A 125,928-nucleotide genomic window follows, 5' to 3' on the forward strand; every position below is an offset into this window, starting at 1 on the left:
AGTGTGTGCGTGCGTGCGTGCGTGGTGGAGTTGGGGAACGGCCCGGCGGGGCATGGATGTGATCACTGCAGGCACTGGGAGGGCACCATCAGTCACGTAAGATGACAACATGCTTCCACTGCACTTTAAAGAAAGAACTGGGCCTCAGTGGGCAGGACAGCTTGAGGCGCAGGGAGGCCTGTGGGGAATTTGGTACCTCTGTCCAGTAGGAGATGGCCGTGAGGATGGCCGGCTGAGAATGGGGGACGGGAACAAGATGGCCGTATTTGCATGGCCGCTTAAGTGGGGCTGTCTTGTGACCCTAACGCCCCCTTACAGGACAGGAAATCCACCTAAACACGTACACTCAGGGAAAACAGAGGAAGCAATTACACACGTGCTCCCTCACTTTACAATTTGGTTGTGTTATAAGTTTAGTGCCTTTGTTTGAGGTTATTAAAGATGCCATTTCCCTGCCTTCTTAACAAATGGACGTTAGGTAAATAGCTGTTTCCTGGCTTTGGTAAATAATGGCCAGACAGAGCTTTCTGTCGTGTAATGGCCTCAGAGCGTGTGCTGCGGAGGCTTTGCATACAGATGGCACCTAATCTACAACTGCGCCTGGATTTGCTAGAGCCTCGCGGAGACTGAACTCATTTTATTCAGAACGCTACAGGAAAAATAACCAAAAAAGGACACCATGAAGGCAACATCTATCATATGCTTCTTAAAAAACCCCATTGTCAGCACCAGTGACAATGGCATTACCGCTCAGTCACTGAGATTAAAAATTAGTCATACGTGGAAAATAGAAACGGGTTTTCAGGGAGAAGGAAGCTTTGGTTCCACTGAATAATGCCCCCTTTTTTGCTTGGTAAATAAATGATGCATATTTTCTGATGATATATATTTTCGAGGGTAGCTATGTGTAGGTGGCCCCAGAGTTGGAGTAAGAGCCTTGTCAGTTGACGGCTGGGCAAGTGTCCAAACTACTTTATAAATTACATCCCAAACTGTCTGACAACAAGGTATTCAGTAGTGACAGCAGAGGGGCCTCCATCCAGAATTGGGATCTTTCTGGATTAGGTCACAAATGAAGAAGGGTCCCTGGAATTAAGTTTTTTCTTCGCACATGTCACAAGCTCTCAGGGAGGCACAGTCCTTACCCGAGGAGCCCTCTCACCCTCCACGCGGTGAGCAGCCTCACACCAGCCGGGACCCGCGCACCAGAAGGCCCCACCCCAGCCCTTAGCCCATTTTCCTCCACCCCTCCTGCAGCCTCCAGCACCCCCTCCAAGGCCCACGCTCAGTGGGGGCCTTGCTTCCTACGTCACCGACACAGAAACAGTCCACAGGGAGTGTCTGCACCCTCCCAATTCCACACGTGCCTGCCAGTGTCCCCATCCCTCTGCCTCTGTGACTGTTCCTACCTCTGTTGAAGGCCAGCCAGCGCCCCCCACCGGGCCTCCCCTGACCCCACAACCAGGCGTCCTGCCAGTTCTTGGCTCCCCCTAGAATAGAACTCCCCAGACATGGGTCCACTTCCTTTCCTCCGGTTCACTTTTGATCCCCGTCAAAGCAGCCTTTTGTCCGTACACCCCCTGAGACAGCCCCAGCTGCGGCAAGCACAGAGCTCACACATGGGTGAGACTTGCCTGGGTTCCCGCTCGGCAGGCTGCCCCTCCACAGCGCCCTGGACTGCCCCCCAGCCCAGGGTGGTCCCTTCAGCAGTAGGATCCTTGCAGAGGGTTGTGGGGAGGCCCGTGTCTGCCCGTGACCAGACCGGCCCATGGAGCCGCTGACACCAAGGCTGGCATCCTTGCCTCACACTCTAAGAACAAATGAAACCAGGTCCCCAAAGTGGCCAGGAAAATGCCCATGCAGCCAGGTCACTTTGTCAGTTTACAAGGGCAATAATTGGTCGTCCCCACCCCCCATCCTTGGACTTCATCCCCAAAAATGCCATTTCCCCAGAAGCCAGCAGGCAGGCACCTTCCTTGCTCGGAGAGGGGCTTTTCCCTCCCCAAGTGCACACTCAGTGCCTTCCTGTTTGCGAGACGAGAGCACAGCATGGGAAGCTGTCAGAGTGTGATGGGCACACAAGGTCCTCCCAGGCCCTCCCACCAGGGCCCCTGGGCAAGGTGCCCAGACAGAGGGGGCTTTGAGGAGTTCTCTGCATTCTCAAGGGGCTTTTTCTATTGTGCCCACTGCCAGCCCATGCTTTCAGTGTCTCTCCCCCGCCCCGACTGTCAACTTGCCTTCAAATAAGAATAAATGTGTGTGTCTGTTCTCTGGGGTCTTCGACAGCCCCGAGCCACCCGGTGACTTAGGGGGGATTGATGGCCCCGTCTCACCAGGAAGCCAGGTGCGTCTTTTACCAAAGGTGGTTTCCAAATGATGAATGGCTTTCTCACGAACACAGAATTGTTGATCGTATTTACAAACAATTCATTTCTCACGTTGTTCTGTTGATTCCTCTCCAGCATCCCTCGGTGACAGTCCCAGGGCTGATGCATCACCAGCTATTACCACCATTGATTAAGGCTTCCTGTAGTCCTGGGCTGCCTGTTACTCCATCCGTCACAGACACGCGACTTCCACGCAGTGGTATATCATGTTCTCTTCGTGCCTTACAGTTATTTATTTTTCAATTTACATCGTGTACCCTCTAAGTACAGGTGCCTGCCAGAACTCCAGACTCTTAGCATGCCACAGCAGTGAGGAAACCCATGCATAATGACATTCTCTGGCTTACCCATCCCGGGCCTAGGAAGCCTGCCTCCTTGGCCCTTGTTCTGTAGAAATGCGAATGTAAATAATCAGCACTGCGCCTAATTGAGACTTGGAGCCAGAAGGAAAGTGCCACCACTTTTCATCCACTCATCCGACATTTCGGATTGAGCCCAAAGACCCCAAACCCAAATTCTTCAGCACCTCCTTCATCAAAGTGGCAGAATGCAGACCTGGTGGGAAATTTCTAGAATCAGCTGCTGTCTCCATATTTCTCTATCTAGACCCCCTCGTCCTGGTGGCATTTTGGGTTCACCGCTGGCTCTCCCCATGGTGGTCCCTGCCAGGAGAGAGCTAGTGTGTGTACAGGCGCTCCTACTGGACAGCCACTGGGTCGTGGGCAAGTCACTGAGTCTGGGGACAGCCAGTCTTCCTCTGAGACTCAGAAAGCAGCCTGAGTTTCCTCCCAACTTGAGAATCTGGACGTGCACGCTCCCATTGAGGGAATATCTGGCCATCGCAAAACACCAATCAGTGAGGTGTCAGGCGGAGCCGCAACACTTCCACCTCCTGTCTGTGGAAAGTCCCTCTGCTGACCTCCGTCCTCCTCCAGCTACTGTCCCTTTTGTCCGCCTTTTCCCACCAAAATTTGCCTCCGTTGACTCACTTCCCATCCTCTCGCTTTCCCTCTGTGTTTTTTTTAACTTCAAAGCGCAGGAGTGCCCTTTTGCTGTGACAAGTCCAGTAGTACAGCAGTGTGTAAAGAAAAAGGCAGCCACCCCCCAACCCCACCCCCTGGGCCAGAGGAAGCCAGTTGTGACAGCCGGTGTAGCTGGCCAGCCAGCTTGCACTTCTGGCAATCACACAAACAGGTGCATTTGGGGTTTTCTTCCTTGACTTTCTTTTTTAAAAACCAACATGGGACTTTTTTTCATGTACATGTTATTCTGCAGTTTGTTTTATTCACTTCACAATATCACATGGACTTCATTTGAGACCATTGCATGAAGCTCTAAAATAACCTCATTATAACCCAAAGCATGGAAAGGCCATTATAGAATTGTCCAGACCTCTGTAGGGGATATTGAGGTTGTATCCAGGTTTTTATTTTGTTTTGTTTTGTTTTGTGTTAATTCTGAATGTTTACTTCAGAAGGCTTGATTTCTAAAAACAGGTTCCCTGAAGCTGAGGGCATGTGTATTTTAGATTTTAATGGTTTCTTCCAGATGAGTTTTCCAAAAGGCTTATGTCTTCACACCTTGGACGGCCTGCTTTCCTGTGTCCTCGTCCGCACTGCACACCATCACCCGTTCAAAGGTCTGACACTTACAAGGTGTCCCGCTGTGGTCAGGTCGGCCTTCCCCTGATCCTGGCGAGGAGAGCACCTCTTCACGTGGGACACGTGGGCTTCAAATATCACAAAGCCCAACTCCAAGTGGCTGAGACAGAAAGATTTGTTATTTCACCAAACAGAAGTCAGGGAGCAGAGCCAGCATTCCCTGCCACCTTCAGTTTGTCTCTTGCTTCCCCCACAGTCACAGGCGAAATAGCTGTGCAGTCCGTGGGGCCTCGCCCAGTCATGACAACGTCCGGGCAGGGGGGACGTGGTCTCCTCCTGCACTACTTGCCCTCTTGCCCAGTTGGCTGAAGCTGCATCCTAACCCCATGGGTGTAGATTGGTTGTTGGCATAGGGAGCGGGACCAACGAGACTCTATGGGTGGCTCTGACCTTCTGGCATTCGGGGTGGGTCCGTGACAGTGCACGTGGCCCTGGCACCGCAGGCCATTTCACGTCCCAGCCTCTGACACACAGCACCCCCTACATGGTTCCAGCGCCCTCTGGTTATTCACCATTGGTCTACACTTTCTGGGGCTGAAACCGGCTGTCCCTCCCTGGAGTGGTGACTTCACAGGGGCGAGGCTAGTGGACAGGCCCTGAGACCAACAGGGTCTGCCACCTGTGCATGGGTGAAATCCACCCACAGTGAAGGGAGTGTGGCCTCTCCTCATTACATTGGCATTTTAGGTCAGGAACACTGCTGTCCCTTTCTCCCCCGTTCTCTGCAGGAAGGATTTGCTGCATGCCTGCGAGTCCATTGCCCTTTCGGCCGTTTATTCTGTGGTTATTGGTCTGGTCTTGTTTTCTCTCCCTTTCCTTGGGCCAACTTTGATCGTTTATGTTTCAGTACAGAATCCTCCGTTTTCTCTAGGCTACCAGTTAACTTTCATAATGTTCTCTCACAGTTCACAAGACTCCCGGGGGCTTAGTTCTTGCTTTTTCCTGTTGCAATGTGCTGTACTGTGTTTTCGCTCTGAGGCAGCCACTGCTCGTGGCCGACCCAAACCCATTCTGCTTCCAACAACCCAGACTGTTGGAGAAAGCAATGTGCCAGCTGGAGCAGCATTCCTGCCTCCCCTGCAGCGACGCGTGGCCCCAGTACAAAGTTCTGAGGGCATCTGGGAGCGTTTTCTGCTTTCCACCTCAATGCATCTGTCCTCTTTTCCGCCCTGGAACACAACACGCCCAGAGGAGGAATGACCCCAGCTCCGTTGTGAGGCTGAAGTCACATGGCCCCTGGGTGTGGATATCCCTGTGGCCACACCACAGCCTCCACCGTCCACCTCTGAAGGGAGGTCTGGGGGAAACAAACATGTCACTAACCTGGCTAATCTGCTGCACCCCAGTCTCATGCAGGCAGAGGAAGATCCTAGCTGATACAATCTCTTTTCTCCCTATGGGGCCTCTCAACGGATTTATCAACCTTTTTTCCCCCCAAACACTCAGCTTTGTTTGCTATGTGACTGATGTTAGCTTTTAATCTTTAGTAATTTCCTCCTACTACTTTCTTTTGATTTAGTTAATTATTTTATATCTATTTAGCAACAAACTCACCTGAGTTTACAGAATTTCCTTTGGTTTATTCCATCTATTTTATATAATGTTATCTACTTTCTAGTTTTTTTAGGTAATGTGCTGTTTGTGTTTTTAACTTTCTTGTAATTTGAACCTTATTGAGAAACCTTTTCACTTGCAAAGGGGTATGTTTTCTTTTTGGATGTTTTGTTATCAATTTCTATACATCCCCTCTTTAAAAAACAAGCTTTGGGGGAAAAATAATTTTAAAAAGCAAGCTTTGGGATCACATTGCTGTTAAAGGTGCATAGTCTCACCAGACCTGTTTAGCAGAACAACTGCCTCCCCCCAGGGCCCCTGCTGTCCTCCTCCAGGGGCCCCCTGTCCTCCCAGGCCGCCCCCTTCCTCCCAGGGTCCTCCTGTCCCCCTGGGGCAGCCCCTTTAATCACTCTGAGTTGATGACTTGGTATTGAATTCCACAATTCTGAGCAACACGCTTCTGCTGATGGAATGTTATTTTCTAGTTTAGGCCTCATCTGTTGACTTAGCCTTAGGAGGATGAAGGTTCAGCATCTTTCACCCTGTCTTCCTCCCCCTCACCTCTCCCGTCCTCCTAAGAGAATCATCTTCTGATTGTCCTGGAGTCAAGATGCCAGAACATCTTGATCGCATTATTATGGCAATACAAAAGAAATACACAGTTAAGTCAGGACCTATTCTGTGATTACTTTTTATTTCCTGTACAGCTTTTTATTTTTCCTGAGCAAACAACCGTACTACTTTGTTGTTGTTGCAGATGGTCAGGGCAGGCCAAGGAGCTTAGCTCACAGGATTTAGCTCTGGAGAAAGGCAGATCAGCTGTGCGGGTGGGGGGAGAACCAGACCCGGCTCAGCACCAAAACACGGCAGTGACCCGGGATGGACAGTGGAGGGGATGGTTAGGACGGGCGAGGCTGGAACTTTAGGGGAATTTGATCAAAGGTGAGCTTCCATTACTGCTTATGTTCTGGTGTGCCTGCCCCTACAAAAGGTATGTTCTAGGTGAGGTGAGCCCCACAGGAAATCTGAGTGGCTTCCAGAGTCACCAGAAACAGAAGTTAGGAAAGGTCCAGGATGGAGGCAACCGTGCAGGGAGCAAAGGTCCTGGAAACAGGCCAGTTTTGCAGGCAGACTGGTCGTGGAGGCAAGTCGGTTCTAGAAGTAGGTTGTGGAAGTAAGATGATTCTGGAAACAGGTTGTGGAGACGGGTTCTGGGGGCAGGACGCCGAACCGTGCAGACAGCACCGGGAGTGGGGCCAGGCAGGAGCCTGGGTCTCCGAGCCGAGAGAAAAAAGCGGGCATTGTTCAACAACTCGCACCAATGATCGCTCTAACAAAACCGTTAAAAACCCTATTGTGAACATTTTTGAACGAGCCCCTTGGAGGGTCCCTGTGCGGGGGGATGGAACAGAACTTCACGGCAGCAAACGTGGAGTCTGCACTGCGCGAGGAGGCGCGCCAAGGCGGTGTGCACTTGGCACTGTTTGGGAGTTTCGCGTTTCGCGTTGTTTTTTCCCTTTTCCCTCCCTGGCTTGAGCGAACACAGAGCGGCCTCCGGCGCATGCGCAATGCGCGCCCCGCGCCTGCCGCTCCGCGTCGGGCCAGGCGGTTGCCAGGGGTGACCGCATTCCCCCAGGACTCCGCGGGCGGCTGGGCGCGGCCCGGACGCTCGGAGCCACCGCCCTCGCTCTCTGGTTAGCTGGGGCTGCTGTCCGTCGGCGTCGCCGCTGCCGCCGACTGGGCAGCGGCGAGTTTCGCACGCTCAGCGCCGGGCGCAACGCCCCTCCGGCCAACCTGGCGCGCCACCCGGGAGCAGAGGACAGTGCGGGACCCTGCGCGGCGCCTGGGAGGGACCTGCGCGGGCATCGGCTTCCAGGCGGGCGCGGCCCGAGAGGCGGGCGGCGATGATCCCCGAGGACAGGCGGGACGGGCCGGGCGCCGACGAGGAGAGCACACAGCTGCAGGCGGCCGGCAGCGTCCGCAAGGTGGGCGCGCCTGCGGGGCCCGGGCTCCCGGAGCCTGCGGGCGCGGGGCTGCGGAGCCAGCGTTGCTTCTCCCGTCCGAACGCAATGCCAGACTCCCGGGGGTCCCCTCCCACACCTCGCTGGTTTCAAGAGGCAACTGGGCGTACCACTGGGGAAACTGAGGCCCAGTGGAGGGCCAGAGACCGCGTTGCCTGCGTGCGCTAGCTCCTCTCTTGACGGTTCAGGGTCACTTGCCTTGAAGAGAGGCTGCAGGCCCCTCCTGTGCGGCCCAGGAATGGGGGGAGCGCAAGTCCAGCTCACAGTTTTCTCAACGCTCTGGGGTCCCTTCTAAGCACGTGTTGGGCTCTGGTCTATGACAGCCGGGGCCCTCGAGTATGTTCCTGCGCCTGTCATTCCTCCTTTTCTAGCTTTTCCCTCCCTCTCCCCAGGGCTCTGCAGCTTTGCCCTGGGCACTCAGCTCTGTGCTTGGTGAAACTTTGAGCTGCAGGCGATTGAAGTCTCCTTGGTACAGGAAATGGCTGGAGGATTTCACCACAGGAGAGTTTGTCCTTTCTCACTTACCCACACCTTTACCCCCTTGTGAAGTCCCTAACCCCGGGCGCTGACTATGGACCAAGGACCATTTCCAGGAGTACTGGGGAAGCTCTGGAAGGGTGTTGGGGGTCGAGACCTTAGGAGTCTGCTGTCTGGGAAAGGGGGTGCTCTGCCTGCCTCCCTCTGCAGCCCAGAGGCCCTGTGTCCCCTGGGGGATCACCTTGAGGTGCCTCAGTGTTCATGCCAGGCTTTGGGCATCCATGTCCCCAAAGGCTACCAAGCAGAGGTAGCACCTTCACTGCAATGGTGCTTTGTCCCCCTTCTCTATCCTGTGTCAGACTGCACAGTGGACCCCGCTGCTCTGTTCAACTTCTGTGTCTGGGGCCCAGGCCTCCAGGGAGGAGTAGGGGGTGTCAGCTGGGACATGGGCTCCAGGTTACTGGCCACGTGCTCCGGACCAGACCCCTGGAAGGAAGGGCTCCTCCCTGCTCACCCCCAGGAGATGCCAGGTGCTGCAGCCAGTATGTGGGGGACACTGTGGCCAGTGGTCGCATTGGAGAGAGAGGAGGCCTGTTGCCCGCCCTCTGTGAACTCACTTCCTTGCAGGGCGGCCAGGCCTGCAGGCAGCCTTTGGAGAGAGCACGTGTTGGTTTGGGCAGAATGTTTGGGAGACTGCTCACACAAGATGTTGCAGTGGGCACTTTCAGGCTCTCTGCCCAGCTACCACCCTGGGAAGGGGGCAGACACTGTTTCCAGCTGTCGTCCTGATTTGTGTCCTGACAAAGAGACCCTGGGCTGGGAGCTGGTGGGTGGGGCATGGACCCCAGCCTTGCCGGTCCCTGAGTGACACTCTGCACACCCTCGCACGTTCCTCTGTTCTGTTGCCCAGGTGGTTTCTGCCACCTGGAAAGTCTAATCTGACCCCTGCCACTGGGTTGGAGTGAGGCTGGACCCTATACTGGCTATAATGCTCAGAGTCAGGGCAGGACCAGTTGGTTAGCCATTCCCGTGAAAGCCATGCCTGGGTCCAAGGGTGATGTGTCTCTGCCCCAACAGTGATGAGAGTGGGTGTCCAGTGGGGGCTTACTAGCACCAGGTGAGTGCCCACTGAAGAGCAGCCCGGCCCACTTGGAAGGGGCTCTGGGAGTGGGGCCTGCCTGAAAGTGGCCAGGAACCAGCAGTGCCCAAGTGACTATCAGAGAGGGCAGGGTGGTATCACTTGGATGAGTGGCCCGATCTGTGGTCCATCAAGCACGGGTGTGGTTGTAGCCCTTGTATCCTGGCAGCAGTGTTTGGCAGAGTGGTAAAGGGTGGGGGGTGCACCTTCTAGGGGCATCTAGTTCTTCTGTATTCCGGTGAGATTGTGGGAGGGAAGAGGAGGGGTCCCTCAGGCTGGTGGGCATTGGCAGGCAGAGCCGAGGGCCCTGAGAGGAGGAAGCCTGCCAGCCAAGCATGGGGGCCTCTCCCTGGGAACCAACAAAAGCCAGGGGAGCCTGGGGAGGGTGTGGGGCCCTTGTTGTTTGTTCCTGGCCCGTGCTAGCATAACCATCTCCCCACTTTCCCAGTCCGGCCGCCGCCCATGCTGTTTCCTCCTGGGCTGCTGGGGGCCGTTGGGCTCGGGCTTCCGGGCATCCAGAGCCGCAGCAGTGAGGGTGTGGGGGGTCGCCTTTCTGTTCTCCACCCCTTCCCACCCAGGCTGGGTTTCCGGATGGGGGAAGTTGTGCCACCAGCAAACGTGATTACCCAGCATCTGTGCCCCTCCCTGCTGGGAGATGCCCTCACCACGGGCCCAGCCTCCCCCAGTGGGGACAGCAGGTGTGAGCAGGGCTTTCACCCAGCCCTGAAGATCAGGCTCGCGTTGCTCGCTCCCACACCTCCCCATCCAGGTCACTCCAGCTGGCCTGGCCTCCTAAATGGAGCGTTGGGGTCAAGAGGCCATGAGGAGTGCTGCCGAGCACAGAATGGACCCAGCGGGGAGGCGGCGGCTCTCCCCACTCCTGACACATCTCCAGGAGTACTCAGCACCGGAAACCAAATGAACCATGTGGCGAGGACAGTGCTGTGGAGCCGGTGGCCTCTGCCCAGCACAGGACCCTCCCACCCAGGCAGACAGCCATGGCTGCTCACCCAGAACCTGGGAACCTGCTGCAGGTTTGCAGTCAGACCTTTGGAAGGAGAGGGATGTGACTTTGGCCGTGGCCTGCCCCTCCCTCCTCAGATTCTCAGGCCTGGAGGGGAGACTGCCCATGTCTTTGGCTCATTCCCTCCTGCACAGAGTAACCATGGGGGGCACCTCGGAGAAGAGGCCCAGGCCAGCAGGAAGACAGACACTGAGCCAGCAGAGTGGAGGGAGGAGAGTTGTGTTTTGTCTCATTCCCTCCTGGTGCCACCCTGCGACCAGCCCCACTCCTACCTACAGGTGAGGGCCTGCCAGGGTCCCACAGCAGGGAGTCCTCCATTGTTCAGTGGGGACAAGTCCCCTCTCCCCAGTTACCTAAGGACCACTTGGCGGCCTCCTGTCCTCATGTCCCAGAAGAGGGCCTCCCTCCAGAAGAAGTCTTCCCTGCTGGACCTCTCCTGAAAACGCTGGAGTCTGGAGGAGAAGTGGGGCTGTAATCCAAGGTCACCGTGTGCCAGCAGCAAGGGCTGTGAAGCCTTTTAGGGAGTCCCCTGCAAGGGCTGGGACAAGCTAGAGCCCCCAGAGGGTCTGAAACTGCCCTGTGTGACCGGGGCGGGGGGTGACATACCAAAGCAAAGCAGCCGGCTCCTCAGATATGTGGAGGAGAGGAAGCACTGCAAGGAGCCCAAGGTCAGTTCTGCGTGAATAAAACCTTCCTCCCATCCGTGCCATTGGGGCAGCGTCCCGAGAGACACTGTGTCCCCATCCCCACTCTGTGCACGGGCCAAGTGACCGCACGTGGGGACATTGATGAGGAGAGGTGCATTCTGGGAAGTAATTCCTGACTTGTGGGCTGGTGACTGACTCAGACAGGAAGCCCCTAAATGGCTAAGAGGGGACGTACCAGCTGGTTCCACGGAGGCCCTGAAAGCCTTTCCCACTCCTACTCCCTCACCGGCTACTGCAGAAGCCTCTGACCCTCCCTCCGGTGAGTCACGGCATCTGCGGCGTCACCACAGCCGGGAGCACACGTATCACTGCTTTAACCTGGGGCTCCAAGCTGGGCAGGCTGCAGTGACTGCCCGTGTGCGGTGAGGAGCCACTGCTGACGTGCTCATTGGGCAGCCTGGCCTGCTGCCTGGGAGCTGAGGGACCGCAGGCCTGTGATTTGGGCGTTTGCCAAAGGGTCCCCACGAGTCAGCAGCCAGCTGGGACGGAGCCCAGTACAGGGTCAGTGTGGGCCAAGTGCTGCAGGGAGGGGTGGGCTGGAGAGCCAGCCTCCAGCACCTCGCAGGCCCCTGGTCGCACCCTCACCCCCACCCCCGCCCAGGGATAACTGTACTAGAAGAATTGTGTGGGTGAATAGGTCCTGGGGGCTCCAGAGCAAAATTCCAAAGTGCAGAAGGATGTGTGGCAAGCATTTGGCTGCCTCCTGCCCAGGCACCCATCACACTGCCTCTGGGCCCCACAGAACCCGTCCAGCTTCCTCCTGGGGCCCCAGTCCCAGCTTGTCCCTTACCTGCCACATCCCTCCTGGCCGGACGATGCGCCACTGCCCTCCTTCCTGGCATCACCCACTGTGCCCGGGCTCCGTGCTCATCCACCCCAGCCAGGTGGTCCCCATGGGCGAGAGTACCCTGGGCCAGCTTCAGAGCTGCTGCTGCCAGGGGTGGCCCGGCCCGTGACCTGCGGCCTCTCTACAGGGCTGTGACACCCTGGCGGTGCAAACACCGTGCGGCCGCCTTCAGAGCCGCAGGGCCCGGATCCATCAGCAGATCAACAAGGAGCTACGGATGCGGACGGGGGCTGAGAACCTCTACAGGTGAGCACCAGCTGCCTGGGACCCTCTGAGAGCCAGGCCCACCCTGGGTAATGGGGCAAGGCAGTGACCCACGTGGGGCCTGCTCTCGTGGTCCAGTCTGGAGAGGGACACGTGAGCAGGTGACCGTGGCCAGTGCAGCCTCCCACTGGGGCTGGGGGCTCTCAGCCAAGGCCCTCAGAGGCAACCCAGGCCCCCAGCTGGTGGACCTTACTGGCCGTGGTCCGCTCACGGCCAGCTGGGCTGGAGCAGTGCTAGAGGGGGTGTTCATGACAGCGTGCAATGTGGGGGCCTCTGCTCTGCCTGTGGTGACCAGCGGGGGCTGCTCAGAGGCAGTACTGCTTAGATTGAGCTGTGGCAGATGACCGGTATCCCTCCTCCAGACCGAGGGCGTGTGAGCTGCGCGTGTGCTCTGACCTTCACACGTGCCTCCCTGAGCCCGCTGTATGGGTGATGGCTGAGCCACAGCCAGTGAGCACAGCCAGCCGAGGCTCCAGGATGAGGCCCTGCTGGACCCAAGGGCCCCTCGTTTTCCTTAGCAGCCCAGCTTCCCTGGCCCCAGCCTGGCCTTCCTAGGGACCCATGGCCCCTCCGCCCTACGCTCAGATGCAGGCCAAGAGGGTCTGGCCCCACCCATCCAGGGAAGTTGGTGTGGAGTGTCTGCGGAGGCCACAGCCTGAGTCCTGTGGAGGGAGAGGTGGCAGAGGGCGCAGCCTGCGCCCTGGAAGTCCTGGGTCTGATGGATGTGCCCTGGGCGAGAACCGGGATGTGCACGCATGGCTGGGGATCTATGTGAACTTCAGGGGCTCCGGGGAGGGGCTGGGCCCTCTGGTGGGCGCTGGACCCAGGCATGGCTGTGGCGTGCCCAGGGGCATGTGGCCCACCTGCAGGGCTAGAGCTTCACCTCAGCCTGGCCTCCCCAGAGCCACCAGCAATGCCAGGGTCAGGGAGACGGTGGCCCTGGAGCTGAGCTACGTCAACTCCAGCCTGCAGCTGCTGAAGGAAGAATTGGAGGAGCTCAACTGCAGCGTGGACACGGACACGCCTGATAGGTGTGTGTGCAGGAGACGTACATGTGGGTGTGTGTGCAGGAGGTGTGTGTGTGGGTATGCGAGGGTGTCTCAGAGCTGTGTCTTGTGTAGCAGGCGCAGTAGGGGGTGGACTCCATGCCGTTGGGGACAGCAGGGGCCAGCCTTAGAGCCTGAACTCAAATGCTTCTGGTTCTAGGGAAGGTGCCACTGTCCCCATGATTCCCCTGGGGCTGAAGGAGACCAAGGAGCTGGATTGGTCCACAGCCCTGAAGGTGAGTGCTGGCCTGTGAGCCCCAGGGCCTCAAGGACCTAGCCTCGCCCTGGGGTGTGGGGGGATCTTGGAGGCTTCCTGGCCCAGCCATCTTATTGAACAGATGAGGAAACAGGCCCAGAGGGAGAAAGGGTCTGACGTGGGGAGCTCAGCCTCCCCAGCCTGTGGGGGATTCTGACTGGGTGGGCTTTAGAGAAGAGCCCACCCTGGGATGGGTGTGGCAGAGCTAGGCACCCTGCTAAAGCCCCGAGATGGCCACAGGGTCCCCTCACTCTCACTCTGAGGGTCCCCTTAGCTGGAGGCTGCCCCCTCAAGTCACAGCCTATGTTGTGAAAACCTGCTGGCTCCTAGGGTCCCTGTGGGGGCTCAGGAGCCAGGCTGTGGTGGGGGAGTGGTGGCTTGCCACTGCCCAGCAGGCCTGGTGGAGAAGTGCTCTGGTGTCCTCGCCTGGCAAGTGGCACACAGCACCTGCCACATGGGGCTAATACCTAAGGGAATTCACTTAGAAACAGCTCGGAGTCTGGGCCCACATCTGGGGTGGTGGGGAGGGGTCCCCAGGGCCAGAGGTGGGACCCGCGTCAGTCGTCTCCAGGGCCAGGGCCTGCCCCTTCCTGCCCCCCATCAGGAACTGATCTCTGGGCACTTTGGAGAGGATGGCGCCTCCTATGAGACGGAAATCAGGGAGCTGACAAACCTGCGGCAGGTGGGTGGGCCCCACCCTGCCCTGCCCTGCCCTGGAGGCCGCCGCGCCCCAACCAGGATTCCGGCCACATCCATTTCACAGATGAGGCTCAGTTAGTAGCAGAAAAATGGAACTCAATGTAGACGGTCACACTGTAGGAGTCCCCACCTTAAGGCAGCACAGCCAGGCACAGGTGGCTCTGTGCATGCGGGGTGCTGCTGGCCCTTTGGGAATGGCTGCTCCATGCCTGTCCCCTTCCCAGAGACCCTGCCTGGACCTCTCACCTCAGTGCTGTCCCTCCCTTGTACCCTTCACAGTGCCCTGGGGTGGCACGCATGGCCCATGACGGCCCAGAGAGGGCAGACGTGCCCCAGTGTGACCCTGTCCACTCTAGACCTTGGGGTGCTCCCATGGGGCTGTGATGTCGAGGGGTTCCCAGGGTGGTGTGTGTGCTGTGGGGTGGGCCCAGCTGCTGCTGTCCTACAGGCCGTGCGGACCCCCAGCCGGAGTGAGTCTGGCCTGGAGCTGCTCACGGCATACTACAACCAGCTCTGCCTCCTGGACGCTCGCTTCGTCACCCCTGCCCGGAGCCTGGGGCTGCTCTTCCAGTGGTAGGGGTCTGGGCGAACAGGGTGTCCTGGGCCCCACCATCCTCCTGGGGGCAGTGGCCTCCCCTGCCCACACCCCATGTCTGAGACTCTGGCTTGTTGCCATGGAACTCCACCCAGCCCGACCCAACCCTGCAGGTATGACTCGCTCACAGGGGTCCCGGCCCAGCAGCGGGCGCTAGCCTTCGAGAAGGGCAGTGTGCTCTTCAACATCGGAGCCCTCCACACCCAGATCGGGGCACGCCAGGACCGTGGCTGCCCCACGGGCACCAGCCGCGCCGCGGAGTCCTTCCAGAGGGCTGCTGGTGAGGGCAGCCCAGACCCCAGACCCATGGCCACAGGCAGGGTGCATGTCTGCTGTTCAGGTCCTAGCTGTTCTCTGGGGCCAGAGCTGGGCGGCGGGTAGGACGGCCTCCCCGCGTGATGGGTTAAGCCTGCAGGCCCTCGGGACACAGAGGTGCTGGGGGTATGGGGCCAGCCCTGCCGCGCCCGCCCTGAGCACACCTTTTGTAGGGGCCTTCAACCTCCTGAGGCAGAAGTTCTCCCGTGCACCCAGCCCGGACATGAGCCCCGCCTCACTGTCCATGCTGGAGCAGCTCATGGCCGCCCAGGCTCAGGAGTGTGTCTTTGAGGGCCTCTCGCTTCCAGCCCCTACGGCGCCCCGTGACTGCCTGGCCCAGCTGCACCTGGCTCAGGAGGCCGCCCAGGTAAGGACAGGGAGGCCCTGTCCCGGAAGGAGTGGGGCCCCTAATCTGGGCCTGGCCAAGCTGCAGTGGTTCAGTGGGCAGGAGGGCCTGGGCCAGGGGCCAGGCTGGAGCCGAGGGGCAGAGCTGGGGGCAGAGGCGGCTAGTGTCCGGGCTGTCTCCGTTGTCCCCTAACCAGCTGTTGTCCTCGTCCCTGTGGGCCCGCCTCAAGGACAGCAGTAATCGGAGCAGGAACTGCGGACACAGACCATGAGCTGGGCCCAGCTTGGGGTGTGGGGCAGGGCCCCTGCAGGGGAGGGTGGTGACAGAGGCTGCTGGGCAGTGCCTGGCTGGGCTTGTCTTGGAGTCCCTCAGGAGGCCCCACGGTCCTACCACTTGTGCCGGCAGGTGGCGGCCCAGTATGAGCTGGTACACCAGGCCATGATCCAGCCTCCCGTGTGCAACTATGTTCCCTTCCCCTGGACCACCCTGGTGCACGTCAAGGCCAAGCACTTCCACTCCCTGGCCCACTACCACGCGGCCGTGGCCCTGTGCGACAGCCCCTGTGAGTGCCCTGCCCCTCGCGCCTGTGTGCCTGCAGAGACCCTGGTATAGAGGGGCTCACAGCCCTCTCTGACCCCCAGCCGCTGAGGCAGAACTCCTGGCACCGGAGCAGGTCTTCCTCGGGCCCCTGCCCCCATCTGAGCCCCGGGGCCTCACGCTGCCGCAGGAGCGTGAGGAGCGCAGGAAGCTAGGTGAGCGGCTGGAGGAGGGTGCTGAATAGCCCACCCCACTGTCTTCTGGGCATACCTGGTGTCCCGAGGCTGACAGGTCGGGTAATCATCCCTCCTCCCGGATGCCCCCTACCTGGTGGGTGACGCTGAGCAGGGGCCCCAGCAGCTCGGGCAGCCTTCTGGGCAGGTGGGGGTACATGTGGGAGGCTTTTCCCTGGCCCAGCTGCCCACACCTGGCAGCCCTCCTGGACCAGCCGGTGGACCCTCAGGATGAGCCCAGAAGCCCTCACCTGCCCTCTTCTTGTTGCTGTGTCACTCCCCTCTTCTGGGGAGCTGGGGCCCAGCCCAGAAGTGCCAGGTGGACTGTGTGTGACACAGCATATGCCGGCTGTGCCCATGCAGGCAAGGCCCACCTAAAGCGTGCCATCCTGGGGCAAGAGGAGGCTCTGCGGCTGCATGCCCTGGGCCGTGCCCTGCGCAGGGTGGACCTCCTGCAGGCCGTGCTGGGCCAGGCGCTGCGGTGCTCGCTGACCAGGTACTCGGAGCTGGATCTCGAGGACGACTTCTTCGAGGCTACCGAGGCCCCCGACATCCAGCGTGAGCAGCCAGGCCCCTTGGGACAGGGGGGGCAGTGGGCGGAGGCCACTGCAGCTGCTGTTACAGACGAATCACCTTCCACAGCCCTGGAGACCTCAGAGGAGGAGCAGGGTGCCCGGGGAAGCCCACGCTGCACGCCCCTCACTCCTGTGTCCCGTCCACACACCTGACTCCAGCCCTGGGGTGTGGGTGGGGGTGGGGGCTGCAGCCTTGGGCGACAGACACCTGCAGGGCAGCCCCTCAGCACTGGTGCTCCTCCCTCTGGTGGGGGGTGCCGCCAGGCTCCGGATGTCCAAGAGGGTCAGGTATCACCAGTCTGCTGTGGCCGAGAGGCTTGGGGGCGCATAAGCTTGGGGCTTAGCCCTGCCCTCCCTTCACCTTTACCCTTTCAGCTAAGACACACCGGACTCTGGAGGTCAGGGCACCCAGCTTTTCCCGGGTGAAGGTGGCTGATATCTTCCACCGGCTGGTGAGCACCCCTTCCTGGGCGCTTAGAGCCAGAGTGGCTCTGCTCTTCATTTTCACTGCCCGGGCTGAGACCCCAGACAGGCCCAGCATGGTGGCCCTGCCCTGCCTGCCACCTCATTGGTTTCTGTCCCAGAATGCAGACATTGGGGTGGGGGTGTTACAGGCAGGGGCTCCTCCAAGAGAACTGCCCAGCCACGCCTCTGACCTCCGACGGCCCCCAGGGGCCCCTGTCTGTGTTCTCAGCCAAGAACCGCTGGCGGCTGGTAGGGCCCGTCCATGTGACCCGAGGGGAGAGTGGCTTTGGCTTCACACTGCGGGGAGACTCACCGGTCCTCATCGCTGCTGTCATTCCGGGGGGCCATGCTGCGGTAAGGGTCCCTGTCCTGTCCCCAGGGCCAAGTCTCTGGTTCAGTGCAGGCGGCTTAGCATGCAGGGGTTCGATGGGACTGTGGCAGAGGCGGGGTGGGGGTGTCTGCGAGGGCTGCAGACCATCCCCGTCTCCCTGCAGGCAGCTGGCCTGCAGGAGGGCGACTACATCGTGTCTGTGAATGGGCAGCCGTGTAAGTGGTGGAAGCACGCCGAGGTGGTGGCCCAGCTGAAGGGCGTGGGTGACGAGGGCGTGAGCCTGCAGGTGGTGACGCTGCTGCCCAGCACTGAGCCACCCAGCACAGTGAGCCCTGGGGGACCTGGGAGGGTGGCCCCCAGCTCCCTTGTCCCACCCTGGCCCTGGTCCTCCAGGCCCCAACCTCCCCAGATGCTGCAGGGCTTTGGAGAGGATGCTGTGGCCCTCCGTGGGGCCGCCTCACCTGGCGACTCCTCCCTGCCCTAGACAAGGCCCCAGGCCACCCCTCAGTGGGCCTCTGTGTGCCCACACCCCTGGAGGCCCCGGGCAGAGGTGCCACCTCAGGAGCTTTGTCCCACGGCCTTCACCCACCCCAGCGTGGCACCCCTGACATGCCTCCCGCACACTACCCATCTCCCGTCGCACTCACCAGGCTGGCCACAGTTGGGCCAGGCCAGGGGTGCTGACCCTATGTGTCTCTGTCCTGACTGCAGGGGGACCGCCGGCCAGCCCTGCGGGGGCTTCTGAGGAACCAGAAGGAGTGTGGCTGGGGCACCTCAGTGCCTGTGCGAACCAGCCCCAGGCCCCTCCTTGGCTGGGGCCGCAAGGCCAAGAGGGACAAGACTGCAGGGGGGCTGTCCCCAGCCTCCCAGCCCTGAGCTGCGCCACCTTCACCCTCTGGGCGCCCAGGGAGCCAGTGAGGGGCAGGCTCCCCACACACCTGGGCCCCAGTGCAGGCCCCAGCTGGCTGGGAGCCGGGGCACCCTGGTGCCCTCCCCCAGCCCGGAGGACTTGCAGGTCAGTTTGCTGCTCAGCCCAGTGACTGAGCTGCCCCATTAAAGACAGTGTCAGATGAGGTGTGTCTGAGGCCATCGGGGGGCGGCGCTATCCCCACACATGGGAAGTGTCACTGTCACCCTGGACACCGAATCCCAGGGACCAGGAGGCTGCCTCTGGGCTGCCCTGTGGAGGGTCAGGGGGTGTCCACCCGCTTGCCTTGGAGCCTGAAGGAGCCGTCTTGGAGAGCTTGGGCAGGGCGGAGTGATGTCTGTAGGGGGTCCCTGCAACCTGGATTCTCACTCCTCTTTCGGGAAGCTCCCGGCGTTCCCCCAGCTGGCCTGTCTGCCTCCTCCGGCCACCCAACATGCCATACCCCTTCATACCGTCCCTCAGAGATGGTCTGCCCCAAGCCAAGCTTCTGCTGGCACACAGTGGCACCTGCCAGGCACTTCTCCAACGGCCCACCGGGCACCCCTCCACTGGCCCGCCAGGCACCCCACAGTCTGGACAAGGCTCAGCTCCCCGCCTGGCCTCCAGGCCTCCTTGCCCTGTCCATCCCTTCACTCAGCAACCCTAGGTGCCCACCTGACCTTTCCTCTGGGTAGGGCCCCAGCCAAGGCCCACTCCCGCAACACCTGTGACTGGCCCCCTCGGTGCACAGAACAGGGACCCCACATCCTGACACGGCCCTCGTTGTGCATCGAGGGCTTAGCTCTCATACCAACCCTGCACCTGCTGCTCAGTCGCTGCTGCTCCCCCTAAACCAGCCGGCCAGACCCAGCGGCCCCGCCCCGTTAGCGTCCCGCCAAGCTCCGCCCCCTCATTTATCCTGGCTCCGCCCCACCCTGTCCGGTCCCTGCCTCTCCCTCACCCTGGCCGGGTCCTACTTCCTGGGCCCTGAGTTCGCCGCTCCAGCTCTAGGACAGATGGCCATGAGGCTATGTCATTCCCTTGCGACCGGGACTGGCACCGAGGGGCACCCCCAGCCCGCCTCGGGCCCTCCTAGGGCTTCACACTCACGATGTCCCTGCGGCACCTGCTGGGCTCCTGGGTCTGTGAGCCCTCAGTGTCCCCGAGCTGCATGCACGGCGGAACGGCCCCAGAGGTCATCGGCAGGCACACTGACCAGGTCGCGTAGAAGGTGGCTCAGGACCTGGGCCCAAAGGGAGGAGTGGGAAGGGCCGCGGGAGTCGCAGGCCCAGGAGAAGCCACGTGGAGGGGGCTCTAGTCGGCAGGCTTGGGCAAACTGGGTTGGGATCCCGTCTGGCCGGGGTCTGTGTGGCCACCGGGGGGCAGCCGCGGCCCACTCAAGCAGCCTCAGGAGGCGGGATTTGGGGCGGGGCAGACAGCAGATCCAGGCCAGCAAAGATGCACCCCCGCAGGCTGAGTCCCTCCTCCCTCTCCACTCTCCAGATGTCGTCGCTGCCTCCGCTGTGGGGTCCCTAGACAGGAACAGCCCATGGAACCTGGTCCCTGAGTTCACCACTTCTTTCCTTTAATGCTATTGTCAGGGTCTCGAATGGGGCTTGGGGTGAGCATTGGGTTAATGCTGGGGAGGAGTGAAGGATGAGTGGGTGTGATGAGTGTGTGTGTTGGGAAGAAAGTGCAAGAGAGGGCAGCCTTCCGAGGTGGAAAGGCAGGGTCCCCAGGCCTGCCTGAGCCGGGGGCCAGGGTATACAGCTGTATTCCTCAACGACCCTCGACCCTCGTGCCCCTCCTGGAAGAATACCCCTCTCAGCAGAACCCGCCAAGGTCACTTAAGCACTTATTAATTTGATTAATAAAACTGTGCATCAAGGAGGCCATTACCTGCTAATCGGGGACGACAGGGCTGGCAGGTCCTGTCCAGGAGGACACAGTGACTCCCCCACCTCCTGAGGCCCCTCTGGACCCTAGAGGAGCACTCGGGCTGGCAGGGGAGCTGGGGGCAGGGCAGAAGCTGCTGCCTGCCCCTTTCACCAGACTGGTGGGGGGGGCCCTTCCCAAAGTCCATACCCCTCCCCACTGCAAACAGCCTGTGGTGCACACCCTGGCAGGCCCCTCCCAGCCCCTCCGCTGCCCCTCTCACCCAGCTTCTCCGGGTTGAATCAGCAGCGGGCCCACTCTGATCCAGCGCACTGCTCTGGGCCTGGCGGAACCAGCAGCTTTGCCCACACCCCCTGGGGGCCAGGACTCAGAGGAGAGGGCAGTGGCCTTGCGGTGGCACCATGGGTGAGCCCCACCGCAAACCTGCTTCAGCAAGTGTGGTCAGGGTGGGGTCAGTGCCCGCCCCATGTGCTGGGAGGGCGTGTCCAGCCCGGCGAGGAGACTGTGCCCTGGGCAGAGGTCTTTCCCAAGTGGCAGTGGTTGCCCTGCACAGGGTGGGCTCATGGTGTGCACACAAGTGTGGGTGTGCGTGTGTGACGATGGGTGTGCCTGCCAGGCCTGTCCACTGTGCCCTGACCAGTCAGGACCAGTCATGCACTGGTCTGGACCAGTCATGCATCTGTCCCCACACCCGAAGCTCCAGTCTGACTCCTGCCCTCCACCTGTGCTGTCTCCCCCCTCGCCCACCCCACCCCTTTTCCTGAGGGCACCTCCTCAATCTTCCCCAGATGTGCTCCCCTTCCCCCATTTTCTGGCCCAGCCACATCCCCGTTTGATACTGTGTCACAGATGGGCCGTGGGCTGAGGACAGGGACTGCGTCACCTCATCCACAAACTCCATGAATGCCGGGCAGATTCCGTGAGCTGGTGCGAGTGTCCCACACGTGTGCTGTCCGGAGAGGGGTGGGCACCAGGAGCTGCTGAGGGGACAGCGGGACACTGCCGCGCCCCCTGGTGCCCAGCGCGGAGCAGGGCCTGTGGAGAACATGGGAGTGTGCAGGGCTGAGCTCACGGACGCGAGCTTGTGCACGGGCAGGCGCTGGGGCCCGCAGGCCAGCGTCCCCAGTGTGTGCTTGCGCGGCGCCCGTCGCCTGCGCACCGGTGAGCCTGCGCCCCGGCGGCGCAAAGCGCGCCGCGGCCCACGCAGGGCCGACTCATTTTCCAAAGTGGTCCCCCCTGGGCCGGGAGGTCGGGGGTGAGCACGCGCTGCGATCTTTTTTGCTTTGCCAACAGAAAACTGTGGAGAGGGGAAAAGGCAAACTCCGTTTCGCTTGGGTCAGCAGTGAGCCGGGCGCAGAGATTAATGCGAGGAGAGGCGCGAGGCGGAAGGGAGCCCTGAGGAGGCGGAGGGGCGGGCGGGGCGGGGCCAGGTGCGAGGGCCACCGGATGGGGGGTTCCCTTCCCAGCCTCTCTTTGCCTCCTGACCCTTCCAAATTCACTCTACTCTAGGCTTGCGTCCTACACAGCCCACACTCTCAACCCCCAACCCCCAACCCCATCCCCTTCCCGGCTGCCCAACCCAGGCCCTTGCACCTCAGCAGCCTCAGTCTACCCTCCATACCCCTAGATGCCAGCCCCTGGGCCGAACTCACAGGAGACAGCACTGGGGACCCACGGCCAGTCTGAGAGGGTGTGGGGTACCCCAAAACTGCACAGCCACCTGGGGGCCAGGCAGGGTTGTCCCCCAGGGCCCTGGGGATCCAGAAGTGGGGTGCGTGGGAGCTGGTAAGTGGGAGAAGCATCAGTCCCAACCCAGAGCACTTGGGAGGGTGAGTTCTGCCGGCCTTGGCGAAGGGGTCTGGGTGAGAGGTGGAGGTCAGGTGGTGGCTGGAGAGTTGGGGTGACCTTCTGCAGGGGCCTGAACTCGGGGTGCCCAAGGCAGGGACTTTGATGGAGCAGCTGCTGTCAGCTGAGCTATCGTGGGCCCAGTGGTGGTCCCTAAAGACTCCACTGCCTGGGACCTGTAAATGTACCCTTGTTTGGAAAAAGGGTCTTTGCGAAGGATCTCAGAGTGAGGTCATCCTGGATATGCCAGTGGACCCTAAATCCATTGACACGTGTCACTATAAGAGACAGGAGAGGAGAAGGCCATGTGAAGACGGAGGCAGAGGTTTGAGCCAAGGTGCCCTGAGCCCCTGCATTCTGGAAGGGACAGAAAGGGTTCCCACTCCCACCTCCCCACTGGCAGCCTTGGTTTCAGACTTCCCACCACCAGAACTGGCAGAGGATACGTTCCTGTTGTTTTATGGCTCCAAGTTTATGGCAATTTGTTAGAACAGCCACAAGAAACCAATACAGCAACCTCACACAAGTCCCTGTGTGTCTGGGCTCCATTTGTCCTTCTGCAGGATGGACATAATCAGATAGGGCCTCAGGTTGGATTGGAGCGGTGGGCTCAGCCCAAGCTGCCTGAGAGAAACCCCCATACTAGGAAGGCTGCCCCACCCATGGGTTCTGAGTCACAGTGGCCTGAACACCTGCACTTCAGGGCTGTCCAACTGGAAGCTGAGCCCCCACCCTGCCTTACGGCCCGGCCTCCCTTGGCCCCTGAGCCTCCCTGCCTGGCCCCCAGGAGGCTGCGTGGCTTTGGGGCATCTTACCCGCTCTCAGACTGGCCGTGGGTCCCCAGTGCCGCCTCCTGTGGGCTCAGCCCAAGGGTTGGCAGACACTATGGGGCATCACTCAGGGAGATGCTGGTGTGGTCTGGGGCTGCAGGGGGGTACAGTCTGGAGACCCCAAGGAAAGACTGGGAGGAGACTCTCCAACAGGAATACAGGGGGGGGGATAGGGGGAGCAGGACCATGTCCCACAGAGCAGAAGCCAGAAGTGCTGGAGGAGGAGAGGAAGAGGTGGGGGAAGGCAGAGGAGGAAGAGCAAATGGTCAGCTCTGTGCCCCCCACCAGGCCAGCCAGGCCAGTGCTGCTGAGGGTTGGGTGCTCGAGCTGTAGGCTGGGATGGGCCCTGAGGTCTCTGAAGGATGGAGGTGGGCGTGGGGCCCAGGAGGGGTGGGGCCCTGCTGGTCAGGCAGCTGGAGCCATGCTGGAGGTAGGACCTCCCTGGCCCAAGGGGCCCCTGAGCTGGTGGGAGAACGCTGGACCAGAGGTCTGGGCAGCTGGCACCCTCTGGGGTTGGGGGGCCTCACCCTGCCTTGACCAGGAGGAAGGCCTAGGCAGGCCACCTTTCTGGCAGTGGGGGTCCCTGCCTCAGTTTCCCCCTTGTCTCCAGCTGTCTCTGCCCTGGAGGCTATGCTATCTTCTCAGGAGCCTGTGGCTGGTAGGCGTCCTGGCGGTCAGGCCCACCCTGGGAAGGGCCCAGGCATAGTGCAGTGCTTACCTGGGGATGACTGGCAGCTACCCCCCGGGCTCCCGTCTCCCTCCCCTCCCCCGGCCCCCGGATGGGTGAGCCAGACATGCATTAAGGCAAGAGTGACTTATCGAGCTGTCAGGGGGAGCGTTTTAAGACAGAATTATAGGGGAGAGGAAAAAGATTTTTACCAAATTAATGAAAAATCAATCTGGCCTCAAAAATCCATTAGCCTTCATAATGCGCTGGTTACAGGCTGAGCCGCACAATCCAATAGCGGCTGTTAAATGCCCCGCCCCCTCCCCGCCAGTCATTCATTACCCCTCGGTGTTTACTTCTGAGAGTGACACCTGCCGCCCCCGCCCTGGGCATCCAGCCTCCTGACCCCAGGCCCCCTCAGAGGCCCCAGCCTGGACCCCTGTCCTGTGAGTCAGCCATTGGCTCCCCCAACACAGACCCAGGGGTCCCCATAGACTAGGTGAGGAAAGTTGTGGTGATGCTGGTGTAATCAGTGACAGCTGTGTTGACAGCAGGGGGGCATCTGCCCGGTGGTGTTCGGTGATGGTAGTGTCTACGGCTGCATGGACAGAGGGGCTGGGTGGTGTTGGCTAAAGTGGTCAGTGGTGGCAGAACATGGCTCAGGGGGTTTCTGGCCAAGGGTCAGTGCTGCTGGGACAGCTGTCTGTGGAGGCAGAGTAGGTGCTCTGTGGGTGACACGGGAGGCTGCCGTCGTGGAGAGAGCAGCTATAGTGACAGCCTGTCGCAGGCATGCCTGTCCCTCCGTCTCAGCAAACGGGGGGGGGGGGGGGGGGGGGCGGCAGGGCTGCAGGCCCCTGGGACGGTCTAGGAGAAGCCCCTTTGCTCTGCCACGTGACACAGTTTATGCCAGCGTGGCAGGAAGCTGGGGGTTGTCAGGTGCTGGCCCAGTGAGGCGGAGGCCAGGCCTGAGAGCAGCTATCTGGGACTCTGTGTGCCAACAAGGGGCCTCACCAGGTGGGGGTGCGGGGTCGCTTTGTTATCAAATCGGCAAATCCCTCTCCCTGGAATCCTGCCTGCAAACTCTGCTCTGACATCTGCGTCGTCAGCAGACCCTCTCCTTCTGGCCGCTCTTGGGGAAGCAAGGGTAGTACCTCTCCTGTCCCCTTGACGCCCACCTCCTGAGGGTCGTTCTCTGAACTGCACTTCGGCGGGGGAGGGGTCTGGTGGCTCCCCTGACCTGGGTCCCCCTCCCAGGGGCCCCTGGCCTAGCCCTGCTGTAGTCACGGCTGCGTGGCCTCTGGTCCACCCGCCCTGTACTCCCACCCCTACCCCTGCCTGTCCCCAGTCCCTCTCTCGACCCCCTGTGTCCTGTGCCCCTACCCCACCACACATTTGCAAGTGGGCTCTTTCCTGAAACTATCACTCCCAAAGGTGCCACTCCCTGAGTTCTCCTGGGTGTCTTCTCAATCATTCATTCACCCATTTATTCACCATACATCTCCCGAGCCTCTCCTGGAGTCCTGTACTGCCAGGTGCTGGCTGCCCAGACGGACAGGGGTGAAGCCCAAGGGTGGGTTTGGGGCAAGTGCTGCAGTGGCCTGGACATGGGTCCTGGGGACGTGGGTGGAGGGTGGTGCTCTGGGCCCCAGGTCCTGGGCAGGGCAGAGCCCAGGGGACTGGGGCAGTGATGGAGCCTGCAGGCCCTGAGGCTCCCCCGCTGACCTGGAGCTTGCCCCAAGAGGCAGCCTGCAGGGAGCTCTGGTGCTGGGAGGGGGCACGCTGTGTCGCAGTGGGGAGCCACAGCCCAGGGGTGTGACTCTGCCCCAAGCCATGAGCACGCGGGTCAGTGGGCAGCTCCAGCTCCCCAGCCCTGCAGCGCAGGCCAGCAGGGCAGTCCGCCCGGGGTCTCAGGGCATGGCTCCAGCAGCCCACCCTTCACCCAGCCTGCTGGAGCCAGACAGTCGAGGCCGTGGCCGGCTGTGGTCTTGTGGATCAAATCCCAATTCATTAGTGGTGCAGATTGGGGCAGGAGGGTGGGTATGGGCAGGGGGCCGAGGCCCGTCTGCAGTTCTCCAGGTGGCCTGGTCGCCTGGCTCCGGAGGCTCCCAGACCCCACCCAGGGAATCTGCTTCCGATAATCAATCTGGTGGATGACATGTGCCAACCGTGAATCACTCAGGCCGGCCAGGGCGGACAGGCGGTGAGGGGGTCAGCATGGGGGCCAGTCTAAGGTGACCTGAATCTGGCACCCAGGAGTGGCGAGGGCTGAAGTCACAGCCCTGTCTCTGTGCTGGTACTTCTGCTGTTTAGTGCTGTCTCTGGTCTGTCTCGGGGTCCCTGCTCCCTGCTTCTCTCCCTGGGCCTGTCTCACAGGCTGCCTCTCTGTTCTGGAAGGACCTCTCCTTCCTGCAGAGACCTGTCTCATGGGTGTACACGTCCCCCTCCCTGTCATTGAGTCCCCTCCTGTCTTGGTCTCCTTTGGGGTCACCTGTCTCTGTGTCTGGACCTTCAGAATGGCTCAGCAGCATGCCCACTAGGGTGCAGAGATCACAGCCCTGTCCCTACCTGCCCTGGGGCAGGGGTCCCCCTGCCCAGCAGAGACACTACACCAAGGATGTCCTGCGTCCCCTGCTGGGTGGGGGTGGGGGGCTGAGGGACTCCCTTGTGCCGGCCAGGCCTCAGCTCTGCCCACTGAGACTGTTTCAGGGCAGTGTCAGGGCCTCCAGCCCTCAGGGTGGGCTGAGCAGAGCATGCTGGGGGCGGCAGGGTATGCTTTTACACATCCATGCTCCTGGTCCCTGACCATGCTTGCCCGGCAGTCCCCCTCCCCCCCAGGGGCCGACCAGGTCAGCATCTGTCCGATAGACGGCCAGGCACACGCGGAGCCCCTGGCAGATCTGCTGACCCAGGCGGCCTGCCCCATCCCTTCCTTCCTGGTCAATAGCGGACATTCCGGCACTACGCTGTCCTCAGCCCCTCAGGGAGCTGGGCAGGACGATGGCCCTGCAGCCACACTGGGCTCACCACCCCCATCTCTCCAAGGCCCAGCAGGTGGGCCTCCACGGCTGCCTGGTGCAGGCCCCACTCCCAGGACTCCTGCACGACCTTTGGAACAGCAACCTCCCACTTCTAGGGCATTGCCTGTGGGGTGGAAAGGCCTCAGAATCCAACCAGGGCCACGGGAAGAATTCCTGGGCCAGACCCCTCTTTTTGGAGCACTTTCTAACAGGCAAGGCTGTCCCAGAGAGTGGGGGCCACGGAGGGTGAGCTTCCATCACAGGGGTGTCCGCTAAGAAGCCAGGGCCCTGCCTGGTCAGAGGGCCACTACCCACTGTCCTCAAGAAAGGGGATGGAGCTCTGACCCCCCAGTGTGCCCCCACCTCCCAAACTTCCATGAGCAGGACACCCCAAGGAAACTAGCCAGTCGGGGGTCAAGCTTGGCCCAACAAGGCTCAGGGGCTGCTCTGGTGACAGTGGGGCTTTGGCCAGAGCTCCCAGCCCAGAGGCCTCCTCCCCCACCTCCTGCAGGCCCACCACCAAGGCCAGGGAGGAGTGGGTCATGGCCCAGGCAGTGGGGCATTGGGTGGGGCTGTGGGGGTGGGCAGCCTGAGTTGGTACCAGCCTCAGGGCCCCGCCTCGTCCCCTCTGGCCCAGCACCACCCCTCCATGCTGGTTCTTGGTGTGCTGCGAGCGCCTAGAGCCCCCTCCCTGCCCCCTGCCTTGCCCCTCTTCCTGCCTGACCCCATTCCCCGGGGACGAAGGGCTGTCTCAGGCACCTCCCAGGAGTCTGGAGGAAGATGGTGCCGATGGAGAAGTCCCCACTTCAGCCCCAGAGTCTTTAAGTTCTGCCCAGTTCAAAGCAGATGCATGGGGAGGCGGGGTGAGAGTGGGGGTTCAGTGGGCTCCGACTTTGTAGTGTCTGGCTTGTGTTTCATAACCTAAGTGGTATCTAGTTCAGTCCAACAGGCAAATACTTCACAAATAAGCTAACAAGTCGACATTCTTGGAACGGGTTTTCTGAGCCCTCTGGAGACCCTGGGTCTTCATTCAGGGAGGAGCCTGGGCCCCCAGGTGTCCAGTGCGGGGGCAGGCAGTAAGGAGAGCCAGCTCATGGGGCCAGAAGAGGGTCCGGCAGGGCCAGGGCCAGAGCTGCAGTCAGGAAGCTGGTTGGCCATCACGGGGGTTGTGGGTCGCAGGGGCAGCTGCAAGCTGTCCTAGAACCCTGGCAGCGCCGCTGCTCAGGTTCATGGGACTGGGCTTGGGCTTCTGTTTAGTACCCAGAGAGGTTCAGAGACCTGTCCAGGGTCACACAGCATTTGGGCAAGGCTTAGTGGACTAGATATTCACTTCTGGGCCTGTTCAGGCCACTTTGTTGGGGTTTGACCAGGAGCCCCCCAAGGGCAGGTCCAGTCTCTGCTACCGTATCCCCTGCTGTGGGTGACACCCCCTCATGTGCATGGGGGGGTCCCCTGTGCTCTCTGCCCGGGAGAGAGGTTGTGTGGCAGCTGCGTCCGGCTGTCCCCCTAGGACTGAGGTGGCTCAGGGACTAAGATTTACCTGTTCTTGGAACCCGTGTTCATGAATATTCGGAAAGAGGAAAATCAATCAATTATCCCGAGCAGCCATTTTTCTAACTGGGAGAACAAGCAGTTTTATGCACCTCGGAAGAGCTGCCAGGAGGGATCGATGGCTGAGCGAGCTGCCCTCCAAATCCTCTGTGGACTGGCAGCCGCCGCCTGGCCTCTTTGAGGGCGCTACCCGCACTGCCAGGTCAGCAGCCCCTGCTGCCTGCGCCCTGTCTTGTTGGGGCCGTGATCCCTTGGGGTGGCCAGCCTGGGACAGAACAGCCCTGATGGTCAGTCTCAAATCCTTCTGCCAAGGTCCCCGCCCCAGGCCTGAGGACCCTCTTGAAGTTGACATGCTCTGGTGCAGGCAGCGTGGGGGTGGGGGGAGTGTTAACTGCAATTGAGAACTCTAATAAGCCAGCTCAGAGTCAGCCTGCTTTTTATCGTTGCTATGCCAGTTCTAAACACTTTCATCAAGAAAGCACCCCTCCCCGGCAGACCCACCCTCTGCCTCCAGCAGTGCTCCCCCCAGTTCCAGCTCTGGCCCCAGCCTCCTTCCACCTGGGGCCATCCTGAGTCCGGCTCCGGGAAAGGCCTGCCCCCCCGCACCCGCATCCTCCAGGGCCCCTCTGTCACTGTCAGCCCACCCGTGACTGTCCTCCAAGGAGGGCCTGGCTAGGACAGGAGTAGGAGGAATGTGTGATGTGCCTTCGGTCCAGTCTCTATGATGGAGGAAGAGCGGTCCTGGAGGGCGTGGGACACAGGACGGTTAGATCTTTAAAATGTTACTGCAGTGAAATTCAGACAACATAAAGTACCGTGTTCGCTGTGGGCGGTGGCACTAAGCACATTCACCCCATCGTGTCACCATTGCCACCATCCAGCTCCACCACTTTGCATGTTTCCAAACAGGACCCATGACACGTCTCCGCTCCATCCTGCAGCCGCAGGCACCCCATCCTGTCTCTCAGTGCTTCAGGCAACCCACTGCAGGACTTGTCCTCTTGCAGATGGTGGCTCATGTCCATGTGGTTTGAAAGGAGGGCAAGGCAGGTGGGAGTAGTGGGCCTGGCCAGGGAGGGCGGCGGAAGCCCCGGGAGACCCCAAGAGTGGAGGATTGATGGAGAGGTATGGGGGAAGGGAGGCAGCAGCAGTAACTACAGTCCGGCAGCGAATTGATGTCTCCAGGCGGCGGGCGGCCGAGAGGGTTTTTAACGCTCCCTGAAGCCCTTGGTCAGCGGGCTGAGGTCAGCATCACCCGTGAGGCTGGGAGGGGCCCGCCTCAGCCCTCATCTTCCTTCTCCCTGCCAAAGAATGGAGCGGGGGGTGCGGGGGGAGGTTGCTGAGCTCTGTCCTGTGTGTCCCCAGACCCCCATGCAGACCCCTTCCTGCCAGTCCCAAACTGCCCTGCCCTCGGGCTCTACTGGGGGGCAGGGACACATCGGAAGCTTCTCCAACACTCCCATCCTATTTGTCATGGGGCCCATTAGGTGGTGACAGCTGCTTCCCTGTCTGCCCAGCTTGGGGCAGGGCCACGGCCCCAGGTTCCCATCAATCACAGACCCTGGGGTCTGCAGCCCCCTCCACCTTGGTCTGGGTTGGGGGCCCCAGAGGACAGTCAGCGGCTGTGGAACCCCAAGAGGACTGTTTGTCCAGAGGATGTCACAGAAGTCTGGGGAGCATGTCGAAAGCAGGCAGCTCCCCAAACCGGGAGGGACAGCAGCACGACCACCCCGCACATTACATCCCAGCCCTGGCTGCCAGAGCAAGGCTCTGGGCCATGGGGGCCAGGGTCCGGCTGGTCAGCAAAGCCCCCCAGGGCCCACGCACCGGAGGGGTCCTGAAGGCCTGCCCTGCTGGGGCTCTGAGCCTCCGTTTGCTAGAGGGTGCGTGGGAGGCCGGCCAGACCCCAGGCAGCGGGACAGAGTCCAGCCACTGGTGTTATTAGGCAGAGCAGTGGGGTGCTGGCCAGGGAGAGGGGAACTGGTGGGAAGGTCTGGCGGCTCCTTCACTCTTCCCGGAGGCTGTGGGCAGGCCCTGGGTGCAGGAGATGGTCTGGTGGGCACGGCAGCTGCCCCGGGTCAGGACTGCCTGGCAGGCTGTGGTTTATTTATACGACAAGATTTATTTATTTATAGGGCTCTCACTGAGCGGTGCCAGTCCCTGACTGGGAACTCCCGGCTGCCAGAGGGAGGTGCTCAAGGCCCCACTGCAGGCGGGGGGGCCTTCCGCAAGGGTGGCCAACGTCCACCACTCCTGGGAAGCAGTCCCATGTCCCCCCAACCCCTGCAGGGAAGCAGGGGTCACACATGTGAGGGCCACCAAGGTATCAGGTCACAAGGGCTGAACTATGTTTGTGACAACAGGCCTCCAAGGCCATGTCCACTGTGCATCCGTATCCTGGACCCGCGCCCGGTGCGCTTGGTGGTCATCGCTTTGGGAGCGGGGCAGGCGGGAGTGGGGGCTGAGCTGTGTGGCCCCCACCAGGCTCTGTGGTCATAAGACTTCCCTCCGGTCCGGTCTCCTGGTCAGACACGGGACACCTAAGGGATGTGCATTTTACACAGCCAAGGGTCGTCTTTAGTGCAAGTATCCCAGGAATGGAGCACAGGACACACACACAAATCACGTTGCTGTTGATCTGAAATCTGAACGTGATGGAGCCTCTCGGGTTTTGTTTGCTGAAGCCCGTGCCTGGCCAGAGTCAGCACCCCCTCTGCCCAGCTGGCCGGAGGCTGGGCCGTGCACGCTGCTCGTCCCATACCTGTCCCTGCCTGCCTCCTCCTGTATATCAATGTCCCACTTGCCCTGTGCCCCCGCCCTGCTGCCCAGATTAATTTGGGAAGGACAATGTTTATATTAACCATTCATTTATCGACGTCTGCTTGCTGGGTCAATGGCCAAATTTATTGTCTCACAAGATGGGCCTTATCGAGCTTAGTACGCCCTCCCTCCCCGCCAGGCCTGGGGTGGACGGACGTTGTCAATACACAGACACTGACCTTGGCCTGCCAGCTTCTGCTGGGGGTGGGCATCCCCTGAGACAGGCTTCGGGAACAGGAGAGGAGAGTGGACAGCTGGTTCTTACCCCTGCCTGCACCCCACATTGCTGTGGTCCTCTAAACCACTGCACTGTCCCTTACAGCTGGGGGTGGCACTGCCCACAAGCCAGGGGTCCCACCCAGGCAGGGCAAGGTCAGCGGCTCAAGAAGATGCGGGTCCTGGGTACAAGCTCATTGGGTCCCTGCCTGCCCGGTGATGGGGAGAATGGCAGCCGTAGCCCAGGAATCACTGCGTAATTACAAAGGGCAGTCAGTGTACCAGGGGAAGGAACTTGTGGGGAGGGCCTCAGGCCCCTGCAAGAGAGAGCGCCCCACCTTCACCCCCGGGGACAAGGGGCACAGGAGCCAGGGGTGCAGGTCTCAGAACTGGCGCCCATTCCATCACCTGCCTGTGTGGATGGCCGGTGTAGACGCCAGTGTGGGCCTGAGCAAAGAGGGCTGAGGTCCTGCGGAGACCGATGAGGGGTGCAGGCCTTGGGGATCTCTGCGCCCCCATAGAGGGCTGAGCTTCCCTGCAGCTCAGGGGGCAGGTGGGCTGTCTCCTGCTCTGTGTGGGGAAATCTGTAGGGGACGTGCTAGTGCAGGCATCCTGAGGCAGGAGCAAGCCTGCGGCATCGTGAGCAGAGCGTGGGGCAGGCGCGTGGACGGCTCTGTGCCCAGCTGTGTCTCACCTGCTGTGTCTGGGGCTGGACAACAGGCTGGAGGACCAGACAAGCCGGAGGCTGGCTGTGCAGGACACTCGGACAGTGGGCAGGAGGGGCAGTGCAGGGGGAGAAGGGGAGTTCTGGTGTCTTTCGAAGGGAGACCACTTGTGTGTGAGAGAGGAGGGGCCTGGCGGCTGGGGGTGGGGCTGACCCGAGATGGGGCAGGAGGTTGATGGGGCTGCTTCTGCTGGAGGCATCCTCCCTCTTGGGCGGCACCTGGGCCCCTCACCGAGCCGCTCCCAGGTCCTTCCCCTGGCTCCCCCTCTGCCGGACTGCCCCTAGTGGCCACCAGACGGAGCCTGTGGGCGGACACCAGGGGGCTGGTCAATGGGCTCCTTTGTGGGCGGGGCAGGCCGTCAGGGGCCTGGGATAGGGAGCCGCTGATGAAGATGGCACACGAGTTAGACCCGCCCCTGAGCAGTGACGAGCAGCTGATCGGCCTGTCAGGGCAGCAGGGCCCAGAGGTGGGGAGAGAAGGAGATGGGGAGACAGAGGGAGAATGGAAAGAGAGAAGAAAAGAGAGACAGAGAGATAGAAAGACAGAGACGAGGAGAGAAGGAGAAAGAGGGAGGGGCGTGTCCAGCCCCAGCCTGCCACCGTTTCCCGTGACCAGGAGTGGGAGGAGGGCTGGGGCTCCTTGGGGTATCCCGGCCCCTCAGAGATCCTCCTCTCCCCCTCCATCCCTTCCAGTGGGGCAGGGCCATCCTTTTCGCTGTTTCCTTTGATAGATATAAATAAATATATACAATTAACAGACTTTTTAAGCAGTTTTATATTTATAGGAAAACGAGCAGACAGTAGTCTGCATATACCCTCTCAGTCCCTTCCCAATGTCTTGCATTAGTGCAATACAATACGTGAGCTACAATGGATGAGCTGCGCCGACACGTCGCAACCACCCCAAGTCCATGGTCCACATTAGGGTTCACTCTTGGTGTTGGACATTCTGTGGGTTTGGACACGTGTATGATGACGTGTACCCACCATTATAATTTCATGCCAGAGGATTTTCACTGCCCTGGAAACCCTCTGTGCTCCAGCTGTTTATCTCTCTCCCCCCGGACCCTCCTGGCAATGACCGATCTCGTTACTGTCCGTCGTGTTGCCTCTTCCGGAATGGGCACCGTTGGAACCGTATACTGTGTGGCCTTGTCACGTGGGCTTCTTGCACTCAGTCATGTGCTTTTCAGGTTCCTCCACGTCTGCCGTTTCACAGCCTGACAGCGCATTTCTTTTTAGTGCTGAATAGTATTCCAGTGTGTGGACGGATGGACCACAGTCCAGCCATTCACCTCCTGAAGGACATCTTTTTTTTTTTTTTAATTGGAGAATATTGGGGAACAGTGTGTTTCTCTAGGGCCCATCATGTCCAAGTCGTTGTCCTTCAATCTAGTTGTGCAGGGCACAGCTCAGCCCCAAGTCCACTCGCTGTTTTCAATCTTTAGTTGCAGGGGGCGCAGCCCACCATCCCACGCGGGAATTGAACCGGCAACCCTGTTGTTGAGAGCTCGCGCTCTAACCACCTGAGCCATCCGGCCATCCCTCCCGCAGCTCAGCAGCAGCTCATTGTCTTCAATCTAGTTGTGGAGGGCGCAGCTCCCTGGCCCAGGTGGGAATCAAAGCGGCAGCCCTGTTGTTAAGAACTTGCGCTCCAACCAACTGAGCCATCCGGCTGCCCCTGAAGGACATCTTGGTGGCTTCAAGTTTCCTCAGTTAGGAGTAAAGCTGCTTAAGCGTCCATGTGCAGGTTTTCTGTGACCACACGTTTTCACTCCTTTGGGTAAACACCAAGGAGCACGACTGCTGATCGTATGGTGAGACCATGTTTAGTTTTGCAAGGAACCGCCAAGCTGCCTTCCAAGGTGGCGGCCCCATGTGCATCCCCCACAGTGACTGAGAGTTCCTGTGGCTCCACATCCTCGCCAGCAGTTGGTGTTGTCAGTGTTTTCTCCACATTTCTAAATCATCTGTTAAGGTGGCTTTTTCTTGACTTTTCTGCTTTAGTCATTCTCAGTTTCCTCCTGCACACGAGTCTCTAGCCCCGTTATTTCCGATCCTCCTACTTCATTGCCATTGTCAGCTGTGGTCAGAGCATCAACTCGGGTTGGTCATTTGTGACAATGCAGGTCTGTCCACAGCTAAACACTATGGCGTCCTAGGGCTCACATGTTCCTGGAGTTAGTCCCTCTTCCTCGGTCTCTCTCCTTCTCCCTCTCTGGCTCTCCCTCTGCCTCTGCCTCTCTCTCCCTCTCCCTGACGCTCACTTACTTTTCTGTGTTCCTGTCCCTATGTGGCTCGTCCCACACTTGGTGTCAGTTGTGTGAAGGCCAGCAGGCTTTCTCAGGCCTTCCTTCTGGACCTTCTATCTGCAGTCTGTCCCTTGTCCTGGGATGACCTCCCACTGTCCTGAGGCTGCTTCCCTGGGCCTCTCTTCTGTGCTGAAGTACCTTTTCCTGGAACCCATGTCTTCCTGTTGCTGGCAGTCTCTCACGCTTACTGTCTGCTCACTTCCTCAGAAAGGACACACAGAAGGCAGATCGTTGGGGACTTTGCACGCCTTAAAATGTCCTTATTCCACCACCTCCCTGGAGCATTGGCAGGAGGGGCAGAATTCTGGTTGGAAAGTGGCTCGAAGGACAGCTCTGCTGTCTCCTTTCTGATTCCTCCTCTGTATGTGACCTGCCGCCAAGCTTTTAGTATCTTCTCTTTGTCCTCATCTTGGGAAGTTTCATGCTGGTGTGTGGCCTCTTTCAACCCATGGCCTGGGAGTGGGACAGGTCTGGGTTGTCAGCAGAGCCTGGTGGGCCCTGTCCCATCCTTGGGGACCCACTGGGGAAGCTCCCACCTCCCCACATAGAGGAAGGGTGTCCCGTCCCAGGCTGCCCAGCCCAGCAGAGGCCAGGGTATAGTTGGACAGCCAGCTAGATGCCCAAGCAGAGCCAGGGCTGGGAACCTGGTGTCCTGGTGGGCAGGCAGAGGAGGCTCTGGGGGTGCCCCCACCCCCGAGCTGAGGTCACCTTCCAATCTCAGCCAGCTGCATTATTCATGGCCCGCAGAGTGGCCTGAAACCCAACCCCTCAGCTCCAGTTCCCTCTGCAGGGCCCAGGCAGGGCAGCCCGGTAGGAATACCTTCCAAAAAAGCCAGGCTTGGGACAGGGGGGAAGGGGTGCACCATCTAGGGCCAGGGCAGGTGAGCAGGCAAAGGTGAGGTCAAACGCCAAGAGGGGCACTGCCCACAATCACCGGCCGGGGCCTTGCCATCTCCATCCACAGGCCAGCCCCTGGCTGCTCTGCCCTGGCTGTGGGTCACCTGAGAGGTCATCTCAGACCTCCAGGAAGCCCTCCCTCTTAGCCACTGTCCTTCCACTTTCCCAAGGCCATGTGGTCCAGCCACGTGGTCCTTGGCCCCTATGCGGGCCCTCCTTAAATCCCTGAGGGCACAGGCTAGGCAGGTCCCTGGCCTCTGGGCCATTCCAGCACCTGCCTGGCCCCCTGTTCGGAATCCCCCGTCTTCCACGGATGCCTCCCCCAGCAGGACCAATGCTCCTTTCTCCCATCCCAGGCTACCCCTCACATCCCACCTGAGGTCTGGCCTCCTGCACACCTGGCCTGATGATAGGTGTCCCCATCAGAGCAGGTGGCAGGATCTCTGGGGACTTGTAAACATGCACATTCTCAGGTCTGCCCCTGGGGGGTGTGGGGGCAGGAGTGTCACTTCTGATTCCTCCTGGTGCCATGGGCACTGGGCAGAGGCTTCTGAGGAAGCCTGTCAAGCACTCCCCACTAACCAGGCAGGGCTGGGACCCCTATAGAAACAGAGCCTCCAGGACAGGGGTCTGCATGAAGCTCTGGCTGCAGCCCTTGGCGCTCCTCCCTGACTCCGGCCGCACTTCTCAGCTCTTGAGTACCCCTACCCCAGCCAAAATGTATGATCTGTGATAAATGTATTCCATTAGGTCAAATGGATTTGATTGGGAAAACACTGAGCTGAATTTCACCGCTTTGAGAAAACATAGTAAATGAGGGCTGGGATTAAATTCTATTTGTCTTAATAAAAGTGTAGAAGAAGGCCACTCTCCAGAGGCCCTTCCCAGCCCCACCCTGCAGCCCTCTCAACCCCTCACACCAGCCACTTGCCCCCACAGCCTGTAACCAGGCGTCCCCACTCAGATAATCAGATAATTCCGGGCTGGGCCAGCTTTCCAGGAGCTGTGTCTGAGGTGTCTGCATCACAGCCAAAGGCCACAGGACGCCCCACTCAGGAGCAAACTCAGGATGTGGCCCATGGCCCTCTAGTCCCTTCTGCAGCCTGAACCCAGCCACCTCACCCCACTGCCCACAGTGGCCACCGGGCTGCAGTGCCCCGTGCCTGCTCCCCTCAGCTCCTGCCCTGCCCAGAGTGCTCTCCCTCAGTGACACTGCCACCATCTCCTCCAGGGCCTAGCGGGACGCCATCTCTCTGGGGATCCCCACCCCTTCCCCTTGCCCATGGCAGCCAGCACAGAGCCCAGCCCCTGCAACCAGGAGGACAACGGACCCCTTCAGCCCAGGGACCCAGGAAGGACTGGTCTGGCCTCTGACAGGACTGAGCAGGGAGGCGCCCAGGCCCCTCTGCAGCCCCTCACACACCTCCCGCCTCTACCCCAGACCTGCCTCGACTCCTCACAAGGGAGCTGTTCCCGGACCGCCTCCTTCTGGGCACCTCTTCAACCCCTGGCCTGGGAGGGGAGGAGGCAGGTGGCGAGGCTGCCAGGAGGTAGCCCAGGCTCTGGGACGCCCAGCCCTGGCCCTCCATCTTCCCCTGGTCTCCAGCCCTACCCTCCATACTGGGTCCTCACAGGTGCTCACAGACAAGTGCTCAGCTGGCTATAGGAGTTGGGGGCCCCTGCATCCCCTGGGGCCCTAGAGCCATCACACAGGGGCAAGGCCACTGTCCTGGGACACCCACCCTCATCTCCATGGAGGTCCCCTGCAGTCACACGCTGGCTGCCTGCGCCCACTGTGCCTCTCGTCTGCATGCCCCCACACCCCCCACGTTCTATCTTGGCATAGCTGACCTGGAAGAAACTAAGATGGATCCGAGGGCCTGGCATCCATGCCCTGAGGGGGAGGCAGTGGCAGCCCCCACCTCACTGGGGTGACTCTGGGTGCTGGGCCCCTCACTGGGTGAGCAGCTCTCTCCACAGGGCGTGGGCATGGGATCCCATGGAGCTGATGGGCCCAGTGTACAGGCAGGTGCCTCTCCTTCCTGCCCAGAGAATGGCCACCAGGCTGCCCCATGACCCTTCCCTGCGGTGCCTCCCTGCTGCCTGACCTTTGAGCAGCTTCCATGAGACAGTGTGGAGCCCACCCTGGACGCACTGACTGTGCCCTGGGCTCGGTCCTTGGTGTAGGGGTCTCTGTGGGGACAAGCCCCAGGACAGCAGGTGCGTTTTCCACTTTCTGACAAGGAGACAGGGTGCTGGGGGTGACAGTTCGTTTGTGCCACTGGGAAGCTCAGAGCTGGAGGGAGGGGTCCTCGAAGAGCAGGGAGACATATCTTTAAGAATGTCATTTTCTGCCTTACCCTTTACGTTTCCTGTATATTACCTCAAATCCTTACACCACCCCCAACCGTCCTTGCCCGGGTTTGGGTGGGGAGTGACCAGCCCCCGGCAGGTGGAGCAGCAGAAGTAGCGATGGCCAGGTGCGGAACGCCAGGGGCAGCGAGGACCTGTGGGGCGGGGAGACGCTAGGGTTAGCGAGGGCCGGTGGCGGGAACCAACGCTTGTCCCCCGCCCGGCCTCCCCCTCCCCGGCTCCCGCAACCCTAACCGTGCACGCACGCGCACTAGCAGCCCCGACGCAGCGCAGCAGAGGAGAAAACAGCTGCGCCCGCCAGCACGCGTCGGGACAGCCTTGGGCACCGGCGGTGGCAGCTCAGCGTGTCACCTCTCCTGCCACCCGCGCAGCGCAGCGGGCTCGCGACCCCTCCAGATGCGCAGAGCCCAGGGCCCCAACACGCATTCTCGGCTGTGGCGGGGGTCCGCCTGGGGCGGCGCCATCTGACGCCCCCTCCACGTACCCCACCACCCACGCCCGCCTCCATCTGTCGGCGGTGGAGCCGCACTAGGCCACGGCCGGGGCCTGTGCCCCATCTCTCCCCACGTCCTGCCGTCCCCACCCCCAGGCTAGATGCGGAGTCCCGGGTCATGCTGGGAGACGCCCTGGTTGGGGGCAGGAATGGGAGAGGGGTTGGGGGAGAAGTAGATGGGAGGACGCAGGGAACTTAGGTGCTCTGACCTCCACGTGGAGCCCAAAGATTTCTGGGCCTTCCCCACTCTGAGGCCTTCTCGGTCAGGTTCGAGCACAAGCCAGCCTGGGTCCCTACCTGTGCCTGTGCCCTCCTCATCTGTGCCCCCACCTCCATGCCTGCCCGTGTGGCCGCTGGGTCAGGCTGATCGGCAGAAAAACCAAAGGGCCCTCCGGTGCCACCTGCTACTCCCGGCCCTGAGTGGGTGGCCTGTCATCACTGCCCATTTTACAGATGAGGAAACTGAGGCTGAGAGGGGGCGTGTCTATCCCAGGCCGGGCGCCCCTCCTCTCCTGCCCATTGGCTCCTTCAGGGAAAGGAGGGGTGTGGTCCTCAGCGGCTCCCCAGGTACCCCAGACCTGGCTGGGATGCAGCCCAGGGATTGTGGGCTGGATGAGGATGGCAGGAGGTGTCTCAGGGCAGACCCTAAGCCCTTGTCCCACATCTACTCCCGACTTTTCCTCTCTCCCCTTTCTCATCAGGCTGCTACCCCCTCCAGCACCTACTTACCCCATGAGCCTGTGGGGGAGGGGCCACTCTGAGGGCATGGCTCCAAGAAAGTAGGAGTCTGGCCAGTCACCAGCCTGTCAGGTCAGTATGTCCAGGCCCCCTCGTTGGTCTGTGGCTGCTTGGAGTGGGGGAGGGAGAGCCAGAGGCCAGAGGAGCCCAGGTGGTCAGATGCGCCAGGAATCTGGAGGGGGTGAGGGCCCTGCCAGAGGGGTGAGCCCGTGGCCAGGAGGCTTGGTCAGTCTTCCTGGGGAAGGGACTGGGCTCCGTGTGGAGCAGCTCAAGTCGCACGGGCTCTCCTTTCGGGAGGGATGCTGACGGGGAGGTCAGAGCAGCCTGGGGCGCATCACGTCAAGTGGTCAGACAGCGACAAGCATGGCCACAGGGCCAGGGCCAGGATGCAGGGAGAGGAACCATAAGGACAGAGGGGCAAGGGCTGGGACTGGGGGATGCACACTTGCCAGGGGAGGCCTGCTCGCCGCCAAGGTTGCCCTTCACCCTCCTCCGGTCTCAATCAAGCAGCTAATCAGCATCCTGACCACTCAATTAATTAGGCTGCCCGTGCTAATTATGACAGAGTGCGTCTGTGGGGGGGGGGCAGAGCTATCAGCGCACACCCCCAGGCCCCCCAGGAGCCAGGTTTATTGACCAGAAAAGACACACTAGGAGACCCTGGCCGTGGCAGCCAGGTGGGGTGTGGGGTGAGTAGAGGGGTAGGGAAGGCAGGCAGGAGACCCTCAGCCCTGTGGGGGAGGCACTCCCACATCTTCTGCCGGTTCCCCCCAGGTTCCTGGAGGTGAGTCCTTCCCACTCTGCACCTCTGGCCTCCGAGCTTCTACCTGAACCCACCTTCCCGCAGACTGTCGTTACCTGAAGTTACTCCAGGCAGGGTGGGTGCATGGCCGGGGCCCCCCACAGACGGAAGACCGCACACCTACCCAGCCCTCTGCTCTTGGCCTGGAGCAGTTCTGCACCAGTTGGCTCCTCCCTGCGGCCTCTGTCCCGGGCCACAGCAACACCTGGGGTACTTTCCTCCTGCACTCCCCCTGACCTCTCTGGCCGTGCTCTTCAGTTCATTACATGTTCTCCCTGACCACCATCCACAGTGGCCAGGCCCAAGGCCCTCTCAGAAATCCCCAGCCCCGGACATACCTCCCTGTTTACAGCTTCATGGGCAAAATAGCCAATTTGGCACATAGTGTTTCCAAGAAATTCAAGAGGTCATGTCTTAGGATGGTGATGGTAGTGGTAGTGGCGACGGCGGTGGTAATGGTGCTGATGGTAGTGCTAATAGTGATGATGGTGGTGAAGGTGGTGATTGTGGTGGTGGTGGCAGAGGTGATGCTGGTGAGAGAGGAGAGGGGATGCTCCTTACAGGCTGCAGTGAGTGGCGTGTGTCCCGAATACAGCCCGGCGAGTCTGATGGAAGGCCCCCTGTCTGGGGACGGCAGGACAGGGTGTGGGCCTCAGGGGCCTGGGAGGATGTCTGGTGTGGGCTTGGAGTCCTCAACAGAGACTCGGTGGACTCTAGGTTCCTGTGTCCCCTGAGACCTGGGCCTGATGTTGTTACGGGACAGTGGGTCCTTCTCGGAGCGATGTCCAGGCTTGGCTCACACCGGGGGTCGAACCCAGGCGGTGCCTCAGCTAGATTCCCAGACAGGGACCAAACCCAGGCCTTCAAGCAAAACTGGGAATCTTCCCCGCTCCAGCTGCCAGAGGATGAGCCCTCCTCGGCGCAGTGCCCAGGTTTTCGGCATCTCGAGCAAAGAATTGAACAAGATACTGAGGTAACGTAGTGAGAGAGCAGTTTATTAAAAGAAAAAGTACACTCCAAAGGGTCTGGAGCGGGCCGGAGCAAAGGCAAGCCTCAAGAGGGGCAGTGGCTCACAGGAGCTTGGGGGTTTTATCTTTTTTTCTCTGGGATGGCCTGTTCCTCTCCAGGTGTGGGACCACTTGATTGACACCTGTGATTGACAAAAGGCTATTACCTCATCTTTTTAGATTGCGCATGTTCCTTCCCAGAATTCAGTCTGTTATAATGAACTTCCCAGCATATGCCTGATATTATAATGATGGTAGAATGAGGTCCAGGTGAAATGAAGGTCGTTGTGGCCTTTACTGCGCAGGTGTGAGTGACTGGTGTAATCTAGTTGGGTATTTTGTACCCGTAGGGGTAGATAATTACAATGAAAAAGGGGAAGTTTTGGGCAGAGAGGGAGGTTTTCTGGGCGGTGGCATCCAGTGGGTTGTGTTGGATGTGTAGGAATGCAGAGAGCCAAAGCCTGTCTCTAACTGCCTGCCTTGTTTTCCCTTAAGAGATGTGCTCCCCATAAAATCTCTGTGGGAAGTTGAGAGACAGGAGGTCTTTTCTTCTGTATCTGCTTCCTGCTGGACAGGGGCGTAGAGCTGTCCTATGTATTGGGGGATTCATGGAACTCCGCCCTATCCGACCTCAGATGAGAGGAAGGGTCTCGGGATCCACCTGGAAGACCGAGTTGGCTTCTTTGGTCGGGACTGGCAATCTTGCTGGGGTATCCTCTGTATCCCCAAGGCCCCTGAATGAGGAAAAATAGATCTTAATTAATAAATTTAAAACTGTTGGCTTAACGAGCAGAGCTCAAAGCTATTGATGAGGGATGGCCACATGATGGAAAATCCGTCCGCTCTTATGGAGCCTGTGGCCATTCACCCAGTCACTCAGGTGGCATCAATTGTCCAGGAGCTGGGCCCAGAACGGGTTGGAAAGAACATTAGGCTTCAATGTTTACAATCAACAAGTATAAATCACGAATTTCAAGATAATTATTTAAAGCAGGGGGTAGGAGATAAGACAGTGGGGAAAAAAAACTTAAGAAAAATGGAACTTAAAATTTCTATAGAAAAGAAAACTTAAGAGTTTTTTCAGTGTGTGTGGGGGGCTACTTGCTTGGCCCATGTCATTTCTCCCCTGTTGCATTTGTTATGTAGATTTAAGTTGGAGCCAGGAATGGATCCCACACAGATGCAAACAAAACCTCTCCCAAGGTACAAGGCCAGCCCTGGGGTGAAGTAAACAGAAGCATTGAAACTGGTCTGCATAGTAAATGTATAGCAAGCAGAATCATTATAAAAGGCAAAGAAAGAAAAGAAAGCTTTCAAACAGATCGGAGATTCAAATAAAAAGGGAACTTAAAATCTCTGTAGTGGGGGGGCTCTCCCATATCAAAGTCACCGTCTGCATGGGGACCCGTGGGCAGAGCTCAGCCTGACCTCTGACAGCTACCCAAGCTGGCACATGCCAGGCACACAGTAGGGGCCAATCACTGTCGGAGACTCCAGTGCCCTCTGACCAGCTGGGCCTGGGCCTGGTATGTGACAGGGACCTGGCGGGACAAGCATGGGGAGAGGGAAGAGTGGCAATGCTTGGGGGGCGGGGGCAAAGCAGGAACCCTGGGGGTCTCCGAGGTGCCTCTGAGGGGCTGGCAGCCGCTCAGATGTCTGCCCTGCAGGACCTGCAGTGACTGGGGCTCCCCACTGTGTGTGGGGCGCCCTGATGCAGCAGAGCAGGGCCCGGAAGTCCCTGCCTGTGGTGGGCATGTCCCAGCAGAGATGGCAGCTGGTCAAGGACAGACAGCCTGTGAAGCCAGCCCCCCCATCCCATGACAGGGCCCTTTGGGGAATCTCGGAGGCCAAACCAGGCCCAGATGGAAGCCTGCAGCCAGCCCAGGAAGGAGAGGGAGGGGTGCTCTGTCCTGGGGCATCCAGCCCCACCCTGGCTCTGATGGGGCTGCCTCCGGACTCCTGCCCTGGGAGGGAAGCGCCATCAGCTCTGGGAAGCTGAGGGCCTGGACTCTTGGGCTAGAAGCCTATGTTCCCCAGGTGGCAAGCCAAGGAGGACCCTGCGCCAGGAGGCACAGGCGGGGAGTCAGTCCCAGGCTGAGGGCAGAGCTGCCGGGGAGGGCGGGGAGCTGAGAGGGCCCCCCACCCCCTCCATGGTGGGCGCTGGAGTCAGATACAATTAGTCACTCAGTGCATCATAATCACCACAAATAGCCCATTAAAGAGAAATTATCATCAATATGATATTAGCAGACAGCAGGGAAATGAAGAAAGAAAAGTGCTTATTCTCCCATTGTCCCCTTAATGGGGACAAGGGATGGAGAGGCAGTGGCACCCCCTGTTCATTGACCTAACACCCTCCCCTCGGCCTGCAGCCATGAGGGAGCCCATTGCCAGGCAGGTCCAGTGCCACAAGCGGGTTGGGCCCAGCGGCAGCCCATCCTGGCAACTCAGGACACCCTCCTGGGAGCCACCCGTCCTGTGGCCCAGCCTCCCTCCCGGGACCCCCTGGGAAATGCTTGGAATAAGAAAGGTCTCAGCAGTGCCCATCCAGGTTTAGGGGAGAAATGCCCGCCCGCAGCCCTTTCAGACCTGGAGCCCAGGCTTCTGTTACCGTGTTTCCCCAAAAACAAAACCTAACCAGAAAATAAGTTGTAGCATGATTTTTCAGGATGCTTGTAATATAAAATAAGCCATAATGCGTCTTTTGGAGCAAAAATTAATATGACTCAGTCTTATTTTCGGGGAAATATGGTAGGGCTTATTTTATGTTATGAGCATCCTGAAAAATCATGCTAGGGCTTATTTTCCGGTTAGGTCTTATTTTAGGGGAAATACAGTCGTTCTGCAGTGGGGACATGGGCGTTCCTCCCCAAAAGCCACCAAAATGACAGAGAGAAATAGAGCGAGGTGTGGTTGTGGGACAGAGACAGGGAGAGCAAGAAGGACACACAGCAGTCAGTGAGCCTGTCTTGGTGAGCAGAGGAAATGTGATGGCTGGTGGCTGAGCCCTGGAGCCCTCAGGACCCAGAGGCTCAGCTGTGGCCTGTTGGACGCCATTTGTGGTCAGAACCACTGGCCCTTCCCAGCCACCGGGAACCAGAGCTCTGTTGTCAGGGGGACTGCTCCGAGGCCTGGCGCAGGGGAGGGCTGGGGGGCTATGGTAAGAGCCTGTGCCCACCCTCCTCTCCTGTCTCTCGGCACACAGAGATCAGTGAGCCTATCTTGACAAGTGGAAGAGACCACGATGGCCGATGGCCATGGGGCCAGCTGGACCCAAGTGGTACTTACCTGCAGCGGGCATGGAGCAGAGAATTGGCCAATGTGGGGGTTGGCTCTGGTGGCAGCAGGTGGAAAGCAGCCTTCAGCCTTAGGGAGAGGCAGCAGTGGGCACGGCCTCTCGCGGACAGTGGCTCAGGGAGTCTTCCAGTGGGGCAGGCAAGGGCAGGGACACAGAGGGAGGGTCTCAGGACTGCTTGCGCACCCAGGCCTACCTGGAGGGAAATGGGAACCACGGATGGGCTTAGGGGGGCAGTGGGACAGCAATGTGGGAAAGATGGCTGCAATAAGGGCAGGGACAGGGGAGCAGGAGGCAGGGCCTGGAGGGGAGCTGTTCCAGGGTCAGTCTGTCTGTCCGCCCTTCCTTCCTCTGTTTTCCCCTTCCGACAACATTTTACTGAGCAGCTCCTCCGCTCCGCGCACTGTCGTCGTCGTCGGCTCCAGGAAACCAGCAGTGAAGACAGGTATCCCCGCCCTTCTGCAGCTGACGTTCTGCGGTAAATAAACAAGTGCGTTGTGTTAGTAGGCGCCAAGAACCAGAAGAAGCAAGCCTGGGAGAGGAGAGGAGAGCCATGGGGGTCCAATATGGTGATACAGGTTTCTTGAAAATGGGAGTATAAGATTTCTGGAGGGCTCTGAAGAAAGGAGGGAAGGGGAAAGATGGGAGAAGGTTCTAGAGTGTGAACCCTACTTTTGGCGTTGCCCCACAGCTTTCTACAGCACCCACCTCCCCTCCATCCACTTGTCCATCCGTCCATTCTCCCACCCACGCATCTGCCCACTCGTTCACCAACCCATTCGTCGGTCCATCACCAACCACCTACATGTCCTACCCAGCCACCATCCTCCCATCTGCCCACCCATCCTTCCACCTTCCTAGTCACCCTTCCAGTTTTCTGTCTGTCCAGCCAGCCAGCTTGTATTTACTGCGTGTCTTCTGTGTACCTCCGGCTGGCCAGTCCTGACTCCAGGTTCCAGCTGTGTCTCCCCCACTCCAGTGGTGGTCTGGACTGTGGTAGGACCTTAGGATCTGGCCCTGGCCCCTAGGCACAGATTGTGAGCTGGTTGCCCAGGACTAAAAGTCGTGCTTTCCTGGATCATAATCTCGACATGGCCCTACATGCCATGTCCACACCCTGGAGTTTCTGAACTCAGCTTAATTGAGATCCTCAAACTTGGCAGGAAGTGCCTGTTCCCTGAGAATGATCCCTGGTGCAGAGGTCTGGGTCAGGGCCGTGCAGGGACAGACCCAGACTGGAAGGGGAGGAGCAGAGGCTGGGTAGCTAGCTCTGCACAGCCCCTCCAAGCCTCCTCCTTCCCTGCCCCACCCCACCACCATCAGGATCCTGAGGTGAAGCTCCTGCAAGTGGTGGCTTCCACGAACATGGCCAACATGTCTATGGCTGTGGATTGGGGGCAACCCCTCCCCTGCAAACCCTGCCCCAGTGTTTCTGGAGAGGTACGTCCAGTTCCATGCCCCACCCCCTACACAGAGCCTCCTCTTTCAGGAAGCCTTCCCAGACTGACAAAGGACTTGCCTTTTCTCATTTGTCCCTCATAAGAAGGGTGTGTGGATGTGGGGATGGGCAGGGGGAGAAGGGCGCTGCTCCTATCTCCACTGGGCCCCTGTGACCTGCGCCATTCCCTCTCTACCCTCCCTGCCACCCTCTTGCCATTCCCTCCCCTGTAGCCTCATGTGTCCCACATCCCCCTGCACCCCTCAGGGCAGGCCAAGCACCACTGCACCTGGGCACCTGCTGCTGCCTCTGCGGGGGTGGGGGGTCTCCCCCTCTGCTCTCCCCTGCCCCCACTCTTTTCCCCTGCTCTCTCCTTCCCTCTCCTCCCTCCTCCTGCTCTCCCCATCTCCTTCCAGGTTTACTTTTTCCAGTACAGCTGTCACTCTCAGACTTACTCTGTTATTTACTTATTCAATTTGCTGACCAGCTCTCCTCCCATGTGCCACCCATGCACCAGAGTGTCCCTGCAGCTCGCTCCCGCCCATCCTGGAGTAACAGGTGCCAGCACTGTGCTTCCTCGAGTCCTGGGGCAACCCAGCCGGAATGTCTCACACATCTGGAAGTGCCATCTCTTGACACCCTCTGCTACTCGCACCAAAGAGTCACGTGTCCCACTCTGGTAAGGCGCAGCCCCCACCCTCAACCGTAGGAAAGGAGGAAACCCTGAGGCCTGTGGGTGCAGGTCACAGCTCCCCACTGCAGCCCAGCCCATGTTAGACACACCCCTCTGTCTCCTCCCTCCTGCTGCACCCCCTCCCATCCACCAGCTTCCTCCTGACAACACCCCCAGTCACTTCCTAAACTGTGGGGTCCCCCTGAGGACAGGGAGGCTTCATCTGTATTGTGGCCCCAGGCAGTGGTGGTGGAGTTAGAGTTGAACTAAGGTGGAGGTGGGGGGCTCCTGTGATGCCCCCAAAAGAAAACCATCAGGTTGTGGCCTCTACCCCCGCCCTGTGGCTTCAGACCAGAGTGCCCTGGAAATGCAAGTTCTCTGCTGGGCTCAGGGAATCTGCATTATAACAGGACTCCAGCGCCATGCTCTCTGTGCTCCTCCCAGGAGGAGGGAACCAGGCCGGTGAGCCCGGAGGCTTCCTGGAGGAGGGGATGAAGGAGGGAAAGGAGGAGGAGGAGATGGAAAAGGAGGGAGAAGATGAGGAGGGGTGAGCGGCCCGGCGGGAGTGGGAACGGGCCAGGGTCCGGGGCACCGGGCCGGCCCCTACCCCTCACCTCGTCGCCCGTAGGGTCCGGATTCCGCCGGGCCTGCCGCCCCGCCCCCACACTCCTCTGCCCACCCCCCCAGCCCCCCACCCAGTTCCCCAGCCATGTCGCCTCCGGCCGCGGGCTAATCGGCTGTGACAGCCCGAGCCCTCAGCAGCTGAGCGGTGTCACTGGGAATTAGGCAGGCGCTGAGCCCGCCAACAGCCAATTACTCGTCGCTGCTGCGCGGGTGCGGAGCTGAGCGCGCGTGCACGTGGTCGTGGGCGCGCGAGCTGTGGACGTGTGAGCCTGTGACCATGTGTGAACAGGCTCATGTGTTGTGGGCGTGTGTGCGAGTGACAGTTTGAGGGTGTGGTCGGGGTGTGGGTGCGGGGCACGTTCCCCTCCCCTCCTTTCTCTGTCCTCCGCTTCTGGCGCTGGTCCCAGTTCTTGGAATTCCAGGGGCTCTGAGTACAGCTGTGGTGAGTCAGGCGATGGGAGTGACCTCTGTCTTGGGCAGGCCATTGTGGCCAGGCCGTTGTGGCGGGGCAGCGGTGCTTGGGAACCAGTCGGATGCACACACGTCCAGTGTGCGTGGAGTGTGCACATGACAAGTGTGTGACAGTGGCCCTGTCCCCGCCCAGGCCCACCCGTCACAGTGTCACAGGTCCACACATGTGGCCCCCTCAGCCTCTCCTGCCACTCTGGGAGGAGAGTGCTGCCGGGAGGATAGCTCCCAGGAACAGGAGGTCTTCCTGCTGCCCTCCAGGGCGCCCCAACCACCATGTACTATGCAAACCCCAATCCTCCCGGCCTCCTTCCCTCCCAGGCTCCAGCAGTCTGACCAGCTCTCTTCCTCCGCATTTTGTCTACTTCCTCTACTTCCTCGGGAGCCAGGGCTGTTATTTGGTCCCTGCTGTGCTCTCCCGCTGGGCCCCACGAAGAGAAGGGACTCAGACTGAATAAAGTGACAAAGAAATGAATGAATGATTTCCCGCAAGGCAACGGTGGGGTGAGGGTGGTGCGGGGAGGGGGAGGCCCAGGGTAATTGGGGACCCCACAGCCAATTCTGTTGGCAAGTCGGTTCCCGGGCCTCCTTAGGGAGGGCACAGGATGGACCAGGTGGGCTGACAGGGCCCGAGGTGCAGGGGCAGGGGGAGGGGGAGGGGAATAGCCCCTGCTGGCCCTGAAGGAGGCAAGGGTGTCACCACAGCCCCCTGAATATCCAGGCAGGGGGCATCAGCCACCCTTCCCAGGGTGGGCACAGGGCTCAGGGACTTGGGTGCTCAGGGGAGGCTCTTCTTCCAGCTTGGACACTGTGGTCATGCCCGCCGCAGGCCCCGGGCTCCCTTAGACCTGTGATGAGGCGGATCCTCGCTGGGTATCTCAGTGCTGCTTCTGCCAGAACACACCTGCACGGACCCGAGTGTGAGCGCGTGTGCGCACACACACACACACACACACACAGGCAGATGCAGACCACTGCACCCAGCACTCATCTGTCCACACTCCTGAGCCCTGCTTGGTCCCGTCCCCCAGGCCCTATGAGTGCTAAGGCCTCCAATTCTCACACAGCCCCTCCCCCCCAGAAGCCTCCCTCCCCACCCCAGCCCTGGTCCCCTGCCCCCAGCCTGGCTGCACCAGTGTCTCCCCTGGGAGGCCTGGCAGGGTGGGGCTGGCCACTGTGGAGGTGACTGCACCCCCCACTGCCGGCACCAGTGCGCACCGGGGCTGTCTGTGGTCTCGCTCTGCGCTCCTGGCCTGGCAGACACCGGAGGTGCTATCCACAATTGGCTGTTCTGTTGCGAGTTGGTGGATCCCCCGAATGCTTTTGGAAAAGATCTGTTTCGAAACACACAAAACCCGTTCCTCCTGCCTGCCGTGATACTTTCACGTTTTCCACGTCCGTTTATCTGCTCCGTGTTATCCTAGGGAAAAGCGGGTGAAGGAGGGAATGGGGTGGGAGGAAGGAGAGAAGAAAAGGAAAGAGCGAAGGAAGAGGGAAAAGAGAGACTAGAAGAGGAAAGTGGAATCAAGCCCAGCGGGTCCACGGTGCTCGGGCCACCCGCGGAGAACCGTGTGGCTCCCTCTCCACCCCTCCTGGCCTCCATCCTGTTTTCTCTGCCAGGAGGAAGGCTCTCAAATGGCCCCGCAGGTGGCAACAGAGAAAACTAAGGTGTCCTCGTCAAACATAAGCCAGTGGACCCGCCTCAAACATAAGCCAGTGGACCTGCCATGCACGTGCCCAGGCTCTGGGGCCCTCCGTGGCGAGAGATGGCTGCTGTGCAAGGACGCCCAGGCCGGTGGCATCCTTCGGTCTGAGCTGGCAGGAGAAGGGGGTGGGCTCCGTCCTGGGTTGGCTTGGACCTGCTGGGCCTGGCTCCTTCTGGTCACCAGGCAGCCTCCCTATTTAGTCCCTTTCACTCACTCCACCCCCACACACACACCTCTCAGCACCAGCCTGCTCCCCTCCTGGGGGCCGGAGGTCTCTGAGCCCTTGGGCTTGCTGATTTCGCTCAAAACTTCCTGCTCTAAGTTTAAAGCAAAGGCGGAGCAGCAGCCTCACCTTTTCTCTGGGTCTCTCAGGTTGAAACAATAAAACAAACTCGCCATGCACTCACAGACCGTGGCTGTCCCAGACAGAAAGCAGGCAGCCCTCGCCACCGGAAGCTCTTCTCCCCAAGAAGGCCCAACCACGGAGCTTCGCGGAATCTGTCCGGTAGTGAAGGGAGACAGTCCGCCAAGTACTGCCACTGCCAGGCCCGTGTAGGGTGGTGAATATTTAGAGGTACTGTCCCATCCCCGGTGCCCCAGCAGTCCAGGCCTTGGCTCTTCAGGGGACCTCCAGGAGACAGAGGCCAGGCCACCACTTCAGGTGGGAGACCGAGGGCTGAAAAGAGCTGGGGACAATGCTTGCCACCAGTATGCCATGGTGCTGCACATGGCATCACCACCAAGGACAGCCTCATCCCGCCTTAGAGGTGGCCTGCAGGGCCACCCCAGAGCAGTCTTCCTCCACCTGCTGGGTGGGGCCAGCTGACAGCAGTGTTCTTTACAACTCTGGTCAGTTTCTCCCGCTGCCCCGGGTTGGCCCAGAGCTAAGGCAGGACCCAGGTCAGGGTCCTATTTTTCTTCTAACTGGGGGAAAATATGGCAAAAACGAAAGCCACAGAAAAACCAGCCAGGCTCCAGTGACATTTGGATCCAAACGGATTTATTTGTGTTTTTTTGTTTTTTCTCCTTTTCTCAGTTTTGTAGCAAATGAAAACAGAACCCAACAAAACCCAACAACACAACAAAACTTTAAACGGGTCGCGCGAGCGTCCTACTCGAAGCGCTCAGCAGGAACAGGGGCTCCAGGGGCCAGGACAGCGCGAGTCCTGGGCCCGGCAGGCCTGCAGGGGCCAGAGCGCCGGCCTCTCCACTCTCTCTCCTGCTAGTCCAAAAGGCCTCTCCACTCTCTCTCCTGCTAGTCCAAAAAGCATCAGGCTTTAAAAAAAAGATTTCACAAACAAAACGAAACACAACTTAAGTTAAAATAAATACATTTTCTTCACCAGCTCCCATGCTAGGAGGTTCAAGCCAAAACCTCCTCTTAAATTTTTTTTTCTGCTACAAACACTGTGCATTACTTTTTGATTTCTTCCACTTCTCTTGAAGGTTAAAATAAGATATATTTCCCCGGGGGTCATAAATACGATCTGGTGCATAGAGAAATAGCAGCGCGGGAGTCCAGGCCAACCCCACCCCCCACCCCCCGTCGAGTACAGTTGGGCAGCAGGTCTGAACACAACCTCAAGTTCCTGGGAACGCGGGAACAGGGTGGGGACAGGCGGGCAGGCGGGCAGGCAGGGGCCGGGACCCTCCGAGCAAGTGACACATGCTGGGACACGCGGACGTCCGAGGGTGACCTCGGCGGGAAGGAAAGAGCGTCTTCCAGGGCTTTCTTTTCTAATCACCGAGCAAAATAAATATAAATACTTAAAAAATAAGGCGGCTTTTAAAAGGAGGAGTAAAAAAGGGGCAAGGAAGAGAGGCGAAAGAAAGACAAAAGAGGGAAGGGTCGGCGGGGCTGCCCCGGAGGGGACCGCGCCCCCTCGGCGGGCAGGACGGCATCTGGGCGCTGACAGCGCGCGGCATATGTACACGTGGACGCCTGGAAGTTCGACCTGGCGCGACTTTCCTGGAAATCACCGCGCCAGGTGCGCGGAGGAGTTGCGACCCGCAGGTGCTCGGGCGCCGGTCTGCGAGTAAGAGGGCCGCGCCGCAGGAAGGCGCCTCCGGTCCGGCGCCTGCGGAGCTGGAGCGGGACGTGCGGGGCCAAGCCCGGCCAGAGGAGGCGGAGTTGGATCCGGACGGCCTTGTGTCCTCGTCCTGGGCCGCGGAGTCCGAACCTCTTCCCAGCGGCGGCGCGGGCTCGGGTCTCGAGCTCACAGGTAGAAGTCGGGAGCGCCCTTGGCCCCGCCGGGGCCGGCCTGCGGCGGCGAGGACTCCCGCGGGAAGCCAGCCCCGCCCGCGCCCCCGGGGCCACCGCGGCCCGCCAGCTTCTCGTATTTCTCCTTATACAGGTCCCGCTCCTTGGCCAGGCGCCCCACCTCCAGCTTCAGCTGCTCCACCTGGCTCTGGAGCTGGCACTTCTCGCTCTCCAGAATGTGCCGCTGCTGCACCCGCTTGAAGCGGCACGACTGCGCGTAGCCGCGGTTCTTGAGAGTGCGCCGCTTCTGCTTCAGCCGGATGACCTCCTCCTTACTGAAGCCGCGAAGCTGCCGGTTCAGCTCTCGCACCGACATGGACACCAGCTGGTCGTCGGAGAAGCGCTCCTCCAGGCGCACGTGGTGGCCCGCGCCGCTGTGGCCCGCGCCGCCGTGGTGGTGGTGGTGGTGGTGGTGGTGATGGTGATGAGCGCCATGGTGTGCGCCGTGGTGGTGGCCGGGGCCCACGTCGTCCGCACCGCCGCCGCCCGCGAAGCCCTGGCCCCGGAAGGCCTCGTAGGCCGCGGCGGCCGCCGGGTGGTGCGCGCCGTGGTGCCCGGCGTGGTGGCCGCTGCCGATGAGCGCCTCCACCGCGTCCTCCGGCGTCAGGTTGAGCGCCTCCGGGTTGAGGGGGTGCTGGTAGCCGCTCATCCAGTACAGATCCTCCAGTGCCGGCTTCCCCGGGGCGCCCCCGACGGCGCCGGGGCCCCCGCTCGCCGGCCCCGGGGCGCCCCCGGCCTGCGCCGCGCCGCCGCCCCCGGCGCCAGCGCCGCCAGCCCCGGTGCCGGGGCTGGGCGCGCAGAAGCTGGGCGAGGAGGGCACGGAGGAGCAGGGTGTGCTGAGCGGCGTCGACGACAGCGAGCCGGGCGGCAGGCGGTGGCAGAAGCGCTCAGCCTCGGGTGGCTCCTTCTTCACCTCGAACTTCATCAGGTCGAAGTCGTTCACGTACTCGATGGCCAGCGGGCTACTGGGCAGCTCGGCGCCCATCGCCAGCTCCGTGGCCATCGCCCGGGGTCCCGGCCCCGCTGCCGCGCCTGGTTGCGCCCCGACGGAAGGCGTGGGGGGGGGGAGCCGCGGGCCTCTCCCCCCCCTTCGATTCCCACGGGCGTCGGGTCCCGGTGGGGTGGCCGCGGCTGGAGCGGGGACCGATCCGGTGCCGCCGCGTAGAAACGCGCAGGGAAAAGTTTCGCGCAGTCAACTCCGGGGCGACCGCTGGGGACGCCGCCGGCCCGGCCTCTCGGGCGGCCTCAGGCCGCTCCCTGGAGGGCGCAGGCCAGCCGCACTTCCCTGTCCCAACGCCAGCGCCCGGGCAGGTGGCCGGGCGGGTGGCGGTGCAGCCGCAGCCTCCGGCTGCTGGGGTTCCCCGCCCTCCGCCCGCGAGCCGCCGGCCCCGCCTCCACGGCAGAGCGCCGCGCCAGTCGCTCCCCTTTATAGAGCCGGGTACGGGGGCCCGCCTCCCAGGGAGGGACGTGCGTCCCTGGACCAATAGGAGCCCCAGACCCGCCGCCCTTATTTGCCTATCCCCATGGCAACCTGGAGCCCAGCTGTCAATCTCCAGCGGGGAACAGCTGTGGGAAGGGGTGGTGACCCGCCGCCGGGGATAGGAGGGGGCAGGGCCCTCTGGTGGCCGCCGCGGGGGACTGCACCCGCAGAGGACATGGGGGGCGCGAGGGCGCGAGACAGAGAAGGGTGCCGGGCGCCGGGACCGGCTTGCGGCCTCTGGGGCCTCGCGCCCGCTACGGGGCAGCCGGAGAGTCTCCGAGAACAGAGAGCTCCCCTCGGTGCCTCGGTCCCTCCGCCGCCTCGCTGGCCGTGAACCCGCAGCCCTTTCTCGACAGGCGGGGAGGCCGCGTCCAGCCCGCTAGCGTGGCGGCGCCGGGACCTTCCGGCCTCCTGACACGGTGACACTGCGGCCCGGCGGGCGCTGCGCGGGGCAAGCCGGTTATTTTTAGCGCTTGGTTCAGGAGGGTTCAGGAATTCAGTCAACAAAGTTGCTGGCACCTCTGTGCGGCGGGATGCACGCGGGACGGCGGGGCTCCAAGGGGCGCGGAGGGGATGGAGGATTGGGGGCGCAGGGGCCGGGGTGGGGGGGTGGCACGCGGCGCGCGGTCGGCTCCAGAATTAGGAATCCCAGGCCCCAGCTGCCCACCCGCCCTGGTCTGGCGGGGCTTTGGGGCACGGTGCCGGATCGGATGGGCATGGGTGACGGAGGTGGGAAAGCTCCAGCACGAGGAGAAAACGCGAGGGACAGGGCCTCACGGCCGAAGGTGAATCCGGTTGTCCAGGGTCGGTGACTGGGAAAAGGGCTGTGGAGCTGTGGGTGCCAGGAGCAAGGGAGAAGTCCCTGACATCTCCCCTCAGGGGTCAACGGGTATGGGAGGGGCCACCCAGGCTGCGGCCTGACCCAGAGCGCCCCCCCAATTCTCTATACTGCTGTTACATAACTTTTACAATCTAAAAATTCAATATTAAATGTAACCGTTTATGCACAGGAAAAAAAGTCTGGAAAGATGTGGGCAGTGTCACCAGGGGCAGCCTAGACACTTGCTGGGGGCATTTAGCTCCCAGGGCTTGTACCTTGTTCCAGCTCCAGTGTCTATAATAAAAAATGTCGTACAATTGGGAGTGAAATCCCACTTCCTAGGATGTCATGGGGTGGCCTGGCTGCCCTGTGCCAGGTGGGCACCCCATTCCCCTTCCCCCTCACCCCATCCTGCAGGCAAAGCGTGGGGAACCCCCAACAGGGATGGCCCAGCAAGTGGCAGAACCCAGGCCCCAGGCCAGGTGCTTGGACTCCAGGATGCATTGCAGGGTTTGGGGTTCCCTTTAAAGCTTCCCATGTCCAGAGGCGCCCCCCGCCCCAGGAGTGAAACTGCAGTGTGAGCTGGTGGTGCGGCTTCCTGTCTGACAGGGAGAGTGCCTGCACTGGACTGCTGTGCCTGACCTCTGTCCCTCACGCCACTGGACCAGGCAGGGGTTTGGTCCCAAGCCCAGGAGGACCCTGGCATGGAGGAGCCCAACACCAGGGGTCAATGTGGGCTTCCTCACAGCTCCTGGCCTCAGGCCGAGGGGCATGGACCCACGGCCATGCCCGGGCTCTGTGGCACCCTGGTGGGCCCAATCATCTCCGCTGTCCCGAGAGGTGCAAGGAGGCAGCTGAGGCCAGGGTGGCCTTGCACATCAGCCCTGACGCCCCCCCCCCCCGCCCCGCCCCGCCCCACCTACCCTGAGCCTCCTCCAGACTCACACTCAGCTACCACTGAGACAGTTTCCCCACATCTGGCCCCATGGGATGTGCAAGGACCCTGGGCCCTGCGCCAGCCCAGAGCCAGCCACCCCTTCATTCGCTCACACACACACATTCAATTCCCTTGCACATATCATTATTTCCTCACCCATTCATTCATTATCCACTAGGAGAGAGAGCTAGCCAGTGCAAGGTGGCTGTACTCAGAACTGGGATGTGGCACAGGGACATTTTGGGCCCAAGTCTCCCCCACCTGAGAGCGACCCGGAAGGAAAGGGCTGCCAGAGGCTGAGCCGGGCACCTACATCCACTACTGGCTTAGGCACCAGGCAAACTCCCCTGGCCCTGGACTTGGCGTCGGGTTGGACTGGCTTTCTAGAAGTTCTCTGGGCCAACAGGCCTGCCCTCAGCTTTTGGCCACCTCCAAGCCTGGGAGCCGGAGACCCTGCAGAGGCCCACGGCTCTCCCGGGCTCTTGCTGGCCTCTCCGTCCACCCCCTGGCCTCCGCGTACTTGGTCCCGCCTGTCAAGTTCCAGCCAGCCAGGATGGAAAAGAGGCCATCAGCCCCTGTACACAGGTTCCTGAGGGCGTGCCCATGCAGCTGCCCAGCGGGCTCCTGCGGGTGGGTGTGACAGACTGGCCCAGCCCTGGGAAGGCGCTGGCCTCGGTGGTGGGGGTGGGGCTATTAGGAGGCGCCCAGCTGGGTGTGGGGAACAGAGGCTGGGAGGGCCGAGGTCCCCCTCCTGTCTGCCAGGAGTGGCCAGTAGAAGTGCCACAGCAAAAGCAGACAGGTGTCACAGTGGCCCGCGGGGCAAGGCTGTCCTGTCCCTCCCTCAGTAGTCGGTTTTGTGGCCGGGAGAGGAACACCCCAGCTCCCAGAAAGGGCTCTTCCTTCCGATACAGCACCACCGCACTCCTAGGGCCTCTCACACCCACCAAGCAGCTCTGGGACCCGCAGAATTCCACAGGGACCGCTCATGTGGCTCATCATTAAACCTACCCTACAAATGTCGACTGAGCACCTACTATGCGCCAGGCTGCCTGCTCCAGGGGCACCTTCCACCAGTAAGGTTTTCCAGGGATCCCTGATGGAAAACAAGCCTGCGGAAGCTTGATGGTGTAATGCAGTATTTCAGGACAGTCGGGCTTTGTGGCGGGGGTTCGTCCTGGGTGTGCAGAATGACTAGTCTCTGGGAGGACAGCTGGGACGATTGGAAGGACACGCTGAGGGGGCCTGCTCTGATATGGGGAGGGATCAGGAGCTTGGGTGGCCCTGCTGAGGTGGGGCGCACTGTGCGGGCCCCACGGCCACCTCTGCTGGGAGCCCTCAGCTTAGTGCACGTGGCTCTCTGCAGTTGTGCGTCTGTCCTGTTGCAGGGCACACAGGTTTTCAGGTTCCCACTGTCCATGCTCCATCAGAAAGTACTTTGCCCAAGAACCATTGTAGGAGGTCTGGACAAGTCCTATTTGTCCCTCGGAGGCAGCTCCTGAGCTGGGCGAGGGGCCACCTGCCGGCCCCCCGCATGGAAGTTAGGAGGTGAAGCCGCAAACTTCTTTGGGCAGCAGGGCCATGCTCAAGGCCTCTCTGAGGCTGGCATTTCCTCCTGGGCTCAGTGGCCACAGGCCTGGTGCCCGCCCCACTGGGGAGGCTGCGTTGTCCTCAAAGTGAGGGGCCCGCTGTAATGCCAGCATCACTCTGGGGACGCACACTCAGCAGCTGCCTCCTCGGGGACGGGCTCACTGTCGCTGGCACCCCCAGCCCATGCCTCCTGCACACCCACACCGGGAAGTTATTTGCCCATTGCAAACCGTTGCCCACTGCTCCTCACCTCTGACACCAAAGGCTCCAAACGCGCCCCAAGATCTGCCAGCTGGGAGCTCGGATAGTGGACCATGCTCCGGGTCGCCCTCAAATGAAGCTCACCCCTCCCCTCCAACCTTGAGGGTCCGCAAAGGCCCCTCCTCCCCGCTGCAGGCTCTCAGCCCACATGGTCCACTCTGCTGGTCACATGACTTCGGGTCTCATTTAGCCAGCTGGCCTTCCCTGCCCAGGCCACCTGCAGTGTGGCAGGAGGGCCAGAGTGAGGACACCTCACTGCACCTGGCCACTGCCCTCACGTGAGGCTCGCTGTCCTTGAGAAGCGGTGTCACCTGCCGCAAGGGCAGTCCATGGGAGGGCACAAGCCCAGCTACCACCCTACCAGGGTGGTAGGATCCAGAGGAGGGGAGGTGACCCTTCCTGGGTGGGGAGTGTGGTTCTGGCACAGGCCTGAGGCACCCCACTTTGTCTGGATTGGGGGTGACCTGGACCTTCATCCTTGAGGATCTGTTGGCCTGTGCCTTGACACGAGAACCCAGTGACCAATGGGCACCCTCAGCTTAGAGGAGTGGCTCCCTCCTCGCACCTGGGAATAGGGGTGAGGCTGCGCCAGTCCCCAGATGGGTAACAGGGAATGGGGTAGGGCAAAACTGGGCCCAGAAGCACAGGGCAGCCATCAGCCCAGCATCTCTGGCTTCCAGAGCTCCCAGCCTTTTTGGAGCCTTCCATGCTGGCCTCTGGCTGTCAGACTGGCTGCTTCCAGGCGATGGGCTACAGCGTGGGGCACTGGGGCCTGGGTCCCATCCCTCTGCCACCAGGTGGTGTGGAGGCCTTCGTCTGCACCCTGGAAGTCGAGCCGCCACAGTTCAGATCAGGCCCAACCAACAACCACGTCTGTCTGTCCATCCCGGCACAGGAGGGAGAATTTATACTCAGCCCTTCCATCGCCAAGCTTCGCCCTTTGTGGAGAGCTCACAGAGGGTGTCAAGAGGGGTCCCTAGGGGAGGAGGCAAGAGGCTGGGGTGGCCCCGCAGCCCTCCCTTGTCAGTGCTTAGCCTGGGGTCTGTGGCTCACACTGTGCCCACCTGCCCCACCTCCAAGGGCCTGGGCCAAGGCTGGCACAGAGGGACCCAAGGGGTAGCCAGCTGAGGACACGTGGCCTGAATGTGTTGGGCCAGAGCAGCCCTGGGGCCAGGCAGGGGAAGGGAGCTGTCCACAGGGGCTCCTCAGTTTACTGACTGGTGGGGAGGGCCCCTTCTTCTGCCCGTCTTAACTCCAGAACCCACCATCCTACTGCACTGGCTGCAGGTGGCCCAGTGTGGGGTCCTGGGCAGTGGCCCCAGCGACAATCACCGAATGACCAGAAACTCGTGCTCTGCTTGATGGAGCGCGAGCTGTCACAGACACGTGAATCCGCCTTGGCTCTTGTCACCTTTGGGGCTGGTATGGAGAGGCCCCATCCCACAGATAGGGCCTGGTGGACGCAGGACCCCTGGACCCTCGTGTGGCTCCGTGGGGGTGCAGTGTCCCCCCCACCTGAACACAGGCTGGGCTGAGGCACCTGAGTCCTCTTGCTCCGGCCAGTGCTGCCCCTTCGGCCCAGGCCCAGAGGGTACGGCAAGAGTGTGAACCTGGATGAGCTGCCTCCCCCTCAGGTTGCCCCAGCCTGCCCGTTGTCCCCTGCTGTGGCCCAGCCACTCTCTTGAGATGCCCAGGGAGCTCTGGAGGGGACCTCAGCTTGGGGTACTCTGGCCCCAGCCTGCTGTGTCCGTGTCCTCAGGGCCTCCTCTGGGCCTCTCCACACCACAAATCACAGTGGTTTGGCCACGGGGGCCAGGCAGCCCCCGCCCCTCTGAGCCATCTCAGGGAGGCGGGAAGTGAGCCCACGTTCTGCCCAGAGGTGGTGCGAGGCTGTGCCTTTGCCCTGCTGGTCCTGTTTAGGTCCAGAGCCAGGTGGGTGGGTGGAAGGACAAAACGGGGGCCACCGGGTGGTAAGCTCTATAGCTCCCAGGTTCTGTGGCCAGTGGTGCCTCTCTCCAGGACGCCTCTCAATCTCTGGCCTCCTGGCGCCCCCGGGGGCACCCACAGGACCTGTGGGCAGCCTGTGGACAACGTGCTTCCGTCTAAGCTGGTGCGCAGCAGGCTGGGTGGTGGCGTGGCAGGGGTCAGGAAAGCCAAGCAGACACAGGACAGAACCTTTATTGCTGAACACGTGCTCGCCAGGGAGGCCAGGCCAGCAGCCTCTCCCTCAGGCAGGAGTCGGCCACTGCCACACCCATAGTGGGCACAGGCCTGCATCCGTCAGGCAGGAAGGTGGGAGCATGTCCTGGGTGGGAGGCTGGGGAGCCAGGTGGGGAGGTGTTGAGACGCAGAGGGGCCTGCAGGCTGGGCCCAGCCCAAGGGAGAGGGTGAGGCCCTGGGCACACACTGGTCAGGGAAGGCTGAGACCCACGTGGGCAGTGACGGCCCTGCGGCCCCTCCTCTGGGGTGGTGGCAGGTGGAGCCTTCCTCTCCAGGGACGAGGGGCTGAGGTAGGCACGGGCTGGCACCCTGGGCCCTCACAGACGGGGCTTGATGTGCAGAGGTCTCCCTGTTCCGAGAAGGGCAGAGGTCAGGCGCCAGGAGCCCCCAGCCAGGAACCCCCCTCCCCACCGAAAGCTTCCCGCTCAGCAATGGCGGGGAGCAGCTTTGGACAGGCCACCCTGGGGTCCAGCCATTGAGTGGGATGCAGGTCTGGCCTGGGTGCCGAAAAGATGGGCGGGGGAGCAGTGGCCTGTAGGCTGGGGGCTCCTGGGCAGTGGGGGGAGCCAGAGTCTGTGGGCGGAGCTGCGAACAGCAGGCGCACAGACGCACCCGCTCACACTGGAGCACACGTGGTGGCCAAGCCGTGCCTTAGAGGGAAAAACCGGGGTGTGTGTGAGCAATTGGCTGGGTGGGGTAGGAGATACCGCGGTCCTGTGCAGGGTGCCAGGGCTGCAGCCAGAGGTCAGGAAGGGGCTAGAGGACAGCTCCTGCCCTGTGTGCCCCACACTCGCTGAGTGCCAATGCCTCTCCCTTCATAGGTAACCACCTCACGGGCCGGTGTTCCCGCTAACCACAGATGTGTCTGTGAGGCTGCTGTCCACGTGCCCAGACAGCCCACCTCTCCTCCTGGGGACCCTGTGCAGGGCTCAGCCGAACTAGAGCCCAGAGTCAGGCCCAGCCAGCCAGGGCCCAGGCCTGCAGTCTTGACAGGCCCCGGCCCCCACCCCTCCTGCTCTGGGGCCCTCCCAAGTCCACCTACGCCTAACCCTCCAGCTCCCAGCCCTGGCCTGAGCTGGGAAAGAAGGCTGCCTGCTGGGGGCTCCCAGCCAGGAGAGGTCTCTGCAGCCTCCCTGGGCCTCGCCCACCCTGCTTGCCTCCTCTGATTCTGGGGTTGGCAGCCACGTTCCTGACCTTACAAAAAAAATTTAAAAAAGAGGTGGCTGCCTCAGGACTCCCACCCTAGTGAGCTGCACCCGGTGGCAAGCTGGGGCCCTGGTCCTGGTGGGCAGGTGGAGGGCCTGGCCGCAGCCTTGCGCCCCCGAAGGTGGCCTTAAACAGGTGGTGTGGGCCCGGCCCCTCTGTGGCCGCGTTCAAGCGTGCTCAGCGGAGCTGTTAGAGAAGGCTGCAGCAAGCATCTTCCATTAACGTTACGACCGTGAAATATGACAATAAAATGATAGCCGTATGGTGGCAAATTTGCAGCCCGCCGAGCTGCGTGGGGTTTATCGTCACTCAAACGCGCGGAGAGCTGTAAAATGTTTACAGAAAGGGTCGTTTGCAGCCATAAAATCCTCTTTTCTCTCCTAAACAAGGCTGAGTGGAACCATTTACCAAGCCCCAAATGTTCACCGGGGAGAGGATGCATCTGTTCTCTCCAGGAGTGTGCGCTGATCTTCCAGAACAAATTAACAGAAATGGGTGCTTTCTAATTAAATCAGCCCTCGGCTGGGGTGGTCCGTGAGGGCGGCCCTGCCCCTGTGGGTGGCAGGTACACACCTGCCAGCCGGGACAGGGCACAGCAGTTCTTTCCAGAACCATCCAGCCCACAACTGGAGATTCTAACTCGGTGGGTCTGAGGTGGGCATTGAAAAAGAAGCCCTGGCTGTGCTGAGCTGGGCTCCGGGGCAGCTGCCTACCTGCATCCTTGGTGGGGGTGCTCCTGGGGGTCCGGGCCCTGGGCGGGCCTCCTGGGCTCGGTGAGGAGTGCAGGGAGATGAAGGCAGGCAGCTTGGAGAGGCTGCCAGAGCCCATCAGCACCGAGGTGGCCTCCTCCTGGAGAGACAGTTCCTCCCGGTCCAAGGACAGGGAGGGGGGGGAGGGAGAGGAGGGGGCGGAGGGGGCGGGGGCCTTTGATGACAAGGGACAGGCTGAAGCTGCAGCTAATGCCCGTGGGGAGCAGGGCCGGGAGGCCGGGCCAACAGCCACAGAGCTGGGGGAGCTGGGCGTCTGTCCGGTGGGGCGCTGGGTGGCCGAAGACTTCCTGCAGGAAAGGGAGGGGAGCAGAACAGTGAGGGTGGGCGGCGGATGGGCAGGGGGGCGTCTGGAGGTGCCTGTCCCCGTGGCAAGGCTCTGGGCCCGTCCCCACCCCTTCCTGCCCCAGCAGCCATCAGCATCAGGTGCAAGGCTGGCTCTGGGCCCAAGGACCGCTGGTGCCATCAGGGGCTGGTGAGCCCTGGCACCACACCGAGCCTGTCCCCACCTTCCCAGCCTGCCCTTTTGGCCCACGCAGGCTCCCACACTCACGGGGAGGAGAGCACGACGTGGCCCCCAGTGCTGTGGGCACCCAGGGTCGGATCCTGCTCTCCCCTGGGGAGTGGGATCGAAGCCCCCCGCTGTCCTCCATGGGGTGCTCTTGGCTCTGTCCAGCCTGAGATCTGGGGTGCGGCACCTCTGGAGACCATGTGATCCTCAACTTTGGACTGAGGTTTCTTTTTGGGTCTGAAGCCCAAAGAACTGGAGGGGTGCAGGGGCTCCCCCAGAGCGGGAGGACTGCTTCCTGAGCACCCGAGTTTACACCCACAGCACCCACATCCCCATCACCTGCTCCTGGAGGGTATGTCGCTGGGCTCTGGGGCTGGGACTGCCCGCCGGCCGAGGCACTTCCGGGTGCGGTGCAGCAGCTGGCACTGGGCGGCCCGGGGGCAGATGCCCCTGCGGGAGAAGTCGGGACACAGCAGTGTGTGCTTCTTCTTGCACTGCAGAGGGAAGGTGCAGCTGGGCACGGCCCTGCACTGTTGTGTAGCAGCCGGGCCGAGCAGCCCCACCTGGCCTGCCCCCACAGTCCATATGCACCCTGAACAAGCCTAGGGCGAGGCTGGGCCAGGCTGGGTGGGGGTTCCTGGGGTGCTAACCCCTCCTCCTGACCACAGCTCACCCATTCCAGCGGGAGATGGGGTGGGGTGGTGGAGGGGATGGGTGGACTGGGGGGCTCAAGGCTTCGGGGTACCTCACTGGGAGGGGTTCAGGCTTCAAGCCTGGGGGTGTGGCAGGTCGGCTGAGGCCACTGCAGGCCTCATCCACCACACCTGTCATGGTGGCTAATTATACCCATGGGGGGCGTGCCATCCAGCAGGTGCTCGGACCAGAGGCCTCAGCTCCTACCTCCCCTCGGCCCGCCTGCCCCTGGGTGGGGGCTGCAGGGCCTTGTTGTGCATCTCCTTCCAGAGGAGGGCGTCCTATTCTCCTCTACCCCCTGCAGCTGGCTTAGCGGGCAGGACCAGGGAGGAGAGGGCCGGCATGTTGCGAGCCCTCTCATGTTGGACCAGGTGACAGGTGGGAAGAGACACAGACCTGGACGAGAACCACCACAGTTAAGTTTAAAACCCGCCACAGTGCTCGCCCAGCTTGGGGATGCGCAGTGGCCTGGGACGTACCTCCTCCCAGCCCAGGACCTCCTCCTGGGCTCGGTCCTCAGAGCTCCCAGCACTGGGACCCAGAGCCCGGCCGAGGACCTCATGGAGCGTGCACGCACCCTTGAGCAGGATCTGGGTACTGGCCCCATTCTTTTTTTTTTTTTTTTTTTTTAACTTATTGGGGTGACAATTGTTAGTAAAATTACATAGATTTCAGGTGTACAATTCTGTATTACATCTTCTATAAATCCCATCGTGTGTTCACCACCCAGAGTCAGTTCTCCTTCCATCACCATATATTTGATCCCCCTTACCCTCATCTCCCATCCCCCACCATTCTTGTCCCCACAGCTGGCCCCCCGCTGCCACCGAGGAACGAGAAGCCCCTCACACTGGTGCGTGGGAACAGGCTGGAGCTGCAGGGCCCCTGAATACCACTGCACCCCATGCCAGCTCATCCCTGTGGGGGTGCTGCTCCCCTCCTGCCCCAAGCAGAAGGCAGGCTCAGGCTTGCTCACTCACCCATTCACTCATTCATTCCTCCCACCAGAGCCGAAGCCCCTCTGCACTGGGCCTGGCCGGTGACAGTGTCCTGACACGCAGCAGCCCTGTCCTTGTAGGGCCCACGCTGAGAGCACAGACATGCAGAAACGCTGAGGTACCAGTGGGGTCTTCTGGGAAAGAGGCTGGTTTGGGTGGGCAGAGGGGACAGGAAAGACCCCTGGGTGGCGAGGGTCCAGCACCGGCCAAGAGCAGACCCACTGCCAGCAGACCCTCCAGCAGCCAGCCCCTGGGCGCTGCACTGTTTCATGCGGGGGCCGAACGCCACGGCTGCTCTGAGCCAAGATGGCAGTGTAGGCGCAATGGGCAGAAAAGGAAGAACGTAAAAGGGCATTTGTGTTTCCTCCTTGATTACATGTTGGAATTTGTGATACACTGGGTTAAATAAAATTCGTTATCACCATTTTTTGTTTGTTTTTGCTTTTTAAGGCAGCTACTAGAAAACTTAAAATCCCACGTGGGGTTCACATCTAGCTGACCTACCTACTGGGCAGTGCCCATCCCACTCAGGCCAGCAAAGACAAGTGGGGAGCCGTGGCCTCTGGTGTCCCCTTATTCTCCACACCCTGGGCCAGGGAGGCTACAGGAGAGGCTTGGTGGGGAGTAAGTACGGCACCCCATCCAGGAGTAACAGGGACACCCCTCGTCAGGTGTTAGTGAGGGTCTGAGTGGGGAACGTGGACTTCATCCCCCTTGGTGCCTCCTCCCCCTGCCCGCCTACGGAAGTGGTGTCAAAGGAGCAAGCTGAAACAGGTTTAAGTAAGATCCAGACTCTCCGAACAGCCAAAACGTCCAGGTTTCAATAGAAAGTGACTCATCATACCAAGAACAACAAAGAACTCAAACTAAATGGAAAAAAAGACAACCAATGTCAACGTGAAACACACGGTGTCGGAGTTACCTGAGAAAGATTTTAAAGTAGCATTATAACTGATTCAACAAGCAATTACAAATAGCCTTGACACAACGAAAACATAGCAAGGCTCATCAAAGAAAAAGAGGATATAATGGAAATTTCTGAACTGAAAAATACAATAACTGAAATAAAAAACTCAGCGTACGGGCACAACAGAATGGAGGGTACAGAGGAAAGGAGCGGTGAACTGAAGACAGAACAGAAATTAACCAATCTGAGCAACAGAGAGAAAACAGACTTCAAAAAATGAGAGGCACTGGAAGTTCTGACCAGAGCAATTAGGCAAAAATAAAGAAATTAAAACAAAATAAAAGGCCTCCAAACAAAAAGGAAGAAAATTATCTCTGTTAGCAGATGAAGAATCCACAAAAATATTTTTCAGAGCTAATAAATGAATTCAGCAACATTTCAGGATATAAAAGCAACACACAAAAACAATTCCGTGACTGTACACTTGCAATGAACAACCTAAAAAGGAAATTAAAAAGCAATTTCATTTATAATAGGAATAAACTTAACCAAGGAGGCAAAAAACGTGTGTGGACACTGGAAACTACTTAACATTGCTCAGAGGGATTAAAGAAGGTCTAGCAGAAACACATCCCATGCTCAGGGATCGGAACACTCAATGTTGTTAAGACGGCAGTTCTCCCCAAAGTGACCTACAGACTCCACGCAACCCCTACCAGAATCGCAAAGCACCCCCAAACAGAAATAGAAAAACCCATCCAAAAAATTCATAGGGACTTGCAAGGAACCCCAAATAGGCAAAACCATCTTGGAAAAGAAGAACAAAGTTTGAAGGAGTCACATTTCCTGATTTTTAAACTTATTATAAAGCTATAGTAGTAAACACTAGCATAAGGAAAGACACATAGACCAACGACTAGAACAGAGAACCCAAAAATAAACCAATAGATTCTTGACAAAAGTGCCAAGCTAATCAGTGGTGCTGGGGGAACCGGGTATCCACATGCAAAGCCTGTCAAAAGGCTGCCACCCACAGCAGCAGGACTTTTACGTAAAAGGAAACCGAGGCCCAGAGGGGTGGGGCACTGGTGTGGGATCACAGCTCGAGTGGCAGGGCTGGGGTTGGACTGGGGTCTGAGCCCCCACCCCAGGGACCCCTCTCAAGCCCACTTGCATGCAGCCTGGAAAGCCTCGCTGGAGGAGAGAAGGGGGGCGCCTGTGGCCTGGGTGGGTGGGGGCAGGTCCTGGCCAACACCTACAGGGTGAAAAACTGAAGGCCTTCAGCCCGAGGAAGGACAGACAGCATGGGCAAAGTTAACAGGTGGTGACAGACAGGGACATGCTGTCTGTGATTCCAAAACCCAAGAAAGACATCCAGAGGACACAAGAGCTTCTGCAAGGCAGGAAGAGGCAGGGGACAGGCACAGCCACGCAGGGGATGCAGGGGACAGAGAAATAAGGAAGTCCTGGGGGACAAAGGAGAGAGGGGCTGGGCTGCAGAGGGGCTGCTGTATGGACCCCTGGTGGCTGCAGAGCATGTGACACATGGGTAACTCCCAGCTCTGCACCAGGAGGGGCTGGAGCAGGGCCATCGGGCTGCGCACACAGGGAGACTGGGAAGAGAAAGCTCTTCCTTAGAGTGCCACTTGGAAACCCAGAAGGGACGATGGCATCAGTGTGTGCAGACGACAGGCACAGTGGCTACTCTCTCGCACATGCACTGAGCAGAAGGAACACCCACAGGGCAGCTGGGGGCGGAGGGCGGACATCACGTCCAATGACCCAGGGGAGCCCACCACTAGCTGGCTGTGGCATCGCACACCAGGCCATGTGTCGCGAGTCCCTGGAGTCCGAGAGCGCAGCCTGCGGGCCTTTCCGGAGGAGATTTAGCCCCAGCCTACACTGCTCCAAGAAGAGGGACTGCCTCTTTAGCAAGGTTAACAATTCCGCTTGGTTCGTGGAATATCGTGGACTCTCTGGGGCCCGTTGGAGGACTCGTGCTCCAGGCGCCAGGTGCCGACTCAGCACTTCCCCATTATTTAGAGAACACAGTTAACCCTCGGCAGCCCGGCTGCTGCTGCGCCCGCCGCCTGCCCACCCGATGGTCTGGCCGGCTCAGCGCTTTCCATCCGTAATCACCAGCCGCTATCCATCATGTGACAGCCACACCGAGAGGGGCGCAGTAAGCACTTCCTCTAAGAGAAGAGAACTTAAATATCGCTCTGCTATTTCCCTGAAAGTGGAATATTTTACAATCATTGCCCATGGCCTCTGTGGGGGTCCCGCCCCCCCCACAAGGGCCTGGGTGTCCTTCAAGGTGACATGCCAGCTCCGGTCAGGTCCCCAGGTCTCAGCCTGGCAGCCGGAGGGGCTTTACCAACTGCAGAGGGTTGTGGCGCACTCGTGCTTCTCCTGGGATCCCTGAATTGTGACCCCTGGAGGGCCTGGGGGGGGCTGGCCCTGCACTGACATTTGCTCCCCTTGCCCAAGGCCCAGTGCTGCCGCCCTGGGCGCCTGCAGTGGAAGGCCCATGTCCTCAAATCCACTGGGGGCCCCCAATCCAGACTGCAGGCCCTTGAGGCAGGGCGGTCATTCACAAGTGTTGGGGACAGGGTGGTAGCGGGCCACCCTGGGTGGTGAGTAGGCTCCTTCTTGGGGTGACAGGGACCAAAGAGGCCTGTCCATGGGTCCCAACCTGGGACCACCTTTGTCCATGCAGCCCCCGCTCTCCGCAGGCCCCACGGGGACAGGGAGGGGTGACAGGACATCATTGAGGAGGAAGGGGCCAGCTGGCTCCGCTGTCGGGAACTCCCACAGCTGACAGGTGAGGCGACAGGCGGCGTTTAGGGCCCCGCACCACCCAGTTCCCCAGTTGCCGGTGCCACCTGGGGGCTGCAGGTGCCAGGGCAGGCACTGAGGAGGCCAGCCCGCCACACCCCTCACCTTCGCGCCCAGCGGGCAGTAGCCTTTGAGGAAGTCAGTGCAGACCTCGGCCTTCCGGGACACGTAGACATGGCTGTAGGGACAGTTGCTGTTGCTGCAAACGCCCTTCAGGAAGTAGGAGCACACGGGCATCTGTGGGGAAGGAGAGGTGAGGGCTGGCAGACCCCCCGCAGCTCCCCCTCCCGTCAGGCACCCCCGCTTTATAGTGGAGACAACAGGACTCCAAGGCCAGGCAAGATCACGGTGGAAGACCCTCATCAGGGTGACGCCCCAAGGAAGAAAGGGACTTGGTGCTGACCAGTGGGAGGGCGGCAGCAGGAGCCAAGTGCACCTGCGGCCAGGCCAGGTGAGGGCTGCCCACTGCAGAGTCAGACCCTGGTTTCTGCAGACGGCGAGGTCACCGGGCAGGACACAGCTGCCCGAGCACAGACAGGACGAGGACACGGAAGTAGGGCTGGCTCCGGCCAACACGTGCTGCCACCAGAGTCTGACCCTGCTTTGAGCCTGCCCAGCTTCCAGGCTGTGGGGCCACGTGGGATGGGCCAGGTGGGCCTGCAAAATCCCACCGGTTTTCTATCTGCCTGATGGGAGAGCAGCTAGCAGGGCCTGTGGGCTGGAGACCTGACCCGGCTGGTGAAGCATGGGTCGTGGGCTCGGTGGGCAGGGAGCTGCCTGGCAGGAGCCCAAGCCTGTGCACTGACCTCAGGCTGGCACTCTGGAGGCCCGGCTGGCAGGGGCCGGCTCCAGCGCAGGCAGCGGGCTCAGGGGAGACCTCATCGGGGACAGGGAGCAGGAGCCTGGGCAGGGCTGTGTGGCCCCAGCAGTCCCTGGCCCCCAAGTTGGGAGACGGAGATGTGCAGCACATGTCCTCCCCATTGGGGGAAACTGAGGCCTGTGGGCCAGCAGGAGGGTCTCTGATCTCACCCCCTCTGAACACTGCCCCTCCCACAGGGAATGTACCTGCCACAAGGGTCACCCCTGCGGTCTCACCCTCCTGGGGTCTTCAGGGTGGGGGCTGGGGGCCGCTGGCCCTCCTCCTCCCTCCTCTGTTGGGCAGCCCCCTGTGGGTCCCCACTGGCTGGCCCTGGGCTCCTCACTGCACTTTTCCGGAGGGCGGGTGTGGGGAGGCTGAGGAGGAGGAGGGAGAAACTAGAGAAACAAAGGGCAATCTCTGTGCTGGAGTTTATCTTTAATTGTCTTTTAACTGCAGCACGGAGCGGAGAGGGGCCGGCGTCCGCACACAGCGCCTTTAATGCGCTTTTGATCTAGAGCCCAAATTAGCTCTAATCAAAAGGGTAATAAAGCCAACTGCACGCCACACGGAAGTCCTCGCCTGTCAGCACGGCCACCAGCAAGAGGAAACCGCATTCTCATTTCAATTAACCTTGTTTGCACCCGCCACGTCCGCACAAATAACAATAACGTGAATTCAGGGGCTGGGGGGCGTTCTCGTCAGACAGCCCAGCCGGCCGTGCGGCTTCGGAGCTCAGAGCTAATGAACCCGAGACAGACTCCACGTGACTTTCCAAACTGCTCACAGCAGAGTCTGGAGTTCTATGAGGGAGAGAAATGCTGACTCTTCCCAAGTCCCTCAAGGGGAAAGCTGTTGCAGCACTGCCTCTGCCCGTGGTGACGGGACGGAGATGGGTGCTCGGCTCCTGGGCACCAGCCAGTCCTGACCCCTGACCTCACAGTTCCCAGCCCTGCCCTCCCAGCAGGTGCTGGGACCACAGGCCCTGCCCTGGCTGCCCCCACGGTGGGTGTCTGCGTGATGGGGTCTGCTCACTTCCCTCAGCCCACACAGTTGGGTGCCTCCCTGTCCCCCTGTGCCCGGGGGCCTGCGGCCTTCCAGCCCACCAGCCCACAGCTGCCGCTCGCCAGTAGGCGGGAAGGCACGTGGCAGGGGCTGGGGTGGAGGCCTTCCATGTGCCATGTGGACACCCTCCAGGTCAGCTGGGGTAAGAAGCAGCTGAGCAGAACAGCCCCCATGTGGGGAGAGAGGGGCAGAGCCTTTGGGCCACACCCCTGCTCCTCAGGGAGAAGTTGGGGGGGACAGGTGCCTGGCAGGGACCTCGGGGGAACATGCCCAGGGAGCCCCAGGCTGGCACTCACCTTCTCCTTGGAGACCTGGTGGGAGAATGGGCAGGTCCCGTCTGTCTTCTTGCATGTGCCCCGGACAAACCTGTGTACGCGGAAGAGAGGGTTTGAGGGGAGGGCTGCCGAGATGGGCAGGGGCTCTGTGCACCCCCACCAGCCCCCGAGCCCCGCGGGCGGTCACCTGGTGCACACGGCCACCTTCTCGGGATCGTGGATGTAGGGGCAGTGCTCGCCGCGGTTGCACCTGCCGAAACGGTTGTAGTACATGCAGTATTCCGGCTCCTTCCTGCGCCGCCTCTGCCTGGCCTGTCGGACGATGGCCAGACTGCGCTGCAGGGCCCGGCTGTGGACACACGGACACATGAGGCGTGCAAGGCCCAGGCGCACAGGGCCCCACCCGCACAATCCCAGGGACATACTTGGCCAGGGAGCGGCTGCAGCTGCTAGCAGGGTCCAGTCGGCCTGTGGGGAGAAAGACCACAGGTCAGGTCAGCCAGGACACCCCCATGGGCTCTGCCTGCTCACCTGCTTGGTGCAGGACCCCCTAGAGTCCCCACCCTCAGCTCAGGCACTGCTGCCCCTCCGCTCAGACTGGGTCTCTGCCAGACCCCTTGGGGACAGCGTTGAGGACAGAGTAGAGCCCCCCACCCTCCGTGCAGGAAGCATCTGTGGGGTGGAGGGCCAGGTCCAACCGCACGGTTCCCCAAGGCCACACAGGTTGCTGGGCAGTGGGCTCACCACAAGGCAGAGGGTCCCAGGAACAGTGGGAAGGGGGGGCGTCTTCCTACGTCCCTCTGCCTGGAGCAGAGGCCAGGGATGTGGGACCTGAGTGGGTCCTGAGGATGCCACCTGACTTTGCAGTACCCAAGAATGGCTTTTCTGTATTTAAAGGGTTGTAAAATGGAAACAACAAAAAAAGAAGCATGTGGCCACAAAGCCTGACATCCTCCTCACGCCAGGCTCTGAGGGAGTAGTGCCCACCGAGGCCCGTGGAAGCCCTGCCAGGCACATCTGGCTTCCCGGGGGGCCCCAACAACGCCCACTCCTCATAACTGTGGAGGTGCCTTAGGGCACGCCTCAAAATCAAGCACAGAGGACCAAGCAAGGTGTCTCTGAGGTCACCAACTGTGGACAGAGGGAAGCTGTTCACCAAGTGGCCAGTGAGGACAGGAAGAGCGCAGGGGACACTCCCCGCCAGGGCAGCTGTGCTTGGGTGGTGCTGTCCCCGCCTACAACCCCCCAGGACCCAGGAGGGCAGGACACAGTGAGCGCCTGCTCAGGACAGCCACCCAGGCTCCCCAGCTCATCACACGCCCATGTCACCCCCCAGACCAGATCCAATTTCCCACAGGCAACTGCTGAAATGGATCTGGTGGTAGGAGGCAGAAGTGACATCACTCAGAAATTCTAGGGACCTGAGGCGATGACAAAGCACCCAGGCTTTAAAGGGACATCCCCAAGCTGCTGGCCCTGAGCTGCCCCATCAGGGCCACATGGGAAGCCTGGGCAGGTGCCCTCCTGCCACCTGCAGGTCCCCAGCCCCGCCCTCCCCAGAGAGACCTTTCCCAGGGCCCTCAGCTCCATCCCATCTCCTGAGCCCCAAACATGGCCTGTCCAAACCCAAACTCCCTTGCCCCCACAGGGTGGGCCTCAGACACCCCTCTTCTATACCCGACCGCTACTGAGCCCTGACTGTCCCTCTGGGCCGGGCCCCCACTGGCCGCTGGAGCTACCCACTGCTAGTGTCTGTCCCTCTCTGAGCTTCGGTCTCAAGTTTAAAAAGGGTGGTTCCAGGGCTAAGCAGGGGGACCCCCAATGGGAGGGAGTGCCTACGTGGGGGCCAGGCTGGGGGCCCAGGCTGGTTATGGTGCAGGGGGCTGAAGGATGGAGTGAGGGGGCTCAGGGTGTGAGCGGCTGGCAGGGAGGGGGTCTTAGGGCCCCAGACCACAGTGGAGTCCTGGTTCCCAGGCTGGGGACACCAGTCCTGAGCGGGCAGTGGGAGCCAGTCCAGGTGGCACGTGGTACCGTACACCTGCCAGCCAACGGGTGACAGAGTGCAATGTGATAGCTGGTGGTGACCACGGTTCCCGGGCTGTCACCCAGGCTGCTGGTGACGGTGACGCTCTGGCGCCATCTGCTCCTGCCAGGGCTGCTGTTATCACGCTGGCCTGTCAGATGCGGCCCCCAGGCCTGGCCTCTGAAGGGGAAGGTGGACTCCCCTTTCCACTTTTCAGTCTTAAAAAGATACTAGCTCGGCTCACGGTGGGAGGCTGAGGCACCTTTTCAAATGCTTTGCAGTGTTAAAAAATGCACGCCAAGTAGTTGGCTTGAAAGGAGGCAGGAGGGCTGAGAGGTGCTAAAAAGTTCAGCTGAAACTCGCAACCTGGGAGGGGAAGCAGAAGGGGAGGCGCTGAGTCTTCAGAGGACTTGCGCTTCCCAAGGATCTTCCCGAAATAGCGCAGCAGCAGCCCCCCCAGTCAGCTTCTTCTCTGCCGTCACCCTGGGGGAGAAGACTGACTGACACGGTCTGGGCTCTGGAGGTGGGAGCCCCGGAAGGGGCATGCGGGAGGGGGAGGCAGTGGGTGGGCCTCGGTGCTGCCTGCAGACAGCCGACAGGGCCCTCTGAGTGCGGGGCTGGCACATCACAGGTCACAGATGAGCCTATGCGGCACACACACCCATAACCTGCCACGTGGCGGCCGTTAGAAGCAGGAGGGCAGCCTTGCTCTGGGGCCTGGGGCCAGCCCAGTGAGGTGGCTCTGGCAGATGGACAGGGGCTTCTGCCCACCACAGGGATAGCAGGCGGTTGGGCCAGAGCGGGGCTGAGGTCTGCCCACAAGGAGGCACGGGCCCAACCAGGGGCGGACTGTCCTGAGAAGCCTGGGCAACCAGGAGGGGCGAGGAGAGGACAGGTCCAGGAGGGCTGCACTCTGTTGCAGTCAGAGCTGCGCTGACACCACAGGAGAAAATCTCCTTCTTTAATCCCTTCACTAAGTGGGCTGCAGGTCAGAGGGCACTGCCGGGGGGGGGGGGGGGACACGGGACAGCCCATCCTCCTCAGTCAGGTCCTGGCCACACCCAGGGGCAGGGCCTCGGGGGCTGGGATTCTGCCCTGCCCTCCCTGTGGTCTGTGTGCCAAGTCCCACCCCGCTGCCCTAGCTGGCCAGCCCGCAGCTGGCCAGCCCTGAGATGGGGAAGGCTAGCCCCAGGACTGCCCCTCAGTCGTCACCAAGGCTGGTCAGCAGGGTGGCAGCTGTAGCCTGCAGGTTGTCCTGGGACCCCGCCCCCTAGGCCCATCCCTCTCACTTCTTTCCTGAAGGCTGGAGCCAGGGGAGGAGGGCCCGGAAGGCCAGGAGGGCCTGTGCCCAGGAAGTGGGAAGGGGGATTCTGCAGAGCCCAGCACGTGGAGGGAAGCGGGCTCAGGTGGCATCGCCCCAGGGAGAGGCAGGTGGCAGGTAGGGCAGCAGGGCCTGCGCTGGGGAGGAAGGCAGAACCCCCCATAGCTGGCCCCTGCCACTGCCCCTCCTGCTCTGACTGCCGCCGCCCCCCCGGCAGCAGCCTGGCTCTCCCCAGGGCTGGACTTAGGGCCCAGTGCCAGGGGCGGGAGCAGCTCTAACATGGCTCCCAGGCTGATGTTTGTGAGGAGGTATGAGTGCAAACCTGCCTCTTCTTCTCAGCCTCCAGGCACCTCTCCTCCCACCATGGACGCCAGGGCACAAGAAGGGACAGAGAAGTGAGAAGAAGTGGTGGGTACAGCCCTTGCCCACAGTCCACACAGCCCACTTGGACAGCAGGTCCCCAGCCAGCACCGTGATGGCCCAAAACCACATCCAAATCTGGCCCTTGCACATGGATGGTGCGAGTGCCAGAACGGTCAGTGTCATGTCTGGCCGGGGGGAGTCCCCAGGACCCGGACCATGGGGTTGACGTGGGGGGACGTGGTGGCCCTTGGCATGCCTGGTGGAGGAAACACCAGCAAACAGGGCATCCCGTGTGCTGGCCAGTGAGCTCTGTCCAGCCCCGCGCGAGGACAACGGGGAGCAGAGCCTGAATCCCGCCAGGTCAGCTATGGGGGATGGGGGAGGGCAACCAGTGTGCCCTTCACCAAGGAGGCCCCAGGAGAGACTGGTGCCAGGGTCCCCCCACACGAGGCCAACCGGACACTGCAGGGTACCTCCCACAAACCTACCTGGCACACCAGCTTGGCTGGGGCCAGCCCTGTAAAGAGCCTACTCAGTGGGAACGGCAGGCGGGGAGGGGCTCTGCTTTACCCAGGCGGCAGTGGGTGGAGGAAGGGTCTGGAACCCTGCCCTCCACTGTGCCAACACCTGTGTGGGGCCCTGCAGACCACGAGTGCCAATGCCATGGGCCTTCAAGCTTTGGGGGTCAGAGTCAGGACTGCAGGGAGCGGAGGGGGGACGTCCTGACCCACAGTGGCATGTCCAAGGGGCTGACCCTTGAGAGAGCCAGTGAGGAGGCCTGGCCAGCGCTCTGCACCTGCTCCCCTGCACCACCCCCTGCGGGTGAGCATGGAGGCTAAGGCTCAAAGGTCCTGGGAGGTCCTATCGCCCAAACCCAGAGGAAGGAATGGGGTAACTGAGGCACACGGGCACAGAGGAGCCTTGGCCTCCAAGCCCCTAGTGCCTCTCCTGGGGAGCCTAATGCTCCCTGCCTGGAGTTGGGCAGCAGAGGCCCTGGGAGCCCAGCCAGGCAGGGGCTTTGCGGGCCGCTCGGGCATCTTCTTCCCGCCCCTCTGGGTGTGGGGCGTGGGGCTGGGGACGGCCAGGCCTCTGCAACCCCACAGTGCCCGCAACCTGGCCCTTTTTTATTTCACAGGAAAGGAAGGGGTGAAATTGGACTGAGACCAAGTATTTTTCTAGTTAATTTGTACAATAAGCGAGTCCAAAGCATTTCCTCCTTCCCGGCCTGTTTCCCCAGGCCGAGGGGGCAGGCAGGGCGGCAGCGCCACCTCCAGACACAGTCAGGAGGCGTTGCCAATGCGATTCCGGCATCGCAGCCCCAGGTGTTCGCTCGCTGGCCCGGCCGGTCGTGTTTACCATACCTGGCTCATCTCCTTTGTCCAGGAGCAAACACGGAAAATCAGGGGCCGCTCAGCCAAGCAAGAGCCTCGCCCGCGGGAGCCTTCTCCGGGGACACAGAGGTACCCCGGCTGCTGTGTCAGCGCTGCAGTGATGGGGAGCCTCACCTGTGCGTAGGATGGGCCTGGGGCCCCCATCGCCTCCTGGCCGGCCACAGGTCTTGGAGAGCTTATTGGCTGACACCCTGTAGAGGACCCCTCCGATGCAGCGGTAGCCTTTGTTCCGCCACCGGGGGGAGCCGGCCTGGGCTCTCCCACCCCCGCTGGCAGGGCGCAGGCGGTTCAGCCCCGAGGACCTGCAGACAGGGAAATGCCAGTGAGCCGAGCCCCGGGGCCCACGGTCAGGAGACCCCCACCCCCAGGCATAGGAGGTGGTGCCCCCAACCCTGCCAATCAGGCTGAGACCTCGTGAGCCTCTGAAGGGACAAGCTGCCCCCTCCAACAGGCATACCACTGGGACATGACCCCTGACACCCCCACACTCAGGGCTGCCTGGGTGGCACCAACCAGGGCCCTGTGGTGACCTGGCCATCCCACTCCCCCAGCTAGCATGTGGGCAGGCAGCCACCGAGACCAAGGGACCAGCCAGTCTCAGGACTCCAGAAGGGAGTGGGGCTTCCCCCTCAGAACACATTTCAGCAGCAATTTGCTTATGCAAATTGAGCTTAACTCTGGATTAGCTCAGACTCTGCTCAGAGCACTCTTGCCCCTGAGCCCCCTTGCACCCCCTGGCAAAGGCCTGCTAGTTGTCCCCTGTACACACTGCCTCTACCCAAGGATGTCCCCAACAGGAGCGGCAGGCATGAAGAGGGCGCCCGCTTGGCCCAACAGAGCACCTGAAGTGAGTGGCAGGGCAAGCTCCTGCTGGGGCCTGTCCTGGGTTGGGGAGGGGCAGTGCATGTGTGCAGGCCCCCCGCGGCTCTCCGGGCCCTCCCCTGGGAAGCACATGGGCCCCCAACTCCCCCTTGGGCAGCTGCCCAGGGCCAGGGAGGGGCGCCCAGGGTGGGGTCTGATGAGTGCTGAGGGCACAGGCGCCCATGGTGGGCTCACAGGCAGAGGTGCCAGGTCGGGCAGCCCCGCTTCAGGCTCGGCTGCCACCCCCACCACTCAGAGCCGGCTGCTGCCCCTCTAGGCCTCAGTGTCTCCGTGCTTCTCACCAGCCTGCAGCCTCCGAGGGCCCGTAAGAGAAAGACCGTGTGCAAGCGAGCTGTGCTCGCTGGGGGACCCAAAGCTGCGGTGTAAGTATAAACGCGGGCAGGAAGCGCCCAGGGGGCCGCCCGCCCGAAAGCACTTAACCCAGTTTCCCTTAATTAAAATTCAAGTTCACAAACACCAATCTTGGAGGGAACAAGTCGCACCCTGGGGCCCAGCCATCCGGCCCAGGCTGTCCGTGCCCCACAGGCTCCAGCCACCCCACACAGGGCATGTCTGGGCAGGAGGACGGAGTGGGTGGGCACCCTGTGGGGGACCCAGCAAGACCAGCAGAGTCTCCTCAGACCTTGGGGCATCTGAGGCCAGGCTAAGGTGTGAGGAGGGAGCAGCTGCGGGACCCCGTCAGCCCTGGGGGCGGTGGCCACTGTGCTCAGGGTACAGCTCGGCCTGAGTCCAAACCACACAGGCTGTGGCCACAGCAGCTGGCTCAGCCCAGAGCCCTCAATGGTCTGACCCCCACCTGCCCCTCATCATGGAGTGGCCACGACCCCCAGGCCTCCTGCCAGGCTTCCCTTGCTGATAACGGGGCCGCCGCCTGCCAGGAGCAAGAACATGGCTCTAGCTGCCTCTTCCTGTGGGAGGACCTGGCCTCCAGGACCACCACTCCTACCGCCCCAACTCCCCTCCCCTGTCTATACCACAAGCATGAGGGACAGGTGAGAACTAGACCCTAGGCCCAGCGTCTAGACGCCCCGAGAAGGTGGGAAGGAGGAAACGGATGCCCCGGGAGCCCAGCTTTGAGGACGCGTGCACATGCGCTCCTGGCTGAGTCCAGACAGGGACAGACCACCCCCAGGGGCAGTCACACACAGGTGGCCTCCTCAGAAGTCACTGGCGGCTTCAGGGCAGCGAGTCGGCCCCCAGCCTGCCAGGAGCCTCAGCCTGGGCCCAACCCCCCTGCTGGGGCAGGCCATGCCAGCCCCTCAAGCAGAAGCACTGGCTCACAACCTACTGCCTTTCACAATCTGTGTTTACAGCTAAGAGCCCATCTTAGGTGACACTTCTTTTCCAGGACGTTGTTGATTACTCCCACGATTATAGTTATGGGTGACAGTCTCCTTCTCTCACCCAAAAGACCGCGTCCCTGGGGTCTGCTGGCAATTACAGGGGACCGCAGGCCACCTGGGAGGGGTGGAGCCTGTGCACATGCACGTGCCAAGGGGTGCAGAGCTTTGGCCCCCGGAAACAGCCCGGGACCCCCAGTCTCCAGGGCACCAGAGTTCCCTGGGTACCTTGGTGGGAAAAACTACACCCCCACATGGTGCCATGGGGCTGCCTGGAGGAGGTGAGGCACTCACAGAACTGGGCAGGGCCAGCCAGGGCCCTGGGAGGAGCCCACCTGGCCACAGGAACGGGCCCAGCCTGCAGGTGCCCCCTCACCCCAGCTGGTCCCTGACTTTGGACCAGTGGCTGGGTGGGGGCTGGAATGGCAAGCTGGGGGTACCCACCCCAAACGCCTGGTAGCTTTCTGTTGCCGTGGGTGTCACCGCACTGCAGTAAATTGTTTCCCTAATGGAAAGACAGCCTTTGGAAACGACCGTACTGAGAAGAGGGAATAAAATTAATGAGATAATAGCAGGGCCAAAGACCCAGGGAACGCTCCTGCCCTCGCGGAGACGGCCCTGCAATCCCTTTCCTACAACAGGAGCCTCGGATCGAGAGGCTTCTCTGGCCAGCCGGCAGGCCCACACAGCCAGGAAATTTCATTAACGCTGGAAAATAGGAAAGGTATTAAGCGTGTGTAATGAAGGCGGGGCGGAGCGGGGCTTTCAGACGGGCCTTTCTCTCGCCTTTGTAATGGGAGGCGTGAACTCGCCCTTCAAATCCATTTCTAATCCATTTGAAATACTACAGCAAATTATCTTTCCTTCAGCCCGAAAGCGGCCAGCCAATTTACTCCGAATAGAAGTGACAATGCCCCGGGATTTATCGCCATAACCTTGACTACACCAGGGTGAGGGCTGGGCCTCCCCTCCCCCCCCCCGGGGGGCACAAAGGACAGGTGGGGGGGATAACGTTTTAAATGAAAAGCGGTGGTAACGGGGAGAAGACACCCAACGCCACAAAAGCAGGTGTCAGGAAAAGCTGCTCTCCCCAGTCCGCTGCATGGCCAGCAGCTGCGGAGTTCCCAGTGCGAGGCCACCCCGGGGTCCCTCTGACCTGCGGCCGACCGGTAGCCCGGTGTGGAGGGTGACAGTGGGGCCAGTGCAGGCTGGGCCAGTGGAAGATCCTAGGGAAAAGGGACCCAGAGGAGGGCAGGAGGGTCGGGGCAGGACAGAGGGAGGCTGTCCCTGAGAAGCGGGGGCCAGTTTGGGTGTGCCCGCTCTGGCAGGCCTCCTCACCCTCCCAGGGCTTTGCCGGCCTGCCCTGGTCACCCAAGCTCCCTGCTCCCCAAGCCCTGCGCCACTGCCCAGGCAGGTCCATGCAGTCGCAACCCTGCACAGGGCACCTCTGCCCACTTCGCAGGCTGCACGGCTAAGATGAACCCACCCGAGGCGTCCGCAGCTATGGAGCCTGGCAGACAGGGCAAAGATGTGCACACCTGAAGCGGACAGGCTACTGGCTCCTGAACCCGTGTACACACAGAGCACACACACTGTTCACCTGTGACAGGGCCTGACAAGCAGAGCCGCTCCCGAGGTCCGGTCGCCCACCCGCCCCATGCTGGGTTCTGCACCCAGTGGGCTGCCTCCCCTGTACCCCAGACCCTGGGGCACATCAGATGAGGGCCAGGGGAGGCAGACTCAGGGGCAGGATGGCCAGGAGGGGCGGGGGCAGCCTTGCCCCAGGGAGCCCGAAGCAGCTTCAAGATAGGCAGGTACCCTGTCTCCTGACCAGGGGCAACCACCTTTAAACACACCCCGCCTCGGCCTTTGGCTTGTCCTCTGCTGTCACAGCTGAGGGGACCTCAGCCCCCCACTCTGCTTATTCAACCCTGAGGCTTTCCAAGGCCTTTCACAGCACAGTGTGCCCAGCGCCGATGGGGGCTGGGCATACGTCATATGGATCGGAGGGGGACTGGGCACAGACCTTCGTCCTGGGCAAGAAGGTGCTGTTTCTTGCAGTGATGCTCCTTGGGCACAGGGCCATGGGTGGGGAGAAGCAGGGCAGGTGGGGTAGGGTCAGTGTGTGGCCGAGCTGCCCGGGTAGTGGTGCCCAGGCGGGAGGCGGGCAGGCTGGCTGGGAGCAGAGAAAACAACCGGAGAGGCAGTTCTCAGGAAATGGAGCACGACTGCAAAGCTGCGAGGCGGGTGGGTCTGCGCCGTCAGCAGAAGGGCGGCAGGCAGCTCCGCACAGCAAATTCCAAGTAGGTCAGGCCCAGCGCCACCGTGACAGGCTGCACACTGCTTAAGTGCGCTTTCCACAGAATCGCTGACGGGCACCACCACACACTGCCTGCAAGGGGCCAGCCCCAGCCCCAGCCCCTGCTCCGGCCCCAGGGCCCCAGCCCCAGCCCCAGCTCCGGCCCCAGGCCCCCAGCCCCAGCCCCTGCTCCCTGACCCTAGCCCCCCCACCCCCCCGCCTGGGCTGGTGCAGCCTGTGCCCACTCTGCCTGGCAGGCAAGAGGCTCCAGCCCCCAGGCTGGAGTACAGCTCCCCTCTCAGACACCCCCAGATGAGGGCCAGTGCAGGACAGGCCCCCTCACCTCTGGAGTGCCTCCCGTCCCCAGCACAGTGAGTGGTCTGTAGGGCAGTTCTGGGGGAGGGACACAGAGTTGCTCAGGTGAGCAGGACCAGCAGGGTGGGAGGTGAGGGACAGCCAGAGGGCAGGTGTGCCACACTCCACAGGGGTCTGAGAAGCGGGGCTCAGTGGCCAGGGACCCAGCAGACAGTGACAGCCTCACATGACTGTGGCCTCCTGACCTCACAGGACCCTCCTCAAACCAGACTGGCTCCTCCTGAATGGGACCCACAGCTCCTGGGCTGCGGCACCACGCCCGCTGGGGCTCCCTGCACTCACCTTCCTGAGGTGAGCAGGTGAGCCTAGCGGGGACGTGGGGGCTGTGTGACCCTGGGGGAGAGGTGGGGTGCTGGCAGGTCACCAGAAGCCTTCGTCAGCTGCTGCTCCTTTCCAAGGGGCCCTCACCATCTCTCCCTGGTAATGAACAGAAATTACTCGGCACCCTAGCCAACCGGCGTGCTGGTGGACGACACTACTTGTGCTGCGTCCGTTACAAATACTGCGACTCCATCATGAGGGGCTGGGCTATTTCATGTGCTCACATCTATTCAATTGGTATTTCGATCAATGGGTGCATTACAAGCCTTCCCTTTAAGAGCCTAATAAACAACAAGATGGAAAGTAAAATTCTCCATAAAATGACACTTTTAAAAATCCATTTCGGCTGAAGCCAGTGGTGTTTTGTATGTTAACTGCAAACACAGGTATTATTGGGCCTTAATGGCCCCACACAGGAGGGCCGAGTTCAGCTTGAGGGGCAGAGGGGCTGGGGACCCAGGGCTGGGGCAGGGCCCGGATGTCACCCTCCAGGCTGGGCTGTCGGCCCAGGCCCCCAGCCCGTGACAGCTGGTGCGGGACAGGGCTGCCTCTTCCCATGCTCCCTCTAGACCACTGGGGATGTGGGGTCCAGCCTGGAGAGCACCCTGCTGAAGCCTCCGCTGCAGGGCACAGGGGTCGCTGAGGCCCCATGGAAAAGCCTGGTTGCCCTGACCTCTGGCAGCAGGTGCCTCTTATTGGCTGGGTGACGCGTGTCAGGGCCTGAGCTCTCACACTGTACTGTCAGCCCAGGTACCCGCCCCTCCCTTGCTGGCCCCGGTGCCCACACACTGCTCGGGGTCGGAGGGCCTGGCCTGCACCCCGACTCATCAGCTCTGTCTGTGCCGTGCCCCTCACCCTCGGCCATGCTGGCCTGTTTCCAGCCTCATGGCCACGGCCACCATCTGCTCTGCTCAGGCCTGCCTCTACCTGGAGCAGCACCCCTATGGTGACCCAAAGGATATTCACATCTGTTCGTATGTCATGAAGGTGCCCCAGTCCCCAAGGTGGCCCAGCTGAGGGACACTGGAGGGCAGTCCAAGCCAGGGGTGTGTGACAAAATAGAAACATAACAAGACCCAGAATGCCACGAGCTGGTCCTCGGGGACCCCACGTACCACTACCTGAAGAGACTCATAAAGTGAGGCGCTGGTGAGATGACCCCTTCTGGGATCACAAAGCAAGAGCAGCTGGGCTCCCTGGAACGGGAGTGGTGTCCTCAGTGAGCCGGGGATGGTGGCATTCATGCTAACACAGGGTAGGGCCCATGAACTCAACAGCAAGAGGTCCTGAGAGTCTGAGGGGGGCAGGCAGTTTACTGCAACTGAGCACACAGGAGTGTCAATAGCCATCCTAGGCGCCAGCAGCCTGCCAAGGCGGGGACAAGGACCAGCCACACACACACACACACACGTAAACAGAGGGAAACGACACAGCAGGTGCCCCAGGCCTGCAGAATTCACAGAACATCTGCAGCTCCAAAGACAGGAGGGAGGGGCAGCATGGTCTGTCCTCTCTGGTTCCGTGTGGCAGGTGGACTGTGAGAAGAATAAAACGCAGCCTGGCTGGTTGGAGGCTGATTGGCCGGGGAAGGCTGAGAAACTGAGCCAGTATTTCTACAGGTCATCTGAAAGGACAGACGTGCAGGAGGAAGACAGACATAGGAACAGCAGTGTCTGGGGCACCGCACATGGGCGGGGCTAGGCGCTTGTGTCAATACAATGCCAATCAGTGAGGGGACAAAGGAACCTCGACCTCTTCTACCTCACACCACAGCAAGAGTTACCCCAAGAAGGATCACAGGCTTGAAAGTGAACGGCAAAATGGTCAGCTTTCTAGAAGAAAACATGACCTCGGGGTAGGCAAGAATTTCTTAAGCAGAAAACAAAGGGCACTACTCACAGAAGAAAAGACTGGTGAGTTACACAACATTCAAAAGCCAGCCCCAGACTGTGAGAAGCATCCTAGAGAAGCGTGAATCCATAATATGTAAAGAATGCCAGCAAATCAATAAAAAGACAAATTAACACAAAAGTGGGCAAAGGCTCCAACGGGTGCTTCACAGAAGAGCGCAGCAGTGGCCACGAAGATGGGAAAAGACGATCGGCCACCAGTGTCTCCAGGAAGGGCACACACAGTGTCTCCAGGAAGGGTGCAACGGGAAAGACGGGCCCAGCAGGGACCACAGAGCAGAGCGCTGTCAGGCTGCTGAATGCAGACAGGGACGGCCACCACGGCAACTGGCCTCATCTACAACGCAGCGTCCACCCACCCTCTAAGGTGGCCACTTCACAGAAACAAAGAGTTCCTGGCCACTCAGCGACACGCTCAGCAGAGACTAGAAAGAACCCTGACGCCGCCCCGGAGTGAAACAAACTGGTATATCCGCACAGTGCGAATGACAGAGCCAGTCAGGGTCTTTAAAAGGGCGAGCTCCCCACCTACACACGGCGGTGCAGACCCACCTGAGAACACATGCCTGTCAGCTCGGTGGCCATGAACCACCACAGAGGCGGCTTCAACAATGGAACTTGATTTCGTTACAGTTCTGGAGGCCAGGAGGCCAAGTCAAGGTGCCAGCAGGCTGGTTCCGGGGGGCCTCTCCCTGGCTTGCAGATTAGATGGTCCCTCTCACTGTGCTCACATGGCCTTTCCTTTGTGCATGTGCAGCGAGAGCTCTGGTGTCCCCTCTTCTTACAAGGACACCAATCCCCTCGGATTAGGATTCCACCCTAATGACCTCATTTAACTTTAGTGACCTCTGGAAAGGCGCCACTGCCAAATGCAGCCACACTGGAGGTCGGGGCTTCAGTCTACAACAAAAATTTTAAATGTAAAACTTGAAGTCATACCACTAGAAAAAAATATAATAGAACTCATATAATCCTGGGGGGGAGGCTGTTCTAAGCAAATCAACACACTGTCTTAAGAGAATGATAGATTTACACAGAAAAGTAAAAATTCTGTTAAAAATCCTCACAAACAAAATTCAAAGGCAAAGTTGAAATTGAAAAAAACATAGTTTGTGATAAAAGGTGACACACTGGGTATCTAAAGACTCTTGCAAACATGTAAGAAACAGGCCAGAGGCAAATGAACAGTAAGCATAAAAAATTATGAGCTTGACAAAGAACATACATAAAATTGAAATTAAACTGGATAGCATTCTCCTCTACTAAATTGTTGAAAAGTTCCTGGCAATGGTGGCTAACACTGAGAAGGGAACAAGAAGCTGCAAACCACCCTGCAGTAGGTGCCCCCCCCCATGTCCCCAAAGCCATGCCGCTCCCTGGCAGCCAGACCACAGCTAGACTGTCCTGGATGAGCCACTCCCACTGGGGTAAGCAAAAGAACCACCATTAAGAGGAGCGATTGCAACTGGAGGCCTGATGTGAGACCTGACTGGTGTCACCTGCTCCAAGAAGCCTTCCAGGCTGCAGATACCAAAGGGCAAAGGACAACTGTGGGAGGGAGGAGGTGAAGGCAGAGCGGGGTCAGAGCTGGGTGCTCTAACACTCCCGTGTACGACACACAGCAGGGATCTTGCTAGCACCTACTGGGCTGACGACAGAACAGGTGGAAACGCTCAGCTAGGGCCTGGCCCCAAGTAGGTGCTGAGGGTGGGGTGGGTGGGTGCTGGCAGTGCAAGCTGCTCAATTCTTCAGGGAGCCCGGAGGCACAGGGGAGCAGGCTTGCCTTCTGGAGCCAGAGCCCAGCAGCGCCGGTCCTACAGCAGGCGGCATGGGCCGCCCACCTGCCTGCCCCACCCAGCCCCGCCCACCCGCACCCCCCCCCAGCGAGGGGCAGGGGAGAGTTGGGCGTGGTCTCCGGGTGGGCGGGGTCGGGAACAGCGTGGAACCCCGCCCTACCCCCAGAGGAGCCTGGCTGGCAGAGGGGACAGAGACCGGGTCATAATTTATGCTCCCCCGCCGATGCTTTATGGCTTTCTTAATTCGGCTCCTGCTACTATTAATGTAGTTAATGCTGAGATTATATCTATTTTCTGGCGTCAGGCGGTGATTTATTCAAGCCATTTTTCCGGTGGAGGCTCCCACGCTGTTAAATCAAGCGCCTTGCCAATTAAGTGCTGACTTGGGAAGTGGACGCAATCTTAACAGACATCTAACCGCAAATTAAACCGGGGGTCCTTACTCGGGGGAGTGGGCGGGGCGGCCACAGAAACCGTGCTGACTTGAGGAAAAGAGCGAGGCTCTTCCTGGCCTGGGTGGCCGGCTCAGGCTCGTGCTCAGCGGGGGTTGGGGTCAGTCCCACCTGGCGGCTGGGACTGGCCTGCGAGCAGAGGGTGGAGCGAAGGAAAGGCAGGCAGTGGTCACTTGGCCTGTCCCCACACAGAGGTGTCTGCAACTGCAGCTGTCACCCACCTGGGGACAAACGTTTAAAATAAAACACCCCTCAGACAACCCGAATGATTCCCGAGCTGTCCCCCAATTTGTACATGAAGTGGCTGGAGAGACCCTCTGACAGCCTTTCAGCAACATGATCCCAGAATAGTGAGGGAGGGACCCCTCCCCCCAAGGAAGGGTGTGGAGGAGGGGTTCACCCAGCTCCACCTCTGAGGACACACATAGGGGAGGCAAGTACAAAAGAAAGGGGGGGAGTGGGGAGGGAGGGGTGAGGGTAAACCCAGAACCATGGCAGGAAAGGACATCCCCCCAGGGCCCAACACCTCCTTGGGTGCCCCACACCTCATGGGAGCCTCCTGGCCAGAGAACCTGTGAATGCCCGGGAGCTGGGCAGATGCCAGTACCCCACGGTGGGCCCTGGGACAAGATGGTGGCCAGGCCACCTGAGCTGGCCAGGGGCCTGAAAGAGCACTTGCTCGTGGGAGCCCTTTGGCCATGGTCCTCGGTGGCTGTGAGACCCCCAGACCCTGCAGCCCACACAGGGAGCCCCCTAGATGCCTGGGGCAAGGCCTCCGCCACCATCTGCAGGGGAATGAAGTTTGGGGGAAAGATCAGGCCGGAGGGCTGATACGTGCGAAGACTTAACTAGGCTACCGATGATCTAAACGCTGCTTCACTAGCACCTCTAAATGCAGGATAAAAGTGGAATTTAAAATTGTGTTTGAATGTGTAAGGCATCCAGGCACCACTGGTGACAAGGACGTTTTATTTCTCCGTCAGGGGCAGTGTTTTCAGCTTCCTTTGCTCGTCATTTCCAGGGACATCCAGGGGCACAAACACAGATACACACGGGCACACGAGGACCCACGGTGCTGGCAAGGTGTGGCCAGGAGGTGACCTCCCATAGGCTCCGGGCTCCACGGGGAGACCTAAGGACCTGTGAGGCTCCCTTCCTAACGTCCTGCTGTTTTCAGGACAAAGCTTCTCTCAGGCAGACCAAAGGGACATCCTCTCTAGTCTGTCAGGAAACACCCCAGCTGGCCCATCCTGCGGGCCCACAGGGAGACCACACCGTGACCTGCGGTTTTGCCATGGTGGTCGGTATGTCTTACGGGGCCCTGCATGGTCCTGTCCCCTCAGGTTTTGCCCAAAAGGAGCCAGGCCTGGTGAGGTGCAAGCCTGCCCGACCCCTTCCCACTGTTTGCCCCCAAGGGCCGGCCTGCAGGCCGCTGAGCCGGCCTCCACACACAAGCCAACTCACAAAGGGCAAAGAAGCCGCCTGCATGTCACATGGATGCAGATGTGCTGCGCTATAGCGAGAGGCCTGGCCCAGCAGGGCTCAGGGTCCCTACGCAGCAGGACCTGCGGTGCCTGGGAGGGCACTGACCGTTGGGGCTGGTGCAGTGGGGGAGGCAGGAGGGCCGCTCTGCACAGCAGCGGCAGGAGGACGCCTCCCAGGCGGCCATCGCCCAGCCCACTCACTCAAGCGGCCCCGTCCCATCACAGGCCCAGGAGCCTGGCAAGCCACTACTCCTGGCGGCACCCCCTCGCTGGGCAGCCCGAGGCCTCCCCGTTCCTGGCTCCCCACACCGAGAAAGGGCAAGAGGGCCAGGCGATAGGAGCAGGACAAGAGGGGACGGAGGGGAGAAAGACAGATACCCGGAAGCTGCAGTGAGAAAGCAGGGCTGAGACTGATGGGGGACAAAGGCTAGCGGCCTGACACACTCACAGATGTGAGAGCAGCAGGCCTGCGGGGCTGTCCCAGCAGACCTGTGGCAGAACCCAGCCAGGGAGGCAGAGCACACTGGGCCTCACTACCCCCGTCTTGGCCGCGGGCTTGCCAGGCACCTCTCACCTACCTGTGGCCCTAGGGGTCACAGAACCAGGGACATGCCCTGAGCCCGGGAGCTCGGGGCCAGCTCACCATGGGCCCAGAGCGGCAGGTGACGACCAGGCCTGAGATGGGGCACATGGGGCCTCCAGAGCCTGCCACCACCCTCCCCCCCGCCCCCCGCCATCTGCAGCTGGGGCCCACACACTGCCTCTCACAGGGTCTCGCCACAAATACTAGGTGACAAACCCTGTGACCCCAGACCCCACACCAGCTGTCCCCATGGCCAGGGAGGAAGCAATAGCACAGGACACCGTGTTGGAGGGATGGGGGGGCAACTGTCCCAAGGGGACGGGCCAGAGGCTCAGAGTGCCAGGGAGGTGGCGTGTCAGCCCCACACCACTGCCCCCAAGAGGACCAGGGAGGGGCAGCTGGGAGGATGACTCAGGTCTGCCCCCGCCTGGGAGCACAGGGGCCATGTGGCCCTGGGGTGGCTGAGCAGAGCATTCAGCCCTGACCCTCCACTGTGCTGACTGCTGTCCGTCGTCGTCGCAGCAGGGCCATCCTAGAGCTGCACACACAGGTGGGGACAGGGACAGGGTGCTTGGCTTCAACGTGCTGCCCCACCAGGTGGGCGTTTGACAGTGAGCACAGACCGCTCTCCGAAACCGTGAGAAGAGGGAGGCAGGCAGAGGACCCATGGCAGCCTGTGTGCCAGCCGGCCCGACACCCAGGGCGCTCTCTGCCAGCGAGCGGCTGGGCACTAACATTCAGGACAAGGCTCCAGAGGGAGTTTGGGGTCCCTCACAGTGTCCCAGCAAGGCAGGTTCTCCTCCCTTACCTCCCCAAACCATTGAGGGGGTGAGGGGTCCAGGCCCACGTCCCCGCCGAGTCCCAGCCCCTCCCCAAACCCAGCCTAGGAGTGCGGGCAGGTGTTCTGGCCTCAGAGGACGGTTCAACCCTGCTGCTACAGGGCTGCTGACAGCCGAAAGGCCTGCCTGCCTCAAACAGACAGAGGAATAAATAAATAAGCGAGGCGTGCTTTGAACCGACTTCCAAATTAAGAGTTGCATCCTTGCTGCCAGGCCCCCGCCAGCAGTTTCCGCGGCACCTCCCGCGCAGAATGGAACCTCAGCCCGTTTATTAGAATGATGAAGGCGGAGGACCCGCACGGCACTCCTTCCTTAATGAGCAGCCGAAGGGATCGGTAAGCATAATCTCACAGGCAGTAATATTTTATATAATCGCCGAGTGGTTTCAATTGAAAACCCCCAACTGAATCAATATTTACTGCATTGAAACGAAATGAATAGTAGTAAGTCACTAAGCTCCCTGTCCCGTTTCATAAAATAAAAAATTATAAAAATGAGCACAGGCACACGGAGGCCATCGCATTAACTTTCACGGCACTTGGGGAGCCGTAGCCGCCTGTTCACATAAAACAGGATTCTAAAAAACCTGCCGGAGGACACCTGCCTCAGCAGCACTCAGGGGTCACCCCCACGGGCCCCCCTGGGCCCCGCCTGGCGCCCACCGTGTCCTCCCAGGCCTCTGGCCAAAGCCTCAGCACTGAGTTCTGCCACACGCCCGTCACTCTCAGGTCAAACTGCCGCTGTCAGGTCTTTACCTATTTCCTCCAATTCCACCTCACGGAGTCCTGGAAAGGCCAAGCTTCCCCTCGGGGCTCCAGGTCTCCCAGGGAGACCGCGGCCTACAGAGTTCCCGGGGCACAGCAATGCTGAGAGACCAGAGCCAAGTGGGAGCCCCGGGGAGGGTCCTTGATCTTGTTTGTACTCTGACCTGGGGCCAGGCTGGCAGCCACAGGGCAGCCTCCCAGAGGGCCGAGCCCCCTGTACCCCCCAGCAGACTCCTGGGCAGGAAACATGGCCCCATTCAAGCAGGTAAGGCCAACTAGGCAAGGGAGGCGGAGGGCATCAGCCTCAATGAGATAAATGGCTCCTGCCAAGAACAAAAGACAAACCACCAATTTAAAAATGGGCAGAGGACCGGAGGCACGTCCACAAAAGCAAGGGATGGTCTTAAAGAAGCCGTGATAAGCGTTCAACACCATCGGTCCTCAGGGAGCTGCAAATTCAAACCACAACGAGCCACCACCACACATGGAAGAAAGTCAAAGGATGGTAGCACCAAACGCTGTCCTGGGAACAGAAAACCACTATGGCTGCGGGGCGGGGGGGAGGGCCGGGGGGGGGGTGCTGCACTGTCACATGAAGACAGCACGCCTTCCCGAGTCCCCATACTGGGAGTGCGTGCACCACACAGAAACGGGGACACAGGTCTACACAGCGTATGAGCAAGGCGGCAGCCTGCGTTTATCGTCAGCCAAAGTGGAAATGCCTCAAATGTCCGTGGAGAGGAGGACCGATAAACCACTGCGGGGTGGACACTAGAATGCAGCCCTGGCTGTGGGGGAGAGAGCGACCAGGCCAGGAGGGGCCTTGTACTGCCGAGTTGGCTGCTTCCGGGCTCAGGAAGGAAGCTGTGAGCCTGAAGCCCCTATTATGCAGGAGGAGGAGGCTGAGAATGGATGATGGTGCCCGTGGAAAGGACCCTGGGCCAGGGTGGGGACAAACCAAGGGTTCAAAATGAAGCACGGTGATAGCAGATTCTAGCCTGCAGAATAAACTGAAAACCTGAAGTCCACAGCATTATAAAGAAAGAAGGAAAACAAAGCAGACCATAAGGGACCGCGGTGCCTTACAGGATGCCGACCAGCACAGGACGGGCGGGCGAGGGGCTGAGGTCGCAGCGGGTCAGCGGGAGGCGTGAGCCGCTGACGTGCAGTAAGGAGCAGCAGTGCACACAGGGGGGCGCCGCCCACAGACACACCCCGCACAGAAGACGGCAGCCAGGCAGCCAGACGGTCAGGCTCACACAGCAGCACCAGGAGGGTGGTGACGCCCCTGGTCCTGCAGGCTGCACAGAGGGGCCACCCAGCGCTTCCAGATCCCTGGCCACAAATCGGAGTCTCCTCACACATGAACCCAGAGACACTGCACGAAGCAGCTGGCCTCTGCTCCCCAAACAGCAGGTCACAAAAGACAGAGCGAGGCTGAGGCTGGTTCCAGCCTCAATGAGGCTGAAGAGCCGCCGCCCCTAAGCCGTTGGGGACTGCAGCCAGCTCTGCGTCCGGGCAGCGCTCCCTGATCTGGGGACCACATTCAGCGCCTGGTGAAGAGGCGCCAAGTCTCCATCTCCTCAAAGAAGGTCATACATGAGCAGACAGGGGATGTGAGGAAGCAGCGGGGATCAGGTGCCACCCGTTGGTCACCTAGGTGAACAGTACAGAGCAGCTCAGTGTGCTGCTTTGGCAACTTTTCTGTAAGTACAAAAGTATATCAAAGCTACCCAAAAAAGTTAAATGCAAGAAACTACTTAGGAGAGGGACCGGGAGTGAGCCCGGGAGCTCCAGGGTGACTGTCCTTCTGACCCCCGGCCCCAGGCCTGCCCGACTCTCCTTCACACACCTGCCCTGTTCCATCCGGCCAGCTCTTCCCGGGGTTGTGAGGGGTGGTCAGCAACAACAGGCTGCTGCCCCGTCAACATGCTGAGACAGAATGGGCGGGGGCAGCTTCTTGTCTACTCAGGCCACAAGCCACAGAGCAGCACTGCCGTGGGTAGGCCGCAGCCCAGCTGTGCCCATCTGCAGGGCCCTGGGTGGCCGAGTGCCCGCAGAGCAGGAGCTGGACCAGGTCGTTCATTCGCTGACCGGCACTGCCAAGCCTAGGAGGCTCAGTGGCTTCCCTCAATGGGCCCCGGCTCACTACACGGGGCCCGAGGCCTGTGTAAGGCGCTGCACTTGAACCTACGCGCCTCCTGGCCAGGCTTCTTGGGGTCTCCTCTCAGCCTGCGTGCTGCTTCCTCTGCCAGGGGAGCCCTCTGTGCCTGGCTAGCTCCCACTGACCGCATGCTGGCCCAGGGACAGTGCTGCAGTTGCCTGTTCGGGATCTGTCCACCCCCCAGCCGTAGCTTCCAGGGAGGCAGGGGCTGGACAAAAGGAAGGCCCTTCATAGGCACCTGGGTAGAGTAGACCAGTGCCCTCCCATACCACCCCAGTGGCAGGTAGCAGTTGCTAAAGCCACTCATCTGGCTGGCAGGCCCCCACCTGCTCTGCCAGGGACTGCCTCCGCCAGGGCAGGGCCAGCTCCTGGAGCCCTTGGCATTGAGCGGTGCTCCCAGCCTAGGAGTCCACGGACTCCACTGCAAGGCCCACACCAGGTGGGCAGCTCACCTCCCCTTCCCTACTGACACCGAGGTAAGGAAACAAGGCTAGGAAGGGCTAGCACGGCCCAGATCACCTCAAGGGTGGATGGTAACACCCCACCTCATCCTCCCTGGCCACAGAGGGCCTCTGGTCTGGTTTCTCCAGTGGCTGTCAGGCAGAAGACTGAGCAGCAGCCCCTCCCCAGGGCCCCCCAGGCAGCCCGTTCCTGGGGTCACGGGCATGGAGCCCAGGCAATCATATGCAGGGACACCCACGGTCCTGGGGGCAGACAGCAGGCAGAGGGCAGCACACAGCACTTGAGGCTCCCCTCCCGGCCTACACACACCCGTGACAAGCTCACTCCCTTCCCCGGCACACCAGGTGGGCAGAACCCCACATGCACGCAGGCCAGGCCGCACCTGGCCACTGTGGACAGAGAAGCTGGGTCTGAAGTGGGTGACCGCATGAACGCCCCGGAACAGCTCTCCTGGCTTGAAATGGACACTCCTTCAAGCCTGCCACCCCGTCCGCCACAATCACTCCAGCGCTTCACAGGCAGCGGAGCTGTGCTGGCCTGGCGCCCTGCTCATAGGGGCAGCTGGGGACATGAACTAGGCCGCCCGCCCCTCAGGGGTGAACAGCGCCCAGTGCAGTGGGTCGCTTCCCAGGCCCGGGGGAAGGTGGGAGGCTGGGGTCCCCCCGGAACATGCCAGACAGGTCAAGGTCAAGGCTGGCCGCCGCATGTGCCCTGGAGCTGCACACAGGTCACAGCCTAGGAGGACGCTGTGCCTGCCACTGTCCCAGGGAGGGGAACCGCCATCCTGACGTCCTCCCACAACCCTGCTGGTCCAGCAGCAGGGCCTAGCGCCCACCATCAGTATCATCCTTCAGGTGGCCTCTGCCCTCTGAGTGGACATCCTGAGCTCCTTGCCCAGGCGCACGAGAAAAGTCCACGCTGACCTTGTGGGCTCCACGCCCACAGGGGCCTTCTCTGAGTTCCCCCTCGGCTCCATCCACCCTGGGTGGGTCTCAGCGCTTCCCAGCACTCTCCACGCCACGAAAGTATCTGCTTCCTGACCACTGCCCCACGAGGGGGCAGGCTGTGGGCAGAGCTCTGCCTGGCACAGACGGCTCTGCCCAGCTATCTGCAGGGGGCGCCCCGCCACGCAGCACTGGGCACCTTACTAGCCCATAACAGGCTAGGCTGGGAGGGCCTCTGTGCGCACCACCAGGCCAGGGCCTCAGCAGAGACTGCAGGGCCGGCGGGGTGTGGCCTCGATGGAGAGGGCAGGAAGGGAGCATAGCATGACTCCCTGAGCTCCTCTAACTGCCACAGCCTCCAGGGTAGATCTGGGGACAAGCAGGACACTCTGTCCTATGGACTGAATTGTGTCCCCCAAATTCCTGTGTTGCAGTCCTAACCCGATGTGATGGCATTTGGAGGGGGGCCTCTGGGAAGTGATCAGGGTTAGGTGAGGTTGTACAGTGGCATCCCATGAAGGATTAGTGTCCTTACAGGAAGGGACACAGCGAGAAGGCAGTGCTGTGCGCCCTGTGGCAGGCTTCCAGCCTGTGAGAAATAAAGGGGGCGCTGAAGGGCCGGACTCGGGGAACCAGCGGCGGGCAGGAGGCAGAGCAGGGCCTGAGCTGGCCCAGGAGGCTGCATGGTGCCTGCTCATTAGGGAGACTGGGGGAGGGAGGGGAGCACGGGGACGTGGCCACCCATCCTCGGGCTGAATTCCTCTTTAATGAGACGTCACTTTGCAGAAGGGTTTCAGAGCCTTGAGCATCGCAGCCCAAACGTCGTCAAGCCTCCCAGAGATGACTTAAGATCTACCGCGCAGACACACAAGTGAAATAAGATCAAGTAAGGCGGCCCGGCGAGCGGCAGCCCCGTGACAGCTCCATTCGTAGTGGGACCGAGCAGCCTCCAGACGCAGCTGCTTAAGCACAGCGGCTTCTGTTCATTTCGACTTTCATGTCAAGTGAATTTCGAAAGAGAAAAAAGTGACAGGCAGTTTAGGGATATAAGTCACACTTCAGCTTCAGTTCAGATTAATGAACTTGCTGGAAGCTGGTGAGGATGCAGGCAAACCCACAACCTTGTAACAAACAATTAAATCCTCACTCACATGAGCCTCAGCCCTGGGGTGCCCTCTGCTGCCCCAGGGAGCCCGGGCCGGCTCTGGGCAGCAGTGTCCTGGGGTCCTCAGGGCCCAGCCAGGCCTCCTAGGGCCATCAGCTGCCGCCCCCCACAGGCCAGAGTCCTTCCCGGGAAGGGCCCATTGTGCCCCTACCCTGGGTCCCTCCTGCCCAGGCCGCCAGACGCACTCACCTGGCCAGGGCAGCAGCCACCTCACCTGCCCGTCCCCAGAGACCGTGCCTCGCAGGCCCCGGAGCCCAGGAGCTGCTGCCCAGCGCCTCCCACCTCCGTCTGCCCCACCTCAAGCCCTGCCCAGCTGGCAGATCTGCTGGGCTGACCTACTTCCTGGGGACTGTCCTCCGGGATATTTCTGGAGTCAGGGCCTCACCACAGGAGCACGGCCCCTCCCTCCACGGCAAGCCCAGACAAGCTCATGTGGGAGGGGTGCCCGGGTCGCCTAGAAAGTAGGCTGTCACGTCCCCACGTTCCCACGTGTTGGACCCAAATGACCAGGACTGAGAGGAGGGTTCTAAGTCAGGAGACAAAGAGCGAAGCCACCTCATGAGGCAGCAGTGCCCCTGGCACCCCGGGGACGCCGACGGACAGTGGGCCACAGGGCCACAGGCCACAGGGCCACAGGGCCACAGGCCACAGGGCCACACGTCTCAGGCCGTAGCGCTGCACACGGGGTTCTAGAGACGGCAATAGGCCAAGGACACTGCACCCTCTGCCTTCTTCCCAGACGCCAGGGCTGGAGACAGGGAACGGGCAGAGGAGAACCCCAGCCCAGTGCTGAGCTGACTGGGGACCAGCTGGGGGGAGGGCGAACAGGCAGGTCAGAGTGTTCAGAGGTGACGGGGTGTGGGGGGTGAGGGACCCTGACATGGGGTGAGCAGGGGTGGGGCCCCAGTCCCTACCCTCTCGGGACAGGGCTGGCAACTCTGCCACCTCTCCAGTCTTTCAAATACCAGGCCCCCCCGTGGTGCAGAATCAGGTGTGGTGATGGCTCAGAATCACGGCTCGGGGGGGTGGGACCATTCCTCCGCAGGAGGGCAGTGGCTCGTGGAGGCCACCAGCTGTCAGGTGCATGTACCACCCTCCAGGGCTCCCTGAGTGCCCCAGGACGGCGCTGCCCCTCTGCAGTAACCACACTCACTCACAGCGAGTGTCTGCAGGAGAACGGGCTCCAGGGCTGGCCGTCTCAGCCACTGGCTGCCTGCCTCACCTCCTGCCTGTGTCTGCCAGCCCCCGGCTGCCCACTGAGATGACCAGGACGCTGGGGTCTCCTCCCTCCAAGGCAGACACAGACAGGAGGCCCAAGGAGAACCCTCAGTCCCCAGGCTCAGGCCTGCTGCCAGGTGGGACAACCCTGCGTTCTCCTCACAGCGGCAGCCATTTGGCACCCCCTGGCCTGGGTCCTGCCACCAGTCCAGCTCTTTTTTTTGCCGGGGGAGGGCTGAGGAACCTGCAGCTGCACAGGCAGAGGTCAAGGCCAGGGCCAAAGCCAGCGGCCTGGGGTTTGCTGACCACATGTAGGCAGCGCCAGCTCTGATGGAGCTGAAGGAGGCAGGTGGGCGGGCTCCAGACTGGCCGCCGGCCCGGAGACGGGCCCTTTGTGCTGCGTCAACAAGCGAAGCCAGGCATGTACTCCTGACAGCAGGGCCGGGCAACTGGCAGGCAGCCACTCTGCTGAGGAGGCAGCCCAGCCAGGGCACAGGTGACCTTGGGCAGAGGAAGCCCCGTTTCCCAGCGCCTCCTGAGCCATTCAGGCCTCAGCACCCCATAGGCCCAAGGTCAGAGGTCAGGCCCCCCAAGGATCCAGGGCTCTGTGCTGAGGATGTGTCCTGGGTGCCTGGCGACAGGTCAGATAGGCCTGGGGGGGCAGTCAGAGAGGGAGGTCCCACTAAGCACGGCCCCCACGTGCACCCCTAGTGACTGCAGGCCATCCTGGGGTCGGCTTGGTATGCCTCCTCACACAGGGACACCTGAGTGCACGAGCCAGGGGCTGCAGGACCTGGGCCTTGGGTACTCAGCACGGCCCAGAGCATCCAGACAGCGACAGAACCCCTGCAAGGTGGCTGTCCGGGAACCACCACCGCTGGGACAGGGAGCTTGGGGGCAGTGGTGGCTGTGCCGGGCTGGCAGCAGGGCCTCCCCCAACACCTGCCCCAACCCCCTGACCCGAGGCAGGACCTTGCAACGCCTGCCCACAGGGCACACGGGTGCTCTCTCAGCCCCCACCTGCTCCTGGCGACAAAGCTGTCTCCACCTAATGGGCCTGAAGCTCAGCGGCTGCCCCGGGGGCACCCCTGCCCACCTCCCTCCTGCAGGACCCTCGCCCCGCCAGGCCTGGCACCCCTTCCACTCAGTGACCCCATCAGGGCCCGGCACGCTCAGCACTGACTCAGCTGGACCCAGACCCGCTGCCACCCTGGTGCTCAGAGGCCAGGAGGAGACGCCTGCTGGCCCAGCCGCACTCCCAGGACAGGCGGGCACTGGCCAGGGCTGGGACATGGGTGTGGGGCCAGGATGCCGACTGCAGCAGGGGAGGCGGGAATCAATAAGTCAGCCTCATTCGCGACCATCGGGGGCTCTTATTAAGTAAATTAATTTAAGTTAATTTAGCTCAATCCTGACTCCCGATCACAATGATTTAGTGAGGGGGAAACTGCATTAGGAAAGGCCACGCTCACCAGATAGGAGAACAGAAGAGAATTAGGCCCACTTAGCAGCGTGGATTAATATGGAAATAGCAGGTGTAAATTTACCCTTATCAAGAGAGTGAAAATTATCTTCATAAATTTGTAGAAATAGCCCCCAAGATGCTTATAAATCTATTTAAAACAAAAATCTTACAAAAAGTGCAGTAAAATTAATTTAAAATATACTTCCAGCTACTGCCTCCAGAAAAGTAGGTGGCAGGGCCACATTTACTGTGGCCCAGCAGTAGGGGAGGAGGACAGCGGGAACCGCTGACTGCTTGGGCGGGCTGACCACCCAGCATGTCTGCCGTGGGCCAGCAGGCTGCCCCTCCTCTCCCACGGCCCCACGGCTGGGCAATCACTGTCCAAAGGCACGCAGAGCCTGCGGGCGTCTGGCAGGACAGCCCCTGCCGGGGACGATAGCTGCTCTGCCCTGTGGCCCAGCCCCTCAGGACCACGGCCACTGCCCCACCGCCTCTGGCCCGAGGCCATGTGCCCTGGCACGCCCATTGCACCCAGTGGAAGCCCGCACTGCACCACAGGGCTTCCACACTGTTTCCCCCGGAGGCAGGCTCCAAGGGTAACGGGAAGACAGAGGGAGGGGTCAACCACTGGCCGATTCCCACCCATCCACCAGTCTGTCACCCCTTCCAGCCTCTGCGAAGGAAGGGTCCAGGCACCCATGTAGGGCCTCCTGAGCGGCGTCCCGAGATGGGCCCCCAACACCCACCCCTGACACTGCCTCCCTGGCTTCTGGGCACCCAGAACAGAAGGGGGAGCCACCCCACTCTGCACGTGCTCAGCCAGAGCAGCCTGGAGGCCGCAGGACCTCCGTGCGGGGTCAGCGTGGGGCAGGCTGCAGCCTTGCTTCCCGCCCTCAGCAGTCAGACAGGTGGCAAGATGGGCCCACAGCTTCCCAAGGGGGGCTGCTCAGGGCCTAGCCTCTCTGACCACAAGTTCCCCCGAGCCCATGGTGTGTCTGCTCCTGCGGCCGCCCACCACCAGCTAACAGGGCTACGCGTGCGTCTGCGTGTGCAGCACACAGGCTGGCCGGGCATCTGGGGCCACCCCCAGCCAGCACTTGGCTGGTGAGCTCGGTGCCCGCAGCCCTCAGTCCCCGCCCAGGCCCAGGGCAGCTGGGACTCCTACCTGCACAGGGAGAGGCGCCGTGCCCGCCAGCAGGGCAGGGGCGCGGGGAAGGGCAGGGCGCTGGGAGGCGGCACGGCGGCAGCCTTCTTGACGATGCGGTAGCGGGTCTTGATCACTCTGCTGGCGGGAGGGGCCCGCAGGCTGTGCGTGTTGGACGCTGCAGAAAAGACACAAGCATTCAGTCTGTGCAGGTTGGCAGGGGGTCCCCATCACCCCTTGCCCAGCCCCACCCCACACGTATGTGCCAGAGGGCCTGACAGCCCCCGGCTGCAGGAATGCTGGGCGCAGGCCCGACCCCGGGGCTCCCGTGGGCGGGTCCAGGAGGCTGGGGTGCGAGCACTCACCCCCACTCTGGGCACCCTCTCGAGTGCCCTCGTGGATTTATGGACTCAGTCATTTCTGATTGTAGGGTGATGGACTTCAATGTATGGCTTCCCTTCTTGCTGAATGTGTCATGCAACTCACAGGGACCTGTTTTGCCTGCGCTCCCTTCCACTTGACAGCTGGCAATCTCTCCATAGCTTCGAGGAACGCATCGAATTGCCCGACTTTCCTAATCTCCAGCTCTAACCGCCCAGATAATTAAAGCTAATGCAGCAGGAGGCAGGCGCTTGGCCTCCCAAGGACCCAGCTGTCCTCTGGAGCCAGGCTGCCTCGAGCTCCTCCTTGCAGCCCTCAGACCTGCCTGCACAATGCCCAGAGCTTTGCTTGGAAGGGGGCTGCCGGCGGGACCCCAGCACCAGGCAGCTTCCGGGATTCCCACACCGGCCCACCCACACAGGGCGGTGCAGTCAGTGGGGACAGGATGGCAGAGACCGGGGGGCATGTGTGTCAGGCGATGCCTCCCGGAAAGCACACACGTCATCTCACCGCCAGAGCGTCAGCAAGGGATAGGTGGACCCCTGGGCCAGAGCTGGCTGACCAGCAGCTGAAGGCCATCTGGTGTCCGGATGGCCCAGGAGGGAAGCAGGACAGGCACACAGTGATACCAGACCCACAGGTCCCACACTCCTGCTGCCGGTGCCAGCCCTGGATGTGACCAGCCATCCCACTCCCGAGGCCCAGACCAGCGCTCTGAGACCTGTACCTGCTGCCCTAGGCCCCAAGGAGACACCCTCCCAGCAGCCATGGACGCCTGACCCAGACCGGGAGCTTCCCTGTTAGCAGCCCCCAGAGCGGTTACTGGTTCAGACAGTAACTATTACTACAGATCAGCTTTCAGAGCCCTAAGCCCACAGCTGGGACCCCACAGTGCCCTAGGGTACACCTGCCCCCCAGGATGTGCCCTCACAGGCTACGTGGCCCAGGAAGTGCTGGGAATGGGGGACACCTGTGGTCCAGGGACTGAAGGCAGAGACCCTTTGCTCCCCGCCCTGCCTCTCTCCCTCCCTCCCCCCTCCAAGGTCAGCAGCTCAGGGCAAGTGGGGAGGAGAAGGAAGTTCAGCGAAACCAAAGGCACATGGCGTCGCCTGGGTGCCCGCTCTTGCTGTGAGTGACCAAAGTGAGAGGTGGAGCTTCAGCTCTGGGCACCCCATAATACACACACACGGGATGTAGGGGAGAGCCAAGCACACAGTGGGGTCAATAAATAATGTTTGTTCAACTGAATTTTTGAGGTCTTACAAGCAAGGAGACACCAACAAAAATCACTAACAGCTTGTTCCAATAGGAGCTCACGAACACACGATCTCCTTTCAGCTACTGCCAGGGCCCCAGCTGACCACAGGGCTGTCAGGCTCCCTGCTCCCATGGGTCCTGCGTGGGGCCAGCCCACCTGTCTGTGGCCCTTGCTGCCCCATTCCGACCGGGGTGTGCCTCCTCACAGGCCTCCCACGGTGGCCACCGCCTGCCGCTCTGGGATAGGATGGGCTCCCAGGAGCCCACGGTGCAGGCTGTGCAGCCCGGTTCCTGCTCGGAGCCACACTGTGCAGGGTGGGAAGGAGGGCTGAGCCCAGAGGGGGCCGGTTTCCTCCTCACCAAACTCGTCACCTTCATCCTGAGCACAGGGAGCCCGCAACCAGGCCCGGCAGATGCCACCTCCTCCAGGAAGCCCCCAGCCCTCAGTGGCCACAGAACTGGACTCTGCATTCTAGAAAGCTCCTGCAGGCACACAGTGCCCAGGCTGGGCGAGCACCTCTGGGCCTGGCCCTCGTAAGTGGACATTAATGTTTACACGCATTCCTGTGCAATGCAGGCCTACTGTGAAGTCAATGTTTATTAACTTAATGCATTTCACCTGTTAGGGCCCAATTATCACTTCTAAAAGAACACAAAGTAATAAGACTGGGCTCTTGTCACTTGTCCCAATTGTCACCTGTTATAGACCGACCACCCTGGTGGCCTGAGAGGCAGAGGGAGGGCGCCCCAGCTCACGCCCTGCCCCACAGTGTGGCTGTGACCCCCTCAGGGCGGCCCTGCAGACCACCTCCGGTCCCCACTTTTCCCCAATGGGCAGCTCGGATATGGGCAAAAGTACTATGACAGTGACCCTGGAGAGAACCGTCAGGGTGCCAGTACGGAGGGCACAGAGAGCTCAGCAGGGTGGACGGACAGATAGCCCGAGCAGCAGTGACGGCTCCTAAGACCGTGCTGTGGGCATGGGGGCCAGAAAGTTGGGAAGGAGGAAGGTCCCCCCGGGCCTGCCCCGGAGGCTGTGTGCGCAGACCTGTGGGCAGCCAGGCCTGCAGCCCTCTCCCCAGCCCCCCTCCCGCTCCCCTCTCCCCTCCAGACCCTGCCCGCTGGGAGGGCGGCCCAGCAGCACTCCGCCAGGCAGGCTCTCTTCCATTCCTCCTGGCTGGCTGAGGGTTTGTGTAGATAATCATGTTATTTAGATAGGATGTTGGTTTAATTCCCTTCATTACAGACTCCCAGGGTTGTAATTTTTTTCTCCGCATGATGAATTCCCTGTGGCACATTTCACTCAAATCAAACCCTTGGCGCCTTTATGGCAGCGATGCCCGGCACGGTGTTATCAGGCCGGCACACACAGCCCTCTCCGCCCTGCCGTGCAGAGGTCACTCCTAATGACTAATCGATCTCATTAGCTTTCCTAATTAAAAACTTTACTACCGCAATGGAAGACAAACTACAAAAAAACTGCTGGCATCATATTTGAATGGGATATGAGCCCATCCATCAGCAGGGCCGCGGCCTCCGTGTCCTGCTCGCTCGCAGGCCGTGGGTGGGGTGGGGGAGCCCTACTGGAGACCAGCCATCAGGTGGCAGAGCCCGGGAGGTCTGGCTGGGCCGGAGCACGCACTGCCCTCTGTGCCCCCGCTGTGGCAGCAGGGGATGCACCTCTTGTGGCCCCCCACATTTGCCTGTGGCAAAGAAGCAGGGGGCTGCGCCCTTCCCAGCCCCCCTCCTCTGATGAGCCACCACAGATGGCATAGCCCATCAGACAGAGGTCACGACTCTCGCTCTGTTTTATTGTGCAGCGAGAGTTGAGAGGGAGTTCAGATTTTTATGGAACTTCAAAGGAAAATAACTAGGAGGAAAATGAGTTACTAATTTCACAATTGTTTAATGAGTGAGGAGAAGATGGAACCAGAACTGCTCATCTGTGCAAAGAACCGCCTGAGGCCGCCGACCAGGAGAGAGAAAGCTGCTCTCAAAACCAGCCCCACGAGCCGAGCCTGGGGCCAAGGGAGTGTCCCCGGTGGCTTTCCAGCTCTCTGTCCAACTCCCTGCATGTGGACAGAAGCACGATAGGCCTGGCAAGAAGGGAGGGGACAGACAGCAGAAGGCCCACCCCCCAGGGTGAGCCCTGACCGTACCCCACAGCTTCCCATCCACCAGCCTCTGGGCTTTACCCGGCAACGGGCCACACACGGGACACGGGGCCTCCAGAACCAAGCCAGCAGAGCAACAAGCTACGGAGGCCACAAGACAACACCTGCACTGCCCACAACTGGGCTCCCCACCTCTGTCCCGAAACCTTTTCCTACGCCTCTGAGGACCAGGCGGGAGGAGACACAACGGGGGCGCTGCAGGTAAAGCAACGCCCGAAGGCACAGCCACCTGACCCTTCCTCCCAGCGGGGCGTGGGGACAGCGGAGCACAGGCTGGTGACCAGGGCCACGGGCAAGCAGCGGGGACTCCTTGCAAGGCCTCTTCCTGGGCCCAGGGAGGCGGGCCCTGACCGGACTGGCTCTCCAGGAGAGCAGGCGTCCAAATCACTGCCTGATCAGCTGTGATTACATGCAGGTGCTCAGTGGTGTCGTGGGCGCACACAGTGGGCCGGGTTCAGGGGCAGTGTCCCCAGCCGTGACACCAAGGGCGAGAGGAAGCAGGAGGGACCTGGGTGGGGTCCAGACAGCAGGGCCCCAGGTCTTAGGACAATGAGCAGCAGAGGAGAGCACTGAGCAGCTGGCGGAAGGGGGAGGTGGGTTGGGGGCTACTGGGAGCCCAGGGAGAGCCTGCCCCACACTGCCTCTGGCCTTGAGGGGCACCACCTGAGGTCACACCTCATCCCAGTCCGACTCTACCGCGAGGACAAGGACAGGCTGGGTCAGGCAAGACCGTGGGTCTGGACAGAGGGTGGGGAGCAAGGGGCCCACAGAGCCTGAGCTGGGGAAGGGTCCCCAGAGCGCCAGTAGGAGGGGCTGAGCCCAGGACGCACCTCCAGGGCTTCACCTTCCCACCTGAGGCTGGGCTGTGGGTGCCCAGCGCAGGGCGGGTAAGGGGCTGCCGGGCAGCTCTCTCTCCCCCTGGCTGCAGGTGGGCTGCACTCTGGAGCCACGTGCGGGACCTCGGCTGAGCGGGGCTCCAGCAGGCAGCCTCTCCCCAATGGCGGCTGAGTTGCTCTTGGAAAAAGGGCCACAGAAATGGAAACAGAACAGCAGGCACACCTGAGGTCTTCAGGCTGCTGCTGCTCTTCCTTCTGCAAGAAACCCAGCCGCACATCCAAGATGTGTGCAGAGGCCGGCCTGGCGGGACTGCAGGGCCACTCCTGGATACAGAACAATGCCGCGTCAACAGGACAGTCTCCGAGGAGGCCAGCAGGCAAGGCGCTGCTCCTGGGGCAGGAGGCTCTGCCAGCAGGAGCCCGCACACCTGCTCCTCTCGGCACAACCAGCGGTGCCCCCACTCTCTGGACACTGCCCGTCCATCAGGGCATTTCTGAAAGTTGGCCCCATCTAAGCTGTCCCCTCGGTGACCAATACGGTCCTGGAGACGGTGAAGCCAGTGCCATATCTGGGGGTGAAAAGGACCCTTGGACTCTGAGGAAGGGTGGGCATACCCCAGGGGTCACTAGGACAGGCTCCATGGACAAGCGCCATTTGCAGGAAGCAGCCAGGAAGGAGGTGTTGGGGGGTTGTGGGTTCTGGTGCTCCAGATGGGGATCCCCAGGAGCCCTCTCCCTGTGTCCCCACCCACCTCCCCGCCCAGGCTCAGGCCTGTCCTTCCCCAATCTCTACGGCAGCAGCTGCCAAGCAGAGGCTGGCCTAGGGTCCCCGCGCTGACCCCGGGACACCCCAGCAACTCTGCACCTGAGCCTCCAACTGCAGCTGTACCGGGCACAGACACACGTGTGCGGGCACTTCCAGCTCCGATGGCCTTCCTGCCAGCCCCCCCAGGACCCACTGGGACTTTCATGCTGGCACCTCACCACCTCCATCCCCAGGTTCTTTGGTTCTGCGCTCAGCCAGGCTGGACATGACTGCAGATGCAGGGCTGGGGACCCCAGATGCCACCCCATCCGTGCTGCTGGGAGTTACTGCTGGAATGGGGCCCAGCCGTGGGACTGTGTGGAAGCTGCCAGCAGCCCGCTTCTGTAGGGCTGTGCGGCTACCCCACCTGCCCCCTTGGCTCGGGGTGGGCAGCAGGGTCCTACCTGGAGGCTGAGGGCCAACCTGGCCATCTCTCCACTTGGGCTGGACTATCCCTCTCCCTCCCTGGCCCCAGTCCCATCATGTGGGAAAGCTTTGGCAAAGGCCCCAGGCGGCGGGCAGGGCACTCACAGAAATGGCTGCTCAACCCCAGGAAGCCACCACGCTCCCCTTGCTCCCAGGGTACTCGGCCTGCTCCCCCATGCAGGTGTCAGGGGCACAGGCAGGGCCCCCCCAAGACAAGATGCCACTCTGTTGTGGGGCTGCCGGGCTCCAGTCCCAAGAAAAAGGGCAGGAGTCTGTGCTCAGCTCACGGGTGGCAGCCCCTCGGGAGTTGTGCCTCTCCAGCCCAGTGGGCAGCCAGCCTTCCAGAAGGAACAGATGGTCAGCCCGCACCCATCACACGGCTCTCTGCCTGGCCTGGGCTCACCCTGCCCAGCTCTATGGCCAATTCTTGGGCTAGACGCTTGCTAAGGAGGCCACCTAGACAGAACCACTCCCGGATGGGCACTTTCTTGAGGGCACTCAGAGGGGGGTCCTGGTCTTGGGGGGGTCTGAGCCCAAAGAAAGGCATCTGGTAATGGGGGTCCAAGCCTTGTCTAAGGGTCCCCAGGAGAGTGGTGGTGGATAGGTGACAGCCCCCATGCTGGCTCTACCCACACCTCACTTTGTCCTCCCTCCACCCAAGATGAGCTGTACGAGCGCCCCCAGTATACGGGGAAACGGTCACAAGTGAGATAACCCACCCAAGAGCACACCACACGGAAGGGACAGGGCAGCCTCAAAGCGGGGCAGAGCTCCTGGTCCCGGCCAGGCCACTACCAGAGCCCCACCATTCAGCCTGCCGCCTCGTCCTGCTGGCCTGAACCTCTCCCAGCTGTGAGGGTTTCCTCTCTGTCTCTTGAGTGGCCTCTGGCCTTAAAATCCGTTTTCTGTCCCTCGTGTAACAATGCCAGCTTCGCTGTGGACAGCCCATCACTTTCCACCTCTCTGGGTTCTGATGTTTAAAAGTGGCACAGATTGGGGTTACGTTCTCTGCAGTCTGATTGTAAAAGCCTCCGTCTTTTAACTACAGTGTGTGGTTCACATACATTTAGTGCGGTAAGCGGGACGTCTGATCCACATGACAAGTGCTCTCAAGTGGTGCCCAGGGCCTCCCAACCTGGAGACCGGGGGACCCGTCTGCAGCCCACCCTCCAGTGAGGGTTTCCCTCATGTGTCCTCCTGGCCCGCCTCCCAGACCTCCACAACCACCTGCCCGTCTGTCCAGACCTGTGAGCTGAGCCCCACACATTCCCCAGACACAGCCCTCGCTGGGACTCAGCTCCTCAGGGAACTGCCCAGCCTCTCTGCCAGCCCACACTTAGCGGCTTAGAAAGCGTCCCAGGTTCTCCCGGGAGACCAGGCTGCTCTTCACTGACCAACACCGAGAAGAGGGGGCTGCGGGGCGCCTGCCCACGCCCCTCGTCAGCAGGCAAGGGGCTGCGGGAGGTCTGTGCTGACCGGCACCCTGCCCCCATCCTGCGAGATGCTGATGGCCCCACGAGGGGCCCTGGCATGCAGTGGGGATCCTGCCGCTGCCAGTGAGGAAGCAGCTGCCGCCCCCAGACCTCTAGACAGAACCCACAGTGCCCACTGCACAGCACAGCTGACCGGGCACAGATAGGAAACTGAGGCCTAGAGAAGGAAAGTGACCTGTCCCCATGCCCAGGAGGATGGAGCCCAGGCTGGGCCAGGCAGGTGCTGGTCCAAGGGGGCCTCTGCTTAGGGGGTCTCTCAGGAAGGATGGAGAGGGTCTCGACTCCCACTGCCTGCAGCCTGGAGGAAGCCACAGAGGAGGTCACGCCACCACATCCTGTAAAGACTGCTGGACACATACCTGCAGACTTCACCTGCCCCCAGACCTCCACCTGCCCCCCGCCAGACCTCCACCTGCCCCTGAAGTGAGGGATTCTGGCTGGACTCTACCGGTACTCTCATACAGGTGCACTGCTCATTTGCTGCCACCCCTGCGCCCCACTGTGTGCAGTTCCCTGGCGCCCAGCTAGCCCTGGCCAGTCCCAGCCCAGGCCCCGCGGGTGCAGGAAGCACGCAGGTGACAGGGCTTGGCCCTCCTGCTCCCACCTACGAGAACACAGCCACAAAACTATAGCAAAGTCCCCACCCCAGGAACAGTTATTCATGTGCTGGCAGGGGCCCGTCTAGTCCTCCAAATGAGCAGCGATGGCAGCCGACGCAGGAGGCAGCGAATGCCCCACCCCACCACTCGCACAGCGGGAGCTGCCAGGGACCCTGCTCTAACAAGCTTCAGACGTGGGATGACTGGAATCACAAAGTATGAATTTTTATGAGTCTAATAAATCACTTCACTTTTCCTGGGCTTGATGGTTCCCAGCACTTCAAACGCTGGAAAAGCCCTGCTGCAATCAGACGCCTCAGCCCTTGTCTGCAGTGGTGGCCCAGGCAAGGCGCAAGGGCAGCGGAGGCCCCGCCCAGGCCCGCGGAGGCCCCGCCCAGCTCAGTGCCCACAGGACCATGGGACTGGCTAGGGCCCTGCCAGAATTCCTCACGTAGGTGGCCGCAGGAAGTTACTGACCATCATCAGCACGAAGCTGGCGTGGAGTAGATGGTGGACACGTGTTCCTTCTCTCTCTCTATCTCTCTCTTACACACACACACACCCCGACAGAGGTGCGGGAGGACCCCAGGTCCTAGAGGAGGCGGGGTCTGATCGGTGTCACTGCCCAGGCCCATCCTGAGGGCCCTGCGGGGGCCACTCAGCGCCTCCTGGGGAGGACGAGGGCTCCGCTTGCCTGGCTCCTAGCCTCAGGCCTACACGACAGGACAGGCTCCAACTATGGATTTTCCCACCAGAGTCCCCACGGCCCGAAGGCACTCGTCATCAGCCTTGCAGCGCCCGGTCGTCGGATCCAGGGGTCGCCTGATCCGGGGTGGGCCTCTGACAAACACTTACTGATTATCAAATCACAGTGCAGCCCGACAGGGCCACGCGTCACCGGATCAGCTGACAGCACTGCAGCCTGAGGAGCGTGGGCAGCACGGGGATGACAAACAACCGCTGTCAGCCGCCTGTCCCACGGCAGGCGTGTTCTCTGCTGTCCCACGCTACCTGGTGTTAAATGACAACACTGCCGCCTGGACGCAGTGCCAGCACCGCAGACTGTCAGGGCCCTATTAGAGGAAAGATTGAGACCCTGCTCTGCTTAAACTCACTCAAGCAACACGAGCCGCTAGTTCCTATAATTACTGTGCGCGAGCCATCGATCGCGTGCTGACACCTGACCCGCCTGTATGAAATGGGAGTAGTTTGCTCCCTGACAGTCGCTATAGATTATGGGGGGTGGGTCTTCCCTTCCCTTTCCACCATCGCTCTATGGAGTGGAAGAGGGGAAAGTGAGTGTCTCCCCCTACCTGTCCCACCCTAGCTGTGGGGCCCAGAGCACAGAGAGCCCCAGCACATCCCCAGGGCTCAAGGTGTACCCTGAAGGTGGAAGTGACAGCATGGCAGGCAACTGGAGGGGTCCCAGCACAGCATGCGGCAGTAAGAGACAGCCGCACCTCCAGGCCATGTGCTCCAAAGGGCAGGGGCTCAGTGCCAGGCAGACAGCTCACACTACCAGGACCCTCTTTCTAGCAAAGGGCCAATGCCGGCCGGAGTGTGCTGGCCAGCAGCGTCCGCCTTGACGCAGGTTCGTCCAGACGCACAGCTGGTGCTCAGCCTCCCCCGGCAGACCCGAGCCATTTGGGGGCCGCACCCTGAGGCCCGCTGCCCCTCCCAGTGCCCCATCTGACGTCAGCCAGAGCACTAGGGCAGGATGTCCTGGGGTTGGATGTCCCTTAACCTGATTCACTCAGGTCCCAGTCACTTCAAGTCCGCCTCTGACACACGACAAAAGCCAAACCCTCTTCTGGCTCAGCAGCCCCAGCAGCCACAAGGGGCCTGTATCCAGACAGCATAGGGGTGTCCGTGGATGTGTCAACACGAGCACCCCCGGCACACGTGAGGGCACACACACGTGTGTGGGGCGTGGCCAGTGTCTGTCAGAGCTGGGGAATCAGCCCCTGGCCCAGGGCGGGTGCTGGGGTTCAGCTCCAGCTTTCCAAAGACAGAACTCTGGCCAGGTCCCCATCTGGTCCCACCCTCCCCTCAGCCCTGGGTTGTAGGGCAGGCCCGTGCCCTCCTGCCTTCGGAGATCGGCCCTGACCTCAGCAACCCTCAGGACCCCGCAGCCCTTGTGTGGCCACCCGGCTGCTGCTGCTGCTTGCCTGGGCCCCCGTGTGCAGCACCAGGGAGCCCCAGGCCACAGGCTGGAGTCATGCTGCCAGCTCAGAGTGCTCAGTGGTCACTTGTCTGCAGCAATGCACTCCCTGAGACAGAGCAATGGGGAGGCAGAGCGTCCAGAGCAAACACCACTGCCAGGCCCCTGCCCAGGTAAAGTGGGTGGGTCTTTGGCCCATGGGGGCAGGGGCCCACGGAGGGCCAGTTCAGACTTGGGGGCTAGGTGGGGAGCCGCTCCCTCTGCCCTCATCCTCCTGGCTCACAAGCCCCTCCTGTAACACGAGGGCTGGGCACCAACAGCCCGGCGGGCAGAGGACCCTGCTGCCCCGCACCACAGGTACCCTCACACGTCTCCACACGTGCACAAAGCCACCTCCACAGGGTCGCAGGTGAGCAGACCGGCCGGCCCCAGGAGGCAGGGCAGGCTCTCAGCCTCGGCTGCAAACAGCTGGCCTGGAAGGAGGGCAACAGGCCAGCTCTTGGCAGCATCTGACTGGTGTCCATGGGCAGGCCCGGGGGAGGCAGGGGAGCAGGGGAGCAGCAGAGCACAGCTGCACCACACTCACCAGTGGCGGTCACAAGCACTGCAGCTCGGAGCTGTGCCTACAGATCTGGGTGGGGGGTCTTCTATGGAAGTGAGTCAGACTAGAGGGGACGTGCCCTCCTAGGCATGTATCTGAGATCCAGTGCTGACCGCATGGCCTGGGCCCCCCAGACTTCTCTCGGGGCACAGTTTACCCTGAAATGAACTTCACGGCCCTTGGTTGCAGCAGAGCCTGAATCTGCAATTGTCCTTAGTGCTCATAACACGCTCATCGCGTCCCCTTTAAACACGGTCGCACACAGCACCTGGGGGACCCATAGGGGACCCCTCTGACTGAAGTTCTGTTACCTTTGGCTCATTAGAAACTGCCTTTTGATTTCCACAGGAGCTGGTCCCACATCATGTGGCAGCCACCCAGGCCAGCCCTGTGTGTCCCCTCTAGGGATGATGGCTGCAAAACTGCAAGCAGATAGCATGCAAGGCCCAGACCCTGGCCCTCGGGGTACTGTCCGGGTACTCGGGGAACTCGGGGCACCAGCCTGGCAGTGGGGAGAGGGACGTCCTTCCTTCGGTTGGACCAGAGGAGACCCCGGCCTGGGCCTCAGCTCGCCAGCACAGGGTGCGGTAGGGCACCGCAGGAGGCCCTGGGGGACTGCTGGCGGGGACCAGAAATCAGTTGCATGTGGTCACCTGGTCACTCGGCACTTCCCACATCCGCTCACTGGGCCTCGTGCTCCAGTCGGCAGAGCTAACAGTGCACCTGGCCTGGGCCCAGCCCGGTCACACACCCACACGATGGTTCAGGGCCAGGCAGCTTCCCTGTGCGTGTGCGGTGGACAGTGCACTCCTCTGGAGGCACCCCTAAAATGGGCCATCCCCACTCTCCGAGATGTCCCCGGTTCTCCCAGCACCCTGTCTGGAAGGGGTTATGTCCAGCATGGGCACGGCCACTGCAGACACGCGCTGTGCTTGCAGTGGCTGTGCGCTCACAAGCCCCCGAAGTCCCCTCTAGCAGGCTGGGCTCTGCGCAGTGGCTACTGGCACACCTGGCACCACAGGGAGTGCAGTCGCCACAGGCAGCACGTAATTGCTTGGCTGCTGATGTGGAAAGGGCAATTAGGAGAAACGCTGCCAGAGCAGAGCCGGCAGCTCGGCAATCACAGAGAGCACAGCGCTGCAGAATGGCTGGTGGGCACTGGGGGGTGGCCAAGCCCAGGAGGGGCCCAGGCGGGGCCCAGGCGATCTGCCTGGACACGGGCTCTCAGGCTCCAGTCCCCTCCAGGCTGGCACTGCGAGGGCAGTGGGGGGCCTGGAGTCTCCCTGTCCAGATGGGCAAGAGAGGCACAAGGGGCAGCATGTGTCGCAGGGCCGCTCTAACAAGCTGGGAGGGAGCGAGCGACAGGCACAGACCCCTTGGCATTGCAGCCTCCTGGCTCCCTCAGGCCATCGCGAACGGGCCCCAGGGCTGCTGCTCGGCCCCTCCGCTAGCACAGCTGCAACAGGTGCGGCCAGGCCAAGGGACAAAGGCAGACAGTGGCCCTGGGGCTGATCTCTGAGGCCAGTGCTCCTTCCTGCCAGGCCTGGAGACAGACACTTAGGCAAACCAACAGCAACTGGACATTTAGTGATTAGAAGCTGTTGGATTTATGGTCGTTGTGCACGGCTATAGATTTCCTTTGCAAATTCCATAAATACTATGCATTTAGACCCAATCTTCCAATTGGAAGGCAACCTGTGTGAGCGCTGGGAACTCCCAGCCACGCAGGGTGCCACCCAGGTGGCTCCAGCAGGGCCCAGCTGAGCTGAGGCACCTTTAAAGGCTCCCCCAAGCCAGGCTCCCTCCCAGCCTGGGCTCCACCTGGAAAAGGTGCCGGCCTCCTACTGGGAGCACCCTCCTACTGGGAGCACCCTCCTACTGGGAGCACCGGCACTAAACAATCTTGGGGAAGCCACTCCCTCCTCCCATGGTCCCAGAGGGACAAGAAAGCAGGAGGCCATGAAAAGCAGAAGACCCCAGGAAAACGGGTGCTGTTTCCAGGTCACACTCTGTCCCTAGAAGCCCAAGCTGGAGGAGCAGTGCCTCTGCAGAGAGACACACGGCCCCACCCCTTTCCAGGACAGCCCAGCCCACAGCCCTCATGGCCGACCCTTGGCAGAGCTCCCCCCCATCCCCCGCAGCACCCCAGCAGGACAGGAAGCAGAGGGTCTCAGCCTGGACCCTGGAGGGAGCCCTGTCCTTGGTGCCTGTCCTGGGACGGCTTCATCCAGGTGACCACCACCAGCCTGCAGGCTCCCTGGCAGCAAGTCTTCCCTGCCTGGGTATGCCAGAGCCCACGACCACACTTCTTGCCACCCTGCAAGGCGAGGTGGGGGCCTCAGCTGCACAGAGATGAAGGCTGGGGGTGGGGGGGAGGCCCAGTGTCACCAGGCCCTGCTCCTTCCTCAGCTGCCTACAGCATTAGACCCCATGGGAACACAAGTCGAGCCACTCTGGTCCCAAACACGAGGTCACCGGGACACTCACGCTCGGAGCCACCTTTCCTCCCCACGAATCACACACTGGGGGCAGGAAGGTCACTCCTACAGCATGGCCCCCCTACAGATGAGAAAGTGGGCTGCTAGCTGCGGGGCTGGCCTGAGTGGGCACCCACCAGCCCAACCCCCCTTCCTCCCACACAGACCCTGCTCTACAGGACCAGCCTGCTGGCACAGTGAGCCCCTGGCGGCACCGTGGAGGGAGAGCCAGAGCCCTGCTGAGTGCCCCACAAGCCACCCCAGCGCAGGGCCCCTCCCTGGGCAGGGCAGGGCAGGGCACAGGCCCCCCGCCCTCGAGGCTGTGCTCAGGCCAGCCCCCCAGGCAGCCTGCCTGGGCATTCTCACTCCCGGGCACACACTGCCCTTGACTCTGCAGGCCTGTCTGCCGGAGGGCTGTACACCCTGTCGGGGGAAGATTACATCATCCAGCCAGAACTCCCTCCACAATGACCACCAGTCAATACAGAGCAACCAGACACATGAGCAAATCAGACTCGACTCAGAACTAAGAAGGAAAAACCAGGCCATGGAAAGAAGAGGGATCCGGAAAACCCAGTGGTCGGACGTGGACTTTACAAAGATTGCTATGATCGGGAGCTTAAACACAAGACTGCAAATCTCGGCAGAGACCTAGAAACTATTTAAGAAGACATGGAAATTTTAGAATTTAAAAATAACTAAAACCAAGGCCTCACTGGGTTTCGTAGCAGATTATACAAAGCTGAACAGATGATAAGTAAATTACAAGAAAATAGGTTAGAATAAACTGTCCAAATTTAAGCACGGAGAGAAAAAACTTATGGAAGACAGAGAGAAGGGCACAGGAAACGTCTAAGAAGTGGTGAAAAGTTTTACGGAAAATGTAGCTAAGCTCCCGGGGAGAGGTGGGAGTGGGGCCGAAACAGAACTGGCAGACAGTGGCTGAGAACGTTCCGAGTGATGAAAACCATCCAGCCACAGCTTCAAGAAGGAGCACAGAGGGAAGCGGGGTAGCCGCAAACAGCGCAGCACACCGAGCACAGCTGCTGAGAGCCGAGCAGAGACCAGGGCCGGCAGCAGAAGGCGGCCGGCCATCCCAGGACGGCGCGTCCGCACCACAGCTGAGGACCGGCCTGCAGCCCACGGGTTTCAGCTCAGAGCCGGAGGCAAAAGCAAAGACTGTAAGGACAAACTCGATGGGGAGAAATGGTCCCCAGCAGACTTGCAATGTTAAAGGGAATATGAAGAGGTGTTGTTCAGGCAGGAGAGGAAGGAGTGAAGAGAAATGGAAGAGGAAACATACAGGTAAATCAAAATAAATGCTGACTGTATAAAATGTTTTGTGAAGTCTAAAATACATGGAGAATTAAAATCGTGATAGCTCTAGCAGGTAAGATAGAAGAGGGGGAATAGATTTCTGTTCTTCAAGCCCCTGACGCCATCTAGGAAGTGATCAGACGGTAATGTCTAAGCATCAGTAAGTGACGAACGCACTCTAACTGCTAAGAAACCAGTACAAGAAGAATAAAAGAACGTCCAGTAAGCTAACTGAGCAGAAATCGAATAAAAAATATATATCGAAAAGAAGAAAAGGAGAGAAAAAAACACAGAAGAGGTGGAACAAAGGAAAAGCATGTAGTAAGACAGGAGATTTACACCCAAACACATCAGTAATTACACTGTGTGAACAGATTAAATCTTTTCTTAGACAATTCCAGGCTGCACTTAAAAAACAACCATTTGCTATATACAAAAAAAAATTCTACACGTAACACAGATAAGCTGAGAGTAACCGTGTGTTCTACTGACACGTATTTGCATGTCGACACGTTTTGCAACACGCCTCAGAGACGATAAAAATAAAGCTTACTCGTAGCCCACCAGAGAAAGGAGACCTTACAGCGAGGAGCAGCGTTACTGGATATAAAAGAGGACACTTCGGAACAGTAAAAGATTCAATCCACCAGGAGATACAATTATAAACTGGTTTGCACCCAGTAAAGTGACCTCCAAATATTTAGTACAAAAATAACAACTAGAGAAATGAATGAATTCACAAGACAGTGGAAGACTTGAGCACATCTCTCCTGGCGACTGTGGAAAAAGCAGAGTCCCTCCCTGGCCCGTCAGCAAGGACAGAGATTGGGATCCTCGGAGTGACACACTTTACCCTCCAGAGCCCTACCCTCGCCAGTGCACACAGGAGCTGTACCAAGCTGACCGTGACCTGGGCCCTGCAGACCACCAGCCTCGGCACACCTCACAGGACTGAAATCACACCGCTGCACACGTGCAGTTAAACTGGAAAGCAGGAAATGCGAATACAGTGGCTTCAAATCCCACAGCTTGGGAAACGAAGCCCTTCTTAATCACCACAGGTCAAAGAAACAACCAGACGAAACAAAAAAATTCGAGGAAAACAAACTTAACTTGCAGAATACAGCTCTGCTTACGGGGAAGTTTATAACCTTACAATTGTGTATTTTAGAAACAAGACAGACCGGAGGCCAGTCGTCCACCCCCTTGGTCCTGGCAATCCGTCCGGGCTCAGGCCCACTGAGTGTGGGCAGCTCAGAGCTTGAAAGCAGCCCCCTTGGCCTCTGCTCCCTGGCTGCCCATCTCCCCACTTGTCGCCCTCGGGGGCACTGCCTCAGGGCCCAGAGTCAAGGACACACAGGCACCAGCCAGCCCAGTGCCCAGGGCAGCAAGAGGGGCCATGGGGCTCTGCAGCCCGCCACCCCCTCCTGTCCTTCACAAGCCCAGAGGGTAGCAGTGTGGAGCTGGCAGCCTGAGCCAGGCCCAGACAATGATGCCCCTACCCCACACGTCCCCCTTTACAGGCAAGCAGTGAGGAGAGCCAGGCTAAAGGGAACTGGGAACAAGAAACACTTCCGGAGTTTCTCTGCGAGGTGCCCACCTCGGCCCCCCGAGCCTCCCACTGGGCAGAGGGACAGGGAAGGCTGGCTCAGGTCCAGCTCAGGGCGCACCGTGGCCTCAGAGTCTTGGGGCCTGAAGTGCAAAGCCCTCAGCCCTGCAAGGGCAAGGTGTGGCCCCCAGTCCTCATCGGCCGACGTGCTGAGGAGGAAACGGATCCTGGGGCACCAATGACCTGCTGAGGCCCTCTCAGCACAGCTCAGGGGTGCCCACCAGTTGGGCGCATGCATACTGCAGCTGGCACTCCGGCCTCCATGCCCTGGCCCCATCTGCATGCACAAGGAGCACACCCACTCAGCTCCTGGACACCCCACTGGGACTCGTCACCCAGGATGCAGACAGAGCAGCCAGGCTGGCCATCAGCCTGCACCAGATTCTTGCCGAGGGACAGAGGGCGCGGCTCACGGACTGGGAGTGAGCAGGGCCGTGGGGGCAGGCTGGGCCTCCGCACCCCCTCCCTGTGTCTGCTGTCCCGCCTGGGACTGCTGAGCTCCCTCCCGCCCTGCCCCACTTTAGTGCTACTGCCCAGTGGCGTTCGCCCTGCGGCTGGCACACGGGGCGCACAGGGGAAGGCCCGGGGCCACCAGCCTCACGCTCCGTCTCCGGGAAGCAGACAGCGCCCGGCGGCCCCGAGAGTAGGGTCTGGAACAGCAGTGGCTGCTCCGCAGCCGCCCCGCAAACCTGACCTGGCTCCTTGCCCTCCCTCGGCTGCCTCCCTGCCAGCCCAGCGCCCAGCGTAGAGGCTCTCTGCTCAACACGCTTCCTCCCACTCTGAAGCGGACTCCTGCCCGGTGCGCTCTTGCTCGGCCTGCCCGTGTCCCTTCATTCCAGGACACTCCAGGAGAAGGACAGCCACACCTGCTCAGCCACCCGCCCTGCCCTCTCGGGCCCGTGCACTCTGCTCAGAATGCCCTCAGCGCCGTCCCCGTCCCCAGGCTCCTGCATCCGGCCCTTAGGAGGCCCCGCCTGGCCCTGGCCTGGCACCACCTCCGCGCGCGCAGCCAGCTGGCCGGTCTGTGTCTTGTCTCTGCCACCAAGCCCCATCTGTGCTGGCATCATGCTTTTCTGTCCCCAGGCCGTCGGGGGCCTCACCAGGCGGACCCATTGGCCACATGCCCAGCACAGCACCTGGAGCTTGGTGACAGTCAGTGACTATTAGCGTACCAGGGCCAGGGATGGCACAGAGGGAGGGATGAGTAGCACGAAGGCAAGGCGCCCTGCGGGTAGGAGGCACCAGCTGGGCTGCGCCCTCCCCCACAGGCCTCCCTCTCCCAGCCCACCGTGCCAGCCCTGCGCTGGGCAGGAGGCGCCCACATGAGGCACTCGCATCCCACCAGGAACTCGCCTCAGCACGGAGACCACGGAGAGCCTGGCTGGTGTGCCCAGGCAGGGTCTCCTGGAGGGCCGGGGGAGGGGGCAGCCCCCAGCAGGAAGGAGGGGTGGGACCCCACGGTGGGATGGGGGGCCCAGGAACATTCTCACAGCCTTGGAGCAGTCCTAAGTTTTAGGGATCTCGAAAGCCATGCCCCACCTCCAGCTGGTGGGAGCGGCCACTGAGGCGGGCCCCTGTCCCCGGCTGGCCCAGGAGAGCTGGCAGGACAGACGACCCGAAGGGCAGGAAGAACACTGGAGGCCGAAGGGGAGGGCAGGGCCACTCGGTCAGCAGCTGGTGGGCTCGCGACAGTGGCAGGTTGAGGGCTCCTCTGGCCTGGCAGGGCTGGGTAACACAGGAGGCGGGGCCTGACTCAGTCACCACAGCACCAACGGGCTGCGACACCCTGGGCACAGCATCGCATGTCATCAGACATAGGAGCAGCCCAAGTCATCCCCAACGGGGCCCCAGGCCCCAGGCAGGATGCTGCCCAGACCCCCTGCGTGCGAGCCGCAGCCATCCCAACTACATCTCCCTCCTGTCCCCGGCTCCAGCTTTAGTGTCGCCTGGGCGCCCCCAGCTCTGCGGAGGTCACGATTCCCCTAGAGGCTCCAAGCCCGCCCAGGTGCCTCCCGCCCAGGTGCCTCCCACGTGCCTCCCAGCGCCGGGAGCACACACCACTCCCACGCCAGCTCTTGTGGAATAATTAATTAGTGCAGCCACCACACGCCTGGTAATTTATGCAAGGCTCGGACGGAGCGCCCGATTCAGCACTTCCTTTTCCCCTAGGAAAGCAGGGCTCCAGATTTAACTGCTCTCCGCCCTTTACAGTGTTCTCCGCAATAAAACCAAACCCACCACACATGGCAAGTGGGGGGCCGCAGAGCCCTCATGGGGGTGCCGGAAGCCACACAGCAGCCCCCAGCACCTGCCCGCCGGCTCCTTCAATCTGCACAGCAGCCCTTGGGGACGACCCGTGGCCAGATCACAGACCTGGAAGCATGGGACGCAAGGCCAGCACCTCGGGCAAATCCCAGGGTGAGCGCAGGCTCAGGACTGCTTCTGAGCACCCACAGAACAGAACAAGGACACCAAGGGAAAGCCTGCCAGCCCTGGCCCTGCACCCTGTGCTGCCGTGATGCAGCACACCCTTCTCTTCCTCAGCTGCGGGGTGGGTACCTGGGCACTCCGGGGTCTGTGGCAGAACTGCTCTGTGTCCCTGCCCACCACACCGGCCGGAGAGGGGTCCCGGGCTCACTGCAGGTCTCCCACTGCCACAAGGCTGGGACTGGTGGCCTTGGGCTAACTTAGAAGAGGAGAGCTGCTGGCGCTCCGGAGGCTGGCCCCGGGCAGGCAATGACTCCCCATCTCCAGGCTGCTCTGCTCCGGAGGGGCGTGCCCATGACAGCCGGCCGCCCAGCTTGCGCTCCACCCAGCAGCCTGGCTGGACCCTGCTGCTTCCGACCACCCCAAGGGCCCTGGGCAAGTAGTGGGTGAGAAACGCCTCCTTCCTGTGGAGGCCCAGGACAAGGCACCCTGGCCCACTGACCCTCCTGAGGCCAGCAGCGGATCGGGGCTGCCTCCCCAGAGTAACGCTGCAGTGCTGCAGCCTGGCTCACTGCTTGCCCCTGCCCACTGGGCACACCTGACCAGAGGGTGGGACCTGGTGACAGGGGTGAAAACTAGGCCCTTCCTGTCAACCACAGACCTGCCCACCCAACCCTGGGCGTCCCGCCAGGCCCGCACTCTCTCCCACCAAGCTGGCCACCCTTCTGCGCCGTCTGGGGCTTCCCAGGCAGGGCCCCTGGCTCAGCACAGGCAGAGGGAGGAGAGGGGGCGGGCTCTGCCCACAGTCCTGGGCAGGTGAGGCAGGGGGCCCCCATCCCAGTGATCTCTGGGAGGTGACACCACGGCCCACCAGTGGCTTTTCCCTCACACGGGACAGCAAACACTTCCCAGTGGCTGTAGGAATCCCGTGACCTGTTGCCACCATGAAGCCCCCTAGTCTGGGACCCAGGGGTCAGGTGGGCCACCAGCCCCCACGCCGCAGACAAGAGCCTGGGCCTCCCTCCCAGTCAGGCCTGGGTGCGTGTGGGCTTGGCAATACCCTCTCTGCATACAGGAAACAGGCGCAGTGGCACACACGAAGCTTGTCACTTCAGGGTAGCCTGCGTCCCAGTGCTGGGGCCCAGTGTGGCCAGAGGAGAACAAGCCCCAGGGCTGGCCCTGCACGCTGGGCCTGCACTGCAGTCAGAGGCTGTGTACTACCGTGTGTCCCCAAAAATAAGACCTACCCAGAGTATCCGCTCTAATGCATCTTTTGGAGCAAAAATTAATAAAACCTGGTTTTGTTTCACTATAAGACCTGGTATAATATAATATAATATAGTACAATGTAATACCCGGTCTTACATTAATTTTTGCTCCAAAAGACGCGTTAGAGCTGACTGTCCGGCCAGGGCTTATTTTCCGGGAAACAGAGTTTGAGCTCTAATTGCCACAATTACACGGTGGTAAACCGGAAAGCATGTTCTAAAAGGTTTTCTTCTGCCTCCTCCAGCGCTGTCCGCCCTGAGACAGATTACATGGGGTCTCTGTGCAGCTGCAATGCAGGAGCCCCGCCAGCCAGCAAACACACTCCCCTGGACCCTTTCTCAGGTGTCCTCTCAATCCTCCAGCTGCCAATGGACCCATCCCCAGAAGAAAAAGACAAGACGCCCACCGCCGCCCCCCAGCCAAAGTCTGACTCTAAGCCCAGAGAAGCAGGCGGGAGGGAGGGCTGGAGGGCCGGGGAGTGGGGAGGGGAGGAGAGAGGAGAGGGGACGGGATGGGCAGAGGAGGGAAAGCAAGAGGAGTCAGGCTGGAATCTTCACAACTCAGTCCCCAAGAGGCTGGCCCCACGCTTGCTGAACAATGCAGTTTTGAATTCAATTAAAGCGATTATCTGTTGTGCCAAATAAATTGTGTACAGCATATATCCTGCAGCACGTTACACCTCCGGGCTCATTATTCCCTAACTGTTTCCTCCTGTTTATGCGCTCTCAAATTAAATTGCTGATAATATGCGCCAAAATAAAAAATGAGCGCACCTTGTCCCAGGAAAATTGATTCTCCCTTTTCCTGGACCGACGACTGCCAGAGTTTATACTCTCTGTTCCTGGTGATCATTAGTAATTCAATTTTCTTTTTATTAGCCCCCTTATCTGCTGAGCAATATAGTGGCAGAGCTGACCTCTTTCGCACGGGTAAATGTTTAAAATCTTTTCCCTGATTAATTTTGCCAGTTAAGAAAAAGAGGAGAAATGGCCCGGCTCTTAGCCATCACAACGAATAAAGCTTAATGTTGATTGTGATGGAATTTCTAATGCCAGGGAAATTGATTGAACGCGGCAATTACACTGCAACAGTAACTCAAGGGAGATGGGCTCGCTTCTCCTGGCCGTAGCCTTGTGGTTATTTAAAACAATCCAATTTGCAAGGATAATTATGTATTAGTGTTTTATCTGCCACTTGAAATGAACAGGGGAGTTTCGATACTGGCCCAGCATTAGCAGGTTATTGCTGCAAATTACTTGATATCTGCTTTCTTTCACATAAAGAGGAAATTAGGCAATCAATTACCAGAAAAAGGTGCCCTGCCGAATAAGAGGGGCAAATGCGCCCTCTGCTGGCCACCAGGCTGCACGGCAGGGCTAAAGGGGCCCTTGGGGCTGGGTTTCCACGCCAGCGGACACCATCCGGCTCCCTTTGCTCGGTCACCCTGCAGGAGTCCACACTCGCCTTGGCACACAGGGTGCGGCAGCCAAAGAAGGGCAGATGGGCAGCCAGCGCCCTGCTGCCTCACTTCCTCGCGTCCCCGTGGGCCCACGCCCTGCCCTCTAGCGGCCCGCTCCCACACAGGCCCTCAGCTCCAGGGGCCCACCAAGGACCAAGGACGGGCCCGCAGCTGGGTCCCAGAACGCCAAGCACAGCACAGTGCAGTCATGAGAGCACAAGTCCCCAGCTGGACTGCCAGGGGCCAAGACACCTCTACATTTCACCTCTACAAGCATCACCTGAGAAGCCACCAGCACAGACACCCACCTGCTCAAAGGAGTGGGGAGAGGGGACTTCACAGGACCAGGAGCGCCCAGATGAAGGCTGGTTATCCCGGACAGCATCACGGTGTCACGGTGATCACGTCCCCTTCCCCACGGCCCACGGCCCTAGCCCCACGGCCCTAGCCCCACGCCCCTCACGTGCTGCGACGGTTCCCCAGCACGTGCCAGCCTGGCAGCAGCTCCCGCAATGTGCTGCCATCACCTCAGGCAGGGGGCCGTCCTGCTCAAGGAGGCCACACCCCACAACGCTCCCCACGCTGTTCACTAAACACCAGTGACTCGGAAAGTGGACAAAGCCAACCTCCAGGCCAACTCAGGCTTCCTGAGAAACAGGCAGCAGCCAGTAGAGGGGGAGGCAGTGCTGCTGGCCCAGGTGGCCGAGGACAGCGGACAGACAGCAGCCCCAGGGAGCCCTGGCCTCCTCCCCTTCAGGACTGCATGGCTGCCACCTCTCGTCCACTTGCCCTCTCCTTCCATGAACAGGAGCGCTAGAGAGACCGCCACACACCTGCCCGCAGCATGGCCCCCACTGCCCGCCAGGCTGAGTGCTCTCCAGCTGGGGCCTGAGGCCGAGGTGAACTCAAGGTGCTTCCTCAGAGCCCAGAAGAGCCAGCTGGGCCCAGCTCAGGGCTTCCCAGAGCCGCTCCTCCCCAGAACCCTTCGTCCTGTTCTCATACCTTCCTTGCTGGGGAGGTGGGCCCGGCTGGGAGGCAGGCAGCATGGCCGGTGCCTGGTGAGCTGCATCAGGCCCTTGGTGGGGGTCTTCTTCAGAACCGGGCTGCTCTTCCCCCGGGGGGCCTGCCTCCTCCGCAGGCTGAACTGGCTCTTAGCAGTGGCAGCAGGTGGGGGGCTGCTCTTCTTGGGAAGGCTGTGGAGACAAAGAGCGAGCAGCTCCCGACAGGCTCCCTACCGCGGGCAGCTAACCCACCCACCTTTGCCCTCCTGGTTCCCAGTGCCATGGAATCGGCCCCAGGAGGCCGCCAGCTGCTCCCCATGCGTCCCAGCCCTGCCGGCTCTGCCTTCCACCTGAAAAGCCAGTCTGCTGGTGGGGCTCCCCTCCCCTCCCCCTGGCTCCCGGCCACACAGCAGAGGGGCCCAGGGGCCCCGAGCCAGCCCTTGACCCCGCCCAGTCTGTCTCCTCTATCTCCCCAGGCCCGATGAGTCCCCGAGTGGAGCTGGGGTAGGGGTGAAGGGGACTGGTGACATCCGCAACCCTCTCCACAGGGGTCTACTCTCACAGCGCCCCTTTCCATACTCCTAAAACAGGCGGCTGCCACCCAGAAAAGTGAGGGGGTGGGGGAAGCCTGTGTCATCCAAAATGGCAGCTACCTGGGCAAGTGGGGCCAAAGACCAGGGTCAGACAGTGGGAAGGACCTGCGGAGGGGCCTCCCAGTAAGGAAAACGCAAGCCACCGTGTCGAATGGCTGAGGTAAGCCCTCTGGCCCTGCCAGGAGCAGCCGCCATGATTGACTGCTTGATCCCAGACACAACTCATGGGGATGGAGGCCGGGAGAGGAACACGCAGTCACCCAGCCGCCATGGGGCAGCCTTCCTCTCTGGTGGGCACACTGCACCCTGGGTTTGCTCGGCCAGCTCCTGGCCCCGGCACACCGCGAGCCGTCCACAAACCGTGGGCCCAGAAGGGAAGCCGCCCCAGCAGGCTCTGGTCTCTCACCAACAGGAGAAAGACAAGGCTTGCTGGCACCCTCCCCAACCTGTCCCGCACGGCTGGGAGCCCCAGGCAAGCCCCTGGCCATGCTGAGCCCCCTTACTCAGCAGTAACCCAGCTCATCTCTGCTGGGGACGTTAATGCCACCGCACGCAAAGCTCCGTGCTGGCTCAGGCCCTACCAGGCAGTGACTAGATGGTGATGGGTGAGGCGTCACGTCCTCCTCCCACTGGCTCTGCCCACACACCTAGCACTCGCCCGTCTCCGGATGATCTTGGTCCGGCTCTTCACTTTGTAAGCCGAGAGCAGGGTCTCGCTGGGTCCCACGGCTGGTTTGTCCCCTGGCGGGGACCTAGATGGGACTGGAGAGAGCTGGGAGGCACGGTCCTTGCTGCCAGCCTCCGACTGCCACCGAAGGAGGACGACGAGGAGGCCGAGGGGCTGGAGGCCTTCCACTTGTACTTGCTGCGGGAAGCCCCGGCTGTGGAGGACACGGCCAGCTTCCTGGGCTTGGCATCCGCATCGGCTCTGGGCTGCAGCTTCTCCACTCGCTCTGCTGGGCCAGAGGGGGCCGTGCACACATTCTCCGCAGCCGCTCTGGACTGAGGGCCCTGCGAGGGGCTCGGGGGGCTCTTTGCCGAGGCAGCCACCCATTTGTAGTTGTTTTTCCGGTACTTGTTGGTTCGACAAGACACAAGCAGGGAGGCCTCCCGGGCCTGCCTTGGGCCGGAAGCTGTTCTAGCTGGGCCTGCCACCGCACCAGAGGACACTGGCTGAGCCGGGTGGCTGGCATCCACTGCCCCACTCCCAAGGAGCTGTGCAACACACCTGGACACAGGGGGAGAGCCCAGCTTGCCGGCCAGGGCCACGCTGCTGCGCTGGGGCTGGGTGGAGGGCAGGAAGCGCGCCTGGACCGACACTGCACTCTCACTGACTGTCCGCCGGGGCTCCGAGGCACTGTCACTCACACTGCTCACAGACTTCACAACCCGGGGCTTGCCAGGCTCCTTCTGGCAGACCAGGAGGGGGTCCTCTGTGCTGCAGGTCCCTTTGGCTCTTCCTGGCCTTGAGGGCTGCCGTTGCCCGCCAGGGGGCTCGCCCTCACCTTCCTGAGGCCTGGCGTCACTCCAGGGCGGGTCCTCACACTCTTCTGAGGAGCCCTGCGGGACTCCTGCAGTGCTCACCAAGCCCGGCTTCGATGGCGGTTTGATTCTGATGACCATACTCTGATCTGGACTGAGCTGGACCCGCCTCTCCAGGACACACTGCTGGGGGTGGGGACCCTGGCCGCCCCCAGCCCCGAGGGTTGGCTGCACAGCACAGTCACCGGGCGGGTCTGAGGAGCCCGGGGGCCGATTCACCAGGGAGTACTTGTTGCGCCAGGCAGGCCCATGGCTCAGGGAGAAGCCCCTCTGGCTGGGGCGAGGGTAGCGAGCGCTGAAGGCCCTGTTGCTGTTGTAGGCTGGTGGCTGCCACCGGCATGCAGCGGACGTGCCTGGGGCAGGGCTATTGCCATGGAGGTTTTTGTAGTCATCGATCAAACCTGAGAAGACAGAATCACAAGCTTAACCAGGAGGTGAGAGGAAAATCAGCCACAATCCCCTGGAGGGGCTTCAGCTAACAAGACACCCCACAGAACCTCCTCACTCCTGAACCCAAGTCCTGGTGCAGGAGGAGCAGCCCCTGCTGCCTGAGAACCCCTGACACTTCAGCCTAAATCTCTTAGGCCTGTCCTCCATGAGCCTTTTCCCATCAGTTCTACTTCAGTCCTATTTCAGGCTGCTGGTCTTGAAAATGCACCCCTGTGGCATAATATCCCCTATTTGCTGGGAATATTATTCTGGGTGCACAATCCTTTGAGGGAAAGAGTCACTCAACATGACGAGACCACCAAGGCCCCATGCTGTAACGCCTCAACAAAAAGGGGGCCGGCCAGCCATGGAGGCCCTCTGGCTTGCCCACCGATGGAAAGGGGGTAAGACTGCACATGAATGAGCTCCCTGCCTGGCACACAGGACAATGAGTGTAAGACAACTGACACCCCTGGGCACACTCAACACTTGACAAGAATGTCACCCTCCTCCCCTCAGGAAAGGAGAGGCTCGATCATGCAGAGCCCCGGTGCAATGGACTGACACGACCCTCACAGGACTCTTCCGAGGAAGCCCCTGGAGAGCTGTCCTGGTGCCGGAGGGGCACAGGCCTGGGCTGGGACAACGCAGGGTTCCAGGGCATTACAACTGAACCAACAAACCAGTAGCCAGCCCGCCAGTACAGCTCTCCCCCAACACAGGTCCTGCCCCCAGACCCAAAGACAGCCACGTCCAGACCTGGTGACACCTCAAGGCAGGTATGATGGAAGCCCAAGAAGTGACCCAAAAGCGGGGTCGCACACCTAGACTCTCCCCCATACACACTTTCCAAGTCCTTAAGAGGCCTGGGAGTCTGGGCCTGGAATCTCAAGGAGTGAGGCTGTACGAGGTGAAGTGTCAACACGGGCGTCGCCGGAGGGGAGGACACACACGCCCCTCGCCCGGACGGGCTTTGCCGCGCTGCAGCAGAGCCCTCCGCCCCACTGTCTGGGGCCAGGGGCTGGGGGACGCCCGTGGGGGTGGGGGGCCGCCTCCCGCCGGTTACTAAACCCCCGCCCCGCGCCGGAAGGGCCCGCACTACCCTAAGGGCGACAGCCGGGCAGCGGGGCTGAGCCGGGCGGCCCGGAGGCCCCTCCACGTCCCCCACCTCCTGCCTCACCCTCCCTACCGGCCCACCCCACCCAACCTGGCCGTCGAGACGGCGGGGAGAGAGCCACTCCCTTGGGGAGGCCGGCGGGAGCCCGCCGAGCGGTGAGGGGAACGACGGACGGGCGACCCCAGCCCGGCCCGACCCACCCTGCAGGAGGCGGATCTGCCGCCGTAACAGCTCCTTTTCCTCCATCTCCGGAGTCCGAGACGCCCGGCCAGGCCCCCGGGACGTCATCGCCACGCGACTGTGTCCCGGAGGGCGGGGCGAGGAGGCGCGCGGGAGGCTCCGAGACTGCGCATGCGGCCCGGCCGGGGCGGCCGCCGGGCGGAGAGCGACGCACCGTCGCCCTGGCAACGCCTGCGGGCGGCGGGGCCAGGCACGCACAGAGCGAGGAAAGGGACGCACAGAGCGAGGAAAGGGGCAGACGTCACTACCGAGCGCGGAGGAGACGATGGCGGGGGCTGCTGGCCGGTGTTTCCGCCTCGGGCTCTCGGTCCCTGAAGACTGGACGAGGAGCCGAGGCCCGGAGCGCATCCTAGCCGCGGCGCGGTTCCTTCCCCAGTCTCCGCACACAATGACAGGCGTTCAGCACACGAACGATTCCTGACATCCCAGGTGCTGGGAGAACTGGGCGGTGGACTTCTCCCTCCCCTCCCTCACGGGAGTTTTGTCCCACTCCCACTCCCTGCTCTCCCACACCCAGCCTCCGGCTCTTTTCTTCTGCGGGAGTGCAGGGGGTTCTCCGCAAGGCAGCCCAAGCAGCCTTCCTTCCGGAGCTGCAAGCTGTTCCCTCTGACCCCCCCCCCCGCTGCCCCCCAGCCCAGGTGTGCCCTCGGCCTTGCCACACCCCACTTCTCTCCAGACGCACCACAGAAGCCCACCCCAGGGGCACCAGCCTCTCTGAAGGGGGTGGAGGCGTCATTCAAGAGAATGCAATGTAGCCAAATCAAACGCATTTGTATGGGAGACCAGCACAAAACGTCAAATCCTTCCTACGTTTATCTGCCCCCATCTCTGTGTCTCAGCCTGCCCCTCCCTTGGGGAACTCCTCCCTCCTGCCTTCTATAAGGTCAGCATCCAGGTGGGAGTCAGGTGACCGGACTCATCACCAGGCCCTCAGGTGGGAACAGGTGGTTGGCAGGCTGGGACCACTCTTCCATGGATGACCCCCTCGCCTCTTATCCCAGAGGGAGGGGAGCAGGAAGTGACTGTGGAAGAGAACTGACCTCGAGGCCCCTGTAGGTCCCCCCTTCCCTCCATTATCTCCTCCCTCACCGACCCTCACTGCAAAGCTGATCCTTAGACTCTGAGCCAGAAGCTTCTGGAAAAGGCTATTGGTCTGCTGTTCCCTCCATCAAGGCATTTCTATGAGGCTCTCAGAGCTCACGGTGGACGGATGGTGTGAATTTCATCAGGACAGTCTTCCACATGCCCTAGTACCGGGCAAACCTAGGAGAGCATCCTGCCTGCTGTGGAAGACACGCCCCCTGTCCCAGGCCTGGATTCCAGAGCACCAGCTTCTTCCAGCTGGGACACAGAGCAGCCAGGCTCAGAACACCAGAAGCAGGACCAAGGGGGCCGCTTCCTCCAGCAGAGGCCCACTTGGGGTATGGAATGGTTCTGTGCCGCTGGCTGGCCGGCAGAAAGCCTAGGGAGCCAGACAGGTCGCAGCAGGCCTCAGGGCAGGGGACCCCAAAAGGAAGAAGCACAGGGAGCAGTGTGCCAGGGAAAAGCACCTGGAAGTAGGGCCTGGATGATGGGGACTTATAACCACTTGCGCTGGACCCCTCCCTTGAGCCGCGGGGTGACCCAGAGCTGCTGGGGTAGTTTCCCCAGACCCTCAACAATGCCGGGCCTTCCTGCTGCCCACGCCCCTCCTGACTCCTGGGGCGCATCAGAACGCGAGACCCCTTGCTCTGGGTCCGCCTGGGCCAGGAGCTTGCTTGGCTGCCCAGCAACCTGCCAAACGCTGATTGAGCTCTCCTTGGGCAGGGCCTGCGGACCACCTGTCGGAGCCGCAGCCCGAAGGGCAGCCCGGTACCCGCCCCTGGTTGCGCCCGGAGAGTCCAGCACTAGCGGCGGGTGGGGGGACTGCAACTCAACCCCCCAAAGGAAAGGGCCCTGAGACTTCACGCTCAGCACCCTCCTTACCCTGCTGCCGCAGCCGGGCCAGTGCCTCTTTAATCCCGACCACATCGCGTTCCGGCGCCAGGGACGCTCTGCAGAGCTGTTTGCCGGGCACGGGTTCCAGGTGGCCCCCTGAGACGCGCACAGATGTGGGCGCACGCAGGGCTGGATAGCGGCTGGGTGGGAAGGGGGTGAAGGCGAGGCAGGGAAAGGGAGAAAAGGTGTCAAGGCTGGCGGGGCTATGGAGGGCTTGGGCGCCGACTTCCCGGCACCTGGGGAACGCCGGAGTGTCACCCCGAGGCCGGCACAGGGTGGGGCGGACCCCAGGCTGCTCCGACTCGCGCTCGGAAGTCTGTCCCGGCTCCTATCGCACAGCCAGCGACACCCGCCACTGCCCCGCCGGCGCGCCCCTCCCGCGTCTCTGTGGCCCGGTCCCCAGGCCTGGCTCGCCTCCGACTCGGTCTGGGATGGTGCCTGCCCGGCCCGCCTATGAAGCGTGCTTGGGTTCCTCTTGCCCGCTGCTCCCCACCCCGTCTCACGCCGTCCTGGCCTCTACTGCACCTTCCCGGCTGGCTCCCAGCTGCCTCACTCCCCTCCCTAAGCCACTGTCCCCATTTCCTCCGTAGTGTCACCCAGCTGCTCCCTCCAGTGTGCCCTTGGGGCTATCTCTGGGATCTTAATGACCTGCTCTGTCCCTCCCAGGGACACTGCCTGCCACTGCTGCATTCCCAGTGTGCTTGGCGGGGCGCCAGCCCCTTACACGGGTGGTGGAGCGACAGAGGGCCCGTGGCAGTGTGCTTTCTCTTCCTTAGAGCCAGCCCAGGCTGCTGACTGCTCCTTCTCCAGCCAGGCTCCGAGTCCCTGCTCACAGCTCGCCATTGGGGACAGGGTATCCTCCTTAAACCAGGACCCCCAGTACTGCCCAGACCTTGCCCAGGGTGACCTCACCCACCTCCGTGTAACATACGGTGGCTGTGAGGAGGACATCATGTCACCCCATAGTGTTTGGCTGTCAAGATGTACTCGATCGTGGGTACCACGGGGAGGGGGGGTGAGAATGGGGTTCGGCGCCAGCCCCACGTCCCTTCCTTCCTCTTTTCTCCCCAGCAGGCACACTTCCTGTCCTCACAGGCTGACCTCTGTCCTCTGTGAGTCAAGAGCCCAGGCTACACCACCACACTCCTAGCCCAGCCCCTCTTGTTTTGGTTACAGCTACAGAACTGAAAACGTGAATAAGAAGTTGCACCAGCCAAGCGGCTTCTGGAGCCACCCAGCCCCAGGTCACTGCCTCAAGGCAGGTGGGTGCAGTGTGCCACACCATCCCCAGGTGCCATGTGGACGGCATCTGCCTGGCACCTCTGCCTCAGACCGAATCCCTGGGGCTGCACCACCGTCTCCACCCTATTTTCCCATGCGCAGTCAAGGCCTTTGAGAAAGTAAAGCAGGACTGGAAACCCGCAGTGAGGTTACCCCGCTGAGGCGGCCTGACCTTGGCCTGGAGCCTGCCTGCTGGAGGGATGGAGATAAGAGGCAATGGGACTGGAAACAGGCCCGGCAGAGTTTTGCCTGGGGAGCAGGGAGCAGCAGGCTGAGCTGGGGGAGGACACCAGGAGGTTCCCCCAACGCACACATAAGCACACAGCCGTACAGGCATGCACACACTCACAAACATGCATCACATATAAGTATACACTCACAAACACACCACACAAGACAATACACGTACATGTGAACAGACACGTGTGCATACAACATGCACATACATACACACATGCAGACACTTGCACATGTATACCACTCAGCCCCACTACGGCTCTTAGAGCCTCCTGCCATCACCGCAAGGATGCCATCACAGCCGCCAATGGCTCCAGGGGCGGGACCAGAGCTGGGATGGGCACCCACCACCCCAGAGCTCCTCAGGCCGGTACCTGAGGCCCCAGCGTGAAGAGAGAACCAATTTTAGAGAGCCCAGGCCGGCCCTGGAACAGACCAGCCCCCTGCCCCCCGACCATGGCCTGAGCCCGCCTGATGGGAAGTTGTGTTTGCGTGAGATCATGTTTCCTGTCTGAATCGGCCCTTCTAGCCACCGCAGCTACAACTCGCCAGGACGCAGCACAGGAAATCACCGTCCCAGGCCTGGCGTTGGGTGCTGGCAGCCACTCTGCCTGGCAGAGGCCTCGTCTGGTTCTCTGTGCCAGCCTCACGGGAAGCGTGCCTGGCCCAGGTGCTGATCATGTGATTGAGTGTGGGAAAGCTTTCAGGGTGTCTCAGGCTGGCAGGCCAGCCCTGGTGTGGCCCAGGTGTCACAGGTTAAGGGCCACCAGGCAGGATGTGGAGGGGAAGGAAGGATGTGGGGACACGCTGCCTGCACCAGACATGGTTCGCATGTGACCCAGGACTGTGAGGGCGCCGAGGAGCCGGTGATGGGCCTGGATGTTGTCACTTGGCTCCAGATTTGGGATGTAAGTCACATGCCATGCAATTCACCCATTTAAATATAAAGCTCCATGGGTTTTAGCATATTCACAGCTGTGCAACCATCGCCACCACTAACTTGAGGACATTTCATCAACTCCTGACAAACTGCACCCCTATTAGCTGTCACTCCCTC

At 61.0% G+C, this 125,928-nt stretch overlaps 3 protein-coding genes across 9 annotated transcripts; 1 reads left to right on the plus strand and 2 right to left on the minus strand.

Moving 5' to 3' along the window:
- Positions 1-7,203: 7,203 nt before the first annotated feature.
- Positions 7,204-20,062, plus strand: RHPN1 (rhophilin Rho GTPase binding protein 1). Of its 7 annotated transcripts, none has more exons than XM_033126933.1 (15): positions 7,204-7,587; positions 11,944-12,062; positions 12,950-13,111; positions 13,287-13,362; positions 13,987-14,064; positions 14,530-14,654; positions 14,790-14,956; positions 15,165-15,358; positions 15,743-15,899; positions 15,979-16,089; positions 16,471-16,665; positions 17,058-17,134; positions 17,355-17,501; positions 17,642-17,803; positions 18,190-20,057. In XM_033126933.1, exons 1-15 carry the CDS (start codon positions 7,507-7,509, stop codon positions 18,352-18,354), a joined length of 2,016 nt encoding a protein of 671 aa, XP_032982824.1. In that variant the 5' UTR covers positions 7,204-7,506; the 3' UTR covers positions 18,355-20,057. The 7 variants fall into 7 exon arrangements, with proteins under 7 accessions (XP_032982824.1, XP_032982826.1, XP_032982825.1 ...); XM_033126935.1 differs by having other exon boundaries at positions 7,205-7,587; positions 12,992-13,111; XM_033126934.1 differs by having other exon boundaries at positions 7,206-7,587; positions 12,983-13,111; positions 18,190-20,056.
- A 30,784-nt stretch (positions 20,063-50,846) lies between these two features.
- On the minus strand, positions 50,847-52,423 carry MAFA (MAF bZIP transcription factor A). Its single transcript, XM_033126390.1, has one exon. The coding sequence runs from the start codon at positions 52,038-52,040 to the stop codon at positions 50,994-50,996; it is 1,047 nt and encodes a 348-aa protein (XP_032982281.1). The 5' UTR covers positions 52,041-52,423; the 3' UTR covers positions 50,847-50,993.
- A 5,861-nt stretch (positions 52,424-58,284) lies between these two features.
- On the minus strand, positions 58,285-121,455 carry ZC3H3 (zinc finger CCCH-type containing 3). Its single transcript, XM_033126721.1, is given in 13 exon segments — positions 58,285-58,691; positions 60,262-60,605; positions 61,166-61,320; positions 66,368-66,499; positions 68,480-68,549; positions 68,646-68,807; positions 68,884-68,926; positions 73,671-73,858; positions 95,185-95,341; positions 117,457-117,647; positions 118,696-118,861; positions 118,864-119,991; positions 121,337-121,455. Coding segments are annotated over 13 exon segments (2,856 nt in total). The 5' UTR covers positions 121,425-121,455; the 3' UTR covers positions 58,285-58,659.
- Between the last annotated feature and the right edge of the window lie 4,473 nt (positions 121,456-125,928).

This window comes from Rhinolophus ferrumequinum, chromosome 14 (genome assembly GCF_004115265.2).
Source record: "Rhinolophus ferrumequinum isolate MPI-CBG mRhiFer1 chromosome 14, mRhiFer1_v1.p, whole genome shotgun sequence".
In the NCBI taxonomy this organism is placed as follows: domain Eukaryota; kingdom Metazoa; phylum Chordata; class Mammalia; order Chiroptera; family Rhinolophidae; genus Rhinolophus; species Rhinolophus ferrumequinum.

Excerpts from the sequence above, each read along its gene's own strand:
- RHPN1 (XM_033126931.1), top strand. The coding sequence starts at position 9,701 with ATGCTGTTTCCTCCTGGGCTGCTGGGGGCCGTTGGGCTCGGGCTTCCG. Across the intron at positions 14,065-14,529 it reads AGCTGACAAACCTGCGGCAG|GCCGTGCGGACCCCCAGCCG; the intron begins GTGGGTGGGCCC and ends GCTGTCCTACAG. Across the intron at positions 14,957-15,164 it reads GTCCTTCCAGAGGGCTGCTG|GGGCCTTCAACCTCCTGAGG; the intron begins GTGAGGGCAGCC and ends CACCTTTTGTAG.
- MAFA (XM_033126390.1), bottom strand. The coding sequence starts at position 52,040 with ATGGCCACGGAGCTGGCGATGGGCGCCGAGCTGCCCAGTAGCCCGCTG.